Source organism: Thalassophryne amazonica, chromosome 14, assembly GCF_902500255.1.
Source record: "Thalassophryne amazonica chromosome 14, fThaAma1.1, whole genome shotgun sequence".
Lineage (NCBI taxonomy): Eukaryota > Metazoa > Chordata > Actinopteri > Batrachoidiformes > Batrachoididae > Thalassophryne > Thalassophryne amazonica.
In genome coordinates, this window is record NC_047116.1 from 6,754,203 (window position 1) to 6,898,381 (window position 144,179).

At 43.2% G+C, this 144,179-nt stretch overlaps 1 protein-coding gene across 1 annotated transcript; it reads left to right on the top strand.

Moving 5' to 3' along the window:
* The first annotated feature begins 34,273 nt into the window (after positions 1-34,273).
* On the top strand, positions 34,274-99,791 carry klf7b (Kruppel-like factor 7b). Its single transcript, XM_034186785.1, has 4 exons — positions 34,274-34,590; positions 75,803-76,445; positions 91,113-91,236; positions 99,401-99,791. The coding sequence occupies exons 1-4, from the start codon at positions 34,489-34,491 to the stop codon at positions 99,450-99,452; spliced, it is 921 nt and encodes a 306-aa protein (XP_034042676.1). The 5' UTR covers positions 34,274-34,488; the 3' UTR covers positions 99,453-99,791.
* Positions 99,792-144,179: the final 44,388 nt, after the last annotated feature.

Consider the following 144,179-nt stretch of genomic DNA (forward strand, 5'->3'; position numbering starts at 1 on the left):
GATGTTCATTTCAGATTATTGGTGAAACAAGATAGCAGAGATATAATTGAATTTATTTTATAGCCATCTTAACATGTGTTCACAGAAGCATCAACCTTGACCTACAACCTCTGGGTCAAATATAATTGAGTAAGTTAGTACCTCTACAGTATTAGTAGCTGGAGCTACTGGTCCCTTAGGATAGATTTCTTGTTTTCTGATGTGCACATAACTGGTGCTCAGGTGCTCATGGATGCTAAAAGTAAACAATGTGCAGCAGAAAATGGAGGTAAGTGCTTTTCCTACAACCTGGAAGCTGCTCATGGGATATGGGGTTGGCGGTGCATCAGTATTGGGATTATTGATGATTAATTAATGTGGTCTGTTTGACTCAGACTCTGGTCTTCGGCTCCTGGTTGTGCTTTTGACTGTTTGTCATTATGAGTGTTGGACTTTCCGTGGTTTCTTAGTTGCAACATTTCTGTCACTGCATGTTCTGACAGTCATCCATTTTATTTGTTAGTATGGCCAAAGCGGATGGTTCCCTCACTGAATCTGGTCTGCTTGAGGTTTCTTCCTATAATTAAAACAAATGCCAGAGGGATTGTTCTCTTGCCCCTTTTGCCAGTGTGTTTAATCCTGAAGTGGGTAAGGTTCAAATCGTACTTATGTCAACTTAGAGCATAAGATTTTCATCCAGTTTCCATGAACCTGGTGGAATAATCAATCTTATCAATAGGAAGAAACATGACATCTTGATGATGATCAGTTCTGGGATGCATTGCCTGGATTTTCTTCTCATTTTTCCATAATTTTCTTTGCCTGATTGTGTCCTCAGTGGACAGTAAATTGGAATTTATCCTCTCAATGGGTTTGTTTTCCTTATGAACGTATTTTGCTGGCATTGGTGGCTCACTTCAACACTAAAAATAAACTGCAACACATTTATCTGTTTTAAATGAATTAATGAATTAATTGATTTGTTAATTCTGGTTTCTATTTTTGAAAAGTGGCGGCTGCACATAAAGAACACTGTCATTCACGGCTCGCTGCATTTCAGTGTAAATGGCTTAAAGTTGCTTTAAAGTGGGACAGAGAGAGAGAGAAGTGAGTCACAGTGTTCACGGTGCTGACGTCCACCTGATGGAAGAATCAGAGGACGAGGAAAGATGAGAGCGGAGAAGAACTGATGGAGATAGAGACAGGCGGTGAGGAGGCGGAAAGCAGTTTGAGAACTTTCAGACTGCGCAGCAGAGCGTCTGCAGAGCAAATGGGGCACGTGTGTGCATGTAGTGTGTGTCCATGTGGGAATAACTGGTGTGAACGTGCGTGTGGGTGGATGCAGTTTGTGCAGAAAGAAAATCTCCACCGCAAACTGGAATCTGCAGTTGGCTTCCATCACATTCTCCCCTCAAAACTTAGAAATCAACAGAATTCCAACTCACAAAGGAATATTTGTATGTATGTATGTATTTATTATATAGTGCATAATTTAATCTTGTGTACAAAACAAAAGAGCTGTATAAGACAAAAATATGTGCAATTTGCACTCTGGAAAATATGGCAATTAAATTTTATTTTCCTCTATAAATTATATTTTCATATATATATATATATATATATATATATATATGTGTGTGTGTGTGTGTGTGTGTGTATGTATGATCTGTATATCTGCACACGACAAGGCATCTTTTGTCGCAAAGCAACCTTTAAATATATATATTAACTTCTTTTTCATGCCTATTTTGTGCCTCAGGTCGCCTTTAACAGGGAGTCCAAATCTTCCACTCTGATGATGTCATCTCTGAATAAAACATGTTAAAGAAATGTTTTAAAATTGATCTGGACATTGAAATGATGTCATAACTTTGCAAGGAAAAGGAATCTGTGCAGAAAGAAAAACCACACCACTGTCATCACGCTGCATCACATCTAAAAATACAATATACTTTCATTTAAAGTGGTAGGTACATGCACACGCTCACATGCACATGCAGAATGACTCATAACCCGTCATTAAATCTTAAAGATATACAGCCTGATGGGGTTTGGGGTTTCTGTCACCACCTTAAATCTCCAAATTCTGTCCCACTGTCAGAGCTTTAAAACTCAACAGTATACTGAGTGCTGGAATGAAATAAAAATTAATAATAAATAAAATTAAAAACAACAAGACAAGAAGAAATCAGACTTTACACTTGTTTTCCTCTTATTTCTTCTTTGTTCTTTTCTTATTATTTTGTCTATTTTCCTCATTTTCTTCTTGTTTTAATTTTTTCCTGTTTTCTTCTTATTTTCTTCCTTGTTCTCATTTTCTTCTTAGTTTGTCAGTATTTTCTTATTTCCTTGTAGTTTTTTTTTTTTATCTTTCCCTGTTTTCCTCTTATTTTCTTCTTTGTTCTTTTTTCAGATTTTATCAATATTTTCTCATTTTCTTCTTGTTTTTTTATTTTCATTTTTTCTTGTTTTGTTTTGAATTTCTTTGTTGTTCATATTTTGTTCTTGTCAGTATTCTAGTTCTTTTATCCTGTTTGCCTCTTATTTTCTTCTTTGTTCTTGTTTTGTTCTTATTTTCTTCTAATTTTGTCTGCATTTTCATCTTGTTTTCTTCTTGTTTTGTTCTGCTTTTTCCTGTTTTCCCACTTACCATATTTTCTTGTTTGTTCTTACTTGCTTCTCTTTTTCTGATTTTCTTCTTATTACATCCGCCAATCTTTTCTAATAGTGTTGTTTAAGCACCAGTAAGACCAGATCAAATTCCTTGTATGTGAGAACTTACTTGGCAATAAATTTGATTCTGATTCTTATTTGTTCTTATTTTCTTCTCTTTTTCTTATTTTCTTCTTTGTTGTTGCTTCTTTGTGTTCACTGTAATACAAATGAAAAAAGAGAACTGTTTTTGCAACAGTTTGATTTTAACTTTAAAGCAACTTGTTTGAACTTTAATTTTTTTTAATGAATTTAAAGAAACATCTGTCAAATTTCTTTATTTTTTAATAATCTCCAGACATGTATTGTTCAGTTTGCAGCCTCATAATGAGATTGACCTCCATCAAATAAAAATAATCAGATATTCTGATGTTTTTGGTAAATTTATCAGTGAAAAATCAACTCATAAACTTTCCTACTTTTCTACAAACATGTTGAACAGTTCAGCTCATATACACTCAACAAAAATATAAACGCAACGCTTTTGGTTTTGCTCCCATTTTGTATGAGATGAACTCAAAGATCTAAAACTTTTTCCACATACACAATATCACCATTTCCCTCAAATATTGTTCACAAACCAGTCTAAATCTGTGATAGTGAGCACTTCTCCTTTGCTGAGATAATCCATCCCACCTCACAGGTGTGCCATATCAAGATGCTGATTAGACACCATGACTAGTGCACAGGTGTGCCTTAGACTGCCCACAATAAAAGGCCACTCTGAAAGGTGCAGTTTTGTTTTATTGGGGGGGATACCAGTCAGTATCTGGTGTGACCACCATTTGCCTCATGCAGTGCAACACATCTCCTTCGCATAGAGTTGATCAGGTTGTCAATTGTGGCCTGTGGAATGTTGGTCCACTCCTCTTCAATGGCTGTGCGAAGTTGCTGGATATTGGCAGGAACTGGTACACGCTGTCGTATACGCCGGTCCAGAGCATCTCAAACATGCTCAATGGGTGACATGTCCGGTGAGTATGCCGGCCATGCAAGAACTGGGACATTTTCAGCTTCCAAGAATTTTGTACAGATCCTTGCAACATGGGGCCGTGCATTATCCTGCTGCAACATGAGGTGATGTTCTTGGATGGCACAACAATGGGCCTCAGGATCTCGTCACGGTATCTCTGTGCATTCAAAATGCCATCAATAAAATGCACCTGTGTTCTTCGTCCATAACAGACGCCTGCCCATACCATAACCCCACCGCCACCATGGGCCACTCGATCCACAACATTGACATCAGAAAACCGCTCACCCACACGACGCCACACACGCTGTCTGCCATCTGCCCTGGACAGTGTGAACCGGGATTCATCCATGAAGAGAACACCTCTCCAACGTGCCAAACGCCAGTGAATGTGAGCATTTGCCCACTCAAGTCGGTTATGATGGCGAACTGGAGTCAGGTTGAGACCCCGATGAGGATGACGAGCATGCAGATGAGCTTCCCTGAGATGGTTTCTGACAGTTTGTGCAGAAATTCTTTGGTTATGCAAACCGATTGTTTCAGCAGCTGTCCGAGTGGCTGGTCTCAGACGATCTTGGAGGTGAACATGCTGGATGTGGAGGTCCTGGGCTGGTGTGGTTACACGTGGTCTGCGGTTGTGAGGCTGGTTGGATGTACTGCCAAATTCTCTGAAACGCCTTTGGAGACGGCTTATGGTAGAGAAATGAACATTCAATACACGAGCAACAGCTCTGGTTGACATTCCTGCTGTCAGCATGCCAATTGCACGCTCCCTCAAATCTTGCGACATCTGTGGCATTGTGCTGTGTGATAAAACTGCACCTTTCAGAGTGGCCTTTTATTGTGGGCAGTCTAAGGCACACCTGTGCACTAATCATGGTGTCTAATCAGCATCTTGATATGGCACACCTGTGAGGTGGGATGGATTATCTCAGCAAAGGAGAAGTGCTCACTATCACAGATTTAGACTAGTTTGTGAACAATATTTGAGGGAAATGGTGATATTGTGTATGTGGAAAAAGTTTTAGATCTTTGAGTTCATCTCATACAAAATGGGAGCAAAACCAAAAGTGTTGCGTTTATATTTTTGTTGAGTGTAGAATAACAACTGTTATTGATGGATGAATGCTATGAAAACATGTTAGTATGTTATTTCTGAAAGCGCAACTAAAATGAACCTATTCTGAATGCAGCGAACACTAAACAAATGAAAAAGCAGCAAAACAAAAACCAGAAAAAAAGCTTCTTCTTCTTCTTTGTCTTTCGGCTGTTCCCGTTAGGGGGCGCCACAGCAGATCAATCGTTTCCATCTCACCCTGTCCTCTGTATCTTCCTCTGTCACACCAACCATCTGCATGTCCTCTCTCAGCACATCCATGAACCTCCTCTTTGGTCTCCCTCTTCTCCTCCTGCCTGGTGGCTCCATCCTCAGCATCCTTCTCCCTATATACCCTGGGTCCCTCCTCTGCACATGTCCAAACCATCTCAATCTCGCCTCTCTGACTTTGTCTCCAAACCGTCCCACCTGAGCTGCCCCTCTGATATGTTCATTCCTAATCTTGTCCATTCTTGTCACTCCCAAAGAGAATCTCAACATCTTCAGCTCTGCCACCTCCAGCTCTGCCTCCTGTCTTTTTGTTAGTGCCACCGTCTCTAAACCATACAACATAGCTGGTCTCACTACTGTTTTGTAAACTTTCCCCTTCACTCTTGCTGATATTCTTCGGTCACAAATCCCTCCTGCCACCTTCTCCACCCACTCCACTCTGCCTGCACTCTCTTCTTCACCTCTCTACCACACTCTCCATTACTTTGAACAGTTGACCCCAAATATTTAAACTCATCTACTTTCACCACTTCTACTCCTTGTAACTGCACTATTCCACTGGGCTCCCTCTCATTCACACACATGTACTCAGTCTTGCTTCTACTGACTTTCATTCCCGTTCTCTCCAAAGCATATCTCCACTTCTCCAGACTAGACTCAACTTGCTCTCTACTTTCACTACAGATCACAATGTCATCTGCAAACAACATAGTTCATGGGGACTCCTGTCTGATCTCATCTGTCAACCTGTCCATCACCACTGCAAACAAGAAAGGAGTCAGAGCTGATCCTTGGTGTAATCCCACCTCCACCTTGAATGAGTCTGTCATTCCGACTGTGCATCTCACCGCTGTCACACTATTTTGTACATGTCCTGCATTACCCTAACATACTTCTCTGCCACTCCAGATTTCCTCATACAATGCCACAACTCTTCTCTTGGCACCCTATCATAAGCTTTTTCTAAGTCCACAAACACACAATGTAATTCTTTCTGTCCTTCTCTGTACTTTTCTAACAGTATTCTCAGAGCAAACATTGCATCTGTAGTGCTCTTTCTCGGCATGAAACCATATTGCTGCTCACAGATCTTCACTTGTTTTCTAAGCCTAGCTTCTACTACTCTTTCCCATAACTTCATGCTGTGGCTGATCAGCTTTATGCCTCTGTAGTTACTGCAGCTCTGCACATCACCCTTGTTCTTGAAAATAGGAACCAGCACACTTCGTCTCCACTCGATCTCCAATCGTCGGTTTGCTGGTCGTTCTCTTCTGTCAGTAAAATGTACAAGAGGAGAAATGATGTAATTACAGGTGACCTCTGTGACCTGTGTGACATCAGGCCGTAGTGGTTAATTACTTGCGCCTGATGACTCTGCGTCCCAGGAGTCACCACACTGCCAAAATAATTACTGCTGTTATCATCCTATCTGGTCTCTGTAGCCATGGCGATGAAGAGATTTCTTTTTTTTTAATTGCTTCCTTTTTCTCTTGTTGTCAAGCAGCAGTCAGGCAATGAGGAAGGAGAATCAATGATATGAAACATTATGAAATATAGTGGCAGAAATTATACTTTTGTTAAACAAACCTGTTTGTGAAGTTTTCCATTTTAAAGTTAATTTAATTTAATTTAATTTATTTTTTACAAGCCTGTGCATCCCTTTCGTGCACATCTGGAATCATCACAAAACTTGTCCCAAATCAGTATCCAATCAGGAGTTGCTATAGAAACCCCCAGCAAAGTGGATTGGGGGGGGGAAGAAATGAGTCATATTAAAAAATAGTTTGCAGTTAAGCCCCTGAGTGCTCCACACACCTCTGATGACTGCTTCGTTTGCAAGAAATCCTTTCTGAAAAAGTTCATTTCTGAGCATGAACGGAGCAGCTGCTCCCAAAAAAACCCCATCATGTGCTCAAAATAGAAATGAAATAATGCTCGCAGCCTACTTTCTACAAAATGAATGAATGAATGACTGTGCCACCAGGTGCATCTGTTTATATCTACACTGAACCAGAAGATAGTTCCAGTCAGTTTGTACTGTAAATATTATCCATAGGAGGTCCTAGGCATGTACCCTGTAAAATACAGTGAGTGGATGAATAAATTAATGCATATCCACAGATGTAAAATCACCTCCTGCGGTTTGTTCACACAATAACTCAAAAACAATAAACAGTATCATCTTTGGAATCTCCAAGTTAAAAAGTCAAATAACAACTATAAACTAACTAAAAACCCATTAACTTTGATGGACCACATGATGAGAAAATCCGATTTTGTGTATTTAATGTACCGTTCACCCGTCTGCTGCATGGACATGTCTGGGATTGTTCATTGGAATAATCTCATCATCATCATTTGATGGAAATTAGGAGCAGGTGTGGTTGAAGCTACATGTTGCTTAAAATGAGCTTTTTTTGTGCCAGTTTCTTCCACTTCCAAAATAAAATGCAATTAACAGGTTTGAGATTTGGCGAAATATGGTTTGAGTTCATTTAAAGGTGAACTTCAGATGCACTTTGGACACCCACATATTTCCTTTTTAGCAGAAACAGAACACTGAGGTTTACTTGGTAATAATGTTTTAATAAAATAGCTCGATTTCTGAAATAAATTCCACGGTTGGGACATTTCTGGTGTTTGAGTTGGGACAGTTTTGTGATGTGTGACTTTAAATCCCGCCTCTCTGCGGTCCTCATCTGCTCCGGCTTTCACGTTGTGAATCACAATGAATGTAGAAGAAAACAGTTTTCCACAGTGCTCTTGAAAGGGATTATGGGATACTTGACATTGAGCGTGTTTGTCCATCAGAAGGCGTCCTGGTGGTCCTGTTGGACCCGCTAATCCTTTTAAAGCAGGACGCTTAATCCCACTTTCCTCCCACGGCTGCCTCGGCTCTGTACACGTGTGATCATTACGGCACAAACACGCCAGCGTGGTTTCTGTTTCCACACACGTTCCTCCCGCCACCAAGACACCGTCATCGAGGAAGCGGCGGGATTTATTTCCTCTGGTTGGTTCTTAGATTCACTTCAGGTTCTGCACAGATTTTCATCAAACTTTGGGGGAAGCATCAGTCGTTTCACAACAACACCTTATGTTTTGTTCCTGAAATATAGCCTATTTATTTAAAAGATGCATATAAAAAAAAAATATTCATTCATTTACTTCATATTAAAAAAAGAACTATAAACATGCTTAGTGCTGCAGAGGTTTGACTGTCTTAGTCCAAGAGTCTGAAGCTAGTTTTTCCCTAAACGGTACAACTTACGGGGACTAAACAGCACTTACACTCCAGCCTCAGAGTACCGTGAACTACTCAAAGATGTATGGTGGCCATCCAGGGTGGCAGCTGTAACCAGCCAGGCAGGGGTTTATGAAAGGGGTCAAAGTTTAAAAAATGCTCTAATCATATTGAAATTATTTGTCTGATCCTAAAGATTCCAAAAATGTGTGTGTTATCTATGACTGAACGTTCTAGACTTATGGGGTCCCTCCTCATCCTCCTCTTCTTTCCCTTAACTGCTAGTGGAGTCATTTTGAGCTGCGGTCCACCAGGTTCCTACATTCTTGATGATTGTGTGCCAGCTGTTGTGATTCAGCAAGTGTCATATTGGCCCACTCTTCCATGTTGTCCGACCATCTTACCTTCTGCCGTCCTCTCTTCCTGTTGCCTTCCACATTTCTTTGCACTGGTTCTGGCAAGTCCATCTGATCTTGTGATGTGTCCGTACCACTTAAGCCATTTCAACAGCTGTTATTTTCTGTTGGTGTTCTTTGTTCAGGGTCCAGGTCTTGCAAGTGTAAAGATGGAAAACATGAGAGCTCTGAGGAAACTGATCTTATGCTTGGTGGTGACTGATTGGTCTTTCCAGATCTTCTCCATTTTCCTGATTGCTGTTGATGCTGGTACGATTCTTCATCGGATTTCTGTGTCTGAGTTGTCTTCTCTAATTAATTCCCCCAAGTGTTTGAATTGGTTGACACTTTCCAGTTCTTGGCCGTTGATGGTGGTTGGTGCTGTGATATGTTTCTGACCGTTTCTCATGATCTTGGTTTTCTCCGCATTAATTTCCGTTCCAAATTTACATGATGCTTGATTAAGTTTCGAGGCGAGTTCATGTAGTTCATCTTCTGTTCTTATGAAGGCATCGATGTCATCAGTGAATCTGAGGTTTTTGATGGTTCTGTCTCCAGTTGAAGCTGTGTCTTCATGGTCATTTAGGGCTTCTGTCATAATTTGTTGAATAGAATAAGAAGAGAAGATGTTGAGTCCAAATCATCCAAGATGCTAATAAATCACAAAGTGTAATAAATCCAAAGAGAGCTGTGCTGCTTGTGACAGTTTGGTGTTGGACGTAAAATCCAAACTGCTAAACGAAGTGAGACAAAAACGATATCCTTTGCTGAACGTATGTTAGCTTCTGCTCTGTTCCACTGCTGGGATTTCTTTTGTAAAGTTGTCCTCTTTCTCCTTCGCCTAATCTCTAATGTTCTGTTTTCTATAATCCCCCTTCCCATGTGATTTGTTTGTGGAAGTAGCATCTTTGAACCTCGGCCGCGGTGTCAGCTGCTAAGTCAACGCTACGACGGTGAGCATGTCTGCACCGCAAGCCTCGTAATAAGTGAGGAGCTCAAGTAGTGAAATACAAATTAAAAATAAGTTGTCTTTTTTTTCTCTAATGGACTGTGTAAGCAGTTTTGCCTGATAAGATGAATGATAGCCTAAAAAACCTGGTGTTAATATGCTAACATGTTTAGCTGACATGCTAACAAGGTTTCATGGTCAAACAGTCAGAAATTTACATGATCTTTGACTGAAAACTTTGTTATTGGCCGTCAGGCAAAGGCAGATGGTCACCCTTCTGAGTCTGGTCTGCTTGAGGTTTCTCTCCAACAAATGGAGTTTTTCCCTGCTGCCAACATGCTAGCTCACGTATTGAGAAATGTTAAACCTTATTCTCGTGAAGCACATTGGGGCAACTTGTGTTGTGATTTGGCAGCTGCCATCCAGAAACCAAGGCAGCGCAGTAGTATGGTGGATGCGGCCTGCGTGCCGAACCACCAAACGCTGTCTCGCGCCTAAGTCGTAATATTTTGACGTGAACACCTCATTTTGAGCTGTCAGTCTGTGATGAGTTTGGTACCCCATTGTGTCAATTTGTGACATGCAGGGTCCCGAACTCATCACATCGTGATGGAAAGAGGCGCTGAACAAGTGTAAAAAATCTGACGAGTTGGGAGTGAGAATGTTTTGAACGAGCACAGGCTGCCAGACCTCCACAAGTCGGGTTCTTCCTTTGGAACAACCGCCTAAATGTTCACATCTGCAACTGCATCATGTTTCTGTGGCTCAGTATAAGATTCTTGGTGCTCAATAGACTGAAAGATCCAAAGAAACACAAAGGAATGAACCATCTCTGGTCCAAAGTTCAAATTGGTTTCAATATATTTTGGATAATTAACGATGGGGCCAACATCCTCCGTCGCAGGTTATTATCGTTTATCATCCGAGTCCCTGAGAGTGAAGCATGGTACCGCCTGTTAACTACGGCCCGTTTGTCATATGAGGAACCATAAATAAAGTCCTACAGCCATAACGCTTTAAAATTTCTTCTTCAAACGTACGTTTGATGAACCTGACAAACATCCTGTAGTTTATGTTGTATCTCGTCCTACATAATCCAGACGGCTGCGCGGGCAGAACCCCCTCCTGACCACCCCCCCCCCCTTCCAGTCTGGTGGGGGATAAAAATAAAACAGCAGAAAAAGAAGAGCGAGCGTAATGAGGACTGTGTTCGTGCATACAGAGTGTCTGCAGCTGCATCCCAGTTCAGGATTTGGCTCTGCCGTTTCCTCTTTGGAGGACTAAGGGTTAGCAGGCTGAACCTGTACCTTCTCCCAAAATATAGTCTACAGAGGATTCACCCACACACCAGGAAGTCAGGAAGCACCTGAGAGACACTAACCACGGAATGGAACTAACTGAAACAACTCCCAAAAAGACAACTGTGTAAGTGTAGTCCGGTCGTGGATCGCTGCCTCAGGGCCAGGACCAAGCTGAAGGGGTTTAGGTATCCCGTGGTGTTCTTCATGCTTGAGGATCAGTGGATTGGGCTGGTCTTAGTCAAAGTCTGAGTCGGAAAGTCAGGTTTTTCCTGCATGTTGAAAAGAAAGAGGCATCTGAAGGGGAAGTTCTCAGTCTACAGGACTTATAATCCTGAACTTTGGGCCATGATGAAAACCTGAGAGATACAAGCAGCTGAGAAGAGTGACCTTGGCAGGGTAAAGAGGTAAAGGGGTCAACTGAGCTGGTTCAGGCATTTAATCAGACTGGGTCCTGGTCCTGGACCACAGGATTTATACACATATGGGAGTGGATGAAGACCCAAGAACCTGCTGAGGAGGAAAAGCCTGGAAGACTTTGGGAGAAAAAAGTTCTACCTGACCTGAATTGTTCCCAGCGTGGCTATGAGGGTGATGATTTCAGATATTTCTAGAAACAGACCAAAGGTAGAATCAATCACAACCTGATTTTTCTAATCTTAGTAGGTGGTCTGCTCCATGACTTTTATTTGAGGGGTGGGGAGGTGGATCATGACTAAGATCCAGGCTTTCAAGGACCTGGTGAATGTGTCAAACCTGCCAAAATCCATCTCAGCAGTAACATTCATGTCTCTGGGTCATTGGCCAATCAAGCGACACCTGGTAGAATCTTATGGAGTCTTGAGGTTCCTGGACAAAGGTGTTTGTCTCTGCTGATACATCTGCAAGAGAATAAAGGTCCAAGGTTTTAGTATTCCTGGATTTCCTGTCTTACTGTATGGTTGTGAGACTTTGTGCACTATCTTGAGGTTCTACAGCACAGGACTCAAACACACACGAAGAATCCATTTCTGGTATTTTATGTTATGCAATATTTACTGAGTGCACGGGTTTGGTGAACCCACTTAAGGAGCACTGGGGTACTGCGCTTTTCTAAGAAAACATGAATCAGTGGCTAGACGTGTTTAGACCTGCTTTTAGGTGGTCTGAGGTGCAGACATTTTCTTGTGACAGATGATAGAAACACACCAGTGCTCCACCTGACATCACCTCAGTTCAACGCGAACACATTCATGGGTGCAAAGATGAGCACAAGTACATTTGGTATCAAAGGAAAATGGGCAGTGGGAGTAAAAATGATAACTGTGCATATAGACACGTGTGCATGTGGAGAATTACCTTATGCCATGTGCTGCTTGATCTATCATTGGATACCACTGGACTGGCAACACTTTGTGCCATACAAAAATCTCAGGAGGATCAAGCTACTGACACAGATGGTGTGTTTGTGACATGTAGAGGTGCATGTAGAACTCACCATCCAACTTGCCTCTATCTGTAACAAACGTGTCAAACACTGCCAGGAGCACACCATGCGCACGTCGTCTATGTGACAGGTTGGAATGCACCAGGGTGTTCAGAAACCCCAAACCTATGATCAAAATTGAAAAAAGAAAAAACAGAGACAAAGTTGTTGAAACACTGGCCGGGAAGAAGCAGATGACACTTATTGTTAAACGCACCTGAACTCTGTGTACATGCAGCCACAAGATACGCGCACACAGAGGTCATACGACATGCACATACTGGGAGTTGCAACGAATGACTCACTATATATAGTATACAGAGTGACCTGTGACACTCACCAGCACTAGCAGCTAGTGTGGAAGAGTACAGCGTGTGAGTGGTTGCCGCTAACATGCCGCACACATGATTTCTGTCTGAGAGGGACCAGTGGTCTGCCTGGGTGGTTGCCAACCAGGACCCGGGGAGGAGGGGGAGTTCCAGAGTGTGGTAGATGCAGCGTTGCACATTTTTAAATCCTGTTATTTTCATTGTTTGTTGTCGTGTTGTTCCACACTGTCCCAGGACCCGTGATTCCTGACTCATAGTTTGTATATTTGTCTTCAGCCATTTATGTAAGAATGTAATCTGGTTTTCTGCTCCCCCGTCAGCTGGACCGTCCTTCCAAATTTGTGTGCAACGCTAACTGGCTTTGAGTTTGCAATTAATAACCGCTGACAAACATATAAACACATCAAAGCAATTTAATTAGACACAAAACACAGAGGGACGATCGCGACGCTGAGCTAACGAGAAAACAACAGTCATGAACGCTCATTAGAAAAGCAGCATAGAGCTGTGCCAGGTGGGGGCGCTCACACATCAAAGAGGTTAGAGCCAATCCATGAGGCCCGTAGGACTGGTGCTTAACTGGAACATGTCATCCTCTACAGGCCCCGAGGTCCATCAGACCGCAGCTTATCCGCCGATACTGGAGTGTAAAATGGATACGATTCCCCTTTGATTCAACACTAGCGCATCACAGGTTACCCTCAGCCAAGGCTGGTAACAAATTACTGAAGCACACACCTGGAACTGAATCTCAAACAGAATCTGGTCATAGTGTCAATACTAATACAGGATTGTGTCTTCCTGTGGCGGGCGCGCCGCGCCGGCTGCGAGCCGGCACGCCAATCCGTCCGCACGTCTTTCATTAAAAAAATCTCCTTTAACAGTGGAACGTCCGGATTAACTGCTGATTCCGACCTCTTCTGAAAGTTCTCTGTTCTCTCATGACGTCCTGGGTCAACAGAGGCTTAAATTTGGAGGTTTTCAGCTTAAAACAGGATGACGACGTCGCCTCGGAGCGCTGCGCAACATCCTGCTCCGTGGGAAGTCCTTACAACGATAGAAACAATCCAAAATCTCTCATCAGCCATTAAAATTTACACTGAAAACCAGCTGAATTTCTCGAATGGTGTCCACTCGGATGTGCCTCACAGTTTTTGAAAAAATTTTGATCAAGCACAGCACCAGTCTCTCAGCAACTTCTCAGACAATGAAAATCCGACGAGGGGGCTGGACCACTCCTTCCACAAGGCGTGCTCACAGGCGAATGACGTCACCGACAGGCGTGAAAAAACTTGCACATGCCCACGAGGGTTCAAGCATGGCTGATGTAATCACACGCGATTCAAATCCATATAGTTTTTTTTTTAAATAAAACTGTCGGTTTCTTTTCTAATAGACCTCGTACATGTGAATCAGCCAATCAGACCAAATGATTTCAGTCAGATGTATAATAATGTGATTTATTATTGCACATTGTGGAACCACTCACAGAAGGAGTCCAGCAGTGTTTAAAAGGCTCTGAGTGCTGGTTCAGCGTGTGCACGGTTTTATAGGTGCACAGCAAAGGTCTGACGGTAACGATTATCCGCTGCATACAGGCCACATTAGCATCACATTAACCTTTGAGATGTGCAACGTTTGCAGAAAGGTTAGAGGACAAAAGGGTCAGACTGCTTTGAAGTCGACGTTCTGCTCCTCTCTCCCTCCGTCCATCCATCGTGCAGCCTTTATTTGTCTCTTGAACTGAGGAGACACTTTCTGCACTTGTGGTGTTTTTTCTGTGCACTTTTATGTTCCTTCTTTGGTTTTTGTTGTTTGTTTTTCAGAAGGTGAATAAATAAGAATGTGCATCTGTTTCATTTTTAACTTTTCAAATCAGTTTGTCTGTTTGAGGTCATAACGGGATTAGAACCCATGCTGAGGGTGCAGCTGAGAGCAGTAGGACCTGTACCGAGTCACTGTGGAGTCTTGGTGTTTCTCACAGACGCTGTCCGTGGTGCTAAACGCCCGCTGTGTTTGGGAGTGGGTTTGGAGAAGTGATGTGTTTCATTCTGATCATTTTGAAACTAGTGAAAATGTTCCTCTGCATGAACACCACATTCTGAATTTTCAGAGTACAGACGTGTGCAGATTGTGAATCAGGAATAATGTTTCAGGATCAGGAAACCCTCCTGATGAAGCCCCCCCCACATGTTTATAAAATGTTGCCACATTGGAATAACAATGCAAAATGTGCAGATTTTCAGCTGTTAAAAGTCTATGACTACTTTACCAACACGTCAGGTGAGTGAGATCCGCATTTACGTTTTGTATTTGGAACATCCAGCCATCTGTTTTCTGAACCCATTTATACCAGTTCAAGGTTACAGGGGGCTGGAGCCCAACCCAGAGGTCAAGAGACAGCGTCACATCCGGGACAGGCCGCCAGTCTATCACGGTTTACCGTCGCTTACAGCTGACATGTGAATGCAGCATGATGCTGCTTGGTGGTGTTGTCACCTTTGACCAGTCAGCATTAAGCCCCGCCCAGTGGCATTTCAGGGTCACTCAAAAAGTACAGACTGCAGCAGGGGGTTACCTCGCCCTGAAAAAGCTCAGCACTTCTCAGGGGGCGGTCCCCGCGGTGGTGCAAATGGTGTAAAACGCCCCTCACATTCCCCTGGTATTATTATTATTATTATTATTATTATTATTATTATTATTATTATTATTATCATAGCACCATGGTAAAATCAGACAGAAGAAAGATTTTGAAAGACACAGAAGAGATAGAATGGTGAGGAGAAGGATATTTCAGCAGATAAGAGTGAGTTACGAGAGTCAATCATGACTAATTATACAAAACCGGCGTAAGTTAAGTGTGGCAAATTAGCGCCGGGTTCATGCGTCGTATAATCTGCTCTAAATAATGTTAGACACAATTGGCTGGTGATTAATTCCTGTTGCAGCCTTTTGGATGAGAGGATTTATTTAGACGTGTCAATCATAAAATCCTGAAGGGGATTAGAACTGAGGGCGCGGCGGCGCCGGTAATGATGATGGTATGGTTTTATATGGCTGCTGTGTATAAACGTCATTACTGAGCATGTAAAGAGCGCAGGCCATCAAATGAAGGTCACCGTGATGACAACATGAAGGCAGCAGCCTTTTGTTTTATGGCTTCATAAAGAACTTAATGTCTCAGCTGAATCTTCAGTCATCCGGCATCTGAGGGCGGATCATCACTTCCATTGTTGTCCTCTGCCTGAGTCCAAAACCACTGTTCAGCTTTGACCTCATGCACTCCTGTAAACATGTCAAAATATGAAAAGAAAAGAAAAACACTCCAATCGAGCTGAAGTTACTCAAAATAAAAATACTTCAAATATATATTTTAGTAAATGTATTAAATTAAGTTAATGAGTAAAACGAAACCTCCCAAATAACAATACTTGAGTTTTAGCATAGTGTTTTATTAAGGAGGGGTGTTATTTCAAAAAAATTGGAAATCTATAAATGTTTGCATGGAATATGGGAATATACACGGAATAAAACCATAGCAGGATAAATTTTGGGTCCATTGTGGTTCCAAAACCCATATGGACGGAGCGTTTGAAAATTTCAAGTAACGCGTGTGTCGTATATGTGCTGTTGAGATAGAAAACCACTCTGTTGCTTATAATTAGTTCATTGTGGCCATGTCATTCTTTACATATGATGATTATACTCAACTGATCTTCCTGAAATAAAAACTACATAGATTTTTTTGTTACAATTGATCGTAACATATGTACTGAAATTAGGTTTTTTGTCAATTACTTTTAAAAAACACCAGATAGGCTTATTGTTACTATAGAAATTGAATATAAACTTGGGGTCAAGCAACATTTGGAGCCAAATTTCAAATCTCTAGGTGCAGCGGTTCTCTAGATATGACATTTTCGTCGATATCTTGGGCGATTTTTGAACCCGATATCTTCACTGGCTCTGTCCATATGGGTTTTTGGAACCAAATGACCCAAAATTCATCCTGCTATGGTTTATTCTATGTATATTTCCATATTGCATGCAAACATTTATAGATTTCCACATTTTTTGAAATCTATAAATATTTGCATGGTGCTCATGCATACTAAAAGTAATCGACGCGCAGCAGAAAACACAGAGAGTAATACTTTCCTACAAGCTGTAGTCATTGTTTTCCCCCTGAAAACTGTTTTCCTCTGTTTTCGACTGCACATCATTTATTTCTTGTGTGCACCAGAACATGACAAACAGTTATGTGCATGCGTGTTTGTAAAATAAGAATCAATGAATAAAATGTATTTTATTATGATCACAGTCAATAAATTGAGCTCCAGTCTGTTGATTCATGAAACTTTCCTTTGAGCAATTATTGGGAAAATACTGAGAAACATGATCCAACTTCCTGCTAAATGACGAGAGGCGACTGAGACGTTTTGAGCCTGACACACAAAAAGTACTGCCTGCTTCTTCCTCTTTTACATTCTGAGAAACCAACATTTCACAAATGTGTGATGTTTTATACAGTTTAAGCGTCACATAACACAATGCTAGGGGGTTAACATGAGCATAAAAACTCACCAGCATCACAAAACAGGCTAATGGACATTACACAATACAGTGCTAACAGGCTAATGTTAGCATGAGCTGAGTGCAGGATTTATAATGTGCTTTAAAAATACAATGCTGCTTCTACCACCGATTACACCCCAAAAAAAGAAAAATATACCCAACATCAGGCCCGATACCCAATCAGGGCCTGATGTTGGTATATTTTAATTTTTGCTGAAAATTAGGGGGTTAATAATCGATAATGATGATGTTCGTCCTTTGCGAACAAAGATGAACATGACTTCACAGTATCACTGGGTGGTGTTGGGGTGGAGATGACTAATCAAGCCAATCTTCACTCTGAATTTCCTGAAGAGGAGCTTGACCGGCCCTTCTGGTCTTGTTGCTTCTGCTACAGTTCTTGGATGCGTTGTGCTTCGAATTCTGCTCCACCTGTTCTGACTGAGGTGCACCAGGCAGGATGGCCTGGCACAGCTTCTTCCCAGGAGGCAGGGGATGTTACAGTGCTTCAAGGAAGCCTTGAGGGTATCCTTGAACCACTTCTTCTGACCACCATGAAATCCTCCTCATAGAAGAGACACTTTAGGAGGTGGGCTGTCATCTGTGCTGAGCACATGGCCGGCCCATCGTCACTCCCAAACCTGGTCTCAGAGTCTGCTGAAGGCTGCCCTCGCTCTGGCAATCCTGTAGGCCACCTTCTCGTCGATGTTGGCAGAGTGTGATGGGGTTCTTCCAGGTAGAAAAAACTTGTCTGCCACAACAAACTCTCTCTCCGTGGACCGTTGTGATGGCTCTGAGTAGGGGGCTCCTGAGGGTTCCTGATGCAGTACCTCTTTCTTCTTGGTGGAGATTGTGAGGCTGAAGTCACAGGCTGAAAGAGAACAGGTCCATGCTTTCCTGCATATCAGACTGTGTGCTGGCATTCAGTGCGTAGTCATCGGCAAAGAGAAAGTCATGGGTGGTGTCTTCCTGTACTTTGGGTTTGGCTTGCAACCTCTGCAGGTTGAAGAGCTTCCTGTCAGTCTTGTACCTGAAGCCAACACTGATGTCACCATACCTAAGTGTGGCAGAGAACATCATGCTGAACAAGGTAAGGGTCAACACACAGCCCTGCTTTACACCACTGGACATGGGGAAGGGCTGGGAGAACTCTCCATCATCCAGGACCCTCGCATACATGCCTCATGGCACTGTTAGACCAGAGAGATGAACTTGGCAGGGCATCTGTACTTGGCCATGATCTTCCACAAACCCTTGCGGCAGACAGTGTTGAATGCTTTCGTCAGATCTACCAAGGTAGTTTAGAGACCGATGTTCTGCTCCTGACACTTCTGTCATAGTTGCCGTGCAGTGAAGATCATGTCTGCGGTGTTACGTCCACTCTTGAATCCACACTGGCTCTCTGGTAGCAGGTCTCACTCAAGATGCACATTGAGGCGGTTGAGCATGATTCTGGCCAGCAGTTTGCCAACAGTGGAGAGCAATGAGATGTCACGGTGGTTGTTGCATCGGTAACGGTAGACCACTCCTCGTGACATTATCATGCATAAACGGAGATTTGGACCAACAAGCACACAAAAATAGAATTTGAAACAGATGGAATTAGCTGCAATAAAAGAATGTGATTTCAGCTTCTTCATACACACACACACACACACACACACACACACACACACACACACACACACACACACACACACACACACACACACACACACACACACACACATTTTTATTTGTATTTTTCCACTCTTTCATCTTTCCTGGTGACACTTTGAAACCACACAAACGCCGACCCACAGGCAAGCGGCTTTTCTTTATTAAAAACCACAAACCACAATTAGCTGCAGAACAGGCTTAACCCCGTGCAGCTCCCCCAGCGCCGGGATTTATTGCTTCTTCTGCACTTATGAGATCGCAGATGTGAGGAAATGTCACAGCTCCATGTTTAGCCACTGAAGGTGGAAGACGGCTTCTGTTTATTAGCGGGAAGGAAAGACTGTGTCATTGTGTTTATGTACCTGTCAGAGTGTGTGTGTGTGTGTGTGTGTGTGTGTGTGTGTGTGTGTGTGTATGTGTGTGTGTGTGTGTGTGTGTGTGTGTGGTGTGTTGTGTGTGTGTGTGTGGTGTGTGTGTGTGTGTGGTCGCTCTGACAGTGAAACATTATGTGAAATATTCATTTTTCTGTATGCACTTATTCTGATGAAGGCTCACGGGGACCTGGAGACTGTCCCGTCACTGTTATCTGAAATATGACAAAGATAATTATTCTTTGAACATACTGATGGAAATTTCTCTTATTACCTGTCAAAGTTTGTTCAGCCACATAGAATTCTGAATTCACAATGATTGAAAATGTCCATAAAAACACTAGAAGAAGCTTTAGGTCTGATCCAGATCACCACCACGATCTTATAAACCCATTCCTTTCAACAGAGATGAAGATTTAGGGACAGCTGTCTGATTCTGGGGTCTGATAAGTTCTTCCTTTAAAATGTCAGTGTGTCAGATTTTGTGGTAATAAGGAAGAGGCCACCAAAGCTCCTTGAGGTGAAGCACGAAGTAAAGTAATGGTTTGATACTGACGGTTGTTACTTTAATGTTTGAATATTGAGATGCTCAGACTTGAGGTTCTCATAACTTGATTTGGACTTGAGGACTGAAATGCATTTGGAGGCAACTCAAAGACTTTTTTTCGTAATTATGCCCTAATAATTTGTCATAAACTATTGATAGCTATATTAATTTTAGCACAGTAATAGGGACTCAATGCAGACTCTTCATTAGTGACTAGAGTTGGACTTGGACTTGAACACTGGGGCTCAAAGTTTAGTGACTCCACTGCAGTACTGGATGGGCAGCACTAAAGAAAGGAAACTCATTCTTAGCTAAGGCTAATGTTAGCGTTACCCGCTGTTAGCAACTCTACGGTCACATTAGCTACAAGCGACAGAGGCCAAGCGATGGCTTGCCGTTCATTTTCAATCACAGCGGGCGTACAGCAGCAGCAAGAGAAGACAGTCGCTCTGCCGCCACCTAGGCGAGTCTGTTTTATGCAAATACTGAGTGATGCAACATGGTAACTGCCAATCCAAGTGAATAGGCAGTGTGACATCAGCTGGTTGTTCAAGTGAACAAAATAATCCAAGATAGCGGAATACCCTACAAACAGCTGTGTGTCTGTTTAAATCTAATTTTATTTCTCATTTACTAAAAAGGCTGTTTTTTAACCAGATAACACTTCTGAAGTGATTTACAAGACATCTTACGGTGATGTCAGCATGCACGCCCTGGGAGCGCCAGCTGCCTGTTGCCGTCATTTGTATTTAACGTGACCGTAGGGTTGGCGTCAGCGTTCAAATCAGCTGCAGGTTGCATCATCGTTACCCTCAATGGTGGTTAATCTTATATCTCTCACATGGTGGCAGGAGGTTTTAGCCACATTGTAGTTAGTCATACCAAAGCTCTTGACCGTCTGTAATGTTATACCGATGGGTGAGTGAACGGTTACAATGTGGTAATTATATGGTCACCTGATAGCTACAAGTAAGTACAACACTTATACTGATACCTATTAGTACGTTATAGTCGGGGTCAAGGCCTCAAAGGGAGCAAAAATCAATCAATACCCAGCAGATGTGCTGAAACTGTGGGGTATCAAGTGTCTCCCAGCACTTTGGTCTGAGTAACTGACACGTGGTAGATTGGGTTAATGCGGAAATATCACCATTAACTACACTGTGCCCAATTTAGGCTTATCAGCATACAAGCAGACTAAGTATAATGTGGTTCAGTCTTGACGAACACCATGCACAGTTAGCATCAACATTTCCATCAATTGCTAATAGTCTCAAACACAGTGTCAATGTAATGACACCACCTCTTGATGTCTGGCAATTTTTGGAAACTTTTCATTTGTATTTTGGAGACAAGAATGATGTCACATGACCTCCTCCAGTGGTGGTGTCATTATACAGATCTACTATAATTTGATCGTCTGTCTGTTTGTTGGTCTTTTGGCTGATGTCCACTAAATACTGCACACAAATGTAGATGTGTTCTGGAATTGCCCAGCAATTTTCCAAAGGTCATTCACTGGGTCCAAGGTTGTATCTTCCAGTCTATTTGTTGCTCTCAGGCCCAAACTTGATATATCAGTGACAGTTGTCCTCAAAATGTCTTTTAAACAAGTCAAGGAATTTGATTTTCAACCTGTCTTGAACCAAATGTGGTGCACATTTAAGTGGATGCCAGAACTGCTCATTTTGGTTAAAGTCATAGTCATTTGGGTCGAGTCTCAGAGTGCTGTAGTTCTTGCTGTCTTCATATCCACGAGTCCTTTTAACACTAACAAGAGAACTCACCCCTCTGGAGAACTCGGCCCGTGTTAAGAACCTGGCCTGGGTGAGGGTTGGGGCTGGGTAGAGCTAGCCCTGGGCCCAGTTCACACCTGGAGCTGAGTTCTCTTGTATCATTATTTCTAAACTATAAAAAGGTGCTGCAAAGAGTGTGTGTTGATGGGAAGAGGAGCAACTCCAACACTTCTCCAGTTGTGATGATCTTGAATTTAAATATGGGTTTTTTTCAGCAGTGGTCCTATTTTACTGTTAGAAAATCGAATCCTGCCCAACGTGGGAGCTTTATTCGGTCATCAAAGTGTTTTTTGCAGGAAACAGTATTGAACCGAATGGCTGTTACAGCTGCGGAGGCTCTTGTAGGATGTGAAAGGCGTTTTATCATTTTAAGAGCTTCTTATAGGCAGTTAGCAGCCGAATCGATCTGTGCTCCTCCGTCTCTTCCTTCTGTTTGTCTGGTGGCAGACTGAGCTGTAAAAATCAATGAGGAAAATGTCCCCAAACAGTCAATTTAGAAGCCATCTGGACCCTGTTGTCTTCTGAGACCAGCAGTCTGTCCGCAGGGGACAAGAGAGAGGGGTTGAGCAGTGGTGTAGGGATGGACAGTGCAGTACCTGTCATTGCACTGGGACATACAGAGGCCTGTGAATTTGTCTGAACTAATTTACATTATCACAGTGATGCACACTGTGCACAGCGTGCTTAAAAGTGCACATCGTGCACGTTACACAGCTAATTCATTACCTTATAGCAGTGGTGTCCAAACTATTCCAGAAAGGGCCGAGAGGGTCTAGTCGTTCTCAGTGTGTCTTGTATAATGGCACTACCTCTGACCTTGGTGATATGAGATTTTGGGTTCCACAGGGATCCGTTTTAGGCTCCTTGCTTTTCTCCCTGTATGTGGCACCCCTTGGGCGTATACTGCGGAGTTTTGGGATTGCCTTTCATTGTTATGCTGATGATACTCAGTTGTACATGCCGATAACTGCGGGAAATCTCACTCCCATAAAATCCCTGGAGGACTGTCTTCTATCAGTGAGAAGTTGGATGTCTAGTAACTTCCTACTTTTAAACTTTGATAAGACTGAAATGATGGTTCTTGGTCCAGCGAGACATCGGCATCAGTTTGACCAGCTGGCGCTCGGCCTGGGTTCGTGTGTCATACATCATACGGACAAAATGAGGAACCTTGGGGTAATTTTTGATCCCACATTGTCTTTTGACCTCCACATCAGAGACGTTACTAGGACTGCTTTTTTCCATCTGAGAAATATAGCGAGGATCCGCCCCATCCTGTCTATGGCTGATGCTGAGACCCTGATTCATGCTTTTGTTTCTTCTCGACTAGATTATTGTAATGTTCTATTTTCAGGGTTACCACAGTCCAGCATTAGGGGTCTTCAGCTGGTTCAGAACACTGCCACCAGACTTCTGACACGTAGCAGAAGGTCTGAACATATCACACCCATTTTGGCATCTTTGCACTGGCTCTCTGTCTCTGTGAGGGCAGATTTTAAGGTTTTGTTATTGACTTATAAGGTTGTTCATGGACTGGCGCCATCTTATCTGGCTGATCTGGTGGAACTTTACGTGCCGGCCCGGCACGTCGCACATCTTTGCGGTCGCAGGATGCAGGACTTCTCTGTGTTCCCAGGGTGAAGAAGAAGTCAGCAGGTCAAAGAGCCTTTTCATATCGTGCACCCACCCTGTGGAACAGTCTTCCTGCGACCGTGAGGCAGTCGGAATCCGTGGACATTTTTAAGTCCATACTGAAGACGTATTTTTATTCTCTTTCTTATGAATAGTTTTTATTTTTTTTATCTGTTTTATTCTTTTACTTCTGTTTTTAATCACGTATTTGAATTTTTTTTAATTCGTTTTTAATTATTTATTTAAATTTTATGTTGAATTGTTTCATGTAAGGTGCCTTGAGACGGCTTTGCTGTGATTTGGCGCATTGTAAGCTAATTAAATTGAACTGAAATTGAGGGTGCAGGTTTTCTTTGCAGCCACTGACTTCAGCAGGTGATTTTACTGATGAGCTCGTCCCATCTGCTCAAAGTGATTTTAATCAGTGAAATCACCTGCTGGAGTCAGTGGCTGCAAAGAAAACCTGCACCCTCTCACCCCTTTCTGGAACACTGTGGGCACCACTGCCTTATAGTCTTGAAGCAAACCGAAATAATTAAGCACAATATATTCCAAAATGGTGTTTTTCAATGAATAATAGGCTAAATTTACAATATTTTATTCTTTTAACTGAGTATTCTTTCATGTCTGTTGGGGTGTTATATAAGCTGCTATGCAGTGATGAATGCTGGGTAAACTATACGCTGCCTCCATGACAACCAATGACATAGTTAGATTTATGACAACTAGTGACACCAAAGGCCTTGCAGAAAAATGTCTTCTTACAAACATAAATCCGGCAGTAATAACAGAAAGGACAGAAAAGGAACAGAAGAGAGCAAAGCTGACAAACAGTTTTGGATTTTCCAGCACGTCCAGTAGCCCACTGGCAAGTCCGGCCGCGGGCCGCTCCTCTTGTTTCTGAAGTTACTGGTGACTGTGGCATGCTGAGAGATCTTTTTTCAAGTTTAAAATGATTGAGACGTACCTGAGGAGCTCCACGGGGCAGGAGCGGCTGAGTGGCTTAGTGATCCTCTCCACTGAAAACTCAAGAGCAGGGAGTTGGACATCGGGGATGTTAAGGAGGATTTTGCCCAGTGCAAGGCTCCCAAGACCTTCCACTGAGCCAAATATTTTTCAGGGAACTTGGGGTATCTTACAATAATCTGACTGTGGTGGGATGCCACGCACCTTCCCTGTCTGATCACCGCTGTGTGCCAGTTTCATGGGGGTCATTGATTTTCAGGCACCTTGACACTTGCATGAATTTGATCCCTGCACTGCTGCGCAATTTGTGGTGCCAGTGTGTCCCAGTGTATCCCACTTTGTCCCGCTGGATGCCACGCTATATAAAATAACAAGTTCGTAGCCGATGACACATTTGCTCTCAGAAATTGACTGATTACTCATCTCTCATTGCTCCTAGAATCAGAGAGAAATTATCTGCTGCTGCAGGTTATCTCTCGTGTGCGTCATGTGGTGGAGAACGCATTTAGAATCTTGTCTCAAAGGTAATTATTTATAATATATATATTGTAATGAATTGGTAAAACAGATGCGTTTTCATTCCTTCTTATGAGTTGGGTAATGTATCTGTAAAGTTATGCTTATTACAGATGTAACATCTCATGATCTCAATTTCAAGTTCAGATGCGCTGCACGCAATGACACACAGTGTTTTCGAATTGGTTGTGCAATGTTCACGACTAGTTCATGAAATGAATGCATGTCAGAAGTTTTAAACATTTCAAAATTTTCTTTGCTCACTGGCACGCAGCCGTGCACAGTTCACACACAGTTTACAACAGTTTACAATGGGTTTACTCATTGGCACACCAGAATGCGTGCCAGTGCTGGGAACAAATTTGTGCAAATGTCAAGGTTCCTGCTGCTGTTTGGTTGGAAGATCTTTAAAGAAAGTGTCAAAAACAAAACAAAACAGTAATATCGCTCTTCTGTCTTGTCATGCTATAGGCTTCATTTTATCATCTCTTCTTGCCTTAAGGTTTATCAATCAATCAATCAATCAATGAGTTTTATTTCTATAGCGCCAAATCACAACAAACAGTTGCCCCAAGGCCATACAATAATTACGTAAAAACCCCAACGGTCAAAACGACCCCCTGTGAGCAAGCACTTGACGACAGTGGGAAGGAAAAACTCCCTTTTAACAGGAAGAAACCTCCAGCAGAACCAGGCTCAGGGAGGGGCAGTCTTCTACTGGGACTGGTTGGGGCTGAGGGAGAGAACCAGGAAAAAGACATGCTGTGGAAGAGAGCAGAGATCAATCACTAATGATTAAATGCAGAGTGGTGCATACAGAGCAAAAAGAGAAAGAAACACTCAATGCATCATGGGAACCCCCCAGCAGTCTAAGTCTATAGCAGCATAACTAAGGGATGGTTCAGGGTCACCTGATCCAGCCCTAACTATAAGCTTTAGCAAAAAGGAAAGTTTTAAGCCTAATCTTAAAAGTAGAGAGGGTGTCTGTCTCCCTGATCCGAATTGGGAGCTGGTTCCACAGGAGAGGAGCCTGAAAGCTGAAGGCTCTGCCTCCCATTCTACTCTTACAAACCCTAGGAACTACAAGTAAGCCTGCAGTCTGAGAGCGAAGCGCTCTATTGGGGTGATATGGTACTGTGAGGTCCCTAAGATAAGATGGGACCTGATTATTCAAAACCTTATAAGTAAGAAGAAGAATTTTAAATTCTATTCTAGAATTAACAGGAAGCCAATGAAGAGAGGCCAATATGGGTGAGATATGCTCTCTCCTTCTAGTCCCCGTCAGTACTCTAGCTGCAGCATTTTTAATTAACTGAAGGCTTTTCAGGGAACTTTTAGGACAACCTGATAATAATGAATTACAATAGTCCAGCCTAGAGGAAATAAATGCATGAATTAGTTTTTCAGCATCACTCTGAGACAAGACCTTTCTAATTTTAGAGGTATTGCGTAAATGCAAAAAAGCAGTCCTACATATTTGTTTAATATGCGCATTGAATGACATATCCTGATCAAAAATGACTCCAAGATTTCTCACAGTATTACTAGAGGTCAGGGTAATGCCATCCAGAGTAAGGATCTGGTTAGACACCATGTTTCTAAGATTTGTGGGGCCAAGTACAATAACTTCAGTTTTATCTGAGTTTAAAAGCAGGAAATTAGAGGTCATCCATGTCTTTATGTTGTGTGGGCCGCTGAAGAGGAGGTACTGCTGGCCCACCACCACTAGAGGGCGCCCTGCCTGGAGTGCGGGCTCCAGGCACCGGAGGGCGCTGCCGCCTTACAGGAGCAGCCAGGATGACAGCTGTCACCCATCACTGGAGACAGCTGATCCCAATCAACAAGGAGGTATATCAGCAGGACGGCATCTCCACCTCATTTGCCGAGATATCGCTTTACCAAAGAGGTAACAATCTCCGCCTACACATACGTGTGACTATAATTGTATTCTTGTTGATTATTTGTAGGACAGCTGACTACCGGACAGCATTTGGATAAGTACTCACCTTCCTACACTTCTTGATTGTTGTTGACGAGAGGTGGAGGTGGACTCTCCACCCTCCGTGTTGCTGGGTGCAGCCGCACCCACACCTGACTGTTTCTGTTTCTTGCCAGCAGTACCGGATCCGACGAGCGGAGGCAGTGGCCACCTGGGAATTCGGGACTTGGCGGCTCCAGTATTCCCGGGGTTCGGTGGCAGAGGAAATCGGGTTGGTTCCGGTTCGACTTGGACAGACGTCTCCTATCGTCGAGCCTGCCCACACGACACCGTTGTAATTGAACTCAGTCTCAATATTGTAATCGGTTGTATTTGTTGTGCCTGTTTCACAACAGTAAAAACAGTGTTATTTGACTCCTCCATTGTCCGTTCATTTGCGCCCCCTGTTGTGGGTCCGTGTTCCTACACTTTCACAACACTTTATGTCTGTAAGACAATCCTGCAGTTTAGCTAATTGGTGTGTGTCCTCTGGCTTCATGGATAGATAAAGCTGGGTATCATTTGCGTAACAATGAAAATTTAAGCAATGCCGTCTAATAATACTGCCTAAGGGAAGCATGTATAAAGTGAATAAAATTGGTCCTAGCACAGAACCTTGTGGAACTCCATAATTAACCTTAGTCTGTGAAGAAGATTCCCCATTTACATGAACAAATTGTAATCTATTAGATAAATATGATTCAAACCACCGCAGCGCAGTGCCTTTAATACCTATGGCATGCTCTAATCTCTGTAATATACTTTTATGGTCAACAGTATCAAAAGCAGCATTGAGGTCTAACAGAACAAGCACAGAGATGAGTCCACTGTCTGAGGCCATAAGAAGATCATTTGTAACCTTCACTAATGCTGTTTCTGTACTATGATGAATTCTAAAACCTGACTGAAACTCTTAAAATAGACCATTCCTCTGCAGATGATCAGTTAGCTGTTTTACAACTACCCTTTCAAGAATTTTTGAGAGAAAAGGAAGGTTGGAGATTGGCCTATAATTAGCTAAGATAGCTGGGTCAAGTGATGGCTTTTTAAGTAATGGTTTAATTACTGCCACATCAAAAGCCTGTGGTACATAGCCAACTAATAAAGATAGATTGATCATATTTAAGATCGAAGCATTAAATAATGGTAGGGCTTCCTTGAGCAGCCTGGTAGGAATGGGGTCCAGGCTAAGTGAAGATCTTCTAAATTAGTGAGACGCCATTTCCTCTCCAACTTACGGGTTATCTACTTTAAGCTACGAGTTTGTGAGTTATACCACGGAGTCAGGCACTTCTGATTTAAAGCTCTCTTTTTCAGAGGAGCTACAGCATCCAAATTTGTCTTCAATGAGGATGTAAAACTATTGACGAGATACTCTATCTCACTTACAGAGTTTAGGTAGCTACTCTGCACTGTGTTGGTATATGGCATTAGAGAACATAAAGAGGGAATCATATCCTTAAACCTAGTTACAGTGCTTTCTGAAAGACTTCTAGTGTAATGAAACTTATTCCCCACTGCTGGGTAGTCCATCAGGGTAAATGTAAATGTTATTAAGAAATGATCAGACAGAAGGGAGTTTTCAGGGAATACTGTTAAGTCTTCAATTTCCATACCATAAGTCAGAACAAGATCTAAGATATGATTAAAGTGGTGGGTAGACTCATTTACATTTTGAGCAAAGCCAATTGAGTCTAATAATAGATTAAATGCAGTGTTGAGGCTGTCATTCTCAGCATCTGTGTGGATGTTAAAATCGCCCACTATAATTATCTTATCTGAGCTAAGCACTAAGTCAGACAAAAGGTCTGAAAATTCACAGAGAAACTCACAGTAACGACCAGGTGGACGATAGATAATAACAAATAAAACTGGTTTTTGGGACTTCCAATTTGGAAGGACAAGACTAAGAGTCAAGCTTTCAAATGAAATAAAGCTCTGTCTGGGTTTTTGAATAATTAATAAGCTGGAATGGAAGATTGCTGCTAATCCTCCGCCTCGGCCCGTGCTACGAGCGTTCTGGCAGTTAGTGTGACTCGGGGGTGTTGACTCATTTAAACTAACATATTCATCCTGCTGTAACCAGGTTTCTGTAAGGCAGAATAAATCAATATGTTGATCAATTATTATATAATTTACTAACAGGGACTTAGAAGAGACAGACCTAATGTTTAATAGACCACATTTAACTGTTTTAGTCTGTGGTGCAGTTGAAGGTGCTATATTATTTTTTCTTTTTGAATTTTTATGCTTAAATAGATTTTTGCTGGTTATTGATGGTCTGGGAGCAGGCACCGTCTCTATGGGGATGGGGTAATGAGGGGATGGCAGGAGGAGAGAAGCTGCAGAGAGGTGTGTAAGACTACAACTCTGCTTCCTTGTCCCAACCCTGGATAGTCACGGTTTGGAGGATTTAAGAAAATTGGCCAGATTTCTAGAAATGAGAGCTGCTCCATCCAAAGTGGGATGGATGCCGTCTCTCCTAAGAAGACCAGGTTTTCCCCAGAAGCTTTGCCAATTATCTATGAAGCCCACCTCATTTTTTGGACACCACTCAGACAGCCAGCAATTCAAGGAGAACATGCGGCTAAACATGTCATTCCCGGTCCGATTGGGGCGGGGCCCAGAGAAAACTACAGAGACCGACATTGTTTTTGCAAAGTTACACACCGATTCAATGTTAATTTTAGTGACCTCCGATTGGCGTAACCGGGTGTCATTACTGCCAACGTGAATTACAATCTTACCAAATTTACGCTTAGCCTTAGCCAGCAGTTTCAAATTTCCTTCAATGTCGCCTGTTCTGGCCCTCGGAAGACAATTGACTATGGTTGCTGGTGTCGCTAACTTCACATTTCTCAAAACAGAGTCGCCAATAACCAGAGTTTGATCCTCGGTGGGTGTGTGGTCGAGTGGGGAAAAATGGTTAGAAATGTGAACGGGTTGGCGGTGTACACGGGGCTTCTGTTTAGAACTACGCTTCCTCCTCACAGTCACCCAGTCGGCCTGCTTTCCCGGCTGCTCGGGATCTGCCAGAGGGAAACTAACGGCGGCTAAGCTACCTTGGTCCGCACCGACTACAGGAGCCTGGCTAGCTGTAGAATTTTCCACGGTGCGGAGCCGAGTCTCCAATTCGCCCAGCCTGGCCTCCAAAGCTACGAATAAGCTACACTTATTACAAGTACCATTACTGCTAAAGGAGGCCGAGGAATAACTAAACATTTCACACCCAGAGCAGAAAAGTGCAGGAGAGACAGGAGAAGCCGCCATGCTAAATCGGCTAAGAGCTAGTAGCTGCGCTAAGCTAGCAGATTCCTAAAAACACACAAAGTGAATAATGTGTAAATAATTTAGAGGTGATTCAGCAGAGGGAGTGCTTTAGTTAAGGCACGTGAAGATTACACTGTGAAACAAATTGTTATCTAGTTAACTAGATCAATCTAACTGCACAGATTAAACAGCTAACAGATACAGTAAAACACCGCTGTGCTCCGGAACAGGAAGTGATACAATACCGCAGTGAGAGCCCAATATCTCAGATATCTCCATGATATCTCCAGATATCATGTAGCGGTGCACTTTTGACTTTGCAAGAAAAATGATTTTGTAGTCATTTCAGCACCACCATGAATTAGACAGCTCCTCCCCTGCTGATGCTATCATGAGGCCTGTTGACCTACAGACTGTTGTGCACGTGATTCAGAGCTGCGGTGTTAAATCGAGATTCTTGACCTGTAAAATATTTCTAATACAATAATCCAAGTCATTTATTTGACTGTAAAATCCAACACACTCTTGGTAGAAAGAAATTTAGATTTCATAGTGTGGGTGGATGTGTGCATGTGCATGATTGTGCACGTACGCCTGATGAAGTAGTAACATGCGCATAGGGCCCGTCAGTATCTTACACTGGGACTCGTGCTGAGGTTGCTACGCCACTGGAGAGATAGATAGAGAGAGAGAGAGAAAGAGGGATGGATGGATGGATGGATGGATGGATGGATGGATGGATGGATGGATGGATGGATGGATGGATGGATGGATGGATGGATGGATGGATGGATGGCTTGAGTCGAAATCAAAAGTTACTACAAAATCATTCTTTCTAATCTTCTTTCAGGAGTGTTTGTTGTATTTCAATCCTTCACATTTTTTTCCAAATTTTGATATTGAGCTCTGAGTTTTGATCCTGACCTATGATCCCGAACCGTTGATACTGAGCTCTAAGTTTTGATCCTGATCTATGATTCCTGCCTTTGACCCTGATCATTGGCATTGATTCTGATTTCTCATCTATGGTTCTCATAACCTTTGATCCTGATCTCTGATCTTTGATCCTGATCTAGGATCACCAGTTTCCCCACCTTTGATCTTGATCATGGCCTTTTGGTCTTGATTACTCAGATTTGATTCTGATTTCTCTCGTATGACCCTAGGCTGTAATCCCAAGATTTGATCATGATCGCGGAACTTTGATCTTGATTGATGACCTTTGTTGCTCCTCTTCAATCCTAATCACTTATCTTTGATCCTGAACTTTGATCTTTGTACCTTGTCCAGTGAAGTTGTAGCTGCTGTTGTTGCCATCTGGCTTTTGTCTATTTGTCTGTCTAACAGCAGGAAACAGATCCTACAGGATGTCCTAAAATCAGTATCACGATCAGAGATTGAAGATCAAAGTGAGGATTAGGCTCAAAGAAATCAAGATCAAATCTTAATGAAATGAGAAGGCTGAGATGGATGTGTGGAGTTTCAAAGCTGTACATGAAAAAAGAAAAGAGAATCAGAGGAACAACAGAAGATTGAGAAATATCTCAGAATTTTTAGGAAGAGTAGATTGAGGTGGTTTGGGTGTCTCCTCAGGAGGGATGATTAAGTTGGAGACACAGAGGAAGAGAAGAAGGCTGAAGAGAAGGTGGGTGGGCGAAGTAAAGGAAGGTAACTAGATTCAGGATCGTTTTCCAGATCTGCGTGTTTGATGATGAAAAGTTACAAATATCAAATGTGAGCAGAAGATAAATGCAGCTGAAAACTGAACTTGTGTGAGTCATATTTAAGATGAGCTTGTCCTTTATTCATCCAACGCGCCGTCACAGCAGAAACTGTGCAAACAGAAGACGAAGTAATACACAAATACAAGCTTACAGCATACACAGAGCGTGTACATAATCACTGACTGACATCAGTATATATATATATATATATATATATATATACACACACACACACACACTGACTGGGAGCAAACTGTACGGTTGTGTATTTGTTCAGATTGTAAAAGTTGTCATCATCATGTAGGCGGGGCTAAACAGCCGACATCACCGAAACGTCAAGTTATACAACATTTGAAGTGTTCAGACGGAACATCATCTAAACATGCTTCTTCTTCTTCTTATTATTATTATTATTATCAACTATTTTTATTTTTGTCTATTGATTTGAGATGTCTTGAAGGAAATCTTGATCTCAGAGGAAACAAATAGAACAAATTTATTTCCCAAAGTTAATTAACATGCGGCAAGAATCCGAATCATCCCATAAACGTCGGTGGGGGGTGACTTTTATAGCTTTTAATCAGCGTCTCACACTTTGACCTTTACTGAAACCACCTCCAACCATCACCGGGCTGTGCAGCTTTTTTAGGTTTTGACAAAATTGGAAGATACTGTGGGGATATGACGGCAAGTTCCAAATTCTGACCTTTAATCATAGCACCTTCATTAAAGCAATTAATAACATTTGTAAGAGGAGCTGGATGTGTGTCTCAGTTTGTGTCATAGGACGAGATTTAGTGATGGAGAAGATCTGTAGACGAGATGAGGTGATTAAAGTGTAATGAAAGGAATGCAGAATCATGCAAAGAAAACACAAGGAAGGAAGGAAGGAAGGAAGGATCATGCAAAGAAAACACAAGGAAGGAAGGAAGGATCATGCAAAGAAAACAGAAGGAAGGAAGGAACGATCATGCAAAGAAAACAGAAGGAAGGAAGGAAGGAAGGAAGGAAGGAAGGAAGGAAGGAAGGAAGGAAGGAAGGAAGGAAGGAAGGAAGGAAGGAAGGAAGGAAGGATCATGCAAAGAAAACAGAAGGAAGGAAGAATCATGCAAAGAAAACAGAAGGAAGGAAGAATCATGCAAAGAAAACACAAGGAAGGAAGGAAGGAAGGAAGGATCATTCAAAGAAAACACAAGGAAGGAAGGAAGGATCATGCAAAGAAAACAGAAGGAAGGAAGGAACGATCATGCAAAGAAAACAGAAGGAAGGAAGGAAGGAAGGAAGGAAGGAAGGAAGGAAGGAAGGAAGGAAGGAAGGAAGGAAGGAAGGAAGGAAGGATCATGCAAAGAAAACAGAAGGAAGGAAGAATCATGCAAAGAAAACAGAAGGAAGGAAGAATCATGCAAAGAAAACAGAAGGAAGGAAGGGTCATGCAAAGAAAAAAATCAGACAGAAAAAGGGAAGGTAGGAAGGACAGAAAAATTTGAAGGAAAGAAAAAAGTCAGAAGGATGAAGGGGGAAATGGGATAAATGAAGGAAGAAAGAATCAGAAATGAGTGAACTATAAAACACAGAAGGGAAATAAAAGTGAGAATCACACAAATGAAAGAAAAAGTAATCAGAAGGAAGGAAGTCAAAGAAAATGAAAGGAAAAAGAAGGATAGAACTGAAAGACATTAAGAAAGAAATGAAAGAATGAAGAATCATACAAAAGAAGGAGCAAGTCAGACAAGAAATGATGGAATGAAAAACACAGAAGGGAAATAAAGTAAGAATCACATAAATGAAAGAAAAAGAAATTAGGAAGGACCAATCACACGAAGGAAGGAAAGAAATCAGAAGGATGGAAGGCAACATAGAAAGGAGGGAGGAATGAAAAGGCAGTAAGGATGAGTGAAGAGAATGAAAAAGAAATCAGAAAGAAAGTTTAAAGAGGGAGGGGGTAAGTAATGAAGGAAGTACAGAAGGAAGAAACATGGGGGGTACAAAGGAAGGAGAAATATTACAAAGGACCCGGAGGCTCATGGGAAGGATCATTTGAAAGAAGGGAAGAAGTATCAGACGAAAGACAGAAAGGAGGAGTGAAGATCAAGGACAAAGATTAAAAATCATTTGGCGCGGTGTTTTTCTGGAGGAGGTGAGTGGACATCGGGGCGTGTTCCTCCTGCAGGTGGGCGGAGGCGTGTGCGCGCTGAGAAACCAGCTTTATGTCGACATAAAGCCCTCAGAGCGCGCAGCTTTGCCTCTTCTTCTTCACGTGTCTGTCTGTGCTCTTTCTTCTTCGGCTGTTGTGTGTCTGCGCCTCAGCTCGCTCGTGCCGCTTTTATAAAGGCGTCTAAAAATAACTCACGCGCACTTCCATCTGCGGCTCCGCTGACAACCAATCGCCTGCCGCCCTCCCAGCCGGCGCCGCCCACTACACGCCTCCCTCCGCCTCCTCAATTGGATGCCTGTGACATCACCAAGCCCATTTGCCATATTAGGTCACGCATGAAGTTGAGTGACAGGATGCCCCGCCCCTCGCTGAGCGCAGGTTGGCAGCAGCTCCAGTCTGCTGCTGCTGGATAGAAGCGCAAACCTGGCAACTTGCGCGCTAAACTGGCAATGCGGAAACAGATCTGGCACCTCCGGAGAGGCGTGACGGAGTGGAGAAGCGTCGGAAAGATAAAAGAACTCTTTTGTTTTGTTTTTAAGCGCTCAGGTGCGCTGCTTTCCAGCTAATTAAAGTGCAGGAAGAAGAAGAAGAAGAAGAAGTGGCAGGTTGGGATTCTTTCCGCAGCAGCATGGACGTGTTGGCCAATTACAGTATTTTCCAGGAACTCCAACTTGTGCATGACACCGGTTATTTCTCGGCGATGCCCTCACTGGAGGAGAACTGGCAGCAGGTTAGAGACCTCTTTGCTTTTTTTTCGCCGGTGTTTGTGTGTCCGGTGCCGTTTGTTGCGCTCCGGAGCGCAGCTGCGGATCCGCGCGCGGCGCATGGTGCGCAGAGCACAGCGCGCTCCGCTGACAGGGCAAAACACACACACACACCGGAGGAGGAGTGTCGGTGGATGAGGCGCAGAAACACGCGGAACGCGCCTTTAAACGCGGCCGATCGATTGATTGTTTTGCTGAATAGTTCAAGTGATTTATCGGTAAAAACGCCACATTTTCTACTGTGAGCATTTAAACTGAAAAGTGATCAACATTGGATTTCTCTATAATATGAGAAAAAAAAAATCACATCTTTGTTTTTGTTTTTTCCAAAACTGAAGCCGAACCAGTTTATCTCCAGTGTAAACACTCGAAACCAGCGTGACTCTGGTTTACAGCCAGTTTGACAGTGATTTCACATCATTCCTTCTTTGGTGCAGAACATGAACTGTAACGTAGTCGGATTAAAACTGGTTTAAAACAGTGTTTACATGTTCGCTTTTCATGAGAACGTTTCAATATCAAAGAGGGAGAAATTTAATAAGAGTAATTAATTGATGATCAGAGTTGCTGATTATTTTGATGTAGCCAGATTTATTTATTTATTTACTTATTTACTTATTTTTGCTTTATCTGTGAACCTCGGGATTATAATGTTATAATCTTAATTTCCATTAAGAGGTTTTAGCAGAAAACACTCTTTTTTTCATGTAGCCCCCCCCCCCCCTTAATGCCACATGACTGATTTTCAGTTTGTGTGCTTGTTTTATTGTGTAAATGTGACTGAAACTTTGATATTTAAGGATTTGTGTTTGTTTCTATTTTAATTTTGTATTTATTTATTTTTGTCATTTAACAGGATCACTTGGTGAGATGTTTTATTATTAGAGTATTTTGGGTGTTCATTTTTTTTGGGGGGGGGGGCATGTTTTGGAACATTACCACATGGTGAACACAGTACATTTATAGTGTTAAATTAACACTGCAGCAAGTTCATATAGTTACATTACATGAACTCCTAGTGTTGATCAACTTGAGTAAACCTTCTAGAGTTGATTTAACACTGCTTTGTTTGGATATGCACTCGCTGCAGTGTTAATTTAACACTACACACTGAAAAAAATTGGAGTGATATTTACTTGAAAAAACCTAGGCAAGTTTTTCCACTCAGAAATTCCAAGTAAATTTTACAAGGAGGAGTCTTAAGTAAATTTTACTTGCATACATTAGTTTATCTAAAAGGATAACTCAAGTAACATTTACTAGCAATTATCAATTGAATATTTTCATTGAATTTTATTGTCTTTATTCGTAAAAAGTAAAACTTTTCAGCTGTTCCCCTTGTTTTCACTCAAGGTTGTTGTTCTTTAATGAGTTTCCCTTTTTTAATAAGCATCAGTTAGTTGACGGAGGTGTGCGTTCCACAGGGTGCTGTTTTGGAGGCTGAGAGATTTTGAGAAGCAGACGACTGGCTCTCACCTCATGGAGAGCGAGTTCATCATAAATAATCTATCGACGTCTGCTGCTGCTGTGTTTGCAGAGGACTTGTTAGGAGTTACCGCCCGTTGAGTTGCACTGTCAATTTGATACATTTGTTTAAAACAAAAAACCCACGTTATTTGTCCGAGATGTAAATAAATGTGGACATGAGTCTCAGTGACTGAAACCTCGGTTTTCTCACGTCCTGATCTGATCTGAGCTCTGAAGTAACGAAACTCACAAAAAATGTTAATAACATTTGTTATTAAAGTGTGAGATTGAGCCAGTGGCTCCTAAACTCGACACACGATGACCATCTGAAGTAGTTATTTTTAAAAAGTACTTTTTATTAGATTGAGTATTTAAATCATTCTTACTGGTTTGACTGAATAAGAACATTTAAACCAGGTAAATCCCTGTCGTCTGTAATGTGACCAGATAGTGTGTTTCATTGTGGGAGGGGTGTCACGATTGCCCTGCCCCATCTAGCATTTTGACTTTGTTTGATGTCAGAGGTCTGTGACTTTGTAATTTTACTGGAGAACCGACATTTATGCAGAAAATGACTTTTTTTTTTTTATCTCGTTCCTGAGATGTGGTCACTAAGCTATTGTAGATGATGAACTCTGATTTGACTTTGACCTTGACGTGACCTGTCTTGTTAGAGGACAGCCGACTGAACGTATACACGAAGTCTGAGTGATTCCTGTTTGCGTTCTGAAGATTTTGCCGTGTTGACGACCTCTTCATGCTTTGCAACAATAAAAGGAAACGACTGGTTTCAAACCGACCTCTTGTTCTTACTGGAGTTTAAAATCAAATCCATTTGATCTGACAGAAGACAGAAAAGGAGCGTGACAAAGGTCCAGATGTTAGATTTTGTTTTGAAAAGCTTGACTTGTTTCTGGAGCTAGATGTCAGAAGCTGCTCACTGGATTTTCTTCATTTGGGATGTTCCTGGTTCTGAACCCTCAGCTGATCCTGGATCACATCTTTTTATGGGCAGGAAAATTTCAAAGGTTTAAATTCTGTTGTGGATCTTTACCACTCCCTACTCATCACTGGAATACTGTGACATTTGGCAGCCCTTCCTGGTTGTTTGAGGCGCCCGGCGCTTGGTACCCACCATCCATACCCGGAGCAGGCTGAGAGTCGGACTTTGTTTCAGTTGTGGTTTAACGTTTGTGAGGACTGAAGATGAAACCTGAAGAATCAGTTTGAATTTTGCGGCATCTCACAGACGGACTCGCATCACACACGTCTGTCTGACACGGAGGGAGCGCTCATGTTTGTGTTTTCCTCATTCCGCCATCAGCTCTGCGTCTTGTTCTTTGCAGGTTTGAGACGGCGTGACCTTTTTACAGTAACGGCTCCTCAGGGACACGCTAAGACGTCCCGTATGCGTTGTGCTGGAGCGTCCACTGTATTTTGGTCACCTGCCACGTTTCTCTGAACGTGATCCAGCACTTGGGTGTCTTGGTGTTAAGGACTCAAAGGACACACCCCTGTCCCACCTGGCTGCAGGAGATAGATGGTTAGTTTCAGGAGGTGAGGATGGACCTGTTGTCTGCCTGCATGGTTGCCATCCAGGACCTGGGGCAGTCCTGTGGGGTGATGGTTCAATCCCAGCATGCAGCTGCGAACTGCGTCTCACTAATGGGACTGAGAACCTGATTGAAGTCATCATGTTGTTCAGATTCTTTGTCTTCTTGGTGACTTTTTGACCCACTGCATGGCTCATGACATTAGTTCTCTCTCTCTCTCTCTCTCTCTCTCTCTGTGGCTCGGGTCATACTCAGGGAACTTTGACAAGATAATGAATTTGCTGCGTGTGCTGCAGTTTTTCCACAATTCACAGCACAAAAACTGTGTGGAGCGAGGGATGGAAGGATGAGTGGAGTGAAGGATGATAAATGTCAGAAGACCAAATAATGGAAGTAACAAGACGGAGGGTAAAGTCTCACAAGGCTCCAACATGGGTTTGTTTTTTTTGTTGTTTTTTTAATTGTTTTTATTTTTAAATGACTCGTAGGCTCCTTTTTAAAAAATATTTTTAAATGACTCGTAGGCTGTGTTTATGTCACATCTGGATCACAACTGATCTGATTGTAGCAGGAAAAAGTCGAATCCTTATTTTTGTTTTGATTTTCCTTCCGTTTTTTTCTATGTGTGTAAATATCAGTCATTGCTCGAGGGGATCAATAGTGTTGAACAGAATCGATCAGTCTTCTCTGTCTGTGTTCTTGTTTTGTCTCACTTGCTGGTCTCTTTCTGTCCATGTGTCTTTGTTTTCTGTATTGATTGATCAATATCTCAATCAGCATCGTTTTTTTGTTTTTTTTTTTTATCTCAAATTGTGTAAAGAAAACCTCCAACGTGAACCAGCCTTGGGACTCTGACTGTGTTCAAACTGCTCGCCGCTCCAATCACTGGATGCTTCTTTTTTTTTTTTATCACGTGCACACAGAGCAGGGAGCTGTAATTCAGTAAGTGAATCAGATTAGATAAGAAAAGTGAGCAGTCGGACTGCAGCGGCAGGAAACGGAACAAATGAAGTGTGATGTTGTTGGTTACTGTGCTCCAGATTTCAGTGGTTTACCAGGAGATTTAGTCGTTCATCTCATCGTGCCCCACGGTGCCAAAACTTTATTTATTTATTTACAACTCCAATTCCAATGAAGTTGGGACGTTGTGTGAAATGTAAATAAAAACAGAATACAATGATTTTCAAATCCTCTTCAACCTATATTCAATTGAATACACCTCAAAGACAAAATATTTAATGTTCAAACTGATAAACTTTATTGTTTTTGTGCAAATATTTGCTCATTTTGAAATGGATGCCTGCAACACGTTTCAAAAAAGCTGGGACAGTGGTATGTTTACCACTGTCACTGTGTTCAAACAACACTCAATAAGCGTTTGGGTTTGGGTGTCATGATGGGTTTAAAAGGAGCATCGCCAAAAGTATCAGCTGTTCACAAGTAAAGATGGGGTGAGGATCACCACTTTGTGAACAGCTGCGTGAAAAAAATAGTCCAAAAGTTTAAGAACAATGTTTCTCAATGTTCAATTGCAAGGAATTTAGGGATTTCATCATCTACAGTCCAAAAGATAATCAGAAGATTGAGAGAATCTGAAGAACTTTCCTGGTCTTGGGCTTTGGTATTTTGGCCCGGAGTGAAAGGTGGGGGGGGGGGGGGGGGTCCTGCTGGCTGCACTGGGGGGGGGGGGGAGCTTGGGTGTCATGGGGACCTCGTGCTACCTGGCCTATGGGTTGGGCCTCGCCTCTTGTCTGGGGGCCAGGCCCCGCCCTCGTATGGCTCGCTGGTCCTTGCCCGTGTCTGGGATTCGGTTGTAGTGGCTCCTTTGTCCCCTGTCCTTGCCACCGCTAGCTACCACCTTCGAGGGCTATGGTCCCGGTGGTGTGGTTTTGGGGTCCCCCCTATTGGTGGGCTCTGCCGGCACTCTGTGTGCCTCCCTTGGGTGTGGGGCTGCTCCCCGTGCCTCTGTGAGGTGGGGGTGGTGTCTGGGATGCATTCTGGTGCTGCCAGGCTGCTCCCCTATTGGTTTGTCGCCCGCCCCAGTGGCTCTGGGGGCTGCCCTTCCTGGCCCCTGTGCCCTTCCATTGCCCTTTTGTCCTGGTTTCTCCTGGGGCCTCGCGTCCTGGGCTTGTTGCTGTCATTGCTCGCGACCAGCCATGTGGCTCCGACGTGCCGGAGTGGTCCATGTCATATGGTATGGTTCTGTACTTTAGTCTTGGCCAAACACACCAGCCACAGCAGTGATTGGATATTTAGCTGTAATCTGGGTCTCTGTGTGTGGATGGTTGTGTGTTTATGGCCGTCACCACAATTCAGTTTTGGGTGCTGTCAAGGGGATTAACACTCTGGTGTCCTAGATTAGGGTATGGATGCTCACTAATTAAACAACAGACTGTTGCTGTCACTGTTTGTTCATGTGTGGTTATTTGTCCTGGAAGGTTGTATGGTTGAGGCCCCGTCTTCTCGGTGTCTCATGTCACAGTTATTGCCTTCACCACTTGTCGTTCATTCTTGTCTGTTTTCGTGTTGTTTTGGTGGTCGGCCCTTCCTGATAGAAGTTGTCAGTAAGCTTTGAGTAGGATGTTGAAGCATGGGGGTCACACACACACCACATTCACTAACGCACTACATACCTTCTGTCTTGCAAGAATAAATTGCATATATGTGTATTAATGTTCATAAATGGTTCTGCCAGTGTGGCATTTACCATTACTATATATGCAGAAGGGGTGGGAAGAACCTTTCCAAATGTAAGCAGCATGGCCGAAAACCAACATTGAATGCCTGTGCCGTGACCTTCGATCCTTCAGGCTGCACTGCATTAAAAACCAACATCATTGTGTAAAGGATCTTACCACGTGGGCTCAGGAACACTTCAGATTACCATTGTCAGTTAACACAGTTCATCGCTACATCTACAAGTGCAAGTTAAAACTCTACCATGCAAAGTGAAAGCCAAACATCAACAACATCCAGAAACGCCGCCGCCTTCTCTGGGCCTGAGCTCATTTGAAATGGACAGACGCAAAGTGGAAAAGTATGCTGTGGTCTGATGAGTCCACATTTCAAATTGTTTTTGGAAATCATGGACGTCGTGTCCTCTGGACAAAAGAGGAAAAAGACCATCCAGATTGTTACCAGTGCAAAGTTCAAAAGCCAGCATCTGTGATGGTATGGGGGTGTGTTAGTGCCAATGACATGGACAACTTACACATCTGTGATGGCACCATCAATGCTGAAAGGTACATCCAGGTTTTGGAGCAACACATGCTGCCATCCAAGCAACGTCTTTTTCAGGGACGTCCCTGCTTATTTCAGCAAGACAATGACAAGACACATTCTGCACGTGTTACAACAGCGTGGCTTCATAGTAAAAGAGTGCGGGTACTAGACTGGCCTGTCTGCAGTCCAGACCTGTCGCCCGTTGAAAATGTGTGGCGCATTATGAAGCACAAAATACGACAACGGGGACCCCAGACTGTTGAACAGTTGAAGTCGTACATCAAACAAGAATGGGAAAGAATTCCACCTACAAAGCTTCAACAATTAGTGTCCTCAGTTCCCAAACGCTTATTGAGTGTTGTTAGAAGGAAAGGTGATGTAACACAGTGGGAAACATACCACTGTCCCAGCTTTTTTGAAACATGTTGCAGGCATCCATTTCAAAATGAGCAAATATTTGCACAAAAATAATAAAGTTTATCAGTTTAAACATTAAATATCCTGTCTAGGTTGAAGAATATTTGGAAATCATTATATTCTGTTTTTATTTACATTTTGCACAACGTCCCAACTTCATTGGAATTGGGGTTGTAGATCAACCGAATAATTTAGCTTTTTTTTTCAACTCTAGAAACTTTTTAATTTTTTTTACTATTATTTTAATAAATGCAAATTGTTGACATTACAAACTCATGAAGATCATGTGATGATCCAGATGAGTTCACGTGAGATAAGTTTAGAGGTCTTGTCTGTGAGTTGCTCTCTGAGCGCTGCAGATCGTCGCAGAGCGAATTCCTTATATTTCAGGGCTTGACAATAAGACGATTTATGCACTGGCCCACAGGGCCAGTAGAATTTGAAAGTTACTGGCCCGGATGAAAATATCACTGGCCCATACTTTCACGCCCGCGCCGAACCGACGGCCGCTGCATTGACCCAGTAAATATACAATACTCTAATTGCTAATGTTGTCACCATGGGGTTTCCACAAGGGCATAGTGATTAGACTTTTAAACTGGCGTATGAAATCATACCAGATGTCTACCAGGACTTGGTATATTTATACTTACTTGTCAGCATATTCTGGCATGGCCCTACAAGTTCCACAGAAGACAACCTCGCTCTCCTCATCACGCTCCCGCCATGGCCGTCTTTTCTTCCAGGAAGCTTGCCAAGTTTTCCTCACCCTTTTCTTCTCATATTCAGCATCAGCAGCCTTCCTCTTCTGTGTTTGTTTTGAGGGTGATAGCTGTTCTTTCCTTTGCTTCCCTGGTTTCTGCCCAGGGGCAGGAGGTTTCAAGAAATTCATAATATTCACTGCGATCGATCTTGCGTAAGCGAAAATGATGCGTCGATGTTGAAGCGAAATTTGCGCCACATCAGAAGATGCTCCTGCAGACGAAATTTGTCTGCAGGTTTGTCTGCACTTCGGCAATGTTCGGAACATTGCTGAAGTGGCGCGGAAAGAGACGAAGACGGCCCCACACATGCACCGTAGCTACCACAACAAACATGGCGGACGATGTAGCGAAAATGTTCAATTTCTACATGTATTTTGACAGAGTTCTTCACGGTAAGACTAATAAATTTGCCCAAAGCGATTTTAATTCTTACTGGCCCGTACGGACCAGTGAAATATGAACTTTACTGGCCCGTACGGACCAGTGAAATATGAACTTCACTGGCCCGTGGTGGCCTGGAACCTGTAAAAAAGGCCACCGGGCCATCGGACCAGTGCTATTGTCGAGCCCTGTATTTGCTGCTTTAGTGGGATGTGAGTCAAAGCAACAGGGAAAGAACAAGACGACAAGATCTTTATTTGCTGTCAAGTTGGTATAACGCTGTTTGTACCACAGTTATTGGAGCATATCAACCCAGAATGCATTGCGTCATTAGTATCCAGGATTTATTCGCAGTCATCCCAACTTATGGTCAGTTTCATGCAGCGAACACTTTCACTCTACAGCAGAGGTCAGCAGCCTATGGCGGCATAATCACTGGCACGCACAACACTGGACCAGCATCAGCAAAAAAAAAATAAATCTCTGAGTGATAGCATGATCTTCCAACCGCATTCGCTCCACAGCGCTCTGCACCCGGCTCCCGCCCACTTTTCCAGAGACCCATGTGTAAAATTAGCCTAGCGTGCATTAAAATCAGTTACCTGACAGCGTTACAAGTAGGGATGGGTATCGAGAACCGGTTCCTTTCGGGTACGTTAAGAAATAATTCGATCCACCGACATTAATAAGCTTTTTCCTTAATGATTCCGTTATCGGTCCTTCAGAGTGGCCGTTGTTTTGGGGTTGTGTTTGTCAGGAAAATGCTGATTTCTCTACATTGATTACAGACCCTGCAGTGGGTCTGTGATCAACTTTTCTGCAGCGTGGCTTTGCTTTGAACCTTGAACCAATCGAAGCAGTGGTTCGCAGATTGAAGCAGTGCTTCGAACTATTGCTTCGTTTATTCTTTCTTTCTTTCTTTCGCTTAATTTTTCCCCGCTAAAACCCTAAAGAGCATACGTCTGTGAGTATTATTTACCTTTCTATGTTAAACCGACCTGTTATGGTCTTCTGAAACAGTTGATAGATGTATTTTATAACTTAAAAACGGGAGCGATGCTAACATGTTAGCGTGTCTATGGTATTTTCAGTGTTAAAAGTTAGCATTAAGCAGTTGCAGCTGTCATCACGTTCGGGTGCATTTGTTTTCAAATTGTAATATTTTTTAAATTTATTTTTGTTCATATATTAATAATATCATTATTATTATATACAATATATACTTATTATATACAATTTTAGAGAAAGAGACAAAAAGAACCTGAACAGAAACACAACAGGAAATATAAAAGCAACTAACAATGAACATAAATAAATAAATACATACAGAAATAAATGTTTCCTGTGAACTGCTCAACATACCTGTGTGAGCAGGTATTTTTGCACATGAAAAGTGTGCTCAGCCCCATCCGCAGCCGTTTGACGACGGACCAATCTGAGGCATGTTTACAATTAAAAGTGACAAACTGCGAACCCCAGATAAAAAAGCTCAGCCAAGATAACCAAGGACAGGGATCACACTGACTGGTAGGCAAGATATATTAATTGAGACATAGCCTATGATTCATTTTAGTCTCAGCCCACACTGATTAGTTAAATACGTTGCTGTTTGCTTTGAATTTGTTGAACATATTCCTGTAGTTTGTGTCATTTTTACCATTATTGTTGATAATGGCACACTCATTGACTAGAAAATTTGAAATTGGCACTCAATGTCTCAAAGGTTGCTAACCCCTGCTCTACAGCATCTGGCAACTACGCTTGTTGCCTTCTGATTGCGATAGTTATTCTCAAGTAAATGTTTTCATCGTGGATGATAGAAGAAGTTTGATGGTGATGGTCGTAGTGCGCCCCCTACCAACCTTGGTTGGTAGGTAACAGTATGCGATTTGGAGAACTGATTTGTGTTATTTTTATAACGTTTGCTGATTTTGCTTAGTAATACAGCCCATAAACAAACAAATCAACGATGTTCAGATTGCACTGCCTGAGAGATGGCGCTCTTCAGCCCTCGGCACAGGTTTAGGGTGCTCTTCTTCTAGTTTTATGATGGCCAGCCCCACCTTAGGAGAGACATTGGGGTGGAGCCTGATCATTTCTGACGCCATGTGCACACAATGTGGTCTGACTGAGAGGTTTTTTTTTTTTTAGTTTGTTGACACTCTGGGGCGTGTCGACTTTTTGTGGGTCTACATCCTGCTGAGCCGGTGTTTGCTGACCGATTGGCTCGATGATTAACGAAGCTTTGTGACCTGGACACTGTCCAGACTCTCCTCCCATCTCTCTCTGTCGCTCACACACACACACACACACACACACACACACTCTACATTTCTGTCCACTTGGTTTTTACACATTTGAATATTTATTGAAAATGGAAAATGCTTAGAATTTGAAAAATATTTTTGTTGCAGTAATGTCTTGCACATTGGCTGAAGTCGCACGCTGATGTCGTTATTTAAAGAATCCGTGCAGGATGTAAATATTAAAAAAAAAAAACTGAGGGAAGCCAACAAGACGGCTGTTAGAGCTCTGATTTACAAGCTGCCTGTCATCAGTGAGACACATAGAAGAGCTTCAGTCTGATTCTCCAGTTACAGTTTAGTGGTTGAGTGGAAACAGTCTTTGCAGTCTGGACGGTGTGTGGCGTGTGAGTGGTGATGTGTGGCGTGAAGCATGTGTCACGTGACTGTGTATAGCGTATGTGGCATGATGGCATACGTGACGGTGTGTCGCGTGACAGGCAGTGTGTTGCGTGAGTGGCGGTGTGTTGCGTGACAGTGTCGCATGAGCGGCGGTGTGTCGCTTGAGTGATGGTGCGTCGCATAAGTGGTGGTGTGTTACGTGACGGTGTGTTGCATGAGTGGCGGTGTGTCACGTGACAGTGTGTCGTGTGAGTGAAGGTGTGTTACGTGACGGTGTGTCGTGTGACTGAAGGTGTGTCGTGTGACTGAAGGTGTGTTACGTGAAGGTGTGTCGTGTGACTGAAGGTGTGTTACATGACGGTGTGTCGTGTGACTGAAGGTGTGTCGTGTGACTGAAGGTGTGTTACGTGACGGTGTGTCGTGTGACTGAAGGTGTGTTGCGTGACGGTGTGTCACGTGACTGAAGGTGTGTTGCGTGACGGTCTGTCGTGTGACTGAAGGTGTGTTGCGTGACGGTCTGTCGTGTGACTGAAGGTGTGTTGCGTGATGGTCTGTCGTGTGACTGAAGGTGTGTTGCGTGACAGTGTCGCTTGAGTGATGGTGTGTCGCATAAGTGACGGTGTGTTACGTGACGGTGTGTTGCATGAGTGGCGGTGTGTCACGTGACGGTGTGTCGTGTGACTGAAGGTGTGTTATGTGACGGTGTGTTGCGTGAGTGGCGGTGTGTTACGTGATGGTGTGTTGCGTGAGTGGCGGTGTGTCACGTGACGGTGTGTCGCGTGAATGAAGGTGTGTTACGTGACGGTGTGTCGTGTGACTGAAGGTGTGTCGCGTGAATGAAGGTGTGTTACGTGATGGTGTGTCGTGTGGCGGTGTCGCGTGGGTGACAGTGTGTCGCATGAGTGGCGGTGTGTCGCATGAGTGGCGGTGTGTCCCGTGTGTGCAGGAAATTGTGGTGTTTGTTGTATTTGTGAGTCCAGCTGCTGCTGTAGGTTCTGTTAAGGATGAGACGTCTTTTCAAGACTTTTGAACCAAAGCTGCTGAATGTTTGTGTTCCGGCTGATTGGAGGATGGGGCGGTGTGTGTGTGTGTGTGTGTGTGTGAGAGAGAGACTCAGTAAGTGGGTCAGACCCTCCTCAGGAGTCTGTCCTGTTCCTGAGGAGGTCTTTGTCTCAGAAGTAAGAACTGTTGGTCTGGTTGGATTTAGTTCAATTTAGTGAACATTTGCAAAATAAACATACCTGTTACCACAACAACCAGTCAGACAAACCGCTTTGACCTCCTGAACCCTCTGTGGTTTGAGGGGCTTTTACTTTGTTTTTGTTCATTTTCACTCACTGTGGGCTCATTATTTGTTTGTTTGTTTGTTTTATTTATTGTTCACTATACCTGCATCTCCATGGAAACTGTGCAGTCATAGCTGCAGCACAACTGACGTTTATGCAGAATAACAATTACAATGTAAAAAATAATGAATAAAGTTGTTTGTTTTTTTCCTCACACTTATTGAGGAGGCTCTGCGACTCTGAAAAATCACGTTTATAACTAATAATAACAGTATCTATGTATGACTTCCCTGTTAATTAGTGTCTCTGTGGCGTCCGATGTTCTGACGAACCTCCTAGTTTGTCCAAACGTTTTACCGTATGCTGACTTTCTAGACACATCTGTAAAGTGGCTTACAGTTGATAGAAATTGAGTAATTTATCCTGAATCTGCTGTTTGGAATGATGTAAAACTGGAACGCAGGATTAATCTGAACAAAACAAAACAGAGTCCACAAAGCTAACACGAGCATGCTAACATGAAGAATATCAACCAAAAAACAAAGAGTAAGTAAATTCAACTATTCCAAATCAAGTATTAACTTTAATAAAGTGGAAAACAATTAATTAATGAATTAATACTCTGCTGAAAATTATGTTTTTATGTTGTTTTACACACTAAGGCGTTCCCATAAGTACGATGAAATGTTAGGACACCAGTACAGCTGTGTGTGTGCGTGCGCGTATGCATGGACGTATAAGAAAAGAGAAACCTGTTTTTAGGGGAGCTACAACCACTACCTTTGCACCCCCCCCCCCCCCCCCCCAGGACTAAACCAAACCAACTTTTTTAAATCAAATCAATTTTATTTATATAGCGCCAAATCACAACAACAGTTGCCCCAAGGCGCTTTATATTGCAAGGCAAAAGCCATACAATAATCACAGAAAAACCCCAACGGTCAAAAGGACCCCCTATGAGCAAGCACTTGGCGACAGTGGGAAGGAAAAACTCCCTTTTAACAGGAAGAAACCTCCAGCAGAACCAGGCTCAGGGAGGGGCAGTCTTCTGCTGGGACTGGTTGGGGCTGAGGGTTTTTTTTAGGTTCCTTAGATGACCCCAAAACACAATCATGATGTTCCCAAAAATAAAACTGGCCTCAAGGCAGTTATCTAAGATGGCGTCCAAGATGGCCACCAAAATAGGGTTTTTCACTAAAACACCATTTAAACAACATATAAACAACTTAAATATCACAGAGATTCAATGATAAGGGTCTATTGGCGGCCACTTTGGACGCCATTTTGAATCCTAAACCCATGAATGAATTTAGTTTAGGCACAAATGAGTTTGCTGTGACCTGCAATGGTTTTCCCATTGAATCTCTGTGATATTTAAGTTGTTTATATGTTGTTTTAAGGTGTTTTAGTGAAAAACCCTATTTTGGTGGCCATCTTGGATAACTGGCTTGAGGCCAGTTTTTATTTTTGGGAACATCCTGATTGTGTTTTGGGGTCATCTAAGGAACCTAAAACAGTTGGTTTAGTGTAGTCCTGGGGGGGCAGTGGATGATGCAAAGGTAGTGGTCGTAGCTCCCCTAGTTTGTACACTGCTTCACAACTTGCTGAGGGCTCTGTGAATGAATGAATGAACTCAGCGCTGCTCTCATGTGTGTGAGTCTGTCTGGAGAAACTCGTTCTCAAAAACTAAGCAACCTCATTAGAGAAACAACCAAGATGAGGGAAGCCACCAAGATATCCGTGACTACTTTGTGTGTGTGTGTGTGTGTGTGTGTGTGTGCGCGCGCGCCATCGCCATAAAATAAAATTTGTGTAATATTACTTATATGGTGCAGTGCAACACTCTTAACACTGTCTGTGGCGGCGCACCACTTTGTAAGTTCAGATTTGTTTAAATTTTATTACGCATCACTGTAAATTTTCATGCCAGTCAGTAAATTGGGATTATTGTATTAAGTATAAGTTTGACACAAAAACATTGGGAAGTCTTCCGACACAGCAGTTGCGTTCGTTCTAAAACCAGTTTGAAGTCCAAAATACGTGCAGCTAATGACTTGGTCAATGCTGGTAAAGTCTGACAGGGACAGAAAAGGAGAATACATGTGTAGCGCCACCTACAGTAGTGGTAAACATCTATGTGGACCAGTGTAGAGTGTGCAACGGCAGTAATGTGAGTGCATGTCTCGGCCTTCGCTGGCTGGGATATGAGAGACTTGGCATAAATCAAATCAGTTTTATTTATATAGCGCCAAATCACAACAAACAGTTGCCCCAAGGCGCTTTATATTGTAAGGCAAAGCCATACAATAATTACAGGAAAACCCCAACTGTCAAAACGACCCCCTGTGAGCAAGCACTTGGCGACAGTGGGAAGGAAAAACTCCCTTTTAACAGGAAGAAACGTCCAGCAGAACCAGGCTCAGGGAGGGGCAGTCTTCTGCTGGGACTGGTTGGGGCTGAGGGAGAGAACCAGGAAAAAGACATGCTGTGGAGGGGAGCAGAGATCAATCACTAATGATTAAATGCAGAGTGGTGCATACAGAGCAAAAAGAGAAAGAAACACTCAGTGCATCATGGGAACCCCCCAGCAGTCTAAGTCTATAGCAGCATAACTAAGGGATGGTTCAGGGTCACCTGATCCAGCCCTAACTATAAGCTTTAGCAAAAAGGAAAGTTTTAAGCCTAATCTTAAAAGTAGAGAGGGTGTCTGTCTCCCTGATCTGAATTGGGAGCTGGTTCCACAGGAGAGGAGCCTGAAAGCTGAAGGCTCTGCCTCCCATTCTACTCTTACAAACCCTAGGAACTACAAGTAAGCCTGCAGTCTGAGAGCGAAGCGCTCTATTGGGGTGATATGGTACTATGAGGTCCCTAAGATAAGATGGGACCTGATTATTCAAAACCTTATAAGTAAGAAGAAGAATTTTAAATTCTATTCTAGAATTAACAGGAAGCCAATGAAGAGAGGCCAATATGGGTGAGATATGCTCTCTCCTTCTAGTCCCTGTCAGTACTCTAGCTGCAGCATTTTGAATTAACTGAAGGCTTTTCAGGGAACTTTTAGGACAACCTGATAATAATGAATTACAATAGTCCAGCCTAGAGGAAATAAATGCATGAATTAGTTTTTCAGCATCACTCTGAGACAAGACCTTTCTAATTTAGAGATATTGCGCAAATGCAAAAAAGCAGTCTTACATATTTGTTTAATATGCGCATTGAATGACATATCCTGATCAAAAATGACTCCAAGATTTCTCACAGTATTACTAGAGGTCAGGGTAATGCCATCCAGAGTAAGGACCTAGTTAGACACCATGTTTCTAAGATTTGTGGGGCCAAGTACAATAACTTCAGTTTTATCTGAGTTTAAAAGCAGGAAATTAGAGGTCATCCATGTCTTTATGTCTGTAAGACAATCCTGCAGTTTAACTAATTGGTGTGTGTCCTCTGGCTTCATGGATAGATAAAGCTGAGTATCATCTGCATAACAATGAAAATTTAAGCAATGCTGTCTAATAATACTGCCTAAGGGAAGCATGTATAAAGTGAATAAAATTGGTCCTAGCACAGAACCTTGTGGAACTCCATAATTAACCTTAGTCTGTGAAGAAGATTCCCCATTTACATGAACAAATTGTAATCTATTAGATAAACATGATTCAAACCACCGCAGCACATTGCCTTTAATACCTATCGCATGCTCTAATCTCTGTAATAAAATTTTATGGTCAACAGTATCAAAAGCAGCACTGAGGTCTAACAGAACAAGCACAGAGATGAGTCCACTGTCTGAGGCCATAAGAAGATCATTTGTAACCTTCACTAATACTGTTTCTGTACTATGATGAATTCTAAACCCTGACTGAAAATAAATCTGTTGCTTCTCCAGTCACAGGTTCCCAGAAGAGAGGAACACATACTTTTGGCTTTTCCAGAAGTGCATAAAGAGTAACTGATTCCTGCTGGTATCAGTGTAACCAAACATTTCTCTCTCTCGCTCTCTCTCTCTCTCTCTGTGTGTGTGTGTGTGTGTGTGTGTGTGTGTGTGTGTGTGTGTGTGTGTGTGTGTGTGTGTGTGTGTGTGTGTGTGTGTGTGTGTGTGTGAGATGCTGGCAGGGATCAGCTGCTCTCATCTTAATGGACTGACGATTTCTGTCTGCTAGAGGGGGCGTGTCTCCATGAGGTCATCGCTCGGTGTGAGCATGCGTGACTCCGTGTGTGTTAACTGAAACAAAGGCGTGTGTGTGTGTGTGTATATAAGTGATGATTTCACTCTTTTTGCATTTATTTATGCCGATTGTTACCAAACAAAGATGGCATTTAAATGTTTTGTGTGATTTGTTTCCAGCGATTCCTTCCTTGATGTTAAAAACACACAAAACATTTTCTCCTGTCAATCATCTTTAATGTGAAGTTGTCAAAACAGGATTTTTTTGTTTTTTTTTGCAGGCTGTTTATTAGTGTGCTGTGGTCACACGACTGAGGTCACATGATGATGAGGTCATGTGATCGTATCAGGACATATCAAATTGGCAGCCTGAACTCACTCATGCTCGCACTGATGTCATAACCAGTAAATAAATTCAGTGGAAATAGCGGTTGTTGGAACAGCGTCCACCTGCCTGTCCATTGCTGTGATATATTATTTATTTTATTTATTTGTCCAAAGTTGAGCCACTTTGCCAGCAAACTAAGGTTGCTCACATATCCTGAAACGATGTCTTCCAGCTCCTGTTCAGGAATTCCAGCTGTTCCCAAAATGGATTGGACATTTAGTATGGACCCTCCTGTGTCCTTCCAGATGGTCATGAAGGAGGCATCTGGAAAAGTTGCGTGAACGACCTCAGCTGGCTCCTTTCAGTGTGTGATAGTGCCACCTTCTGTTCTGGAGGAGTTTGCGCGTGTCTGTAACCCTCGTGGTTGAACTCTTTTTTTTTTTTTTCTTTTTTTTTTTTTTTTGTTTTGTTTTTGTTGTTTTTTTTTGTTTGTTTTTTTCGTGTCCATCTTTCTGATGAGGTTTGTGATGTTGGCTGATGTTCTTTGATCCTTCTCGTTGTGATGAGTGTCAAACCCGAGCTGAAGTTAAGATGTTAACCAGTGATTATCGCGCCGTCCTTTGAAATGGATTAATGTAATCCGAGACAGGAGATTAAAGGATAATCTCCAAATCTTGAACAGATTACACACAAACACTTCACCAGCAAAAACAACCAATTAAAGCAGTCATTCAATAATTAAATAAAAAAGGATGTAATTGATCAGCTAGTTTTGAGTTTTTCAAGATGCCAGTGACAAATAAAATAGCATCGGGTTTAGACAAATTAAAACGTAATTAAAACAAATCCAGTTGATTTTCAGCAAGGAACCAATTAAAACCAAAATATCTCTAATTTAGTCTGAACATCTTTAAACATTTTGTTTGTTTTAAAGCTGATTAAAACCAGTAAATGAATAGTTGGTTTTAAAAGCACGTTGAACTGCTCTCATGTCTCCATCCAGATGAAAGACTCTGGGTTAGAAACCTGTAACACATCAGATAATCTGCTTTAAAACACGTTTGTGGTTTCAACATTCTGTCTGTTCTGAAAGACGTTTAACGATTAAATGCTTGAGTCATAAATCAGTAAAATTCAATAAAGTGTCTTTGGTTTACAACCATTTAGATGAAAATGACCTTAAATCAGTTTAAAACATTTAATCCTTTGTGTTTAAAAGTGTTTGGTCTAAACGTTATCTTTCGTTTTAGAGAAACCAACAAACCAATTAAAAGGTGTTTTAAACCATCAAGAGTTAAACAATCTTGCAATTTTGGTTGAGTTTAAATGATCCTGATCTTAAAAGCAAAAAGGAGCAAACTTGCACTTTTGATGTGGAATTTGTCAAAATTTAACTTTGGCAGTGGTTCACAAACATTTTATGCGTGCGCTAATTGTTTTGCACTGCTAGCATCCCCCTCCCCGCACGCTGTTTTTCGCTGCGCCCTGTAAGCTGTTTTGCACCGTCCCTCTCATGTGTTAGCTGTTTTGTGCCCCCCATGTGCTAACTGTCTTGAGCTGTGCCCTGTAAGCTGTTTTGCACCGTCCCCCATGCGCTAACTGTTTTTCACCATCCCCCATGCGCTAACTGTTTTGCCCCATCCCCCTCCCACATACTAACTGTTTTGTGCCCCCATGCACTAACTGTTTTGCATGTCCCCCCAATGTGTTAGCTGTTTTGCGACCTATGCACTAATTGTTTTGCCCCATCCCCCATGCGCTAACTGTTTTGCCCCAGCCCCCTCCCGCATACTAACTGTTTTGTGGCCCCATGCACTAACTGTTTTGCATGTCCATCCCAATGCATTAGCTGTTTTGCACCCTATGCACTAATTGTTTTGCCCCATCCCCCTCCCGCATACTAACTGTTTTGCCCCATCCCCCATGCGCTGTTTTTGCATGTCCCCCCAATGCGTTAGCTGTTTTGCGCCCTATGCGCTAAATGTTTTACCCCAGCCCCCTCCCACATACTAACTGTTTTACGCCCCCATGCACTAACTGTTTTGCATGTCCCCCAATGCATTAGCTGTTTTGCGCGCCCATGCACTGTTTTGCCCCATCCCCCTCCCGCATACTGTTTTGCGCCGTCTCCCCACACACATGCTAACTGTTTTGCACTTTGCCCTTTACCCTCTTTGCTCCTGCTCTAGTCTGTGTGAAATGCAGAGATAGGTGGCGCTGTAGAACATGACACTTTGTCTGCTGTGACTTTTGTATTAGCCTTTGTGGCATCACACAGGATTCAGGTTCAGACTTCTACACACTATTCATCAGTCACACCACCAGCCACCCTCTGAAGCCATGGGGGCGCTGTGTAAAGGCTGCGCTTGGCACAGCTTGTGTGACCTCGAAGATGCTTCAGCTGTGGCCGACTCGTTGTATTGTTCCACTCCGTGGTGGTATTATCAGCGTTTTTCCAAAGAGACGCTACCTGCTGGCAGCAGCTGATAATGAAATAAAAGTCAGAGCGGCGAAGAATAAAAGTAATCACACGTGCACATGCATGCTTACGGTGAGGGTTGCAGCTGTCCTGCAGACGCTGCAGTGTGTGGGGGGCTAAATAAAGCCACTGCCCCCTGTGGGTTTGGACAGAAGATGGCAGGAGTTTGTGCTATCTGGTCCTCTGGTGAGTTGGCAGGAGTGCAGCGTGGCATCTCCGCGCTGACACAGCGTCGTACCTCAGAGGGTTCAGCGGGTTCACTGCAGCACTCTGCAGGATGCTTGCTGCACCATGCACGCGTGCACCCATGTGGTTCCAGCAGAGAATCTTTACCTGATATGATCTTTACAGAGAAAAATATTCACTCAAATAACTGGAGCTTCGTGTTTTAAAGGGGACACATTTTGCAAAAATCTCTGTCATTTTATAGGCACAAATGACTGGATTTTCATGTTAAATATCCTCAACTCACACAGTTCAAAACTCAGGTTCTCTTTAGACAGTAACTCAGGTCAGATATGACTCGTTTTAGACCTCATTATCATATGTCACAGAAGCCCATGTTTAGGCTCCTGTTTGCTCTGAGACACACCCACTGAGCCAGTCTGCAGGCCAGCACATCTTTGCTCCCGATCTGTCCCAGGTTTTCCAATCCTTCTTTGGAGCAATGTGAAAATATTTGTCGATTAACATATTTAATGTTTGTGGTATTATCAGATTATATTAATTCCCATTCAACATTCTGGTTTTCTGAGTGAAATCTGTAATATTTGGTGTGAATTTGGATATGGTCCAGACATTTCTTTGTAGACGCGTCGGGCGTAAATCACCAGTGGTAGCGGACGTGTGGTGGACGTGCAGGTTTTTGGTTTTCAGTACTGCAGATTCTTCGTGGTCTTGAAAACATGACAGTCAAAGCGTTTGAAGCGTGTGGAGGCGTGCTGATGGATGAGGTCCAACGCTGATTTCAGACCTGGTCCCAGTGTGTCTGGGCCCCAGCAGACAGCGGAGGGGACAAATGAGACCGTGTCAATATTGAAACAGGCTAATGGGCTAATGAATGTGGAGAGTTCTGCCTAATGTTCCCCACAGAGCTCCCAGCTAAACCATTAAAGCACTTTTTATACGAGTGGACAGGCACAGCGCAGTAAGTGGATTTATGGGATACTTTCACGGTCAATTAGGAAGACAGAGAGGAGGTTAGCGTGTCTGTGTGTGTTACAGGATTATTAGCTTTAGCCTGAGTGCCGCGTGCTTCAGGCAGAGCCGTCCTGAACAACGCTGTGATGGCGCTCTTGTCGTTTGCGTGTTGACAGCCTGAATGGCTACGCCATCACCTTAATGTTTGAAGCACTTCCAGGTGATGGTGCTTTAGCGGGTGTGCTAACTCAGCAAATACGATTAAATTTAGCTAAATCTTTGACTTATTGTGGGATTTCTCACAGCTAATATGTTAATAATCAGCTAACACTGATAATTAAAGCCACAAGTGTATGGTTATATGCATTAATTATTATTTTTACTTTATTTAAATTTTGGTGGGGGGGGGGGGGGGGTGCCAGGGGAGGGTGGTGATGGTCAAAAATTTGAAGATGTTGAATCATTGACTTCTTCAGTTCCTCCATTAGTATTGTATTGTAAGGTTCTATGAGAATGCATTAAATCCTGTTTGTATCTATGTATTTCCAGGAAGAACTTTCACATCGTCCTCCACAGTCCAACAAAACGGGCGTTATAACATTTATTTTGTTGTTTGGAATATGTGGAATCCTGTGAATATGTACATGAGTTCATAATAACTGAATTAAAAAAGTGCAGATGATTGTCTCTACTTTTGCATGACACATGTGCCCCCTGGTGGCCACTATGTGGAATAATATGTATACGTTAGTTCATGTAATCACCACCAGGGGGCATTTGAAGGATGAAGAATGTACACTTGTTTCACAGTTTTTCAGAATCTTTCTGTGTAATTATTTGTTGACTGTCATGTTGCTCCTCCTACCTGAAAGCTCTGAATCGCACACGAGGGTTACAGGTAACACACACATCAACATCGCTTCACCATTAAATATATATATTGGGCAAGGTCCTTAATCCCCTATTGCTCCTGGTATGTACTGGGCACCTTGTATGACAGCACCCTCACATCAGGGTGAATGTGAGGCATTATTGTAAAGCGCTTTGAGTGTCTGATGCACATGGAAAAGCGCTATATAAATGCAGTCCATTTACCATTTCCCATTCGGGAAAGTGTGCTCAAACTTGACTGGTAGTGTGTGTATGTATATCTTCAAATACACCTTGCAGTAAGTTGTAAAATCGTAACTCCAAAAAAAGTGAAATCTGGTGTTTTCCCTCATCTTTCTTAAGGTGGTTGAAAACACCAGATTCTGACATTTTGCATCTATAATTCCAAAATGCTGGCTTTATTCTGGCTTTATCAAATTTCAGCCTATAGCTTCAAGGAGAAAAAAGGACCTACATCTGAGATGTTCTTGTCAACTTTTACAAAAATAATCAGATTAAACATTTAAGGATTAGACATTTTCATACACAGTCCCTCCATTTTCAGAGACCACAAGTAATTGGACAGATTAAACATATAAGGATTATTTTCAATACAAATCATCACTTTTACAGCCAGTTGTCTTGTGATAAAGTCAGTGGATGAACATATGAACATTTCACTGAATATGTCTTGGACTTCATGTCCATCAGTCACTGAGTTACAAATACTGTGGTACTGATAAATCTGTGTCAAGTAGGCTGATCTCAAAAACCGAGGGACCGAACAAGGAGGAGATTAGTGATTAGTGAGGGAAGCCACCAAAACACCCGGAAAACAGAGCATTATAGGCTTCTGTGGCTGAGAAACTGTGCACAGTGCAACTTCTGTCTGTGGAATTTCAGCTACAGTTTGCTAGAAGGCACATGGGAGACTCGAGCTGAGATTAAGATCTGTTTTCTTGTGTGAAAGTCCTTCTCTGTCCCCCCCCCCCCCACCGTGATGAAAGTTCTGGATCCAGTACAGAGGAGAGGACAATGATATGTGGATTTATACATATTTCAAAGAAATACAGGTTTTATTTGTTTTGTTTTGTTTTACTGTAAAATTGGTGCTGTAAAATTGGTGCTGTAAAATTGGTGCTGCAGCAGCCGGTGTCGCAGACCGAACGGTCAGTCCCCTTTAAAAATCAGTCCGCCCTGCCTCCACCACGTATGCATCATTTCGGAGCTCAGCAGCTCACCTGAGTCTGAGTCTCTTCACTCAAAGCGATCAAATGGATTAATGGGATTATTAACCATCAGATGACAAAGTAAAACCTCTTAAATCATTCTAAAGTCAGTTTTAAGCAGAAACGAGGTGATAATCTGTGCACCGCGGCTGATGACACATGCACAGTGAAGGCAGGGTGGACCGATTTTTAGGGGGGACCATTCGGTCGGCGACAGCGGAACAAACCAGGTGCAGGTTTGTGGTTCTGCTTCAGAACTGGACCCTGTAAAACAGCGCATGTATGTTTGTGGACCAGAAAACCGTTTTTGTCCCAGCCTGGACCCATGCTTCAGAGCGGAGGACAGGCTCTCCGCGCAGCTTCATGAACAGAAAGACGAACAGACGATTCTGTCACAGATTTCAGTCTGTTCATCTCCACCAGTGGATGTTGATGTTGAGCTGAGAGCAGCCGTTAGCTGGCTGCAGCACAATTAAATTATTCTGCAAATAAAAAGCCTGGATTGCCCTGCTGTGTGTGTGTGTGTGTGTGTGTGTGTGTGTGTGTGTGTGTGTGTGTGTGTGTGTGTGTGTGTGTGTGTGTGTGTGTGTGTGTGTGTGTGTGTGTGTGTGTGTGCGCACATGGACGATTAAGCTCTTAATTAATCTGATGTCCTTGTATTTAATTATCCTGAACTAGACACAGAGGACAAGTGATTTTTAGTTTTTTTTTTTGTTTTTTTTGTTTTTTCATTTCACATTCAGACTGAATGTTATTTATTTTTTAAACCCCAAAAATAAAACTCATCAGAAGGCAGCGAGTTGGTTCCTGTTCTGATGAGATCTAATCTGATCCTGACTTCATGTTCTTACATGAATCCCCTGAGTCAGTATGTGGGCTGGTTTAAGGACCTGGATCCTCAGCTGCTTGCTTATTTATTTATTTATTGCATCATAAAGACTAGCTGTGCTTTGTTTTTTTTTTTTTTTGGACAACCGATGGAGAATATTAAGCTCCACACCTGGTTGGATCACTGTTGCCATAGAAACCACAATTTTTGCAGCTGTGCTGCTAACCAGGTCCAAAATGTGAACCAGATGAAACTGTTTTTAACTCTGGTCATGTGATCATATCTGGTTATTTCTGGATGTATTTAAAGGTTTAGGAGCCATTTACTTTGAAATATAAAATGTGTATTTTAAAAAAAGGCTTTCACCCATCTTTTTCTTTATTCTAATGCACATTTTACTTTTAATTTTTTTGCAGTTTTTTTTTTCTTCATATTCTTTTATAATCTGCAAGAAGCACTGCAGCACCAAGAATTCAAGTTTTTACAAACACTTCAGGAAGAAATCTGTGTTCCACATTCTGACTTTATTGGTGACGTCACAGAAACTATTGAATCATTTAACATCAGACTTGTGGAAAATATTTTGTCTGTCTGACTGATTTTTCTAATTTAATGGACTTTGAGATTTAATCAGCTGATTAAAAATGAAATGGGAGGATGAGACATGAGAGGATAAAAAAACAGCAGCTGACCTTTGTTCATGAGGTGAAACGTTTGGGATGAAAACAAAAGACCAGGAGGAGGTGTTTACAGAGGTGTGTATGGGGGGGGGGGGGGGGGGGGGGTCTAATGGCAACAGAGGGAGCAGCTCCACAGCAGGAGAGTCTGAGTTCTCCTCCAACACAGACTGTTGATTAAAATTTCATCGGTGGATGGCACAGGTCAAAGGTCATGGTCGTAGCGCGCGCGCTAATGTTTGTGCGTTAGGTGATTCTGGATCACAGACGCATTCTGAAGGCTGCAGTTTATTTGAGATATTTCATTTGATTCACTGTCTCTGTCCACTAACACAACACTTTTTTGTTTTTGCTCTCATTTTTCTTGAGATCTCAACGATCTAAAACATTTTCTGTCTACGCAAACGACTTATTTCTGTCAAATACTGTTCATAAATCTGTGTTAGTGAGATAATCCATCCCACCTCACCGGTGTGGCACATCAAGATGCTGATCAGACAGCAGGATTATTGCACAGGTTCGACTGGCCACAGGACTCTGTTTGTCCGTCTGAGGCTTCAGTTAAGGCGGCCTGAGAAGATGGTTGAGCTCACAGGTGTTCACACAAACGGCGTCAGCGGTGTTGCCATAGTGGCGAGCGACCCCATGTGACCAGTTTCTATACGAAACAGATCGTGTGTGTGTGTGTGGGAACTGATCAACCTGACCACATGCATTCTGGAGAACTGTGGCTGAGATTTCAGGTGCTGAAACGCTAGAACATGTGTCCATCTTTGACCAGGGCGAAATAACCAGGCAGCTGAATGGAACCACAGATGACTTTTAATTTTTCCCGTCTCACGTACCTCCATCCATCCATCCATCCATTTCTGAACCTTCTTATTCCAGTGTATGAACAGAAGGAGGGAGGGTGAGGGGGACTGGAGCCTGTCCCAGCAGTCATTGGCTGAGGGGGCGGGGTTCACCCTGGACAGTCCGCCAGTCTATCGTGGGGCCAACGCACAGTCACTTGCACCTACGGACAACTTAGCCACCACTTTCACCGATACAGGTTTTCAATAGTTGATGGTGATATTTGAAGAGCAGCACAGCTGATTATATGAAGGAGATTTTTTTTTTTTTGAGAATCTGATAAAATACATGAATTTACTAAAAACTATCCTGTAAAAATCACATTTAAAAGAAAATCAGAGTGTTTTATTAAAATTCATTTAAAAGACAAATGATGTGGAAAAATTAATTGGCGCCACAACACACACACACACACACACTTGCAGTGTATTTCAGGCTTCATGACACATTGATGCATTCTGGGTCAGTCATTCTTCAAACATATGGCACAAGTGGTTCTGTTACCGCGCCGGTATACCCCAGTGCAACACAACGCTCCAGTTTAGTCAAATATGCTGCTCCGGGCTCCAGCCAAGATCCTTCCTCTCCTGCTCCACTTGTGTACCTTTGACCTGTGAATTAACAGGTCGCACACATTTTGTTTAATCAGCCTTGTGAGTATTTTAATTGGCTGATGACTGTTAAATCAGTCAACCACGACACATAGCCTGTGTGTCTTTGGAAGTGTGAGGTAAGCACCTGGCGGGAGCCCACCAACCTCAGGGAGAACATGCAAACTCCACTCAGAATGGACCAGGTTGGATTCAAACCTTGCACTTTCTCGCTGTGAGACAGCAGTGCTAACCGCTAAGCTACCGTGCCGCCAGTCATCAAAGCTGAAAAGATTCCATAAATTAATTAAAGCCGGATGGAAAGTCGGTTCAACAGTGAGAAAGTGCTGCGGCGTTGCAGCCCTCGGCTGTGGTGGTGTCCTGGCGGTGCTGGTGGTGCGACGCTATCTGTGAAGGGTTATTGGTGCTGTAGAACACTGACACTTAGACATAAAAGCAGGCATTGGTGCCAGCGGCACTCGTTTGGTGTTTTGATATTACGCGCACTCTCAAGCGTTAGAAATTACATATTTACACACATCCGTTAAAAGCCATTACGCTCTTCTCCACAAACGCACATCTGCCATGTACACAGCCACATCAGCAGATCCGCTGAATAAAGAGCCTCTCTGCCATTTCTCTGGAGTGGCTAATTAGCCATCGCTATGAGCACGAGGGGATCCATCAAGAGGTGGAGCTTCAAAGAGTAGTTTGTGGAAGCCGGAGCACTTTAATTAGGACCTGTTTGTATGAAAAAACATCACTTCAAGCCAAAAGTGGGATAATGTGCAGACAAAATAAACAGAACAAAACTGAAAGCGTTGTATTGTTGCCGGTGCTTTTATACAGTGATGCAGGAAGAACTGACGAGGTTTCCAGGAAACGTCTCGCAAGAAGACTAAAGAGACAAAATCCACAGTCATTATTTGTGGAATTAGACTCATGTTTAAAAAAAATACTGCTTAATGTCACCTGGATTGTCTGTCGTGGTGGCTTGGTGGAGTTATGTGTTCTCTGGATGGACCCACTGGTTGTATAGGCTTGAAGACTCTCCAGGACTCAGTGGTTGTCCAGTTGTGAACCATCTTGCCATTTATTCCAGATGTTGTTCCATGTGTAGTCGGGTTCTCTGTGGTCAGGTACAAGCTTTTCTTGGAGTTTTGTAGAAATTGTACAAAGTGTGTACAATTAGGGAATGACCCTGTTGTGTCTGATGATTTGCGGACGTTAAAGCTGGATTTTTACGGTCGCAAATTGAGTTTTACCAGTAAAGAGGAGTTTTACCATATATATATATATAGGTAGGTAGGCTGAAAAGTTCTAAGGCTGAAGGAACTTTTCAGCCTACCCTCGTATATTAACCTGTAATATTTTTTTGACAAATCTGTATTTTAGACAGAACATTTTAAAAATAATTAAACACTGTGACTGAGAGCGTGTTTAAAATGTTGCAGCTTTTCTGTTTAATTTTTGTCCTAAGAGGGGAAGAAAGCGTCGTTGTGTGTTTGGGGCTGGTAAACATCTCCATCTTGTTGTGTTTCGGCCTCCTGGATGCGTGCGTTTGATTTAATATGTGGGTGACGTGTTGTCGGCCCACTGAGGTCATTAATAATGAACGCGGGCAGCAGAGGGTAGCTGCTGTTAAAAGCTTTTGACAGACAAAGGCTGAGCCAGAGGAGGGTCCTCCATCTGCGCCCACATTCATCTGCCCAAAATCAAAGTCCCTATTAGAATAACAATGAAACAAATCCATTTACATTGTCGGGCAAAGTGACGTTTCCGCTAACCAGCCGCTGTGGCTAACGTCACCTCCAAACACAAGCCCTTCGAACAACTTAAATCACCGTAAACACCCAAACGCTGCTGCGCTTCATTAAAGCCAGAGTCGATCGATGGGAAACGACTGACAACGATTTTTTTAAATTATTTATTATAAGAAGATCAATGGAAACATGGCATTAGCTTTGAAGCTGTAATTTATATTTTGTTTTGTTGTGATAAACTACCTCAGTTCCGTCAGTTTCGTCCTCTGACAAGATGCTTCATCTCCACCCACCTGGAAATGGGTCCCGACCTTTGCCGGGGAAGTAAACTGTGATGGACTGGTGTCCCCATCCAGCGGACGTACATGAGGCTAATCGCCAATGCCACCGGGCCTCAGAACCCGTCCAGAACTTAACCTCTTCAGCTTCCAATGTGTAGATTTGCACACAAAATCCATCCATTTAGTTCAGAGCCACCTGTATGTTTAATGCCACTGTTGGAATTTTTGACAGTGCCGTCAGTGAAATTTGTTTGTTTTCCTAAACCACTCGAGCATCAACAGCTCGCCTAAAGTCAACTATTGAAGAACTTTAAACATTCAGATCTGTGCTGATGAAGCAGCTGAGGTACCGTATCCCAGTGTCGGAGCGTCCAGGAAGTTCTACTTGTAAAGGGGGCGGGGCAGATTCACGAGTGTACAGCGGATATGAACATAAGTTTATCGTCATATATTTGAAGAAAATGTCTGATTTTATCACAGATAACCTGCCCGTTTAGTGTCAGGTCTGTTCCACCTTGTGTGCAGCTCTTCATAGCACAAAATCCCAAATTGATGTTGTCGTCATGTGACCACAACTGATTTATAATGAAAAATAAATAAATAAAAAGGAATACATGGGTAAAGTAATTAATTAATGACTTTTTGCTTTTTAATTCCTCAAACAAAACAAAAGTTATTGTGGGTCACTCGGTACATTTACGAAACTCTGGAATGACGATCGCTCTTTTTACTCTTTTCTATCATTTATTATTCTGATTGGCTGGTACTGGGATAAACAGAGTTTGTTGCTAGGCAGTAACACGTCTGCTCTGCGTGTCAAGTTAGCCACTAGCTGTTTCAAACTTTGGTGCTTTTTTTGTGCCTGTAAGTTCTAAAGTATAGGGAAGAAATGCTGCGTTCAGTTGTATTTGGAACTCAGAAATAAACAAACTCACCAGTCTGACGTGGCGGCAGTATGGTGGTGAACACAGTGAGCCATAAACAGAATTACCTTCGCTAATATTTTCTTGTGTCACATTTGGTGGATTTATGCAATAAATGTACTTGCCGGGTGCTAACTTGATCTTGTTGCCGTCTGTACAGCAGTAGGTCAAAAAGGTGTGACCATCCCCTTCGAAGGTGGAAAATATCGCATGGCTAGCTAAACCAGCCCCATCACTACAGTGGTGAGCTTGTGCTAGCTGAGCTAGTTAGCATACCGCTTCCTCAAAAATGAGCCTTTTATTTTAATATTATTTTGCAGATATTACTGAGTTTTACTTAAGAGTTTACGGTAATTATGTTGTTGGGATTTTTTGAGGTTTTTTGTAATGATTAGCTGCACGCTGATAACATGACTACTACCAGACTTCCTAATTCTTAGCATCTGAATAAGCTTTAAATAGATGTTTTGAAGCAGCTTTAAGCTATTTGTTGGTGGTGGTGGTGGTGGTGGTGGTGGTGGTGGTGGTGCTTTTTAGATTATAAAGTAATATTGAGTCAACACCCCCGAGTCACACTAACTGCCAGAACGCTCGTAGCACGGGCCGAGGCGGAGGATTAGCAGCAATCTTCCATTCCAGCTTATTAATTAGTCCAAAACCCAGACAGAGCTTTAATTCATTTGAAAGCTTGACTCTTACTCTTGTCCATCCAAATTGGAAGTCCCAAAAACCAGTTTTATTTGTTATTATCTATCGTCCACCTGGTCGTTACTGTGAGTTTCTCTGTGAATTTTCAGAACTTTTGTCTGACTTAGTGCTTAGCTCATATAAGATAATTATAGTGGGCGATTTTAACATCCACACAGATGCTGAGAATGACAGCCTCAACACTGCATTTAATCTATTATTAGAATTATTATTATTAGAAGATCTTCACTTAGCCTGGAAAAAGAGTCTGTTGCTCTATAAAAAAAAGCCCTCCGTAAAGCTAGGACATCTTACTACTCATCACTAATTGAAGAAAATAAGAACAACCCCAGGTTTCTTTTCAGCACTGTAGCCAGGCTGACAAAGAGTCAGAGCTCTATTGAGCTGAGTATTCCATTAACTTTAATTAGTAATGACTTCATGACTTTCTTTGCTAACAAAATTTTAACTATTAGAGAAAAAATTACTCATAACCATCCCAAAGACGTATCATTATCTTTGGCTGCTTTCAGTGATGCCGGTATTTGGTTAGACTCTTTCTCTCAGATTGTTCTGTCTGAGTTATTTTCATTAGTTACTTCATCCAAACCATCAACATGTCTATTAGACCCCATTCCTACCAGGCTGCTCAAGGAAGCCCTACCATTATTTAATGCTTCGATCTTAAATATGATCAAGCTACACTCAACAAAAATATAAACGCAACACTTTTGGTTTTGCTCCCATTTTGTATGAGATGAACTCAAAGATCTAAAACGTTTTCTACCTACACAATATCACCATTTCCCTCAAATATTGTTCACAAACCAGTCTAAATCTGTGATAGTGAGCACTTCTCCTTTGCTGAGATAATCCATCCCACCTCACAGGTGTGCCATATCAAGATGCTGATTAGACACCATGATTAGTGCACAGGTGTGTCTTAGACTGCCCACAATAAAAGGCCACTCTGAAAGGTGCAGTTTTATCACACAGCACAATGCCACAGATGTCGCAAGATTTGAGGGAGCGTGCAATTGGCATGCTGACAGCAGGAATGTCAACCAGAGCTGTTGCTCCTGTATTGAATGTTCATTTCTCTACCATAAGCCGTCTCCAAAGGCGTTTCAGAGAATTTGGCAGTACATCCAACCAGCCTCACAACCGCAGACCACATGTAACCACACCAGCCCAGGACCTCCACATCCAGCATGTTCACCTCCAAGATCATCTGAGACCAGCCACTCGGACAGCTGCTGAAACAATCGGTTTGCATAACCAAAGAATTTCTGCACAAACTGTCAGAAACCGTCTCAGGGAAGCTCATCTGCATGCTCGTCGTCCTCATCGGGGTCTCGACCTGACTCCAGTTCGTCGTCGTAACCGACTTGAGTGGGCAAATGCTCACATTCGCTGGCGTTTGGCACGTTGGAGAGGTGTTCTCTTCATGGATGAATCCCGGTTCACACTGTCCAGGGCAGATGGCAGACAGGGTGTGTGGCGTCGTATGGGTGAGCGGTTTTCTGATGTCAATGTTGTGGATCGAGTGGCCCATGGTGGCGGTGGAGTTATGGTATGGGCAGGCGTCTGTTATGGACGAAGAACACAGGTGCATTTTATTGATGGCATTTTGAATGCACAGAGATACCGTGACGAGATCCTGAGGCCCATTGTTGGGCCATACATCCAAGAACATCACCTCATGTTGCAGCAGGATAATGCACGGCCCCATGTTGCAAGGATCTGTACACAATTCTTGGAAGCTGAAAATGTCCTAGTTCTTGCATGGCCGGCATACTCACCGGACATGTCACCCATTGAGCATGTTTGGGATGCTCTGGACCGGCGTATACGACAGCGTGTACCAGTTCCTGCCAATATCCAGCAACTTCGCACATCCATTGAAGAGGAGTGGGCCAACATTCCACAGGCCACAATTGACAATCTGATCAACTCTATGCGAAGGAGATGTGTTGCACTGCATGAGGCAAATGGTGGTCACACCAGATACTGACTGGTATCCCCCCCAATAAAACAAAACTGCACCTTTCAGAGTGGCCTTTTATTGTGGGCAGTCTAAGGCACACCTGTGCACTAATCATGGTGTCTAATCAGCATCTTGATATGGCACACCTGTGAGGTGGGATGGATTATCTCAGCAAAGGAGAAGTGCTCACTATCACAGATTTAGACTGGTTTGTGAACAATATTTGAGGGAAATGGTGATATTGTGTATGTGGAAAAAGTTTTAGATCTTTGAGTTCATCTCATACAAAATGGGAGCAAAACCAAAAGTGTTGCGTTTATATTTTTGTTGAGTGTATCTTTATTAGTTGGCTATGTACCACAGGCTTTTAAGGTGGCAGTAATTAAACCATTACTTAAAAAGCCATCACTTGACCCAGCTATCTTAGCTAATTATAGGCCAATCTCCAACCTTCCTTTTCTCTCAAAAATTCTTGAAAGGGTAGTTGTAAAACAGCTAACTGATCATCTGCAGAGGAATGGTCTATTTGAAGAGTTTCAGTCAGGTTTTAGAATTCATCATAGTACAGAAACAGCATTAGTGAAGGTTACAAATGATCTTCTTATGGCCTTAGACAGTGGACTCATCTCTGTGCTTGTTCTGTTAGACCTCAGTGCTGCTTTTGATACTGTTGACCATAAAATTTATTACAGAGATTAGAGCATGCCATAGGTATTAAAGGCACTGCGCTGCGGTGGTTTGAATCATATTTATCTAATAGATTACAATTTGTTCATGTAAATGGGGAATCTTCTTCACAGACTAAGGTTAATTATGGAGTTCCACAAGGTTCTGTGCTAGGACCAATTTTATTCACTTTATACATGCTTCCCTTAGGCAGTATTATTAGATGGCATTGCTTAAATTTTCATTGTTACGCAGATGATACCCAGCTTTATCTATCCATGAAGCCAGAGGACACACATCAATTAGCTAAACTGCAGGATTGTCTTACAGACATAAGGACATGGATGACCTCTAATTTCCTGCTTTTAAACTCAGATAAAACTGAAGTTATTGTACTTGGCCTCACAAATCTTAGAAACATTGTGTCTAACCAGATCCTTACTCTGGATGGCATTACCCTGACCTCTAGTAATACTGTGAGAAATCTTGGAGTCATTTTTGATCAGGATATGTCATTCAAAGCGCATATTAAACAAATATGTAAGACTGCTTTTTTGCATTTACGCAATATCTCTAAAATTAGAAAGGTCTTGTCTCAGAGTGATGCTGAAAAACTAATTCATGCATTTATTTCCTCTAGGCTGGACTATTGTAATTCATTATTATCAGGTTGTCCTAAAAGTTCCCTGAAAAGCCTTCAGTTAATTCAAAATGCTGCAGCTAGAGTACTGACGGGGACTAGAAGGAGAGAGCATATCTCACCCATATTGGCCTCTCTTCATTGGCTTCCTGTTAATTCTAGAATATAATTTAAAATTCTTCTTCTTACTTATAAGGTTTTGAATAATCAGGTCCCTTCTTATCTTAGGGACCTCATAGTACCATATCACCCCAATAGAGCGCTTCGCTGGGGGGTTCCCATGATGCACTGAGTGTTTCTTTCTCTTTTGCTCTGTATGCACCACTCTGCATTTAATCATTAGTGATTGATCTCTGCTCCCCTCCACAGCATGTCTTTTTCCTGGTTCTCTCCCTCAGCCCCAACCAGTCCCAGCAGAAGACTGCCCCTCCCTGAGCCTGGTTCTGCTGGAGGTTTCTTCCTGTTAAAAGGGAGTTTTTCCTTCCCACTGTCGCCAAGTGCTTGCTCACAGGGGGTCGTTTTGACCATTGGGGTTTTTACGTAATTATTGTATGGCCTTGCCTTACAATATAAAGCGCCTTGGGGCAACTGTTTGTTGTGATTTGGCGCTATATAAATAAAATTGATTGATTGATTGATTGAATATTTTAAAAAGGTTAGTTTTGATTGATGGACTCTAGATATTGGAGCATTTTGCTAAAATGAGTCATTTGACGATGTTTTCATGACATATTCTAAGCATTTATTTGATATTTTACAAACTGAACTGTAGATAACTTGTAGTTGATTTAAAAAACAATGTAAATTATTTTTTCCAGTTGGAGCCGATCAGTTTTGCCGCATGTTGGTTTTTAGCGTTACCGATTGGCCTTGTACTTTTGCAGTCCTGCAGCTCATTCGTTAATCCGTCAGATTGTTGGTGTTATTCAGTTTGACCTTTCTCTGTATGCTGTGGGACTGAGCGGGTGGCGAGGCCGGCACATGCTATCAGTCTGAGCCGTTAGCCGCACGCTTGCCGCGGGCCCCACATGTCATTGTTACCTGGTATCCATGGCGTAGGAGAAAAAAAGGTCATACTGTACGTGTGATGTCAGAGGCAGAGCGTTCGCTGCCGACCGTGACTTTGATTCAGCCTTGGGCTCCAGTCCTCTCCGTTCTCGCTGCACACCTCCCACAATCCTTAGCAACAGTCTGAGCTGCTGCGGGACAACAAAAAGCCTTTTTCTATTTTTGATTTGTAGTCCAGTGTTTCACATTAGGTGAAAGTCTTAAAACTGTCAGTGAGACATTAAAATATCACGTCAAACTGTGAACGCTGTTGAAAAGACGCTGGAGTTTGTTTTTGTTTGTTCTGACTCAAAGTTTCTTAATCTTACTGACATCAGAGGTGACTGAGCTAAAGTGTCTTTTACTTACAAAATCCTTTGAAAGTCTCTGAAAAGGAACTAAACGTGCTTATCAGAGGTTCAGTGAACCGTTTTCCCAGCAGAACTGGCAGAATGTTGATGGCTGCAAACGTCACTTCCTGTTTGATTGAAATCTTAAGCACCTGTGAATCTGTTCAACTTGTTCACGCTCACAAATGATTTGATTTTTCTTGCTACAATTCATTGTGTTAACTGTAAACTTGTGGTTTTAGGTAATATGTTATCACACGGCGTGCAAACTGATGCATGATTTCAAACATTTAAAAGATAAAATAAAGATTAGATATAGAGCTTCATTCTGATGGGAACTTGATACTGGACTACTGATACTACGAGGGCTGTCAAAGTAACGGTCCTTTTTATTTTTTTCAAAAACTATATGGATTTCATTCATATGTTTTTACGTCAGACATGCTTGAACCCTCGTGCGCATGCGTGAGTTTTTCCACGCCTGTCGGTGACATCATTCGCCTGTGAGCACTCCTTGTGGGAGGAGTCGTCCAGCCCCTCATCAGAATTCCTTTGTCTGAGAAGTTGCCGAGAGACTGGCGCTTTGTTTGATCAAAATTTTTTCTAAACCTGTGAGACACATCGAAGTGGACACGGTTTCGAAAAATTAAGCTGGTTTTCAGTGAAAATTTTAATGGCTGATGAGAGATTTTGAGGTGATACTGTCGCTTTAAGGACTTCCCATGGTGCTAGACGTCGCGCAGCGCTCTCAGGCGCCGTCGTCAGCCTGTTTCAAGCTGAAAACCTCCACATTTCAGGCTCTATTGATCCAGGACGTCGTGAGAGAACAGAGAAGTTTCAGAAGAAGTCGGTTTCAGCATTTTATCCAGATATTCCACTGTTAAAGGAGATTTTTTTAATGAAAGACGTGTGGACGGGTCCACGCGTCGGGACGCAGCCGGCGCAGTGTGGCGGCACAGGACAAACACCTCCGTGTTGATAACCATTTGTAAAATCCAGGCGGCTTTTGATGGCTTTCAGTGGAGTGATTATATGAGAAATTGTTTAACAGCTGGACATGTTCCAACTTGTCCTTAAGGCTTCCAACAGAGGTGTTTTCCTGTGGCGGAGCGTCGTGGCGGCTGCGAGCCGACGCTGCAATCCGCCCGCACGTCTTTCATTAAAAAAATCTCCTTTAACAGTGGAATATCCGGATAAAATGCTGAAACCGACTTCTTCTGAAACTTCTCTGTTCTCTCACGACGTCCTGGATCAATAGAGCCTGAAATGTGGAGGTTTTCAGCTTGAAACAGGCTGACGACGGTGCCTGAGAGCGCTGCATGACGTCTCGCACCGTGGGAAGTCCTTAAAGTGACACTATCACCTCAAAATCTCTCATCAGCCGTTAAAACTTTCACTGAAAACCAGCTTAATTTTTCGAACCGTGTCCACTTCGATGTGTCTCACAGGTTTAGAAAAAATTTTGATCAAACAAAGCGCCAGTCTCTCAGCAACTTCTCAGACAAAGGAATTCCGACGAGGGGCTGGACGACTCCTCCCACAAGGAGTGTTCACAGGCGAATGACGTCACCGACAAGCGTGGAAAAACTCACGCATGCGCACGAGGGTTCAAGCATGTCTGACGTAAAAACATATGAATGAAATCCATATAGTTTTTGAAAAAAATAAAAAGGACCTATACTTTATTGACAGACCTCTTATATCGGTTGGCTGATAACATCTGCCAATGTCCGTGTTTCACAGCCATAGCGGAATGATCGTTGTTTTTGCTGACTGTGACAATGTATTTAATTGAAATAGCAAAGAAAAAACAAAACACGGGCTGTTGGAAATGGTGGCATTATGTCATTTGTACAGAGGGCACTCCGGCAGCATTGTTTGCAATTCTATTAAGCCTGGCTGGGACCCCATCACCCTTTGGTCACATTAGCTACAAGAGACTGAGGCAAAGTGAGCAGCTGCCATTCATTTTTAATCAGTCAGTGTTGTACAGCAATGAGACAAGCAGTCAGCTGGGCGGGGCTTAAATAGACAAGAGGTCTATTTTATATAGGACTGCAAATCCAAATGAAGGCAGCATGACGTATGTTGTTTTGGTCATTGGTAATATTTATAATTATTTGTAATAAATATTATATTGCATTGTCTGTTTCAGTCCTGCAACAAAAGCTTCCGAATTACTTTTTACTAACGTTTGCTTTGTTTCTATTTAAAAATTTTAAATAAAGCATTTTAATCAGCAAACAAAAGTTGGCAACATAGAACCCCCTTGGAAGAGCGAATAAAATCTTTTTTTTTTTGTATTTTGTTTTTCCAAATACTTGATTGTTTTTGTTTGTAAAACAATAACTATGCAAACAAACAAACAAATCACGGCAGCCGTCTGGTTTCACCACCTTGCTGCTTCGCCTCCGTGCACAGACGCTTATCGAGTTTGTGTTTGAAGCGGTCCCTCTAAAAAAAAAAAAAAAAAAAAAAAAAAGGAAAGTACCAGATTTATATTCATGTGCAAATGAGCTTCCTTAGAGGAAAAGATTCTTTTAAATGGAGGAGAAAAAAGAGGCATTCAGCTTATCGTCAGTCAGCAGAAGTTCTGACTCGGTTTGTTGCTTCTGAGGTTAAGTGCAGTCAGCCTCCAAACATTTCTGCAGTGACTGAGAGGACGAATCGTCTCAAACCGCCAGAGGATTTTAGGTAAATATGAGGAAAAAACTAAAATATTATACCTTTGCCAACGACTGCTCACTCAAAGATTAGTGAGACCAGTTTCACCAAAACTGGTGGAAAGGTGGAGCTGAAACAGGAATACCAACAGTTGCATTTAGGGGTGCACCTGGGGGAAAAAAGGGGTGGAGTAACAAAATGACAAAAGCAAAGGTGTTTGGATGTCTGCACTCTGTAGAGTTCTGTTGTCATTATTGCTGTCAAGGATACTTACACTTTACACTCAGGATAAACACATATTGACACGACATTACATTTAATGATTTAAAATTTGTTCTCTTGCACATGTCAGTCACGGTAGCAGCTGAACAAGCAGCTCATCTCACACTTCCCTATCCTCATCAGAGTCCTGTAACTCTTCCTGGGGGATCCTGAGGCGTTCCCAAACCAGCTGGGAAATATAATCCCTTAAGCGTGTTCTGGGTCTTACTCGGGGTCTCCACCTAGTTGGACGTGCCTGGAAGTCCTCCCTAGGGAGGTCCCTTCTTATCTTAGGGACCTCATAGTACCATATCACCCCAATAGAGCGCTTCGCTGGGGGGTTCCCATGATGCACTGAGTGTTTCTTTCTCTTTTTGCTCTGTATGCACCACTCTGCATTTAATCATTAGTGATTGATCTCTGCTCCCCTCCACAGCATGTCTTTTTCCTGGTTCTCTCCCTCAGCCCCAACCAGTCCCAGCAGAAGACTGCCCCTCCCTGAGCCTGGTTCTGCTGGAGGTTTCTTCCTGTTAAAAGGGAGTTTTTCCTTCCCACTGTAGCCAAGTGCTTGCTCACAGGGGGTCGTTTTGACCATTGGGGTTTTTACGTAATTATTGTATGGCCTTGCCTTACAATATAAAGCGCCTTGGGGCAACTGTTTGTTGTGATTTGGCGCTATATAAATAAAATTGATTGATTGATTGATTGAATATTTTAAAAAAGGTTAGTTTTGATTGATGGACTCTAGATATTGGAGCATTTTGCTAAAATGAGTCATTTGACGATGTTTTCATGACATATTCTAAGCATTTATTTGATATTTTACAAACTGAACTGTAGATAACTTGTAGTTGATTTAAAAAACAATGTAAATTATTTTTTCCAGTTGGAGCCGATCAGTTTTGCCGCATGTTGGGTTTTTAGCGTTACCGATTGGCCTTGTACTTTTGCAGTCCTGCAGCTCATTCGTTAATCCGTCAGATTGTTGGTGTTATTCAGTTTGACCTTTCTCTGTATGCTGTGGGACTGAGCGGGTGGCGAGGCCGGCACATGCTATCAGTCTGAGCCGTTAGCCGCACGCTTGCCGCGGGCCCCACATGTCATTGTTACCTGGTATCCATGGCGTAGGAGAAAAAAAGGTCATACTGTACGTGTGATGTCAGAGGCGGAGCGTTCGCTGCCGACCGTGACTTTGATTCAGCCTTGGGCTCCAGTCCTCTCCGTTCTCGCTGCACACCTCCCACAATCCTTAGCAACAGTCTGAGCTGCTGCGGGACAACAAAAAGCCTTTTTCTATTTTTGATTTGTAGTCCAGTGTTTCACATTAGGTGAAAGTCTTAAAACTGTCAGTGAGACATTAAAATATCACGTCAAACTGTGAACGCTGTTGAAAAGACGCTGGAGTTTGTTTTTGTTTGTTCTGACTCAAAGTTTCTTAATCTTACTGACATCAGAGGTGACTGAGCTAAAGTGTCTTTTACTTACAAAATCCTTTGAAAGTCTCTGAAAAGGAACTAAACGTGCTTATCAGAGGTTCAGTGAACCGTTTTCCAGCAGAACTGGCAGAATGTTGATGGCTGCAAACGTCACTTCCTGTTTGATTGAAATCTTAAGCACCTGTGAATCTGTTCAACTTGTTCACGCTCACAAATGATTTGATTTTTCTTGCTACAATTCATTGTGTTAACTGTAAACTTGTGGTTTTAGGTAATATGTTATCACACGGCGTGCAAACTGATGCATGATTTCAAACATTTAAAAGATAAAATAAAGATTAGATATAGAGCTTCATTCTGATGGGAACTTGATACTGGACTACTGATACTACGAGGGCTGTCAAAGTAACGGTCCTTTTTATTTTTTTCAAAAACTATATGGATTTCATTCATATGTTTTTACGTCAGACATGCTTGAACCCTCGTGCGCATGCGTGAGTTTTTCCACGCCTGTCGGTGACATCATTCGCCTGTGAGCACTCCTTGTGGGAGGAGTCGTCCAGCCCCTCATCAGAATTCCTTTGTCTGAGAAGTTGCCGAGAGACTGGCGCTTTGTTTGATCAAAATTTTTTCTAAACCTGTGAGACACATCGAAGTGGACACGGTTCGAAAAATTAAGCTGGTTTTCAGTGAAAATTTTAATGGCTGATGAGAGATTTTGAGGTGATACTGTCGCTTTAAGGACTTCCCATGGTGCTAGACGTCGTGCAGCGCTCTCAGGCGCCGTCGTCAGCCTGTTTCAAGCTGAAAACCTCCACATTTCAGGCTCTATTGATCCAGGACGTCGTGAGAGAACAGAGAAGTTTCAGAAGAAGTCGGTTTCAGCATTTTATCCAGATATTCCACTGTTAAAGGAGATTTTTTTAATGAAAGACGTGTGGACGGGTCCACGCGTCGGGACGCAGCCGGCGCAGTGTGGCGGCACAGGACAAACACCTTGAATGTTCAATCCACGCTCCTCTTCTTTGCATTACAGCTGCAACACACACATTGAAGTTGTGATGACATTGCCACACATCTCAACAGGGATTCTCCGAATTTCTTTTTCATTTTCATGAATTGATATTCCTGAAAATGAAAAAGAAATCTAGAAATTTAGGCACTAGAGTTTAATGCTGCTGTCCATGGAGCCTGAACAGAGTGTCTGAAATGCATTTGTCCTGCCGTGAATGTACTGAGATTACCCTATCACCCATAATGCACTGCTGGGCACAGCATGTGCTCACTAAAACCTTAAAATTAGCAAATTTCTTTAAAACTAAATCATATATCTGATATTTTCACTTTATAAAACATCAGACATGACAGTAATTTGAAGTAACTTGTTCAAAATTAGTTTGGTTAAAATTTGAACCATAAGTTAAAAATGTATGCCTCTGGATGACTTGGGTGATATTGCCAGTGTATCAGTATGGTGTTAAAGAAAATGATTTTTTTATTTTTGTAAGACCAGTTCTCTTTTGCCTATAGAGGATAGAGTGGTTTCTTCTGGAAACTGCTCTCCTGTTTGCAGAGGGTAGAACTATGCATCTGTTAGGAAACTTTTAACAGGTAGGTGCTCGACTGATTTTAAATTTTAAAACTGTTTGTCACTGTTCATCTTTGTTTACTATGTTATCGGTCTAAAAGTTATCGGACAAAAATGTATCGGAAGATAATTGGTCCGATAATGGTTTTTAAAGTTATCTAAAAAGATAATCCGATAATGAAAACATTATCTTCGATAATTATCTGTTATCAGATTATTGGAACTGTGCCCACCACTGGTTTATGTGAAAAATTGACACAAACTGACAAGGATGTGACCATTCGTTGTAACCTGAAAATATTGCTTTCCGAGCAACATAAAATCAAAGTTTGGAGAGCAGACTTGTAACTTTGAGAAAAATAAGGAAAGTGGGTTAGTGAACCAGAGGGCTTCTGGCTCCAGCCCCCTCAGGTACTGTGGTTTCGCCCTTGACTGCCACGTTGAAGGTCATCGGCCTCCACTGTGGTAGTGCTGCCAAACGCACGGCACAGATGGCTGCCTTATCACTGGATAAATGTTTGTTTTCCCTGAATCTCACTTCCTCAGTCTTTCCTCGTGCTTTCTGTGCTCCACCTTCCCGCCATTATTTCGGCATGCTTCCTTCCCCGCTCTTGCAGTATAAATTCCATGGCTGGTTGATTTGAGTGAGCAGAGGCAAACGGGTTCGCCTTCCAGAGTTCAGGACTCCGGAGAACGGTCCAGGCAGCAGCAATCAATCACGCAGTAAATTCGTCCTCTCTCAGGACTGCTGCCAGGTGACCAGATCTACGGCTGCACGCACGCAGAGCGCCGACAGCCTGAAACTGTCCACAATCTGACAAAAACCAGGTTACAGACTCATCCAGCTGGGGGCTGTGTTGCCACGGTGACGACGTATTGAAAGTTTGGACAGTGATGATGGACAGTGTGGGTTTGTTGATGTCTTCTCAGCCGTAGACATTTGGCTTTCTCATCATTTTTGTGCAGATTTACTCAAATCTACTTGGAAGACTTTGTGTAAAGGTTGATCCTGGAGCTGAAACCTTTAACCCTCTGAAACCTACAACCTGCCTCTCGTGTGAAAATAATGTTTTATTGAAATATTGCCACAATTATGCAATTTTGTTACGGCTAAATACTGTAAAAACAAAACAAATAAACAGAATTATCAGGTTTTCACATTTCTGACATTCTTTGAACTAATCATGTTCACTGAATGTTTTGTATTGGTGGAAAAATAATTATATATAATTTACAGTGGTGATATTTCATCAAAAACACTGTTTCATTTATTCTTGGGCATTTCTGTTGTTCTAAAGGAATTACAGTGACACACACAGTCACACTGCCTTCACTGGGATTGGCTGACACCATGTCGCATCATTCAGCATTTGCATAAAATGAGCTTCTTGTCTATTTTAGCCCCACCTAGCTAGCGGCTGTAAAATCCCCACTCTGACTGAGAATGATTGGCAGCTGCTCGCTTTGCCTCTGTCTCTTGTAGCTAATGTGACCAAGTTGCCTCTGCTGGGCAAACTATGTAATGACACCATTTCCAACAGCCAGACGTTGTTTTTTTTTTTTGGTCATTATTTATTCTGCAAAATAAGAGTACATATCTGCAAAAATAATGCCAATACTGACTGACATGTCCGTAAAGGCCTGAATGACATAACACTCAGGCTCTAGTCGAGGCCACACGGAGCCCGTTCGAGTTCATCTTTGTGTCTGTGCTTTTTGATTGTTGCAAAATTTACAACAAATCAGACAAAACCCAGTGACATTTGCTGATGATGTGACATTTAATAATCGTGGACACATTGCTAGTTGCTGCGTTAGCGCCCTGTAATTAGTTTTGAAGCGGAGGATCAACTCTGGCAGCAAAGTCTCAATGTCTGACATCCTGAAGTCTGTCCTGAAGTGGATGTGATGAAACATGGGAACATTAAAAACCTTGTTCACGTTCTGTGAATGTATTTATTTAAGCTTTGCGTCTTTCTTTCTTGCAGACTTGTCTGGAGTTGGAGAGGTATCTCCAGACAGAACCCAAGCGGCTGTCGGAGCTATTTGACGAGGAGCTGGACTGCCTCCTCACGCCGGCCTTCATGCACGGCGGTGACAGTGATGAAGACCTGCTGGACCCCCTCCTCCCCAGCCTCCCTGACCAGCCCAGTCCTCCTCCTTTACTGGTGTCTCTACCCAAAGTCCAGGCCAAGATCCTCCAGGTGTCCACCCACAAGAAAAGTCTATCAGATGTAGGAATTGACACCATCACAACCAAGGACCACTCTGGAGGCATCAGTGCTGCACAGCTTAGTGCCTCAGTCACGTCCCTAACGCCGCCATCATCTCCGGAGCTCGGCCGCCACCTCGTCAAACCCACACAAACTCTGACTGCCATGGCAGACGGAACTCTAACGCTCAAACTGGTGGCAAAGAAAATGGGGTTGGGGGCTGCGAAGTTTGTGGCGGCACAAGCGTTACCCTCGCCACCGGGCCGAGGAGGAGCCCTGAGTGACGGCGAACAAGGAGGAAGTCTGGGAGGCGATGTCCTGGAGAACAAAAAGAGAATCCACCGATGCCAATTTAACGGCTGCAGGAAGGTTTATACCAAGAGTTCCCACCTGAAGGCGCATCAGCGGACGCACACGGGTAAGACTGCTCTCGCCGTGCACTTTACTTCAGTGTTTTGGTGGACTTGGTGTGAATCTCTCCTTAAATGCTGCTTTCTTATTTGCTGCTTATTAAAGTGGAATGTTTTATTTATGTCAGTGCACCAAATAACTCCGGAGGATGTTGGGGTGGGCGAAGATAGATTTAGATGCAAGCAGCCGGCGTGATTGTTTTGTTTGTTTTTTGAGGGGGTGGCACGCGTGAGCGACTGATGCTTAGCATGACTCTGCATAAACAACGAACCATATTATCAGTCTGTAGAAATTTGATGACTGTGTAAGTTTGATATGTGGAGTGAGGTCCAAATGTGTCTGTAAGACCTGAGTTGGTTCCTAAAACGTACTTAAGCTTGCATCCGGTCTCCGCTGGAAATGGAGTAGTCCAGAGTAGAGGTGGGCGATACCGGGAATTTTGGTATTGATCCGATACCAAGTAAATACAGGCTCAGTATCGCCAATATCGATACCGATACTTTTTCATATTTAATCTTCATAGATCCAAAGGATCCAAAAGACCTAGGATAGAATTTCACCAAATAATGTACGTGACAACAAAATACTTTATTATCACAATCAACATTTTTGTTAAAAAAAATATCACTCAACACAACTTAAAACAAAATCTCCTGAGGTAGAGGGCTGACAAACCACAATACAAGGGTGCGCTGCTCTGTGTTGTGTGACACAGCGCAGCACTGCTCTTACAGACAGAGAGTAGACTTTGATGAATCTGTGTGTGCAGCAGTCAATGTGTGTGAGAGAGAAAAAAGCTTGAGTATCGATCTTTTTACACAAGGATCGTTCAATATCGATACCAGCTTTGGTATAGATATTATCAATATTAGGATCAATCCGCCCACCTCTAGTCCAGAGTCCTCTGCGTGGTCCAGTTTGAAAGGGGTTTCCATGGCCTACATTTATCATCTGTCTTTGATTAATCAGAAGTGATAAGGTTTAGGGTTGATTGGGTTTTTTTCACATTTGAACGTGTACCAGGACCTGGAATTCGGAAGCCAGCGTGGACTTGACTCACTCTGAAACAATAAATTCTAATTTATACATCATCTGATACAATAACATATATAATCCAGACACAATAGATCAAGAAAAATCTACAGCAGTTAATTAAAGTAAGTGTTAGTTGATTTGGATTGTTTTAAAGTATATCTTTCATTCTCAATTGCTGTAGTATTACTTGCTGGCAAAGCTCGAAGAAAAATGAGTTGTAATATTGTTGTATTGTGTTATAAATTATTTGACCAGTAGACGTCAAGATGACGATGAGTTCCTCTATAAAGGCATTATGGTAATGAAGCTTTTTGCGATGCTGGGAGTCACGACTTTGACACCAAATGACACGTAAACAAGAAAAGTTTAATCCATTATCTGACGCCACTCTGACTTTTGTCTTTGGCCAGCTTTCATTTTTATTCTCAACAATAACTGTACTTCACAGCTTCATGACACAGTGGGCGTGGCTAAAGCACACTTCAAACATCGTACAGGTGTCTGGGTGTTTCTGCTGATTTGTCTGGGTGTTTCTGCTGGAATTTAATGGCAGTTGTGGAAAAATTGCATTGTACTGTACCGACAGCACGACTGACACAGAAGAACTGTTGGATCTTGCTACCTTTCTTCCTCCAACCCAGATGTTCTCTGGAACAGAAACTTGGCACAGACTGATTGTGAATCAGTACTCTGTAGTACAGAGTTCAGTTTGTACTTCTGATTGATGCCATGAACACAACGTTGGACAGATCATTAGAGCTTGAAATGAGCTTTAAATGACATCAGAACCAGTTCTATAGCTGCTGTATCATCTGAGATACAAGCAGTTAAAGTTGTGAGGTTGTGCTAATTAGCTGAAATTTTGTTGCTGTGTATTTCGCACATTAAGAGGAAAAATAAGTGAGCTCTGGCATTACTTCTGAATCCCAATCATCCTGCGCAGATGTACAAAATTCTGAGAAATGTCTGCAAATGGAGATTTCCTGTGGACGAGAACTCATCTGAATCAGAAAATCTGCAGCATGAAATGGAAACTCTGGACGTTTTCTGGAGTTTGTCGGAGAAATCTGCTGCAGCGGACGAGCTGCTGTGAAATTAATCCACGTATGAACTGGGTTTGGTTTGGACCACATGGCTTTACTGGGTCAGACTGCAGCTAGAACATGTTCTGTCTCTGCACTGGTTTATTTAGGACTCTGTCTTTTTACGCCCCCCAGAGGAATCTCGAGGCACAACCAGACTTGACCAGGACTTTATCAGCCAAACTGATGGTTTTGTGACTGGTTAAGTTGGAGAACCAGTCTGGTTCCTTCCTAACACTGAAGCGGTTTACTCTGGTGGAGTTCTCCTTCCCTCTTTAGTACCTTTTGGATCTACATGAAAACAATAAACTGATCAAAGAGCTGTGATAAGATCCTTCAGGTGCAGCATTTCAATCATCATCTGATATTTGTGTTTTTCATTCTTTTTCTGGTTCTGTGATGATCCGCTGAGTCTTGTGCCAGAAGTTCCTGCCTCTGTAAAGTCTCAGTGATGGATGGAATCATCATAAATGTCTGCAGATTGAACTGTGACCAACCGTGTGTGAAAACTACAGTTAACCTCTCAGTGACCCGAAGGCGGAACGCACGCCAGACTGCTGGTAGCTTTAGCGTCGGCACACATGGCACCATTTGGCTCGAGTTGAAATGAACAGAAAGTGTGTGAGGAAATACACATCTCCACCGAGGCCTGAGATTAACGAAACAATTATCATCTCCTACTACACATTTTTATTAGCATAAACGGTGTTCACGTGCTGTTTTTTATTGTTACAGGTCAAGATCCATACAGATGTTTATGCAGAATTTTACTTGACTTTTTCTGCCATCAATTTTTTTTTTTTTTTCTTTTCTGACTTGTTATTCAAGTTTTATACTAGTTTGATATGTCGGACAAAATGTTGAAATATGCCTCATATCTCTATGTAAAAGGACAGGAAAGCTCCAAAATTCCTAGGCTTTGGCACAGGCCTCGGCATGTAGGAGGTAAAATGCTGCAAATGAATTAATACTTTGATAATTGAATAACGCAGTAAATTTAAAACAAACACTACTGTATAAAAATGCACATAGTGAAGACAAAATAGTGAAAATTTCCCTTTGATGCACCACATGAAGGGAAAATATAAGGTTGTTTTGCTTATTTAATGTACCATAAACCTTAAAAGAAATTTAACCCATGGTTGCCATTATTGTCAAAGGTAAGCAACTGAAAGTAAACTCGCATCATCCTCTAAAGCTGAGGATGTTCTTGACAAATGAAGTGTATTGTATGTGAGGGGGAATAATAAAATAAAAAGGGAAACTAAAATGAACAAAACACAGCTTCTGAACAACCCAATAAACATCTTGCAAGGGTAAAGGCACGTCTTCCATCTGGACCTTTCAGAATAAAAGCCTTACATAGACATAGAACATTTAGACTGAACACTTTTCTAAGAGTCAACTTAATTAACAGTCACACATGAATTCTACACAAGTGGTTTACATTTCTTAAAAAAAAAAAAAAAAAAAAAAAAAAAAAGGACAAGCACAGAATAAAACACCATCTGCTGGTGCCAAACAAAGATGGGAAACATTTTTTTTTATTATTTATCATCAACAAAGGTACGTCTTTTAGTTTAGTTATAAAGCACACCAACTTACTCTGTTACTGCAGATTGTTGTTAATATGTTATATTTGAAGACTGGGATTTTTTTTTATCAGGTTTTTGTTATTATTATGATAAATATAAATATTGATCCACATGGAAGAAAATATTGTGATTTTTGCACCGTATTACCAAGCGTTAATTCCACTACTTTGTTTCAGTCAGCTGCAAACCTTCTAACGCATCCTGCTAAGACATTCCAGGGATCACATCACCTCATCGTGACATCAGTAATAACCTTCTTTCTAACTTGCTGTTAACAGTTGTTGTTTCTGATGTCTTTGTTCCTCCAGCTGAGGGGGCTGGTTGGAGTGAAAACCTGCAGACTGTTCTGCTATTTATGGCAACTGCTATTTATGACCCTGATTGAGATCCACCAGTGATTACTTACAGGAACCCGGGTATCATATAAAACTGTTCAGCACGGATCCAGCGTGGCTCCTGGCGTCGTTTATCTGGCGCGTTAGCCGTGTACCACCTCAGGGTGACATTATTCAACCTGAGCATGATTTCTAGTATCTGGAGGAGCAGCTTGGCCTCCAGTTGTTGTCATGGCGTGTTAGCGGGGTGTTTGGCATTCACCAGGATTACTGAGTGCAGCCTGCAGACCTGCTCTGCAGTAATGCTGGATCTGACCTCGCCATCATTAATCCACCGTGTTACAGGCTTACAGGAGCCCCACGACCGTTGTGTGGGTGCAGGTATAGAATTACGTTCGTGTTAGCCCGTAGCATTGCTGAAGAGGCTGCAAAGGGCAGAATACCTCCTTGCTGGTCTGTAGCCTGCCGCTGCTACTTTACTGGGCGACGTGGTGCTAAGATTAGCTCATCAATAAGCGGCCACTTTACACTTCACTTTTCTTTCTCAGCCACTTCCGCTTATTATTTTGATGTTACTTGTTTTTCTGCTTCCTCTTCTTGTCTGTTAAGTTGGACACGCCCACTCTTCACCTGGCTACAGCACACAGGTGTCTACTTTAGAGAGGTGGGGATGGACTGGTTGTCTACCTGAGCGGTTGCCATCCAGGTCCCAAGCAGTGTGGGGGATGTGGCACCAGCATATGCGCTCTGTCCTGACCCGAATTATGCAACAACATAAACACTGACTTCACTCCTGATCCTAAAACTTACTGCTGCTTTTATTAAAATCTCAGGCTGCCTTTGGATCTGGACTTTGATGCTCGTGTTCAGTCGGGTTTTCTTTTGCTTTGATGACTCATAAACATGGCTCAGCTTTATGATGTCACATCGTCACTCACACGTTTATCGTTTTATCTCCTTTCTTCACAGTTAAACCTCCCTGGGTCGTCTGGAGGTTGTTCATAATGCTGCTACGAGGTTTCTCACAAATAAAAAACTAAACATCCACATGGTCACATGTTGTTAATTTCTTTTTGCTGATTCTGTTTGATTTTCAGGGTCCGTTTTTAGAATCCTGGTTTTGACTTTCAGAGCTCCAGGTGGAAGCACCATCCTACATTAGTGAACTTTTACATCTAAACATCATGACCAGGACTCTCTGGTCCTCAGATCAGGACCAACCTCTTGATTATTATCCTTTTATCAAATATATATATTTTTAAAGCCTAAGAGCCAAGGTTACTGTTGGCTGCCTGCGAGGTTGCTATCCAGTTGTTTGCTTGAATATGTGGTACTTAAATCTGCTTTTGCATTAATGAAGTTTGGATTTGATGTATCATTTCATTGGTTACAGGACATTCTTCATAAGATGAACAACTTTTGGCTTTTTTCCCCTGAAATGGGTCCTTTTACCCTTTTTTTTTTTTTTTTTTTTTTTTTTTTTTAATAACTTTTTAATCCAGAATAAATTCATAAACTGTGCTGTTGATTCTGCTCTTGAATTAACCAAACATAAGGTTTTTTTTAGGTGGGTTCACACCGTAGCTCGGAGCAGAGACCTTTGTGTGTGTGTGTGTGTGTGTGTGTGTGTGTGTGTGTGTGTGTGTGTGTGTGTGTGTGTGTGTGTGTGTGTGTGTGTGTGTGTGTGTGTGTGTGTGTGTGTGTGTGTGTGTGTGTGTGTGTGTGTGTGTGTGTGTGTGTGTGTGGCATAAACGTGTATTCCCACCCAATGTGTTCATTACAAGTACAGCGCTGTGCTGTAATTAGCCTAATCCTCTTTTTTGTACTTTTCAGTCCATAAATCATTGGGCATACGTGTCGGGGTGGATTAAAGTAGCGGAGGGGGAGGAACCGTTTCACTCGTAACCGCCACAAGCCATTAAACTCATCATAGCGAAGCCCGTCAGGAATAAACTGTACCTGCATGAAACTCCACTTCAAGATGTTTATTCTTTTCCTGTGGCGAGAATTCCATAAACTACACAATAAACCATCACAAACTGCGTACAAAAGGGGGGGGGGTTCTGTAATTGGGAAAATACATCAAAGAACGTGATGTTTTTAAGTCGGCGTAAAGGTGATAACATCTTCAGGAACTAAATTTTAATATAAGGATTCATCTAAAGTCCTCCACACAAATATTTGTCATCTTATTCAACTCTGGTTTGGGAATTAGTGTGAATCTTAAATCACGAGGCGTCTTGATGAGTTTTGAGTCTGTGGCATCCAAAATGGCGGTTATAACGTGAGCCACCTGGCGGTTATAACGTGAGCCACCTGGCGGTTATAACGTGAGCCACCTGGCGGTAAATTAATAAAAAAACAGAATCAAGATTATTCCTAGTTAGTAAGATGGAACTGAAGAGTACTCTACAGCGTAGTTCTACTTATTGTAGTAGTACTCAGGGTAGCTAGCTGGTTATTGGTTAATCCAATCCCTGCTCCCGACTACTGAATGAATGTCTCTGAGTGCAGCGGTAAGAATATTTGCACAAATGGAAAACACGTGCACACACACAGTTCTTTTCACTTTGTGTAGTTCATGGAGCTCTTGTTTTTTAATTAATTTATTTTTTCTTATTTTACATTTACTTTTATTGAGGCTGAATGGGTGGAGCCTATCCCAGTGCCAGCTTGGATCGGCTCCACCCACTTGTTTTAATTGTTGAGTCAGTTTAAGTCTTTATTATTTTTAATCATGTAAATATTGTCATGTGGATCCTGTTCCTTGTTGATGTGATGATGTAACCCTTGTGTCTCGTGCTCAGCACAGAAAGCCAACTGTGACCTCAGACTGTGACCCTCGTCTTCCCCGCCCTCCAAACTCAAACTCCGAGCAGCTCCCTCAGCGCCTCTCTTTCGCTTGTTCATTCACTTTGGGTTGCCAAGCAACTGCCTCACACTATTCCATAATTGGTTGGTGTCTGGTGGATTGTCCGTGCCTGTTAGTCTCTCCCTCCCTCCCTCCCTCCCGCCCCTTTCTCTCCTCCTCTCCGTTGCTAGGTGATTTTATCATGCATCCTTGCTCTGCCGTGCTATAATTGGCTCGCATCATGGTTGCCGTGGCGTCAGGCCCAAGCTTGGCCTTGCTTCATTTCACCACCAGTGTGTTTGGGGGGGTTCTATTGTTAAAAAAAAAAAAAAAAAAAAAAAAAAAAAAAAAAAAAAAAAGGGGGGGGGGGGGGTTGGCCGATCAGAGGACACGATTGTGAAACGACCGCGTGTCTGGCACCTGAGGCCTCCAGCCATGCCCACACCTCGCTGCAAACTATCCACAGCCTGGTTTAGTTAATCAAAGCAAACACAGGGGTTCCAAGTTAGAATTCTTATTAATATATACAATATTAAAGAAATAATCCTTAATCCGAGTCCCGAGTGTGCAGGCGTGCCGCTTGTTGTGCACCTGATGCCGTCAGATCTCTGATTAGGACTCAGCTGGAAGACTTCTTGGGAAGATGAGGAGCTGCGTGTGTTTCTCAGTGGAAGCTGGTGTTGTGTCAGTAAAAGCATCCAGTGTAAAATCTGTGCTAAATCCCAATACAGATTTCTTTTCGATCTGATGTAGCAACCCCAGAAAAACACATGACAATAATTGGAGTCTCAATTATAAAAAAATAAATAAATAAACTGGGTGTGAATCCTTTCAAAATATATGTATTTATTTATTTATAATTGTAGCCATGGGAAGATAAAGCGGAATTTCTTTGATGGAAAAAACTCTGCTGGAGTGAAAGCCTCAGAAGCTGGAACTGTGGAAATCAGGATATTTGAGGTTGGACTTTAAATGTGTAAATCCTGGGTTGCAGCTTGTGACTTGGAATTCAGAACAATCGCATCATCCTGAAGTCTCATTGTGCCTGTGGATGAAAGTTGACTTGGATCAAAGATGTCCAGACTCTGTGGGCTGGGAAGCAGCCAGCACATCATTCACAGTCAGAATTTCTTATAACACGCCACGTTTTACTCGCCGTTGCATCACCTCAGCACTGCTCGGATTCTCGCATGATTGTTCAAGAAAACCATTTAAGGTGATGAGAGCAATCTGTCAATCATCCTGTGATCAATAACTTATTGCAGAGAACAATGCAGATATTCTCAGAAAATTACATTTTTAAAGAACAGCCTTTTAGTTTCATTAGCAACAAGCTGCATCTAAATTTGTTCTCTGCATCTGATCCTACTTATAGTCAGACAAAATCCAACCACTAGGGGCAGCAGGCAGCCACAGTCCAGCATCCCGGGGCTGAGTCCAGGGCAGTGATGGGCCCGTGAACCTAACATGAAAGGAAATCCACACAGATAGGCGGAGAAAGGAGCCGAGCACTGGCGGAATCGAACCCTCAGATCTTCTTGCTGTGAGGAGAAAAGTGTCGCCGAAGGATTCTATTTAGATATTCTGACCAGGAAGGTTGATTTCACAGACATGTCTTTGATGGATTTGTGTCAGCAGGCTGAGTTTTGGTCGCCATCAGAGCTTGGCTTTGGAAATCAAACAACTGCACCTGCTCCTAATTTCTGTCTTGCATGCAATAAGATTATTTGCTGTAGCTACTCACACATGTCCAGCAGGTGGCAGACAGCTATACAATACATTACATAAAAACAAAATTACTTTTTGTGGTAATCTGGCCCATCAAATGTCACCACATTTTACTCACTTTTTCCTCATTATGTGCCATTTTAATGTGGTGACGTATGAGATGATGGCATTTATTGTTTTTGAGTTATCGGGGTAACAACCAGGAGGGGATGGATTACCATTATCCATCTATATTCCTTGGAATTTTTACAGTGTGTACGCCTCAGCTTTTTCAAAGTTGGAAAACACAATAGGCAAACCAGTTTTCCCAGAATTTGTTAAAACCTTTCTGGGAGAAAATTCAGTAAATTTTTGTCACCTTTAACATTGTAAGGTGACAAACCTCTGTCACTGCTTCATTATTCTACATTTGTGTGGCGACACAGAGGCAAATGTGCTCTGAGGTTGAGCTGTTTTAGGGGTTTGGTGTCGTTCCCAAGGACACATTGATGCTCAAGTGTCCTTGACCAAAGTCTTTAATCCCCAAATTGCTCCTTGTGTGTGTGTGTGTGTGTGTGTGTGTGTGTGTGTGTGTGTGTGTGTGTGTGTGTGTGTGTGTGTGTGTGTGTGTGTGTGTGTGTTGGGGGGGGGGGTATTGTAAAACACTTTGATCTCTTGAGATGGATCAGCATTGTACAAATTCCCTTTATTCTTGATTCCAGCAGTCCTCAGTTATAACCACAGTCTGTCTCCGGATTGTGGTTTCTTGGAGCCGTATCTTCAGTTCATGTGGTGCAGCGTGCTAATGCAGAAAACTCTTTATGAATGTCTGTCTGTGGGTTCATTGGAATTCCTCTGAGGGTCAATCACATGTGACTCCAGGGACATTCTTTGGTTCCAGATGAACATAACGTGAGCAGAATCCAACAATGGCGGATGGCAGAGGAGTCGGACCTTGTTGAAGGCTGTTGGCACTTTATTGGTTTATATTTCTTAGTTTGGTAAAATGGACCACTGCACTGGTTTAAATGGGGTTTTGGAGATGATGATGTTGTGTAGATACATTACAGTGTCATCAGCATATGTGTGAATCTCTGTCTCAGGGTCAACAGGTGGCAGGTCATGGACATAACAGCTCAATAAACATGGGCTGTGAATACAGAGTGGTTAAAGAGAAGAGTTTGGAGTCTGGATTTATGATTTATGGTCTCATTCAGACTGAGGTTGGCAGACTTTTTTTTTTTTTTTTTTTTGTCATCTCCCCCCAAATCAGTTTGGTTTTAAGACAGATTATCTGTCCAGCTTAACCCACCTCTCAGAGGTGCAGCTGGATTTTAGTGGGATTTGCCAAGGTCCGAGTGCAGGTGGCGAGACAAACCTTTGTTTGCACACAACGTCCTCTTCACTGTAGCGATGTTCACTGCGACTGCAACGGTGAGGACCGCAAAGAGCCTTCTTTCTCTGCGGCACATTCTCACCAAGAAAATCCACAGGTTGTATTCCCTTCAATGTGTCCTACTCACCCGTGCCCTCATGTCCAGAACCACGAGGGCACGGGTCTCACTCATGCACACACACGTCCAGACATGTCTCTTTCAGCTTGAGCCGGATTGAGTTTGGACACGTGTGTAGGATAAGCCGGATTTGGAAGACTGGTGTGAACATTATCTGGCTAGAAAATGATCCGGCTTGAGTCTGGGTCAAGAAAGAATTCCATGGCCAGTCTGAACTGGCCTATAGGACTTGGCAGGCGTGTTTTTCCAGAGAAAAGGAGGCTGATAAGAGGTAGTTCTGTAACCTGCTGACTTCTTTTTCACCTTTGAGGCGCGGCGCCAGCCTGTATTTTGACAGTGCAGCAGACAAGAAGTTAAGTAACGCCTTGATGTCTGCAACATAAGACTGATAGATGATTTTCCAGCCGACTTTTATAATTATGCATATTCCTCAAGCAACTACTTTGCCTCCTGGAGTGAATCCAAGCAACTCGTCAGGAGAGTAAATTACCTTGAAATGAATCAAAATTTGCAAGTTTTCTGCTCCTGAGAATCAGGAGATGAACAGGCTCTGAAACGTGTTTCTGAAAACGAGGTTTTTGTTTTTAATGCATGCGGTTTGGCCGCGGCGCCGGAGGCTCATAATTCTGCAGTTAAAGCGGTGAAACTGTTTTCCTTAAGGTTTGACCATTAATTTTTAATGCCTTTGGTTTGTCCATCGTAAACTGAAAACATGTTTCCTGTCACACGTGTCCCTGGTCCCATGATATACTGCTGAAGACTTCACAATAAAACGAACGTTAATTACACTTGGCATTGTTTTGTCTTTGTCTATCGTATAAAGAATTCTGTTTGCTTTGTGACATCTGGTTAACCGACTGCAGCGCTGTTACTCCCAATTAAAGCTGTTAAGACCTAAATTATAGCTACCACCCAGGCTTTTTTTTTTTTTACTTTTTTAAAGTTCTGCTCTTATTTTACTTTTATTATTCATTTTAGCTCTGGTGAGTTTTTATTTTTGTGCAAATGTCTTCAAAATGATAAAACACATTAGCTTCTTGTCTCTATTTGATTTTATACCTTAATTTTCTGCATTGACCCTTTTAAAAACTCCAAAATATATTTTTATTTTTATTTAACTCCGTCCCCTTTGAGCCCACACAAAAACAAAGATGATATATATCCTTCATGTTATGTTTTTTACAGCTACAATAGCGCCCTCTTTTCAAAGTTGAGTGGTTGTTGTTGTTCAGACATACATTATGTTATGTGATTGTGTAACAGTTGTGTCCACTTCTTGAACAGTGTTTTTAATCAGGATTTAGTTTCATATTAATGGAATCGGCAAGGATAAATCGGATTCGCCTATAAGTTATGGTGTTCTTCAAGGTTCTGTTCTTAGCCCACTGTTATTTTCTATTTGCATACCTCCAATTTAGCTCGTAAAGAATCCGCTAACACGTCTATGCAGATGACACTCAATTGTTTGTGTTATTTAAAATTACATTTTTGGTGAAGTGGAACAGAGGTTTTCTTTAAAAGAAGACACAGCTTGTCAGAAGGCACATGGGAGACGCTAGCCTTGATTTGATGTTTTATTGTCAGAAGATCCTTCTCCGTGCCATTCTACCCTGTACAAAGTCAAAATTATAAAAACGTTTTTCCAAAATCTTGCCTATATTCACCTTACTGTAAATTAAAATTAGCGACTACAAAATTGTGCTACTAAATTAATAATTAGTTGTCATGAAAGTGATGATGAGTACATTAAGACATCTATAATTATATTCCAGTGAAATAAAATATATTATTCTGACGTGGGCCATTCTGTTTAATGGGTAATTATGTTTTTGCTACTTTAATTATATTTTGATGATAATACTTTTGCACTTTTCAATCAAATACTTCTACCTGGAATAGAGGAAGATTAAACCATTCATCAAATACTGTAATTTTATAAATTGAAATGTACAAAGGAGTGAAATTAATTAATTTCAGTCCCTTTACATGCATTAACAGTCTCCCCACACACACACACACACACACACGAGCTAGAAGGCGTTTTATGGTGCACAGATAACTATCGGCCAGAACAATAGACCGTCTCTCTCCTCCCATTTGGTGAGACTTCATTTATACATCCCCCCACCCCCACCCCCCCAACTCTGCAGTGGAGGAAGAAAACCAGATTAATTTCAGGGTCGATTTTTGGATTATGAATTAACATGGCAGCGTCCTGAAAGGCTTCATTTACACCTAATTGACTGTATTGGCTCATTGAAATGGATGTTGAGTTAAAATTCGTCTGGGTGTCTCGCCCCGGTGTGTGTGTCTGTGCACGCGCGCACACTCGTGCATCTTCCAGTTGTCAGGTTTCCACTGTCCTAAGTTTCAACTTCAAGTCAGAAAAAGTTGGGACGGAAAATTAAAAAAAAAAAAAAAAAAGAATCCTGCAGTGATTCGTACATTTACTTTGACTTCATATCGTATGAACCCAAAATATTTCCTGTTTTGTGTGGCCATTTTAATGTGCATCTATTCCTGTTTTTAAGAGCTGAACACCTCGGGGAGAAGCTGCCGTTAATCTGAGGGATTTTACAAACGATTTAGCTGGACTCAGTTTTTCTGCTCTCACAGCCGGCGTATTGATCAGAATCTTATTCTGTTAACGAGTGATGAACTGATTAATATTCATGAACCGCTGTGAGGTGAGCTTCTGTAAATCACAGGTCAGGAACCATACTCTGAGGTTTTACACAGTCATTCCAGCCGTACCCAAGAACTCTCTGGAGACAGACATCCAGTTCCCTCCTCGGGTCAGTGAATCACAACGATGTAGTAAGACTGGAAGACGTGGACCTTCATTCTCCTGCAAAGATCATGCACCTCTGTCCAGAGACCTCGTGGCTACGTAAGGTCTTCCCACATGTCTGATGAGGGGAGGTGATGGTCTAGTGGTTAAGTGTTGGGCTTGAGACCAGAGGATCCTTGGTTCACATCCCAGCCTGACTGGAAAATCACTAAGGGCCCTTGGGCAAGGTCCTTAATCCCCTTGTTGCTCCCGGTGTGTAGTGGGCACCTTGCATGGTAGCAGCCTGACATTGGTGTGAATGTGAGGCATTATTGTAAAGCGCTTTGAGCATTTGATGCAGATGGAAAAGTGCTATATAAATGCAGTCCGTTTACTATTTATGTCTCTTGATCTTAATTCCGAAGACCTAGACATGAAGTGAATGTCGTTACAGGTTCATCACTTCCGACACATACAGATACACTTCTGACAGCCGGGGCCAGGATCTTGGTCTTGATCCCTCAGTACTAGTGCCACTTTTAGGAGATCCACTGTTTGGAGGTCAGTGGAGCACCCAAACCCGTGGTCTCTGTGGCCTTATCCAGCACACAGTCCATGCAAGCATTGAACCGAGGGAGCCAGGATACATCCCTGAGGAACCCCAGATCTACTTTACTCGTGTGTGTGTGTGTATTTTAGTGTAGATGCGTGAACAGATTTTGGTTTTAAATCATCATTGTGAGGACAGGTTGGCTGGTCCTCACATCTTGATGAACGTCAAAGGGCTGTTTGAAGGTTCAGACTTGGTTTTTGGGGACAGGGTTAGACTTAAGTTGGGGTTTTGAGCTGTGGAATGCATTTAGTCTGGCTGTCCTCACAATTCTGGAAAGACGTGGACACGTTATCTCAAAAACAGCTGAACAGATTTCTTTCAAACTTGGTGGAAATATTACTTGGCTAGATATCTCCAGGTGATTAGAGTTTGGAGTAGTTTTGTCAAGGGTCAAGGAAAACATGGTACAAAAAAAGCCAACACCCTTTTTGTGTATCTCAACAACCAAGAAGTCTAGATGGATGATCTACAGCATATATTGATCAGCAAAATATTTGTGATTGATTGGTGTTAATGGCTTCATAATGAAGCCATAGAGTCCAAAGCACCATTACAGACGGAAACTAGTCAAGCTCGCAGAAAGCCGTTGCACTTAGTGGGCTAGTTCAGTTAGAATTTCAATCTAGCGGTAAAACAAAGCATCAGTAATGTCTTCATTGTGACTGCAAGCTGCGTAAATCTGTTTCTGGAGCTGTTTCTGCTCATTACTTGTGACCTGTCCGTATGGCACCTTTTTATTTCTATTTTTTTATCAATCTCGTTTTCTTGTCGCCTCAGACATCAGCAGTAGAAGGGCGCTTTGTGATTGGTCGTTGACACAAACTCACCTGTCAAAATTTCAGCAACGTTCAACTCGACTGCAAAGATTGACATAGATGATGTTGAACAAATCCAGGTGAACACTCAGATATCTGAAAACTGAACTGTGGTCAAACATTTTGTAACCAAAATACAATTAAGACTGATGACACATTAACAGACAGACAAAAAAGAGCAGAATCTCCAAATCCCATCCTCACTTTTTGAGAAGTCCACAAAGAAACGTGCAGAATCTCTGATTTATCTACAAGCACAGCTGAAGAAGAAAGTGGGCGGGGCTGTTAGAGGGTGTGGCTTAGACATGACGATGCTGGTTATGACCTGTGGCTCCCTCTGTCTGGTCTGTCCGGTAGGTGAGAAGCCCTACAAGTGCTCATGGGAGGGCTGCGAGTGGCGTTTTGCACGCAGCGACGAGTTGACGCGACACTACCGCAAACACACCGGAGCCAAGCCGTTCAAGTGCAACCACTGCGACAGGTAAGACCCATCTCACCTCCGTCAGGGCAGTGACCCTCATGTCCTGGTAACCACAGTGACTTCTTCACCGTTTGTATTTATTTATTTATTTGTTTGTTTGTTTGACCGACATCCCAAAATGCATAATGCTAAACAGAGTTTATTGTGATCATGAAAGAGAGAAACCAGTTGATGTTTCATGAATGAAATCATGATCAATTCTTTTGACTTCCTGGTCAATGGACTGAATTTCTATTGAGCTTTTCCATCTGAAGCTTTACAAAGATGCCTCATATTCACACATTCACTCACACACGGATTTATTTTAGCGTGCTGCTTTGCAAGGTGTTTCACTGCACACAGAGAAGAACCTGGACATTAAGGCAGACCTGGATCAAGGACCTTTAGTGGTATTCCGGCTTCATGGGGATTTGAACCAAATATGCTCTGGTCTTAAACCCACCTCCCCTCCTCCATCCATCCTTTACTTGATCTTGCTGTGACACTTTCACAGTCACCAGGTTAAAAATCAACTTTCCATAAAAGAATCCTGTAAGATCCATGCCAGGGTTGATCTTCACCAGATACCAGATTTGTTAGATGTTAGCCAAAGGAGGAGTACACAGACAGACATGACCATGACCCAAATGATTGACCTTGAAGGGCAGGACTTGGGTCCATTGTCATCCATATAACATGTTGGGGTGAAAACAGCCAAAGGACCTGGGAGGAGTTGAGGAACAAACAAATACTCCAGCATTAGAGATTTTAGCCTCATGACTCGATGAGTTTGAAGGCATTTCTCCAAACCATTCCATATAACTGACACAGTTTAACTTTTTAGTCAAGAACTTCCTCAGCTTTTAAGGATAATGCAGGTTCACTTTCACAGTCTCTATTGTGCCCTTCGCCCATAATATGAATTTTTATTATTTTATTTTTTGGTTCATTTCCAGATCTTTCTTCACCACCAACAGCTCGAACTACACTTTGCCTTCAGAAATGAGCACCTTGTGGTGCACTCCACACACGGCTGACTGTTAGAGCTGCCCCTGCACCAGCAAGTCCCCCATCAGACTGGGGTTGGCAATCCAGCTCAAAAAACCTGTCCAGCTTGCCAGCCCACTCTGAATGTGGCCGCAGTCTTATATTGGTAAAGCAGTACTGTGCGTCACTTTTTATTGGTTTATCAAAGGCTTTGACACCGTGGACCATGTTGTTTTAAAGCTTAGGCTTCTTTGTTTCGGACTGTCGGAACATGTAGTTTCCTGGTCCACAAATTATTTGAGTGACAGGACTCGGTGTATTAAGAGTGATGGTCTGTGTTCTGAATTTATGAGTGTCCACAATGGAGTGCCACAGGGTTCAATACTGGGCCCCCTCTTGTTCATTATGTACATTAATGACTTAGCACAAAATGTGTCAGATGCTAATATGTATTTTTATGCTGATGACACAATTATTTACTGTTCTGGATTCACCCTTGCTAAAGCTGTTGAATCTCTACAGAAAGCTTTTAATGTGGTCCAGCACACACCTCTGCAGCGAAACTGGTGCTCAGTGCTGAAAAGACCAAATTAATGTTTGCAAACACCAAGAAGGTGCCTCAATGTACCCCTACGGTGTCCACTCTGCCCCTACGGTGTCCACTCTTGAGGGAAATGTCATTGAGGTGGTTCACACGTACAAATACCTCGGTGTCTTGCTTGATGACTCCCTCACCTTCAAGCCACATATAGACAGTCAAATAGGGCTTTTTCTTTCTAAATAAATTTGTTTTTTCTGTTGACGTGAAAAAGCAGCTTGTCACAGCAACATTTTTATCTTTGTTAGATGATGTGGATTTGTTGTATGTGAACTCCTCAGATCAGTGTCTTAAAAAGATTGATGCTGATACTTCTGAGGTTTGTTACTAACTGTAAAGTCTCGGCCCATCACTGTGACCTGTATTCTCGAGTGGGACGTCCTTCTTTGTCCACCAGGCGGTTGGGACATTGGTGTACTTTTATTGATAAGGCCTTGTTTTGGCTGCTGCCTTCTTAGATCTGTAATTTGATCCCACGTAGAAATATTGACTCTTACTCTTTGCGTTCAAATGGTCACGTCTATTTGTCTGCACAGAACTCAGAACTGGGAAAACGGGCTTTTGTTTGCTCACCTCCATCTATGTGAAACATGTCGCAAAAGACTGGAAATAAACATATTTCACTGAGCACTTTTTAAGTCCAGACTGAGAGCACTCGAGAGGACGTCTTTGAATTATGTTTTTCTTAATCGTACGTTATTTTAATGGTGTGAATTTAGTTCTAATTGTTGTGTAACTGTTGCTGCCTCTTGGCCAGGACTCCCTTACAAAGAGGTTTTTAATCTCAGTGGGACTTTCCTGGTTAAATAAAGATAAAATATCAGCCCTGAGGACTGTTAAAGCTCGTGCTTATTCTCCTGAAATCCCTTCTTGTGGTTATTTTTATCGCTCGGCCTTGACGGACATTGTTTTCTGTGTGTGTGCGCGTGTGTGTGTGTGTGTGTGTGCGCGCGCGCCCCAGAGATGGGGTAATTAGCTGTCGTGGGTTCCCTCTAGTTTGGGTTTTAGTCGTAAACCCTACAGAACCCTCCAGCCTGTGAGCTCGGGGGGGGGCTATTAACACACTGTGGGGATCGAACAGAAAGTCAGATGTGTCACGAAACCCTCATTTGTGCTCTAAACGATTGTCTTAAAAATAAAATAAAAACTGCTCACTTACAGTCTCGTACAGTATTTTTCTGAGGCCATCGTGGCTCAGACTCACCCCCCACCCCCACCCTTGGATTTATGTTCGGCGTGTTCTGCACCATTTAACGATGGTGCTCTATTCACCATTTTTCACATCTCCTGTGAACACTGATATTCCTGAAGCTGAGTCATGCAGTGGCGGCTCTAGAGGGGGGTTGTAACCCCACCCTGAACCACTGACCAAAGGTGCACTAAAATCTGGGGACGTTCTTGCCAAATCAAGGGCTGGTTGATGAACTGTGCTGAATTATAAGGTTGTCAGGGTTTAAATAAAATAAAAAAATGCAATATTTTTGTTTTGGTTGGTTTTTGTTTTCCCTTGGGATGATCCATGCCTCCAGAACCCCCACCCCCCCACCCACCTTCACCTTCACCTACTTCCAGCCCTGGGTCATTTCATGCCAACTGGTGAACTTAAAGTAGGAAAAGGTCGTGCCTAAACGAAGGCTGGTTGATGAAATCTGCCGTATGTAGAATTAAAAATTTCCAGTATTTAAAATAAAACATTTGCATAATGAAACTGACGACAAGAGAATCCATATTTAGCTTTCCAGACTTGTCAGAATTCGTTTGGTCTTTCCTCCAGGGGGAGCCATGCCCCCCCCACACCTAAACCTAGGTCTGCCCCTGGTTCATTCATGCTGAGACATTAGTCCAGACATCATTTTGCCCCCTCTTTTTTTTTTTTGCCTTTCTTTGCTTTGCAAAATTATAGAAATTGATTTTAGTAAATAAGTCCCGACTTGCAGCAGACTTCAGGATGCAAATCCATATTTTCAGTAAAACGTATGTGCTGGGCAGAGCTCACAGCTTGTTTCCATGACAATGGAAAAGTGACGGGCATGGAGACGTTTGCGTTAAACTGTTCCGTACGGCGATTAATCCCGACTCATCAGGCAGAGACCCCCTGAGGAGGAGAACAAAAAAGTGGAGAAGAAAAGGGAGAGTTTAGAGGAGAAGATGGAAGAGAGGGAGGCACCAGCTGGCCTGGCAGCTCCACCCCCCCCGGCCACACACACACACGCGGTAATGCGGCCATCTGTCCGCACAGACGGGCTGGTCCAGGTAAACTGTAAGTACCGCACAGCCATCTGATTGGGTTGTGAGTCGAACACAGGTCCAGAGGTGAGCCTGGACCCGGATAATCCCTCTGTTCCTGTGGAAGGTCATGGGGGCGGAGCTGGTCACCTCTCCTACTGTGCCACAGGCGGTGAGCAGGTCAGCGGTCTGTTGATGGACAGATTAGAGCTGTGTGTCAGACAACACACGGACAACACGTCCACACAGGACGAAGGCCCAGGTGGGGTTCAAACCCACAACCTTCTTTCTTTGAGGCAGCCATACCGCTTTGGCACCACACCGCAGCAACTTCAATCATTTGGACACTGAGGAACTTCAAGCAACAAACCGGCACAATCTGTAAATAATTCTGAACCAAAGGAAAGTCCACAGACGGATCAGGTTTAAGTTTGAAGTTTCAGGACGTTTTGTTGCATGATGCAAACGACAACTAAAAAAATAACTTTTCAGTCGTAATCACTCTGCGTGCGTTTAGTGTCTGCGTGGTCAGTGTTTCCTTCATTAAACCCTGACTGGTAGGTCCTTCTTTTCTGCAGGAAGTGGGTGTGTCTTTTTCTCTCCAAATTCTCAGGTGGGGGCGGAGCACTGCATCTGCCCCTGTCTGTTGTCTTTGGCGCCCCTTGCTGGTTGGACTGGGTACACCGTAGTGCCTCTGGCCTGTTGGGGCTGCTGTTAGTGATTTTTGGGGTTCCTCGACCCCAGTATCTGCTTGGATTATTTGGATTCTTTTCATTCATTTGTTACAACCAAAGGTGAATTTGTTTGTGCCTCTTTTTACTGCCCTCTGCAGGCCTGGAGGTGGTGCTTATATCCTGGCTGTGGTTTTATTCTGGCAGTGCTTAATATATATTATAATATATAATGCAGCCTTTACTGTCATATATATATACACACACCCCTGGCAAAAATTATGGAATCAGTGGCCTCGGAGGATTTTCATTCAGTTGTTTAATTTTGTAGAAAAAAAGCAGATCACAGACATGACACAAAACTAAAGTCATTTCAAATGGCAACTTTCTGGCTTTAAGAAACACTATAAGAAATCAGGAAAAAAAAATTGTGGCAGTCAGTAACGGTTACTTTTTTAGACCAAGCAGAGGGAAAAAAATTATGGAATCACTCAATTCTGAGGAAAAAATTATGGAATCACCCTGTAAATTTTCATCCCCAAAACTAAGGGGATGGGATGTAATGGGATTTACATACAGAAAAGCTAAACGAAAACCATCATTAACACCTAAACAGAAAAAACAAGGTTACAATGGGCTAAGGAAAAGCAATCGTGGACTGTGGATGACTGGATGAAAGTCATATTCAGTGATGAATCTCGAATCTGCATTGGGCAAGGTGATGATGCTGGAACTTTTGTTTGGTGCAGTTCCAGTGAGATTTATAAAGATGACTGCCTGAAGAGAACATGTAAATTTCCACAGTCATTGATGATATGGAGCTGCATGTCAGGTAAAGGCACTGGGGAGATGGCTGTCATTACATCATCAATAAATGCACAAGTTTACATTGATATTTTGGACACTTTTCTTATCCCATCAATTGAAAGAATGTTTGGGGATGATGAAATCATTTTTCAAGATGATAATGCATCTTGCCATAGAGCAAAAACTGTGAAAACATTCCTTGCAAAAAGGCACATAGGGTCAGTGTCATGGCCTGCAAATAGTCCGGATCTTAATCCAATTGAAAATCTTTGGAAGTTGAAGAAAATGGTCCATGACAAGGCTCCAACCTGCAAAGCTGATCTGGCAACAGCAATCAGAGAAAGTTGGAGCCAGATTGATGAAGAGTACTGTTAGTCACTCATTAAGTCCATGCCTCAGAGACTGCAAGCTGTTATAAAAGCCAGAGGTGATGCAACAAAATACTAGTGATGTGTTGGAGTGTTCTTTTGTTTTTCATGATTCCATAATTTTTTCCTCAGAATTGAGTGATTCCATATTTTTTCCCTCTGCTTGGTCTAAAAAAGTAACCGTTACTGACTGCCACAATTTTTTTTTCTTGATTTCTTATAGTGTTTCTTAAAGCCAGAAAGTTGCCATTTGAAATGACTTTAGTTTTGTGTCATGTCTGTGATCTGCTTTTTTCTACAAAATTAAACAGCTGAATGAACATCCTCCGAGGCCGGTGATTCCATAATTTTTGCCAGGGGTCATGAGATATGGTCGGTCATTTCAGAACTCAGCAGCACATCTGAGATGGTGTCTCTTCACCCAAAGCGATCAAATGAATTAATGTGATTATTAACCATCAGATGACAAAGTAAAAGCTCTTAAATTATTCTAATGTCAGTTTTAAGCAGAAACAAGGTTTGTGTCAGTCATTGGAGAAATGACTGACACACAGTGACCACATCAGCTAGCAGCTCATGTATCCGCGGCGCTCTGATCGCTTCCTGCATCTTTTATGATGAAATAAACTGAATTTATGTGGAAATGAATGTTGTAGAAAAGCTTCAGATATCTGTGTCGCTGAGACAGATGATGACTGGAGGCAGTCTGGAGCAGAAACTAGGTGATAATCAGTGAACCGCGACCAATGGCGCATGCGCGGTGAAGGCAGGGCGGACCGATTTTTAGAGGGGACTGTTCGGTCTGCAACAGCGGTGCTGGGGACCAACCAACTCCAGATGTAGAGGCGCTGCCTTGGTCAGGGGCAGAGAAAGGAGCAGATCCTAAATAAGCATGTATTTGATTGTGGGAGAAAACTGGAGGAAACAACACACAGACAACATGCAAACTCCACACAGAAAGGACGAGAACTGATCCCACGACCTTCTTGCTGTGAGGCACCAGTGGCTGTGGTTTTATCGTGGCGGCGCTTCGATCCCAGCTGTGGTTTCATCAGAACATTTGTGGTTTTATTGTGTGTGTGTGTCGTCACACATCTGTAATCACGACAGTTCTTATGCAGCAGCTGAATTTATGACTCGTCGCACGGCGCCGTCACCGTGGAGTTAAATGGGCTGACAAGAGACGACACAGCCGTGCACGCTCACTGTGCACACTCACCGTGCACCTCCAATGAATTCCTGCAAAACTCTTGCAGATGAGCAGCCGTGCTGTGGATGTCTGAGACGACTGATGGACAGATACAAGTGTCCACAGTAACCACTGTGACGTCACAAAGTAAAACACCAGAACTCGGCTCCACCTATCAGGAAGCAGCTCAAACTCTCCGTTCCTGGAATCTCATTTCTTCTGCACGTTCTCATGAAAAGGCAGAGCTTATTATCGTGCACAAATTTGTGACATCACAAGGGTGACTTTGAAGTTAAAAGCAAAACACCTCACAAAAATCTGTCAGCTTAGGTGGGTCCATAAATATTTGGACAGTGGAAGGCATCAAACATTGGAGGTCAATGTTTGATGCCTTCCAGTTTTTAAGTTTTAATTCAAGGTTCAATTAATTAAACCATTTAGGAATTAGGCATTTTTATGCACAATCACTCAATTTTCAGATGACTTAAGTAACTGGACAAACTAAATATAAGGATTATTTTTAATATAAATCATCACTTTTATAGCTCATTTTCTTCAGACAGTTCAGAGCATGGATAATTCAACATTTTGCAATCTTGCAGTGGGTCTGAGTGAGGGAACTCGCCTCACTGAGACGAGTTCCCTCACTGAGACCCTCTGCAAGATTGGGAACATAATTCTAATTGTGGCCACTAGGGGGCAGCATCTCTAAAATCTTGCAGATGTGATATCTTGACAAAGAAACTGTGTATTGAGCTGAAACTTGGTACAGTAGGTTACCTCACTTAGAACTTTGACATGGTTGACACAAGGTGGCCACAAGGGGGCAAAGTCGCTTAAACCTAGTTTCTGCGATGACACCACGACTTGGTGGAGCGTGATGAAAATTGCTCAAGTCAATTATACCACAGTTTAGACGTTGCATATTGGGCTCAGGGGGTACAGGTTGGGGTCAGTATTGATGTTCTTAACATCTTGTGAAGCTACGTATGCCTGACTTTTACTTTTGCATCATCATATCCACGCATGTTTAAAAGAACATGAGCATGAATTTGAAGGAGGAATTGAAATTCAGTGTTAAATGTTTGCCCAAACCATCTGCTTTTCAATCTGAGTAAATCGTTTGATTGCAAATTCTATTTAGACATACTTAATTTTTGCTGTAATGGCTGCATCCCCAAGAAAGTAATAAAATATCAAACATTTTTTATTGATCTGTGGGGAGACTATTAAAAAGTGATTGTTTTATAAGATGTTCAGGCGCTTTCATAATAAAGATTTTGTGCATTTTGTGTCTTGGTGTATTGAAGCGTTTGACGGCATTTTTGTGTCTGTGCAGGTGTTTTTCCCGGTCGGACCACCTGGCTCTGCACATGAAGAGGCACATCTGAGCGGAGAACCATGTAGAGCCGGAGAGAGGAGGAAGGGGAGGAGGAGAGACAGGAGAAGAGAGCGCGATGGGCAATCGGGCCACGCCCAAACGACAGCCGGAGGCCACCACGCCTGCAGGGGGCGTGTGTCTACCTGAGGCTGGCGTGGACATCTTTCTCATCGCGGAGAGAAAGAACAGGAGAAGTAGCTAGATTGTTGTTTTTCTTTCAATACTACACATTACACAACCGTCTTTGAATGCATCATCACAGTGAACTCCAGAGGGCGCTGCCGCACATCTCTGGGGGTTTGGACGCTGCCAATCTCACTTATCGTTCACTTTTCTGATCAAACACAGCTTTTTGTTTTTATGTGCTCGGTGTCTCGTACCGTATATCCGAATAATCAACCTTTAGTACTTTTGAAATCCAATACTCAACAGTTTTTGTTTTTGATGTGCATCATAACTTGGAAATAAATGCCATCATCAGCCGCCGTCTGCTTGTATGTGAAGAAAACAACAATGTCAAATCTGCAGGAGAGAGACTGCTGACCAATGCCGCGCGTGTCCGGCAATCGGATGGACACCGGGTGCACCCATGAGTGCTGCTGCAGCTCTCAGGCTCTCCTCAAGGGGGCGTTAGCACCTCCCACCTTCACTGAGATGCCTGCCGCCACCCTTCCAACGGAAATGTGCAGCGACACTTTCTTCCCTCTTTTTTGTATTTGGAGGATCGTAATTCTTCTTGTTCTTATTGCAACGTGTGACACTTTTTCTCTGAAAACTTGCAGAATTTTGCTTTGATGGGAAAACTGAGAATCTTCGATGAATTCAGCAGAATGTTTGGGACGTGAGGGAAAGCGGTGCAGGTCCATTTGCTTTTTTATTTTTTATTTTTTTTGGAGTGAAGTAAACATGGAGGTCTTGGTTTTTTCCAAACCCAGACCCTGGTGAGGTCTGACAGAATCCGGTTCCGTTGCTCCTGCGCAGTGAGGGACTAAAGACACCAGCTGACCTCTGACCTCTGTCAAATCCACTCATGCACTGACTTTATTTTTTTTTATTCTCAATGTTATGTATTTTTTTCTACAGTTAAAATATGGAAAAAGAACAAAAAGAAAAAAAGGTTTAAAAAAGACAAACCCACTCGATCCACAAACACGTTGTCTCCTGTAGGCTCCTGTGGAGATAAATCTAACAAGATTTAGGACAATAATGATTAAACAAACTGAAAACAAAACACTGCATGACAAACGCACACACATCATGGAATTCTGGGTTCTGCTCCCAAATCTGTTTTCACGCTTTTCTTCAGCGGACGAGTTTATTGGCTCTCAGCTAGAGGTAACAAATGACTCCAAATCCTTTGAAGTGAGAAATCATTCCAGAAATCACCCCCATATCTTGCTGCAGATTGTGCCTCGGGTTTAATCATCGCATTTACTTTCCACACGTCTTTGCTAATGATCAGAGCCGCAGGTTTCAGAGGAAATTAAAGATCAGCAGCAGGTTGTTGAGCAAAACAACTTTTTTTTCTTTTTTTTTTTTTTAGATGTTCAGTATCTGCAGATGTTGGTGAGTCTAAAGCAGCACTAATCAGTCTGGACCACTATCCAGAATTCCAAATGTAATTTGTGGGAAAACAACACTGGTTTTATGGAATAACTCTGCTTTTAACTCTGAGCAGCTCCACCAGATCAGTAAAGTCCAACCAACAGAGCTGAACATTGTGGCATCATTAAGCAACACTGGGATGGATTAAGATGGAAGTCAAAAACCGATTCTGTCCACAGAGCGTCAGTGTCGCCTGTGAAGCATTTTTTGTGTTTTACTAGCTGCAGACAAACAGATCATATGACCTCTGACCTCCTCTGTCAGTGAATGAATTAACATGTGACTTCTTCAATTAAAAATTGCATAATCTAATTTTGAACAACTGCTGTTTATTGGTTTTAGACACACTCACATTAGTATTTTTCCGTCATGACGTTTGACACTTCAGATGTGAATTAGCAATCTTTTCTCATTATATACACTCATGGGCCACGTTATTAGATACACCGTGCCAGTACTGCGTTGGACACCCTTTTTATCTTCAGAACTGCTTTAATTCTTCGTGTCATAGATTCAACAAGGTGTTGGAAACAGTCCTCAGAGATGTTGGTCCATATTGACATGATGGCATCACAGTCACCCATTCAACCAGTCTGTCCATTCACCTCTGACCTCTGACATTAACAAGGCATTTTGGTCCACAGAACTGCCAGTCACTGGATATCTTCTCTTTTTTGGGCCATTCTCTGTAAACCCTAGAGATGGTTGTGGGTGAAAATCCCAGTAGATCAGCAGTTTCTGAAACACACAGACCAGCCCGTCTGGCACCAACAACCATGCTGCGTTCAAAGTCACTTAAATCCCCTTTCTTACATGTTCTGATGCTCAGTTTGAACTTCAGTAAGTCGTCTTCACCACGTCTGGATGCATGAATGCGTTGAGTTGCTGTCATGTGATTGCCTGAGTTGCTTTTTGTGTAAAGCAATTGAACAAGTGTACCTAATAAAGTGGCCGTTGAGCGTGTATATAAGTCCCAAATCACTACACGTATTAGATGTGGATTAATAATCTTTTCTCATTATATGCATTAATCTGTCTTTGTGAAGCTGCGGCCATGTTATTGAGTAACTTGAGATATATATATATATATATATATATATATATATATATATATATATATATATACGCAGTTGCTGGCTAAGCCAGTTAGCTTAACCAATTAGCATGCAGCTAGTACATGTTTTACCTCTTCTCTTCTACCTTTTTTTTTTCTTCCTCCATGATATGATGCACCCTGCAGACCACAAGCGAATCATTCTGACTTACCTCAACATTTATTCAACACCTGATGTCCCAGTGCTAGCTACTACAGGTAACAAGCATTAACATGAGCAGCTAGTTAGCAAGCACAGGATGACTCAACAATATTTGATCATGGACAGAAAATGAGATGACTTGAAACTTAAAAAATTGAAACCTGTGAGTAGAAAATAGTAAAATTACAGTGTTGAAAAGATAAGTGTTTGGATTATGTGTGTTATGTTTCATTGGAGTGTTAAAAGGAATGAGTCTAAAAATGGTGGTCACCAGACCAAGGCTTGAAAAAACTGACAAACTGGCCCATTTCAAGCGTCACACTTAGCTGATATAGATCTTGCTTTTTCTATTGATCTGCTGCATCAAAGTTAACTGAATTTTAATCTGTATCTTCTCATGATATGCCTTTTTAATATGAAGAAGTACAAGGTGATATAGTTCTATTTGTTTTTGATTTATTGTATTTGTGTCTCTATTCACACGCTGCATTTTTTGGGGCACATCCCCAGGCTTTTTCTAAAGTCTCGCACTTACGATTACATCAGAGGCACAATCTGGAGCCAGCAGAAAAACAAGTTGGCCGATAATCGTGGAGTTACTGCTACACTGCAGCTCTAAACGCCCACCTCCGCTGATCTGCCCCGGAGCGCGCAAATGCTCGCTGCTACCGAGTGCCGAGGCCGGGTGAGGGTTCAGGGTTCAGGGTTCCTGGAGCTAGTGAGGATTTCACATCCCAGCGTTTGCCAGCATCGTGCTCCCTGGCCTCACCAGCTTTATTTAGGCAAAGCAAAGGGAGTTATGGTGCAGCACAATCGATACCAAAAACCTCCAGCGTGGAACTGACCTGTGACCCTGGTCAGGAGAGACCACCTCCTTCTGAGGCGTTCAGCTGCCGCTTTCCAGCAAAATCTGTTTGGTATAAACTACCGCTCTCACGTCTGTCCACGTTTACCATGAAGAAACTGTGAGGAACATTTGTTCATCTTCTTGAATGATGCAAAGTATTAAAATGAGAGAGTGGTAGTTGTGACGATGGTTGACTTGCGTTTGATGCGTTTCAAAATGGTTTTAATTGTTTAGATAGATCATCTGCATCTGTCATTCATTCATTCATCACAGAGCACAGTAAACACAGAATTTAGTTGTACTTCATGTGGAATAACATCGCGTTTTCTTCGAGTTTATTCCGTCAAACAGGAAATCTCTGCTCTTTTACACCCATGACATTTTCAGACCGGATTATCAGCCCATGCCGGCCTTTGGCATGATTAACCGAATGTTTTGAAGTGACAGATTATGTAGCTAGCAAGGCTAGTTACTGCAATAGCTTTCCGTGCTACCTTAGCTAGTTAGCATGGAACTGCCTTGAAGATGAGCCTGTTGGATGCTTGACAAGCTAAATCTGTCTAGGTACCCTTACCAAAAAGTAGTATATGCAAGCATGTTTCAAGTATACTTCTAGTTTACTTTTTATATACTTACCAGTACTATTTTTTTGGTAAGGGTAACGCTGGTTAGCAGTTTTACTGCACACTGCTGTATGGTTATTAAATAGTTAAGGATGGTTAGCTCCATGCTAACGCTAACGCTTTAATTCTAATTGACCCAAAGATTCCAGGTATCAGGTTTTTTTTTTTTTTTTAATTAATTGTGAATTTGGAGTCACTTGACAGCTCTGGAAAGAAGTCAAACAACATCGCTCATAGTTGACCTGAAATCCTTCTTGGTGCTGTACAGATCTCGGTGTCACTTCAGATACAAATTGGCTTATTTTCACTGTTAATGCCGCTTTTCTGTCACAACTTTGCTCTGGGTCTCCAGTTGCCGCCGTCCCACAGCTCTTATTAGCATTAGCTCTCCCTGATCCTCCTTGGAGACCTTACAGTTCAGCTAATGAGGTTTCACTGGATCACAGGGACCCTGAGCCGGACCCACCCCAGCAGTCCTGACCATGTGATTATGTTCACTGTAGAACAGATGTTCTCGTTATCTTCAAGGAATGCCAGGAGAAAGATAAGCTTACCATAAAACAAGAGATTTTTTTTTTATGAGGTTCGGAGTCATTAAGTTCCTATTTCTTCTGCGTGGATTTAAGAGAGGGGCTTCTGCAAAATTCAGAGAAATATTTCGTCCGGTCAATGTTTCCCAGAGCCTTTTATTCTGAATCCTCAACAATAAATTCTTGTTTTTATTTCTGTCCATATCGTCCACAGCTGAACTTGCACGTTCTACATTTTTCCCAAAGTTATCCGTATTTGCCTGCTGAGAAAGGACAAGCAGAATTCCTTTAAAATATCAAATCACCTCATTTTATCTTAATCATCTGTATAACCTGAGTAATCCACACGATTCATTATGTTATCAACCAACTTTCAGCTCTTCACAGATGTTCTTATCAGGTGCGAGCGTCTCAGAAGACCAAAAAGTGTCATAACGTTCTCGTCAATTAGAAATAATTTCATCTCAAAGCATTAATTAAAAACCATCCTGTTTGTGGAAGAAACTGAGGCTACAATCGAGTAAAATGTGGGTTTTAATATCTTTGTTGCTCCAACATTGTGAAAATAATCATAATCTGAGTGAAACAGTTTGGAGGATTATTCTTGTAATTATGTAAATGTGGCCTAACTGCGACATAAAAAGTTTTAGTTCCGACCCAAACTGGAGCCTCTTGACTTTTTTTGGGGGGGGGGATTTGAAAGGGATCTCTGAACAAATTCAAATGATTCACAACTTCTAAATTCAGTGCAATTATAAACCTTTGTATCGTGATTAATTAAAGTTTTTTTTTTATTATTATTTTCTGAGATGACAGTCTGTTGGCTCTGATGGTTGAGTAACTGAAGTCATTTTCATGTGATTCTGTCTGACTTGCACATTTTTTGCATTTTCACTTTGTCCATAGGACGAGCGCTACACTCGTCTTAAAGGAGCATTTCATAACAACGCCACTTATTTCCAAAGGAAGGCAAAACTGTTAAATGTACCATGAAACAAAACAAACATCCAGTAAGACAAAGAGGGTCGGACACAGTAGGGACAATCAAACCTGGACTCCAGTGGGAACATCTTAAAGTCTTTAAGCCTTTAGAGGATCCAGCTTCAGTTTTCATCGTATCACCGTGATGACGGTTAGTCGCTTCTGGCAGCTTTGTAAATAGCGTGAGATGACGTATTCAGACAGCTCGGTGTGAAATGAAATGTGACAGAAACCACTGTCTCAGACGTTGCAACATTTCTGTAGACCTGGGTTAGTTCTTCTCAAACGTTGCACTACATTAACATACTTAGCTTTCGCACTCGCTGTGTGTCTGCACTGCTAGCGTAGTCTGTCGGAGCACTCTATCAGATATCCACTTAACATTTTTGTCACATCCAGGATGCATTTTGCCACCAGGAACCAGTCACCGCGGGTTTCACAGCAAGAGTCCGAACAGCTGTTCGTTCAGACCAGAAGTTTGCAATCTGAAGCTTTTTTTTTTTGCTTGTCTGTGCTGAACTTGCAGGGACTTATGGGTGTAATTAATGTTGACAGTGAATGTTATAGGAAAAAACACATTTCTGTATGTCCCGTCATTCAGAAATAATGTTTCTGGGCCAGTCCAGCATTGTTGACATGGGTTAGTCAACACTGTATGACGAAATCCCCAAAGCTGAACTTGAAAGCATCAAGCAGGTTTTCTTTGCTTTGGTGCATGAAGGCATTAATCGCTGTTCACTTTAAATAATTCATATTGAGCCATTAAAACCTTTAAAAAAATACCTTTCATGACCGGTGTGCAGCTTCCAGCTTCCATTTTTAGGATGACAGAATTCTCTGGATGAATAATACAGTGTAGTGCTAGCGGTTGCACACCAGAGGCAAATTCCCATTTCAGAATTGGTGTCTGTTACAGAGATGGTGAAGAGAAAAGAGGTGTGACGAGTGTGAATAACACTGAGCCAATTCACTAATGAAAACTATTGCGAATTTAGCAAAAAAAAAAAAAAAAAGTGAGAAATTGCCAAAATGATGCTGGAATAGTAGTTGTGAGTCCTTTACATTTCCTGTACACAGTAAACTTGTAGCAAGGCGCTAACACATCGGCGTCCACTTCCAGGTTTCCAATAATTGACAATTTAATGTGAATCGTCTGTTTCTGATGCAGCAATTGGGTTAGCAACACAAAGCGGGAACTGATTTCTGGGATTGTCCGGAAGTGCACATCACGCTCGCAAATATTTTTGTGAGTCCCAAAGGCTCACCAAAAATTACAAACTTTAGAGCCACCCAACATTAAATTGAAAAAGTTTTTTATGCACTTGTTCGAAGGTTCCTGGTCTCAGCTGCATCCTGGAGCGACTCTGTATCTGCTGTTTGTCCACAATTGATGTTTCGGTATATAAGAGATTTGCAGATCTTGATTCCTCTCCTTGTCTGTTCGTCCCTTGTTTCCTCGCTCGACCTTCACCATAACCCCGCCTCTCAGAACCTTGTGTGGGTGAACATGCTCTTCATTTTCACGTCTGAGTTCGAGGAGCTTTTCTCAAGAGCTCTGCAGTGAGGCGTCTCCAAGCAGTTCTTCAGTAGGATTGCCATTGTTTTTACATCCTGTCAGCGAAATGTCCTCCATCAGAATGTTTCGCTTAAGTCGCTCAGTCTTTGCTGGTGTTTACCAGCTTCTTTGCTCAGCTGATGTCTGTCATATTCCTGTGGAGTTGATTTTAAAACTATACAAACGTTGTATGAGGATTGGTACCAAAAACACTTGTCAATGTCCGGAAACAGAAAAGTTTGGTTTTGAATCTCAATATTTATCAGTAACCGGATCAATGAGTGATTGGAAGCATGGAAAAAAAAGTCAAACTTATTTAACCAACAAAACCACTGCAGAGAAGTGGTATAGTAATTAATTTAAAGGGATTGACATTTTACTAGAGGTTGAGACCAGTTTGGACATTTGACCAGTCGACACTTGACAACCAGAAAATGGCAAGATGGTAATTAAACAATTGGTCTTGACCCCAATGGTACCAGAGGATAACGAGCTAAGACCCACACAATTTGACAAAAGTGCAAAAAACAGGAAGTTCTTGGCACAGGTGTTCAGGATTTGGCTTATCAAACTGTTGTGGTTCTCTGTCTGTTCAACTGATCGAGTGACCTCAACCTGACCCCTGAGCCTTTGATGAAGGTTTAAGACATAGTGGTTTTTGAACACATTCAAACAAAACACTAAACACCAGGGATCCTGGGAACTATACCATCTTCACTGATTTGATTGAAGCACTTTAATGTCACTCCATCAGTTGTCTGGTGTTTCAGAAACTGATTATTTCTACATCTGAGATTTTGTCATTTTGATTGCAAGTGTCTGTGATGAAACTGTGACTGGTCCAACCTGGAAGGCTTTCCAAGCTGGAAGGCTCTCCACACTGGTCCAACATTGGAGACATTTTGTTATCAACTCAAATCTACCAACACAATAAAAGCAGGATCCAATCAAAACCCCATGAGACTCCAAAAATTGAACCAACCCAGAGTCTGGTCTCAGTTAATGGGAAAAGTTAGACCCTTGGTGATTGCTTGTTCATAATGTTGGTGCCAATCCTCAACATTCACGTCTTTGTAAATTCTGGGATGGACAGATGTGTGGAAGACAATGAACCGAGCAGATGTTCTTTCATGTCACAGCATCATGTGTTCCACAGGAGGTCAGTGATCCTGATTCCTCGTTCCAAAAAACCTTCACACTGCCTTTCCTCTGTCATGTAACCGCTGGTCACTTCTTGAAATTCTTTGTTTTACTTACACTTTTTTGCTGTACAAAGTGTTTAAAATATTATTTGTATTATATGATGTTAGTACGGTAATGTTCTTTATTAAGGAAGAAGATTTATTTTTGTTACTGGTCGGTTTCATAATTCTTTCTAAATTGGTATTGTAAGATATCTATGCAAGAACTGTTAAGTGGAGCATTTTTATTTAAGAATGTAATATGTGTAATAAATGGTAGAATCTGGATTTTCTCTCGCATTGTTTGTTTCCAGGATCATTCTGAAGGTTTTTCAGCTGAACGCCACAAAACTCAGGAGAACGATAAAACTCATTGAGAAGAAACCGTTACATGTTGGTAATGATTGCGATGTTGATGCTTTCATGTATAGAGCAAGTAAAGTCTATTTTCAAGCTCGATTTTCAAGGCTGCTGCGGGTGACTGTCATGTCCCGCAGCAGCCTGTACTCAAGGTTCTTGAAATGGAGCAATATTGCCACCTCCTGGATATTTCCCATTAATGCAGGTACAACGGTATGTAGAGCAGATGGATGAGTGGATAATTAGTTGGCCTGCCGATATGTGGACTTGGGTTTGAATCCCACTCGTGCTTCTTGTCTGTGTGCTTGGACAAGACACTTAATTGACATTGTCTTAATCCACCCAATGGCAAAAGGGGACCAGCCACTGCTGGAGAAGTAACCTGTCATCCCATCCAAAGGGTGTTGTAGACACATCCGCTTTACACTACGGAATTCAGAGATGAGCACGGAACCAAAAGGCCTCAGGGCCTGTATAGGATTTACTTCTAGGTAGTCATCATGTCCCACAGCAGCTGCTGCTGAAGGTTCTTGAAATAGAGCAGTATTTTCCACCTGGTGGACATTTACCAGAAATGCAGGTACAATAATATTTCACCAGGAGCTCTAGTATAATGAGATGGGACATACAATTTTCTATGATTTCAGCTGAACTCTACAGATGAGCAAAGCTTCTGAAATGCTGATACTGAACAAGATCCAGAAGGTTCCTGGTTCAGGACCAACCATGCCCCATTCTCCATCTACATTTGGAGTTGTATCAGAAAGGACTTTCCAGTGAACCTCTGGACCCCGGTCACTTTACGTAAGAAATGTTGATGTTAGTTTTTGTTCGGTCTTCGTGGAGGTTTGCTTCCAGTTTATGTGAATGACAGAACAGATTTTTGAACTGTTTGCACATTCAGTTTAAAGAAAACAATCTAGACGCTGAAATTACTTTAATGATCAGTAACTCTGCCATATTGGTCGTTGACGGTCGCCGGTTAAAGCAGATGGTCAAATACTCCCCAAAAGCACATATGGATAAAATCTGACGACTGGAAGCACTTTGTGGTTTTATTGCAGATTAAAACTATCTGATGAATTTGTGCAGCTGCTCCTTAATTACTCGTCAGTCACGGTACTGACACGGGCCAATGACATGCACATTAAGCCAGGTCATCAAATCATTAATGGCTAATCAGGGATCAATTAAGAGGAGTAAAGGAAGCCCATATAGAACATATCTGAGCACCAAGTTTGTTCTCCTACATATAAATTGCTCATTAACCAATTATGAGTCGTTCATTTAAAAAAGACGACTCCCACGGAAGCACTCAAACTCTGAATAAAAACACCAAAACTAGAACTTAAGTTGATTATGTTCGTTTAAACGGTGACCGGATGAGAGCAAAGCTGCAAGTCTTTAACACGCACATTATCCATTAGTGTTCTAAACCCACTTATTCCAGGTAGGGAACCTGGGACCTTCCCAGTGTGAGGTAACAGTGCAAACCACTAATCCATCGTGTCGCCCACATGCACATTCTAAAAACTTTATTTGCACCAATTAACAATTAACTGAATTAAGTGCATCTGGAAAGTATTCAAAGCGCTTCACTTTTTCTACATTTTATATTACAGCCTTATTACAAAATGGATGAAATTCAATTTTTCCCTCAAAATTCTACACACAATACCCCATAATGACAATGTGAAGAGGGTTTTTTTTTTTTTTTAGATTTTTGCAAATTTATTAAAAATTAAAAAAACTAAGAAATCATGTACATAAGTATTGACAGTCTTTGCCATGAAGCTCAAAATTGAGCTCAGGTGCCTCCTGTTTCCACTGATCATCCTTGAGATGTTTCTACAGCTTTATTGGAGTCCATGTGGGGTAAATTCAGTTGATTAGACATAATTTGGAAAGACACACACCTGTCTACATATAAGGTCCCACAGTTGTCAGAGCACAAACCAAACATAAAATCAAAGGAATTGTCTGTAGACCGCTGAGACAGGATTGTGTCGAGGCACAAATCTAAGGAAGGGAACAGAAACATTTCTGCTGCTTTGAAGGTCCCAGTGAGCACAATGACCTCCATCATCTGTAAATGGAAGAAGTTCAGATCCGCCAGGACTCTTCCTAGAGCTGGCCGCCTGTCTAAACTGAGCAATCATGGGAGAAGGGCCTTAGTCAGTGAGGTGACCAAGAACCCAATGGTTACTCCATCAGAGCTCCAGCATTCCTCTGTGGAGAGAGGAGAACCTTCCAGAAGGACAACCATCTCTGCAGCAATCCACCAATCAGGGCTGTATGAGAATTATTGTCGAAATATGGATTTTCTTTCGATAAACCGGGATGAATGAATGGATGGATGGATGGATGGATGGATGGATACTGTCTGGAGAAGGCAGTTCTCTAAAACTGAATGACTGTGCAAGAAGGAGGCTAGTGAGGGAAGCTACCAAGACACACATGACAACACGACATTACAAGCATCTGTGGCTGTGAGTGGAGAAACTCCATGTAATTTTTGTCTGTTGTCGCATCAGTAACACAGCTTCATGGTGGAGTGGATCAGAGAACTTTTTTTATTATTATTAAGATGTTGGATTTTAGTTATAGTTTGTTAGGAGAAACATGGAAGAAGAAAAACTAGATGTAATCTGTTTTCGTGTGTGAAAATCACTGTGACACTGCTGATGCAATACACAAAACTTGCACAACATACGGGTTCTGTAATCACAGTCACAGAAGGCTAAAACTCCTTCGGAGTTGTCATGGCTGCTTTGGTGGCTTCCCTCACTAGTCTGTCTTGCATGTATGTTCAGTTTTTGAGAACAGCTACTCCAAACAGATTTACCATATAGTAATGTACCATTTGTATTTCTTAATGTTTGATGGAAATTATGTGGAAAATATATGCAGTGTCTTGGTGGCTTCCCTCACTATTCTTCTTGCACTGAAAGCTTGTACACTGAAGCAGATCTGTTTAGATTTAACTGAACTTGCGCTCCATTTTTGGAGTTGCTCTGGTTTCTTGCAGCTTTGATTTGTTGATAAGTCTGTGTGCGTTGTCTTCTCGTTTCCAGGCCTCTATGAGCTGCATACTGTAAACTCACGGAACCCGTAAGTTGTTGGACTTGTGAAGTTTTGTGCGTTTGTTCACTGAGTCATTTGTAGCCCTGCAGCATCAGTCTGTGCCTTCTAGTTGTGTTTGTAGAAATGTGGTGATTTGACCTCCAGCGTATTGGACACTTCCTCCCATAAGATTGTCTGGGCTCATCAGAGAATCTGTTTGACCACATTGTCCAAAACCAACAACACATCATGCTGCTTGGTTCTGTACACAGCTGTGCGCCAAAGAGCAGCAGCTGGAACGTCTCCTCAGAAACCTGGCAGAGTCAGAGTCAGAGCCTGACTATCTGGAGAGCTGCTGAGGAGCTTCATGCTGGCAGAGAACAAATTTACACTTTTCTATTCTGCACGAATGAATGTGGAGCTGCTGTTTAACAGACGTGCACGCTTAAAAACTCCTCCGTGCACTGAGGCGTGCACGTAGACACAACTACACACAGTGATGCTGAAAACTCCACACAGCCAAAGTAACCCTTCAACTGGAGATCACGCTGATGTTCTCAAAGGCTTCTTCTCATTTTAAACAGATGTTCAATAAAAATGTTCAAAATGCTGCTTGAAAGTGCTTCAGTTTTTCTGGAGCAGTGGCTCCAGGCGCGTTTCTTTTAAAGCGTCGAGATCAACGTTAGCTTCGGTTTCATTTTGATCCTATTTCGTCCCTTTTACGCTCTTGATTCGCAGGCTATTCGGTGATAAAGCTAATTCATCCACCTTTTCTCAATGATTTGTGACTTTTTTTATTACTTTTTTCTCATCGTTCAGGAATCGTCATGTGCCGTGTGACTGGGCCATTAATTGTCAGCGTGTGAATGCGCCCAAACAAATGAAAGGAAGCTGAACAAATTTCCTGTTCTGGATAAATCCTGTTATTTTCACTTATTCCATCACATTCCATGTGACTTTTGCAGAGAAGCTGCAGATCTGCTGCGGCACAGCGTGGTGTGGCGCGGCGTGCGTCCTGTCCGAGTTCATGGAGATTGCTGTTGTGTTTTTAATACACATGCAGTAATTAACTTGTGGGCCGTTCGTTGGTAACCTCAGTTGTTCCTGGACTGTTCCGTGCACGTGGTCTCCGGGCGTCCTTTCAGTATAGTTTGCACTCGCGGGTTTGAACGTTTTGCTCTTCGTTGTTGTTGAACATAACAGGGCAAATCAGTGTGTGGTTGTAAGCGAGAGAGAGTATTTTTCTGGAAGGATGAGTCCGGGGAGTGACGAGGAGTTGTCCATGTGTGGTGGACATCGCTGGAGGACATCACACTGTGTGTTGATTGAGGGAATATCACCGAGCGCGGGGAAGAACCCACAGAACCGAGCCAACCGCCACCAGAGCGCCGGGGGCCAATTCAGACGGGCTGTCACAGTGGGTCGCCTGACATCCAACCTCGCCTGTGTGTGTGTGTGTGTGTGTGTGTGTGTGTGTGTGTGTGTGTGTGTGTGTGTGTGTGTGTGTGTGCGCGTGGGGTATTATAGCCAGGCAGTAATGACGCCCCGCTGGCCTCCATGTGGAATAGAATCACTGACATGAGCAGAGCTTCTCCAGTCGGGAAAAATAACGGGCATCCCAGAATTCTTCCTGGGGTCATTTTCAATGTTGTTGCACTGGAAAGTTTGTGAACCCTTGAGTTTTTACAGAGATGACCTTTGTAATAACATTAGATAAAAAAAAAAACAAACGCATCATTCAGGCTTCATTTTAAAATGTCTAAAATGATGAAACTCAGTTAAAACTAATCTCTACAAGATGACAGAAATAACAATAAAAACATAAAAACTAAATCAATGACATGCATAAGTATAACACAGACAGTTTTCTAAAGATAAGTCAAAGGATGAGCACATGAACATTTGCAGGTTTGTCCTGATCTTAAATCAGACTAGTGAGGGAAGCCAACTTTTTAACTGTTGCATCACCGGTTTTACAGCTTGATGATGGAGTGGCGCAGACAAGCATTTTCATATAATAAAAAACATTAAATCTAGGCTTGGATCTCATGTATCTTCTGGGCTTTCTTCATTCACAGCCACAGAAGCCTGTAACTCCTTCAGCATTATCTGTGTGTCCTTGTGGCTTCCCTCACTAGTCTTTCTTACAGTGTTGCATAGTTTTTAAACACCATGGCCCGTATCCATGAAGCAACTCCAAGTCCTCTCAAAGAGCTCCTAACTTAGCTGAAAATTTCTTGGGATGGAATCTTAGCCTGAGCCAGCAGGTGTCTGAGAGCAAGTCTGAGCAAGGAGGGGACAGAAACTCTTATCTTTGTGAGAAGGCGGGGCTGACTCCATTGCTAGGCATGACGCAGTCCTATCAGACCTGTGATGGAAAGGGGAGTAGAAATTAAAAAAAAACAAATGCGCTCCGCCTTCCTAGTCATGAACGGACAATGAAATCAACCGATCATATAAGCTGAACTGCATTAAGACGTGTAATCATAGCGTAGTTATGATGATGAAACAGCAACATTAAATTGTTACACAGCTTGAAAATGTTTGAACGAACCTCATTCACATGCCAAATATATATATATATATATATATATATATTAAAAGCATGCATGCATGTGTGCATACATTTTTAGTATGTTTATTGTGAGTACATAATATAATTGTAAATACTTTAAAAATACATGCATGACACAAAAAAGTGAAAACACTTATTTCCATTGTGGTCCATTTAAAATCAAATGACAAAATAGATGTAACAATAAAAGAAAATCATACTAAGAATAAAACAACCGATTATAATAATAATATGAGTAAAGCGCAGTGGTAGGAAGCTCGCTCATGGTACACTGAGTCCCACACAGGAAGAGCCAAATTTTGAGTCCACAGTGAAACAGGAAAAGTCAAATGTTGAACACTTCCTGGATTGGCAGAAGAGATCTCGTGGAATCTTGTGGGAATTTAGTGGCAACTTCAGTGAAACAGGAAGTGCCAAATTTTGAGTCCACGGTGAAGCCGAAAACGTCAAATGTTGAACACTTCCCGGCATGGGCAGCGCTAGAGCAGAGGCCAAGGTTGCACTGGATTCCCCTGAAATCTGATTGGAACCAGATGATTGACATGTCACGGCACCACAAGTCTGGTTGAAAAGAGCTGCATTTTGAAATCAGTGACACATATTGACTGCTAGCTCCCTCCTGTACAGTAGTTTGTGCTGGGTACCACAAAACGTTCTACCTTAGTAGAAGAAGAAAAATCTTTGGCCCAGATTTGAACCTGAACATGTCATCTGAACCACGGACTCCTAATGACTCCAAAGTTATATCGGTGAGTAAACTGTATTTTTTGCCAGGTCCAGGTTGTTAAAAGCGGCATTTCTCCTTTATTTCAGGTTGCCTTATATCATATATATGTGTTTCTCCGGGACTTTTAATGAATGAAACGAGCAGACAGCAGCTGATTCATGCTCCGTTGGCTTATGAGATATAAAGTGAAGACACTCAGGCTGAAAGAACTCAGTTTACCCCAACTCTGTTCTGTATTAAAACCTGTGTAACCTCTTAATTTTGCTCTCTGAGTGACACCAGGATGATGCATTTCACTTAAAAACACACATGCCACTGTTTCTCAAAAGTACTGGAACACTTGGTATTTCACATGTGTTAATTTGTTTATGCCATTTCAAATTCAAATAAATAAATAAATAAATCTAAAGTTATCTTCCTTAAACTCAAACTGAAAGCAAATCTCTACAACTTGATATAAATTAATTAAACATCTAAAATCCAGCTTCCTGATGAAGTGGTGTAGAGGAGGATTTTCTTAAAAAAGATCTGAAAGTTCAGCTACAATTTGCCAGAAAGTGCATTTCAGATGAAAGCCTAGATTTGATGTTTTGGTGAAAGAAACTTTTGTATTTCTTCATAATTGATGTAAATAAAGTCCAAGACATATTCAGTGAGTTGGAAATGTTCATGTTTCCATCCCCTGACTTGTCTAAAGAAAACTGTCAATAAAACTGATTATTATTTACAGGTTTTATCAAGTTTATCAAGAGATTTGCTTTCAGTTTGAGGAAGATCATTTTAGAAATTTTTATTCTTTATATTTTTTGTATTTCTTGTATTTGAAATGGCATAAACAAATTAAAATGTGTGAAATTCCAAGTGTTCCAGTACTTTTGGAGGGCACAGTATCCTAACCTTATGATGAGTGCAGGATGAGTGTGATATTATTACTGTTTTGTTTAAGAAGCTTTAATTTTCACTGTTGCTGCACTTTGTGTCAAATCATAGTCATATCATTTATCATATTGATATGACAATACTGAGATCTGATAATTTGGCCATATTGTACAGCCCTACTGTCAACTAGTTGAAAACTTTGAATATTAAATTACATCTACATTTTTTTATTTTTTTTTTAAATGGGGGGCAGGGGGTTAAGAGGACTGTCATTAGGGGGGTCTGGGGGCTTCGCTGAAGGTTTTTAATCATGCTAATGCTTCTCAGAATCATTTACTGATAAAGTGTGAAGGACCTAAATGAGATGGTGAGGACTTTCCAGGCAAGTGAGATGCAAAAAAAAAAGCCAAAAGTGGCAGGGGGTTAAGATGGCTGTAATTAGGGGGGTCTGAAGGACCTAAATAACATGGTGAAATGCTGAAGAGCTTCACTCATTCATGTCCGCGACATATACATATTAAAAATAATGATAATATTAACAGAGTGTATATGATAACAAGAACCTCAACAATTTATAAATACATTGACAGTAATTGAACATAAAATAATTACGTAGGTCAAGACAGTAGTGTGTTACTGACTCACTGTCATCCTACATATGGAGAATATCTCTACTTCCTCTGTCTTTTCTGCCTTCTTATCTGCTTAAGACAATCTTAAGCTTCCTAAAAGTCCTCCAGTTTGGTACCTTAGGAGCTCTCTTGAGGCCTAGGGTGCTTTGTGGACTTTCATCTTACCAAGAGAAAATTCTAAGAAATGGAGGAATTGTCAGATTTTTCTTACAATAACGTCACTCTGAGCTATTTTTATCCTTAGGCTGCTTCATGGATACGGGCCTATATTGTTTGTATTCTTTATTGATTTGTGGAAATAACATCTAAGACAGTGCTGACGTGTCCATCCTGATGTGTCTTCCTACACTGTGTGCAGCTTCTCCAATCACAACCATAGATGCCTCTAACTTTTTCTACAGAGGTGTCTTGGTGGCTTCCCTCACAGTGCCTCATCCAGACTGATTTATGGGACAGTGCCATACTGTTTGTAGCGCTTCATTATTGATGTAAATGAAGTCTTGGAAATGTTCATGTGTTCATCCTCGTCTGTAGAAAACTGTTTTTTGGGGCATCATTGTGTTGTTTTTTTTTTTTTTGTTTTTTTTTTTCCATTTCGTTTTCTAAATTGGATCAGAGATGCTCTTTTTCCATCACAAAGCTTCTGGTTCTGATGATGAAAAAAATCTCAGAAAATCTCTATAATCTCAGAATCTCGGAAATCATCTATAACCTGTTTCCATGGTTACCTTTTCATTAGTGTTGATTTTCCACAGTGTTTCCAGGTCTTTAGTCGTGTTTTGAAGCCGTTATTCTTGCTGCTGATTGTCACTTTACGACACACACACACACACACACACACACACACTGGATCTGATGGTTCAGATTCTGGACTCAGTCGTGTTTCTTTCACAAAAAAAAAAAATGTCAGAACACATCACCTCAGTGATTCTCAGTCTTACATATAGTTTTATATGTTTTGCTTTTCTCAATTTAAAAAAAACAAAAACTGTTGAAGATCTGTGGACTTTATGTAAGTGTGTTTACATTTTATTTTATTTAGTTTATATAGCACCACATCGCAACAAAGCTGCCTCAAGGTGCTTCACACAAGTAAGGTCTAACCTTACCAACCCCCAGAGCAAGAACACAGGAGAAAGCGATAACAAAATCTCCCTCTGATGATTTGAGGAAGAAACCTCAAGCAGACCAGACTCAAAAGACATCAGTTACTATGTCGCGTTCCACTGCACATGGGAGTCAATATTTTGGACATGTGATCGAAATGTGTCCCACTGCAGCAGACTCATTGTTTGGGGCATCCAACTCCTTTCCATGGTGTTTTCATCTGCCAACCAGGGAAGGGGATTACCATGAGTTTGCAACCCACCAAGTCAGGACCAGTCAGATCCATTTATTGCATAAATCCACCCATCAAACACTATGTGCTTGTAAAAACAAAGGAAAAACTAATTCTTTTGAGCATCCGCTGTGTGCGGCGACATGTTGCTGTGATATCAGACCAGAGAGGTCCACTCTGGTTACCGGCTTGGAATTCTGACGTGAATGGCAGTTAGTTCCTTTGCACTTTTCAGAGTCGAAGTTCGTGTTTTTCTGAGTTCCAAGTAACACGTAATGCATCAATAGTCTCAGATGTCATATGATTGATCAAACATGGTTTCCATAGTTACTGAGTAAAAGAGAATTGTAAGATTTGGTTATAGCAGATCAGTGCCCCTTCAGGTAACCAGATCCAAACCCATCACTGCTCAACAACATCTTCAAAGTGCTCGTTGAATTCTTGGATGGTTGGGTTATTTTGCCCAGTCTCACACTTTATTTGTGTCCTGATCACGAAAATGGGGCACTTTTCGTGGCACGTTTTTTAAATTTATTTTAATATTTATAATCTTCCCCCTTCTCCTAACCCAATCATAAACCCCCAGACCACCACGGCACCCCACTTTTCATGCCCTCACCACCAAAAGTGCCCCATTTTCACGACAGTATCACAAACTCATAGATTAGTTGACTTTGCGTAATGCCATCACGAAGTGCCGTGAGACGTCAGGTAGACAACCGTTGGTTCCGGCTGAGTTCCTCGTTCCCGGCAGTCTTCAGAGAACTGTTGGTCTCATTAACCTCTTCTTTCCTCTCTCCTTTCTTTCCTCATCCCTCTTTCCAGACAGTCATCCAATTAGCTGTTAGCTGCCGTGGCAGATGCCGTCGCTTGGGTCGCCTCCGAGTGTTCGGGGGGTGAACTCACAAACCAGCAGGTCAGTAACCTCTTTCTGACCGCGTGCTCTGTGGCGTTACCATGTTCTGACATTTAAACAGAAACAGAACTGCTTTAATCAACATCTCCGGAGGTGTGGATCAGACACAACCTCAGTGATCCGCTGAGGCTCCACACCGCGGATCAGGGCAGAGGCCATCGATTAGACTTGAGCCCATGTTTGAGGGATGACGGCTGTTCAGCCTGAACCCAAACAGAGCACTTTAACAGTTCTGCTGTTCATTCAGTTTGACTCAAACTGTGGTTTTGGAGCAGATGCCAGTCACACTTCAGTTTGGACAAAAACGACTGCAGGTTCCTCACATGAACACATAGGTATTAAAGGCGCTGCGGTGGTTTGAATCATATTTATCTAATAGATTACAATTTGTTCATGTAAATGGGGGATCTTCTTCACAGACTAAGGTTAATTATGGAGTTCCACAAGGTTCTGTGCTAGGACCAATTTTATTCACTTTATACATGCTTCCCTTAGGCAGTATTATTAGACGGCATTGCTTAAATTTTCGTTGTTACGCAGATGATACCCAGCTTTATCTATCCATGAAGCCAGAGGACACACACCAATTAGCTAAACTGCAGGATTGTCTTACAGACATAAAGACATGGATGACCTCTAATTTCCTGCTTTTAAACTCAGATAAAACTGAAGTTATTGTACTTGGCCCCACAAATCTTAGAAACATGGTGTCTAACCAGATCCTTACTCTGGATGGCATTACCCTGACCTCTAGTAATACTGTGAGAAATCTTGGAGTAATTTTTGATCAGGATATGTCATTCAATGCGCATATTAAACAAATATGTAGGACTGCTTTTTTGCATTTACGCAATATCTCTAAAATCAGAAAGGTCTTGTCTCAGAGTGATGCTGAAAAACTAATTCATGCATTTATTTCCTCTAGGCTGGACTATTGTAATTCATTATTACAGGTTGTCCTAAAAGTTCCCTGAAAAGCCTTCAGTTAATTCAAAATGCTGCAGCTAGAGTACTGATAGGGACTAGAAGGAGAGAGCATATCTCACCCATATTGGCCTCTCTTCATTGGCTTCCTGTTAATTCTAGAATAGAATTTAAAATTCTTCTTCTTACTTATAAAGTTTTGAATAATCAGGTCCCATCTTATCTTAGGGACCTCATAGTACCATATCACCCCAATAGAGCGCTTCACTCTCAGACTGCAGGCTTACTTGTAGTTCCTAGGGTTTGTAAGAGTAGAATGGGAGGCAGAGCCTTCAGCTTTCAGGCTCCTCTCCTGTGGAACCAGCTCCCAATTCAGATCAGGGAGACAGACACCCTCTCTACTTTTAAGATTAGGCTTAAAACTTTCCTTTTTGCTAAAGCTTATAGTTAGGGCTGGATCAGGTGACCCTGAACCATCCCTTAGTTATGCTGCTATAGACTTAGATTGCTGGGGGGTTCCCATGATGCACTGTTTCTTTTTCTTTTTGCTCTGTATGCACCACTCTGCATTTAATCATTAGTGATTGATCTCTGCTCTCTTCCACAGCATGTCTTTTTCCTGGTTCTCTCCCTCAGCCCCAACCAGTCCCAGCAGAAGACTGCCCGTCCCTGAGCCTGGTTCTGCTGGAGGTTTCTTCCTGTTAAAAGGGAGTTTTTCCTTCCCACTGTCGCCAAGTGCTTGCTCACAGGGGGTCGTTTTGACCATTGGGGTTTTTACGTAATTATTGTATGGCCTTGCCTTACAATATAAAGCGCCTTGGGGCAACGGTTTGTTGTGATTTGGCGCTATATAAATAAAATTGATTGATTGATTGATTGAACGTCAAACTGTAGTTCATCCAAAACCGCCCAACTCTCAAATCTTCCTGGTTGGAATCCTCAAACAACACTTTGCCAGACTCTGATAGAGCCAGGGGTGGGAGCAAGACTGCCTATATCGAGTCCAAGTGGAGATAAAGACTTTGAAGGTTTGAGGGTGAGTCAACACCAAGACTTTGGAGAAGACAAGTCTGAGACGAGGCCAAGATCTTAAATGTGAACGTCCGGCACCTCTGTTGTCTACAGCTGCCTTTAGTTTCACCATTTAGCAAGAAACAGGAAACAGACCTGCTTCCAACCTGAACTCGGGCACTTGGTGTGTGTATTTTCTGGGGTAGAAAATAACCAACAGTCCATCTCATCAGACCACCAGAGGCCCTGTGTTGGAGTTCTGCCCAGCAAGTACCAGCTTCTCAATGTTTTAAAAGGTCACTACCACTTGGTAGAACTGCTAACAGCCCAATCTACTGGAAGGTCAGAAAGATTTATTTTGGACTACGAGAAGTCGTTTTGTTCACTTAGTTCTCTTCGTTCTTCTTCGAGGTCTTTTGGTCAAAGGGCACAGCTGCTGCTTCAGCTGGTTTAGTATCCTGAAGGTTTGACCTTTGACGCAGGTGTTTCAGCTCTGTGCTGTCCTGGTCCACTTAATTAAACATGGCCATATGAGTAAAGACAGAGTGGAACACGATCAATGAGGGAGCCTGCCTGGAATTCATGAGCAGGAAGAGGAGGAGGAGGAGGACGGCTGATGTTGGTTTTATGGTCCCGTAACAGTTTCTGCTTGGAGGCTGAAGCTGTTCATGTTAACATTTGATGTTTTATTCAGTGTTTTTATGGAGTCAGGTTGAGATCAGAAAGATCATCAGGGATCGAATGATGAAAACAGTGAAAGTGTTCCACGTGGACTTGACTCCTCCGATCAGGGTTTATATCTGGTCTGGAGTGGATGAGACTGTCCCACACCACCTTCCTGAGTCTGATCTTGTGAGCATCATTTTTGCATTATTTTGTGGGCATCCATGACTGCTTGACTTTGTTTCTCATTACAGTGGTCCCTCGTTTATCGCGGGAGTTACGTTCTAAAAATAGCCCGTGATAGGTGAATTCTGTGAAGTAGCAGTGTTATTTTTTTTTTTACAATTATTATAGATGTTTTAAGGCTGTAAAACCCCTCACTACACACATTTTCTCACTTTTCTCTCCTGTGTAAACACTCTCAAAGTTCAAACCTTAGTAGAAAAATAAGTCCAGGATTATAGAATGAAACCAAAGACCAAAACCTGTTTTCAGGCCCAAACATTTGTTTGAGAAACAAAAATAGAATGTTTTCCTATAAATAGGCTTTTAGAACTAACAAATTTAATTTTAACGATCAACCTACGAGGTTGGACACATAAGAAATTATTAATAGTGACTGACCAGTATTTCACAGTTCCTCTGATCGCGCCTCTTCGTCCTGACGTCGCTGCGCAGCATGTTTTTACCGTTGCGGGACGGATGCGGGACCCGCAAAGAATCCAAGCCATTAAAAAGATACAAACTTCTCTTAGTGGCCACCGAGACCATGCAGCGCTGCTGAATTCTATCCTTGCAGGCTGCTGGAGCGCTCTGCATCAAAACAGCGAGTGTAGTCTCTGGACCTGTTGCCAGATTTTGGGTGCAACTAAGCACAGCAGACAGTTAAAAAAAAAAAAGAAGCATGCAAAATTGCACTAAAAAATATCCGCGAAACAGCGAGACCGCAAAAGGTGAACCGCGATATAGCGAGGGACCACTGTATAGACCTGTGATCCTGCTCTTTGAGCCTGATCATGCTTTTTGAAAATCTTTGATTCTTACCTTTTGATCTTGATTCTGACCTTAAACCTGTTCGATTGTCTTTGATCACTATCTTCAGTCATGAATATTTCTTTGATTTTTTTCATATTTGAACCTCTCCAATGAGATTACACATGGCTTATTTGACCTGTATTACAATCTTGATCTTTGTTCCTTGTTGTTCATTTTTTATCCTGACCTGTGACCTTTAATCCTAGTGATTCATTTTGATCTTGACCTTACATCCTGTTTGCTGAGCTTTGATGCTGATCACTAATCCTAATTTCTGACCTTTGACCTGTTCACTGATCTTTACACCATAGGTTGGAGCTTGACAATTTCTTTGATCCTTAACGCTGATCTTCCACTTTTGAACCTCTTGAAGGTGATTGTTTTATTTGACCTGCATTCTTGATTCTGATTTTTGTTCCTTATTGTTAATCTACACTCAACAAAAATATTTATATTTATTTATATAACAAATATATTTATTGTGGGCAGTCTAAGGCACACCTGTGCACTAATCATGGTGTCTAATCAGCATCTTGATATGGCACACCTGTGAGGTGGGATGGATTATCTCAGCAAAGGAGAAGTGCTCACTATCACAGATTTAGACTGGTTTGTGAACAATATTTGAGGGAAATGGTGATATTGTGTATGTGGAAAACGTTTTAGATCTTTGAGTTCATCTCGTACAAAATGGGAGCAAAACCAAAAGTGATGCATTTATATTTTTGTTGAGTGTATGAGCCTGACTAGTGACCTTTTAGCCCTGATGATTCTTTTTGATCTTGACCTTACATACTGATTGATGAGCTTTGTTACTGATCACTGATCTTTAAACCTCAACAAGGACATTATGCTTTTTTTAAACATCCAATTAGGAATCAGAAACAAGAAGCAGACTCTCACTTTTGATCTTAATCGCAGAAATAATTAGCAGTCCTGATTACAGGATCAAAGGAATCATCATCAGATCAAAGATCGCAGACACAGGATTTGCAGGAAAGCATTTATATTCTTCCGTGACTCGCAGCTGATGTCTCCAACAAATTAATGAAATATTTTCATCCTACCTGCTGAGAGCATGGATGAGCATACACGTGCCAAGACTGAAAGACAGATTTACCCCAGTTTGATTCCTGCAACTCGCTCAACCACCTAACCCGACCCATCTTCTTTCTTCAAGTAAAGACACTGATCTGTCCACATCACATTTTTAGTTAACAAATTTTTGAACTTATTTTATTTATGTTCTTTACAAACATGGCGCCTTTGAGTCAAAGAGGAAGCAGACTGACATCAAAGTACGTCAGTGACGGGCTTTGAGGTGCAAGTCACAACTGGGAGCGTCCACTGGTGCTGCACTTCTGTACATCCACAGGCTTCTCCCCAAACAATGGATTAACGGCACTCCGCTGTTATACTGTGATGTCATCTCACTTTTTTGATTTGACAATTTATTCATCAATCTTAATCAAAGCTATTTAAAGAAGTCGATCATAACTCACTTTTCTGCTGATTAAAGTTGCTAACCAGGACACGTGTCTATTGTTGCGGCAAGAAACAAGAATCATCTGCCATTTCCTCATTAATGTGCCTTTATTGTGGGGTGGCCCACAGCAGCTGTCAGGCGTGGACTGGACCACTAATACCTCCCACTTCACTGGTTGGTAAACTGAAGTTACGGCCCCTCATGTAAAGGAAAAAATAAATAGATAATATCCTCTGTGTGTTGTTGTGGAACTTTGACTGATCATTCATCCAAATGCTGCCGCTGTTACCGTCTGTTAGTGACTGCACGTCTCTCCTCCGGGCTGCAGGTCTGACTGATGAGACCCTCTGTCTGCTCGAGCCGGCTGCTCTTCCTACCTGGTTCTGAATGTCCGGGTGTTCGCTTGCTTCAAGCTACTGGAGCATGTTTGAAGCCCAGTTGCCCTAGAAAATCACAACAAACACAAACGCTCTTACTACGAGAAAACATCAGCAACGTGATGGTGATATTTGGCAGTGAAGTGCCAACCGTTCAAACTGGTTAGAGAACTCAGCTCTGTCATGATCATAGCAGTCTATATACCACCGTGAGCTAACGCTAAGTTAGTGCTGGAGGAGCTGTACGGCCTGATCAGCGGCCAAATGAACGCGAATCCAGAGGCGGCTGTGATCGTGGCTGGGGAGTTTAACCACGTGGAACTGAAAGCTGTTCTCCCCAGATTCCACAAATCCATAAACTTTCCGACCAGAGACAGCAACACACTGGACCAGGTATATTGTAACATACCAGGAGCATACAAGGCTGCAGCAGCTCCTCACCTTGGTATGTCAGACCATATATCTGTGAAACTGATACCCGCCTACAGACCTCTGATCTGCCGGACCAAACCCACCATCAGAACCGTTCAGGTTTTGGACCGAGGAGGCTTCCTCTGCCCTTCAGGACTGCTTTGAGTACACTGACTGGGGAGTATTCAAAGAGGATGCAGACCTGGAGGAATACACATCAGCTGTGTTGTCCTACATCCACTTCTGCACTGATGCTGTCCTCCCCACAAAAACAACCATGGTTTTTCCCAATCAGAAGCCATGGGTGGACAGCACAGTGCGGGCCCTGCTGAAAGCCAGAGATGCAGCCTACAGAGCCGGAGACAAACTGGACTATAGCAGGGCCCGCAAAGAACTAAAAAGGGCATCCAGCTGGCGAAGCACAGATACAAGCAACGCATCGAGGACCACTTCAAGGACAATAACACACGCAACATGTGGAAAGGCATCCAGACCATTACGGACTACAAGCGAGGTGACCAGCAGGTCAGCCATGACCCTACTCTGCCTGACAACTTAAACAACTTTTTGCACGTGTTGACTCTCCATGCGGCAGAGGGGCTGTGCACCTTCCTCAACCAGAGGTGCAGCATCAGCCTCTCATTCTGCAGTTGCACCAGGTGATCTCCACCCTGAGGAGAATTAACATCAACAAGGCTGCAGGCCCAGATAAGGTGTCAGGTCGGACCCTGAAGTCATGTGCGGACCAACTGGCAGAGGTTTCCTGGACATCTTCAACCTGTTGCTGCAGCTTTCCATGGTCCCTGTCTGCCTGAAGTCCTCCATCATCGTGCATGTGCCCAAAACAACAACCATCACCTGCCTCAACGATTACTGTCCTGTTGCCCTGACCCCAGTCATCATGAAGTGCTTCGAGCGGATCCTCCTGAAATACATCAAGGACGCTATCCCTGCAGGCTTGGACAGCCTGCAGTTCGCCTACAGGGAGAACCGTTCGACAGAGGACGCTGTCTCGTTAACACTTCACACAGCCCTGACTCACCTGCAGCATCCGAACACTTATGTCAGGATGCTGTTTGTGGACTTCAGTTCGGCTTTCAGCACTGTTCTTCCGGACGTGTTGGCCCTGAAGCTCCACAATCTGGGTCTGTCACCATCATTCTGCTACTGGATCAGTGACTTCCTCACCAACAGGCCCCAGGTGGTGAGGATAGGGAAGTCCACCTCTGCACCACTGATCCTCAACACCAGAATGCCACAGGGTTGTGTGCTCAGCCCTGCCATCTTCACCCTCTTCACCCAGGACTGCTCTGCCATTCACCCTTTAAACATGGTCGTGAAGTTCGCAGATGACACCACCGTGGTGGGTCTCATATCTAACAATGATGAGACCCACTACAGAGAGGAGGTCCAGAACATCACACAATGTTGTTCCAGGAATAACCTCATCCTGAACACCAGTAAGACAAAGGAGGTCATCGTGGACTACAGGAGGTCCAGGAAGACTGAGCACGCTCCTCTCTGCATACACGGAGAGGCAGTGGAGCATGTAGACAGCACTAAGTTCCTGGGCATCCACATCTCCTCTGACCTCACTTGGACTGTGAACACTTCACACCTGGTAAAGAAGGCCCAACAACGGCTCTTCTTCCTCAGGAAGCTGAAGCGGTCTGGACTCTCCTCTCAGGTGTTAGTGAACTTTTACAGAGCCACCATTGAGAACATCTTATGTCTCAGCATGACGGTGTGGTATGGCAGCTGCACGTCACAAAATAAAAAGGACTTAGCCCGGGTGGTGAGAACATCACAGGGGATTGTGGGCTGCCGTCTACCAGATCTGGACTCTGTTTACATTGCCCGAGTCCAGAAGAGGGCTAGACGTATGACTGCCGATCCCACCCACCCGGGCAATGCATTGTTTGTACCACTTCCATCAGGGAAGCGGTACAGGAACATCAAAGCCACTACGAAAAGACTCAGGGACAGCTTCTTTCCTAGAGCTGTGAAAGCCATAGCCCCCCTGCAGTGAATCACTGCATCCCACCCCCCTACAGAACTGTCAACATGAACCTTCCCCCCTTAAACACACACATCTACCCCTATCACATACAGACTCACATCTCCATGTCTACCATAAACATACACACACACACACACCCCTAACAATCAACTCAATCAAGACTCGCACTAAGCTGCACTTTATCTTTTTATCTTTTCATCTCGTCATTGTCACCTCCTCTCTCCCCTGTACACTCATTCTCATGTAGATACATACACACACCATCTGTAAATATTTTCTTATTTTAAGTGTGTTTCTTTATCTCTATTTTTTTTTAACCGTTATTATTTAAGTGTTTTATTTATGTGTGTGTTGATTTATTTATTATGTGCCTTGCTGGGAGTGTGTAAAATTTCGTTATACCTTCATAATGACAATAAAGATCTTGATTGATTGATTGAGTGATGACACACTGTGTAACTCCTCACCACTGAAATTATCCTGATCCTGGTAGCGCATTTTACAAATGAAAACTCTCCATTTCTGTTGAAATTTGCTGAATCCTCGACCATGTGAAAGCATGAGTGAAACGCACACATTCACCAAAATGGAAACGGCGTTGCTGTTGCCATGACAATCACACAACAATGACATCACACCCTAGACAACCTTCTTAGTTGATTGATTGATTTTATTTAGTAGGTTCAGTGTAAGTACATAATATGTTGTTGTTGTTGTCCATTCGGCTGCTCCCGTTTTGTGTTCGGGGTCACCACAGTGGATACAATCAGATCCGCATTGATATGGCACAAGTTTTACACCGGATGCCTTTCCTGACGCAACTCCAGAGAGAAACACACACAGCCGCTGGTGTTCCAAAGAGGTCTCCCATCCAAGTGCTAACGAGGTCTTGCACTGCCTAGCTTCTGAGATCTGACAGGATCAGGTTGACACAGAGCCAATCGGCTGCGTTAAGTACATAATATAAATACACTAAAAATACATGGATGACACAAAGTGAAAACGCTTATTTCCATTGTGGTTCATTCTGATTTCTACTGAAAGAGACGAGGCAGCTTTGAGTCAGCGAACAACAACTGGGCCAAGATGAATGAAAGAAGAACTGATGTTACTGCTTGAGCATTCTTTAACCAAATCTATGATTTGAATGTACATGCAACTGTTTTAGTTTCAATCAATCTTGTTGTGAGCTTAAGTACCTGATTGTTCAATATTCTGGAATATCATGGTCTAATTAAGTTAATTTCAGAGTTATCTGGTATATTTATAGTGTAGATTGTTTCTATCATAAGAAGTACTTGGTGTTGGAGATTTTCTTATGTCTCTTCAGTTGTATGTTTAGAGACGACTGAAGGCTGAAGTTGCAGGAAATGGTCTCCATTTGTGCTTCAAACAGTCAACATGCAGCAAAAGTGTCAGATGTCATATGTTTGGTCAAACATGCTTTCCGTAGTTACTGAGCAAAAGAGGATTGTAAGATTGGGGTTGTAGCAGATCAGTGCCCCTTCAGGTAACCGGATCCAACCCGTCACTGCTCAACATCATCTTTCGAGTGTCCATTGATTTCTTGATCGGTTGGGTTCTTTAGCCCAGTCTCATGCTTTTTTCCGTGCCTCATTACAAAAATGGGGCAGTTTTCGTGACGCAGGTTTTTTTTAAACTATTTATAATCCTCTCTTTCCCAACTGTAACCATAACCCCCCCCCCATCACCACGCATTTCATGCCTCCTCGGGTGATAATTGCCAACGCCCAAGACAAGTGACACGAATGACTGTATTGCCAGATCCCACTGGAGGAACAAGCACAAGGCATTAATAAAACTTGTTTTGATTTAGTGTTGCCTTAAGGGAAAGGTGACAAAATGAGTGTAAAATCTGTTTTTAATTTACACATAACATTTCAAGTGATTTCCCAATCGTGACCTCGCGTCATGTTAGTTTGACATAAAACAGAGACATTTTAATGTATCAGAGTGGGAGGTGATGGAGGGTGAGGACCCACACGGCACCCATCAGTCTTGTGTTCTCAGGAGCAGCAGGGTATCAACGTGTGTGTGTTTGTGTGTGTGCGCGCACACGCTGCACAGATGCTACCTTTGGCCTTCTCTCCACAGCACATCAGCAGGAGCCATCAGATCAGCATCAGGCCGTCACATTAAGGATGTTCCTGCAGCAACGTCCCGTCGAGCCGCTGCAGATAGATTAGCCGCGTGTCGCTCTGCTTATCTGTGCACGTCTCCGTCTGTCTCTGCGTCTCTACCATCCTTCTGATTAGAGGCAACAGATCTACAAGTCCTTTGTGGACTTGGGGAAGGCAAATGATCCTGCCGTCATGTTGCAAGACTGGCTGTCAGCCTGGGTGGTTGCTATCCAGGACCCGAGGCAGTTCTGTGAGATGGTGGATCTGGCATCGATACACACTCCCAGACTTGATTTGCCATTGCAGGAACACATTCTACAGTCTGTCACATGTAAACCAGATTAGGTGGATCAGATAGTTCAGCCAATCAGAGGTGAGACAGGTGTGACCACACCCCCCGAACCTAACCACAGCATTGTTGGTTTTCCATGTGGGGGCGCTGTTTTCTGCTCGTCCTGTTATAAAGCCCTGTCCCTTTAAGTCTGAGTCATTGCTGGTTTTTATATCGGGTGTATTTAATTTCCCAGACTCACGCGAGCGGGCAGAGTCTATTTTTGACACAAAACCGGAGCTGAAGTCTTGAAACATCACGTGACGGCGATGCTGTAAAACCTCAGAATGAAACTCAAAGCTGCTGCTTCTTCAGTCTCGTCCATGAGGAAACATGATCTTCCCGCCAGTCTGAAGAAAGATCAGACACAACCCCGTGAAGGTCACCTGTGTAAATAATTCAGCATCCATCGCCAAGCGGCAACGACACAAACATGTCAGACCAAACTAACCCAATTTACAGGCGTGTGCATGAGCTCCGGGAACAAGGCGTGCACGTGATAACATGTCAGCTATAAGCCCGTACGTACAGGGCAGGACAACAGTTTGAGTAGGCTCCTGCTCCACCTGTGCACACCACGTCGGTACTGTTTAAGGATTACATCATTGTTAAATGGTTCGGGGGGGTCTGGCCTGGTGCCGCACGTTGCTGCACCCACGATGCTACAGAACCACCCTGAGTTCTGGATGGCAAACACCCAGACAGACTCCCGGACCAAATGGCTCAACAAACAGAAAATATTCAAGGCGAACATCAACCAGCACGCAAAAGACTCATTGGCCCCACCCATTTTTCAAAGATCCACCCCCAAAACTGTCTACCTTCTTTTCTGATAAAGATTACTTCAACAGTATAAGTATATCCAGGGAGCATAGAGTAATGCTGGAGGAGGTATAAGACTTTATGACATCATAAGGTTGGCTCTTGAGGAAAAACAGGTGAGAGGTCAAAGTACTCAAAGAATGGAAGCATCTCCAGTGCTTCTTCATGGTCTATTGATTTTCACGAAGCGTTCCATTAAGTTGATCAGACTGCACTCAGGTCTTCCTCAGATTTCATGGGATCCCCAAGTCACCGTAGTCAGCCCATACACAGATCCACTGAGTGTTGTATGGAGTGGAGGCGAAGACTGAGTTTTTCCTGTGAAACATGGTGTTCCTCAGGGATGTGATCTGGCTACTACACTGTTCAATACTTGCATGAACTGGATGTTGGGTTGGGTTGTGGAAACCAGCCAGTTGGGTGCTTTTGCTGATGAGGAAAAACTTTTGCTGATGATGCTGTGAAGATTCTTGAGTTTTGATGGTTTTGGATCAAGGTTAATATCCAGGCTTTTAATGACTTCCTGGACTCTGCCTTCAGAAGTGAACCTGCATGTAGTGAAAGTGTTGAACTTGTGGACACATTTCCTTATCTCAGCAGTGACATACATGCCTTTGGGTCCTCTGCCTTTGAGATCGAGAGGCACTTTGGAAGACTTGGTGTTTCATGAGGCGGCTAGTCAGAGGTGTTTACTGATGTATATATATTAGCAGGAGAACAAATGTTCAAGTCTTCAGGATCCTGGTACTTCCCTTCTTACTGTATGGCTGTCTCCAGTCGCCACTGGATGCCTTTGGCACTTTGCCTCTTCAGAGGGTCTTTGGGTACCACTGGAATGGCTTTGTGTCAAACAAGCGGTTACTAAGAGAGACTAGGATGAGGAGGATTGCTTGCATTGCGAGCCAGTGTCAGCTTCAACATTTTGGCCATGTGGCCCGTTTCCCTGTGCATGAACCAGCATGCAGGTGTCTGAGTGGTGAGGACCCCAGTGTCTGGAGATGGCCAAGGGGATGCCCATGTTTCACGTGACTGGTATAGACAGGTGGTTATTTTAGAGATCCAGGGATGAACTGGTTATCTGCCTGGATGGTTGCCATCTAGGATGCAAGATGTTCCATGGAGACATGGATGCTGTGGCACCAGCACATGCTCCCAGACTTGACTTGACTTCACTCTATGTTCGAGATTAAAAAAATAAATATATCTCTCACTAACAGAGGCCTTGGCTGAGGGGTTAGTAACCTCGGTCAGAGTGGTGTTTCATTCAGGGGGAGTCCGTATCTGGTATCAGTGGATAAGCACCACCGCTTCTTGTAATACTTTTGTTGTAAATGGAGCGTAGACTGGTTGCGACCTTCCAATCAGTGTCAGATGCTGGTTAAACCCACATTGTTGTTGTGTGGGCCGCCAGAAGAGGAGGTACTGCTGGCCCACCACCAGAGGGCGCCCTGCCTGAAGTGCGGGCTTCAGGCACGAGAGGGCGCTGCCGCCACGGACACAGCCGGGAGTGACAGCTGTTACTCATTACTTCCTGACAGCTGTCACTCATTCTTCATCACCTCACTCCATAAAACCCAGACGTCATCTCCACCTCATCGCCGAGATATCGTACTTCATTGAAGGTAATATCCTCAGCCGTTTTGTGTTACAATATATCTGTATATTGTGAGTGTTTGCAGGAGTACCGGTTCCTCTATCTGTGGAAGCTGAGTGAGTGCAGGACGGCACTCTTTTCCCCTGAGGAATCACTGCGGTACTCATCACATATTGAGTGAGAGGTGGAGGTGGCATTCCCACCATAATTGTTACTGGGTGTACACACACCCACACTTGACTGTCTTTGTTCTCGCCAGCAGTACCAGATCCGACAGTCGGAGACGGTGATCACCTGGGAATTCGGGACTTGGCGGCTCCAGTATTCACCAGGTTCGGTGGTGGCAGAAATCGTGTGGTTCCGGCCCTTCTCAGGACAGACGTCTTCTATCCTCGAGCCTGCCCACACATCACCTTTGTAATTTGACTGTAATCATATTCTGAGATTGTCTGTATATTCGTTGTGCACATTTCACAACATTAAATTGTTACCTTTTGGCTCATCTATTGACCGTTCATTTGCGCCCCCTGTTGTGGGTCCGTGTCACTACACTTTCACAACAGGATATCTCGGCCAGCGTCATGGACTCCAAGGGGCGTCACCCGGCTGTTGAACGACCAATGGGAGAGCAGGGAGCGCAGGCGTCTGCAGGAGGCGTGATTGGTGAGCTGCAGCACATTCTCACCGCCTTTACGGCTCAGTTGGATCAAATGACTGAGCAAAACATCCTCCTGAACCGCAGGGTGGAGGCTCTCTCCGCGCAGATGGCGGCGAGCGCTCAGGGCGCTGCTGCAGCTCGTCCTCCTGTCGACCCTGTGCAGGATATGAACGTTCCACTGGTGGTTCAACAACCCCTCCCACCATCCCCTGAAGCATACATAAGCCCTCCTGAGCCGTACGGAGGTTGTGTGGAGATGTGCGCGGACTTTCTTATGCAGTGTTCGCTTGTCTTCGCACAATGTCCCGTCATGTACGCGTCAAATGCTAGTAAAATAGCCTATGTGATTGCTCTGCTTCGGGGTAAAGCACGCGCCTGGGCTACGGCGCTCTGGGAACAGAACTCACGGTTGTTATCAGCATACACTGGGTTTGTGGGGGAGTTCAGAACAGTGTTTGATCACCCTAACAGAGGAGAGACCGCTTCAACTGTGCTGCTGTCAGGGACGCGAGAGCGCAGCCGCTTATGCAGTCAACTTCCGCATCGCGGCTGCGAGGTCCGGCTGGAATAACGTTGCGCTCCGCGCCGCCTTCATAAACGGACTGTCGTTGGTTCTGAAGGAGCAGCTGGTAGCTAAGGAGGAGCCGCGGGATTTAGATGGGCTTATCGATCTCATTATACGGTTAGACAATCGGTTGGAGGAACGCCGTCGGGAGCGAGGCGAAGGACGTGACCGGATACGCGCCACCCCTCTCCCTTCCGGGTTCGAAAAGGGGCCGCCCTCCCCACGCTCCACAGCCGCAGCGCTTTGTGGGGCAACAGCTCCCCCTGCTGACATTGTTAGGGAAACGCACAGGGCCAAAATGAGGTTGATCTGTGGAGAGTGTTTTCTCTGCAGCTCAACTGAGCACACACAGAGAAGCTGCCCCAAACGGCCAAAACGACAACACTCGCCCTTAGAGACTGGGCTAAGGGGGGGTCAAAACATTCAAGTGAGACACACACAGATTGCCACACGACTCCCAGTCACAATCCTGAGCGGGGATTTAACCCTTCAAGCCCCAGCACTGGTGGACACGGGGTCAGAAGGGAATCTGCTAGACAGCAGATGGGCAAGGGAGGTAGGGCTCCCTCTGGTGGCGCTTCCTTCGCCATTGCAGGTGCGGGCACTAGATGGCACCCTCCTCCCTTTACTCACACACAAGACACAACCAGTAACTCTGGTGGTGTCTGGAAACCATCGGGAGGAGATTGAGTTTTTTGTAACTCCTTCTACCTCCCGCGTGATTTTGGGCATCCCATGGATGTTGAAGCACAATCCCTGGATTGATTGGCCGTCTGGGGTGGTGGTTCAGTGGAGCGAAACCTGCCATCGGGTGTGTTTAGGATCCTCGGTTCCTCCCGGTTTACAGGCTAAGGAGGAGGTCAAAGTCCCTCCCAATCTGACGGCAGTGCCGGTTGAGTACCACGATCTTGCTGACGTCTTCAGCAAGGATCTGGCACTCACCCTTCCCCCGCACCGTCCGTACGATTGTGCCATTGATTTGGTTCCAGGCGCTGAGTTCCCGTCCAGCAGGCTGTACAACCTCTCACGACCTGAGCGCGAATCAATGGAGACCTACATCCGGGACTCATTAGCTGCCGGGCTGATCCGGAACTCCACCTCCCCGATGGGGGCAGGTTTCTTCTTTGTGGGCAAGAAAGATGGCGGACTCCGTCCATGCATTGATTACAGGGGGCTGAATGAGATTACGGTTCGCAATCGATACCCGTTGCCATTGTTGGATTCCGTGTTCACCCCCCTGCATGGAGCCAAAATCTTTACTAAGCTGGATCTTAGAAATGCGTATCACCTGGTTCGGATCCGGAAGGGAGACGAATGGAAGACGGCATTTAACACCCCGTTAGGTCACTTTGAGTACCTGGTCATGCCGTTCGGCCTCACCAACGCCCCCGCGACGTTCCAAGCCTTGGTTAACGACGTCTTGCGGTAACTTCCTGCACCGATTCGTCTTCGTATATCTGGACGATATTCTCATCTTTTCTCCGGATCCTGAGACCCATGTCCAGCATGTACGTCAGGTCCTGCAGCGGTTGTTAGAGAACCGACTGTTTGTGAAGGGCGAGAAGTGCGACTTTCACCGCACGTCTTTGTCCTTCCTGGGGTTTATCATCTCCTCTAACTCCGTCGCCCCTGATCCGGCCAAGGTTGCGGCGGTGAGAGATTGGCCCCAACCAACAAGCCGTAGGAAGCTGCAACAGTTCCTCGGCTTCGCTAATTTCTATAGGAGGTTCATTAAGGGCTACAGTCAGGTAGTTAGCCCCCTGACAGCCCTGACCTCTCCAAAAGTCCCCTTCACCTGGTCGGATCGGTGCAAAGCCGCGTTCAAGGAGTTGAAACGACTGTTCTCTACTGCGCCAGTTTTGATGCAGCCCGACCCTAGCCGCCAGTTCATGGTTGAAGTGGACGCCTCTGACTCGGGGATAGGAGCCGTGCTGTCCCAGAGCGGAGAGACCGATAAGGTTCTTCACCCGTGTGCCTACTTTTCACGCAGGTTGACCCCGGCTGAACGGAACTATGACGTTGGCAATCGAGAACTCCTTGCGGTGAAAGAGGCTCTTGAGGAGTGGAGACACCTGTTGGAGGGAGCGTCTGTGCCGTTCACGGTTTTCACTGACCATCGGAACCTGGAGTATATCAGGACCGCCAAGCGGCTGAACCCCAGGCAAGCCCGCTGGTCACTGTTCTTCGGGCGTTTTGACTTCCAGATCACCTATCGCCCCGGGACCAAGAACCAGAGGTCGGATGCCTTGTCCCGGGTACACGAAGAGGAGGTCAAAACTGCACTGTCGGATCCACCGGAGCCCATCCTGCCGGAGTCCACTATCGTGGCCACCCTCACCTGGGACGTGGAGAAGACCGTCCGGGAGGCCCTGGCACGGAGCCCGGACCCAGGAACAGGTCCAAAGAACCGTTTATACGTCCCACCAGAGGCCAGAGCTGCAGTCTTGGACTTCTGTCACGGTTCCAAGCTCTCCTGTCATCCAGGGGTGCGAAGGACCGTGGCAGTTGCCCGGCAGCGCTTCTGGTGGGCGTCTATGGAGGCCGACGTCCGGGAGTATATCCAGGCCTGCACCACCTGTGCCAGGGGCAAGGCAGACCATAAAAGGTCCCAAGGACTTCTCCAGCCATTACCGGTGCCTCATCGCCCCTGGTCCCACATCGGCCTGGATTTCGTCACGGGCCTCCCGCCGTCCCAGGGCAACACCACCATCTTCACGATAGTGGACCGATTCTCCAAGGCGGCCCACTTCGTGGCCCTCCCGAAGCTCCCAACGCCCAGAGACAGCAGACCTCCTGGTCCACCACGTCGTCCGTCTGCATGGGATACCCACCGACATCGTCTCTGACCGTGGTCCCCAGTTCTCCTCACACGTCTGGAGGAGCTTCTGCAGGGAACTGGGGGCCACCGTGAGCCTCTCATCCGGGTACCATCCACAGACGAACGGACAGGCAGAGCGGGCCAACCAGGAACTGGAACAGACCCTTCGCTGCGTAACATCCGCACACCCGACGGCCTGGAGTAACCATCTGGCCTGGATCGAGTATGCGCATAACAGCCAGGTGTCTTCTGCCACCGGCCTCTCCCCATTTGAGGTGTGTTTGGGGTACCAGCCCCCATTATTTCCCGTGGTGGAGGGAGAGGTCGGTGTGCCCTCGGTCCGGGCCCATCTTCGGAGGTGCCGTCGGGTGTGGCGCACCGCCCGTTCTGCCTTGTTGAAAGCCCGGACGAGGGCCAAGACCCATGCAGACCGCCGGCGGTCCCCGGCCCCTGCATACCAGCCCGGGCAGGAGGTGTGGTTGTCAACGAAGGACATCCCCCTGCAAGTACAGTCTCCAAAATTGATGGACAGGTTCATCTGCCCCTTCCGTATCCTCAAAGTCCTCAGCCCTGCCGCGGTGAAGCTCCAGCTCCCAGCTTCACTGCGGATCCACCCGGTCTTCCATGTTTCCAGGATCAAACCTCACCACACCTCACCCCTCTGTGCTCCCGGTCCGGCACCGCCTCCTGCCCGGATCATTGACGGGGAGCCGGCTTGGACAGTGCGCCGGCTCCTGGACGTCCGTCGAATGGGCCGGGGGTTCCAATATCTGGTGGACTGGGAAGGATATGGACCCGAAGAACGCTCCTGGGTGAAGAGGAGCTTCATCCTGGATCCGGCCCTCCTGGCCGACTTCTACCGCCGACACCCCGACAAACCTGGTCGGGCGCCAGGAGGCGCCCGTTGAGGGGGGGGGGGTCCTGTTGTGTGGGCCGCCAGAAGAGGAGGTACTGCTGGCCCACCACCAGAGGGCGCCCTGCCTGAAGTGCGGGCTTCAGGCACGAGGGGGCGCTGCCGCCACGGACACAGCCGGGAGTGACAGCTGTTACTCATTACTTCCTGACAGCTGTGACTCATTCTTCATCACCTCACTCCATAAAACCCAGACGTCATCTCCACCTCATCGCCGAGATATCATACTTCATTGAAGGTAATATCCTCAGTCGTTTTGTGTTACAATATATCTGTATATTGTGAGTGTTTGCAGGAGTACCGGTTCCTCTATCTGTGGAAGCTGAGTGAGTGCAGGACGGCACTCTTTTCCCCTGAGGAATCACTGCGGTACTCATCACATATTGAGTGAGAGGTGGAGGTGGCATTCCCACCGTTGTTGTTACTGGGTGTACACACACCCACACTTGACTGTCTTTGTTCTCGCCAGCAGTACCAGATCCGACAGTCGGAGACGGTGATCACCTGGGAATTCGGGACTTGGGCGGCTCCAGTATTCACCAGGTTCGGTGGTGGCAGAAATCGTGTGGTTCCGGCCCTTCTCAGGACAGACGTCTTCTATCCTCGAGCCTGCCCACACGTCACCTTTGTAATTTGACTGTAATCATATTCTGAGATTGTCTGTATATTCGTTGTGCACATTTCACAACATTAAATTGTTACCTTTTGGTTCATCTATTGACCGTTCATTTGCGCCCCCTGTTGTGGGTCCGTGTCACTACACTTTCACAACAATTGTTACCACACAGTGGATCCAGCCCGTCCTGGGTCCTTGAACTCCTGATCCAGACGTCCGGTTTGATGTCATTTTTTACAGCTGAGTTAAATTCGCACACGTCTGACCCTCGCCATTGTGTCGCTCTGTAGGGGGGGCAATAAAAACTGATCTCTAATCAAATCCTGGATCAGACAGAGGACTGGTTCTCTCTGTGGCCCCTGGATGGGATTTTAGAATTCATAACAGTTCCCGTCCACACTTCTCCACTGGGTCCATACATTATGCACGGCTCAGGTCTCCTCCTGCCTCACTCTCTCCTCCTCCTCCCTGTTTCCTCCCCCTGTGTTGTAGTAAAAACAGAGCTGCAAGTTCTGGCTGCATGTTTACACCATCATGACCCTCCCTGCCTCCTGCTCCCGCCTCCCGCTCGCTCTCCTGACAGTGGGGTTATTGCACTCATTCATCTCGGCGTGGATCCTCTGCAGAGCACAAACCAGACGAGAGCTTGTCGGTCCAGACTGAGGAGCTCCTCAGGTAGCATATAGATGCTTCATCTCCATATCTTCTGTTTTATGTGAATCGTAAAAATAGCCCTGCTGAGGCCGTCGTCGCTCGCCCTCCTCCCACACCCACTCCCACTCCTGCTCTGCATGCACTCGGCACAGAGGAAACCAGGAGACGCTTAAAGGTGGAAACGGAGGGAAGAACCAGCTTCCTCTTCCCTCTGAGCGAGAACAAACAAATAATAATAATAATAATAATAATAAAACTCCGCATCAGGAGGCACAACACAAAATAATGAAACTGTTTTATTTCTCTGAGTTACGACATTAAAAGGAAACTTTTGCCAAAGTTAACTTTTAGGTACGTTAGTGCAGAATTCACCGAGATCTTCTGAGACAATTTTATGTCCAGCGGAAGGAAAAGTCTGAGCATCATTAGCAAGGAGTAATGAACCAAAGAGAGGAAATGAGAGGAAAGAGGAGACAAGGAGTGATGAATCAAAGGAGAGGAAATGAGGAGACCATAAGGAGTGAATTGAGGAGAGGAAATGAGGAGAGGAAGAAGGAGTTAGCAATGAATCAAGGAGAGGAAATGAGGAGACAACAAGGAGTGAATCAAGGAGAGAGAATGGAGAGATAAAAAGTTAACAATGAATCAAGGAGAGGAAATGAAGAGAGGAAAGAGGAGACAGCAAGGAGTGAATCAAGGAGAGGAAATGAGACAACAAGGAGTGAATGAAGGAGAGGAAATGGGGAGATAAAAAAGAAGTTAACAATAAATCAAGGAGAAGAAAGAAGAGGAAAGAATGGTTCACATGGAGGAATTAAATCAAGGAGTGGGGATGTTAGGAGAGGAAATGAGAGGAGAAAGGATACAGCTAATAGGAATTAGCAAAGGTGAACAAAAATGGGAAGGTGTTAGGAGGAGAGGACACAATATGTAAGTGGGTAGAGGACAGTTGCAAGGACAAATGAAACAAGGATGAGGGTGAGATGAGAAGAGTTGGGAAGAAGCAACTAAAATAAGTGTAAGAAAAATGAATCGTTAGGAAAGGAGACACACACACACACACACACACACACACACACTTTGCTCCCTTCTTTTCTTTCAGGCTGCTGTTAGAAGACATCACCAGTGACAGCGGATCACAAGGATGAGGAAATGGTCAGATTTTTCCTTATATAATATGATCCTTTCCACACATACTGACTGCTTCACACTTCTTCTTCTTCTAGCTGCTCCCATTAGGGGGCTCCACAGCAGATCTTCCATGTCCATCTCACCCCATCCTCCACATCTTCCTCTAAAGCATATCCTCCCTCAGCACAGCCATAAACCTCCTCTTTGACCCCCTCTTCTTCTGATTGGTGGCTCCATCCTCAGCATCCTTCTCCCTATGTACCCTTCATCCATTCTGCTGGAGGTTTCTTCCTGTTAAAAGGGAGTTTTTCCTTCCCACTGTGGCCAAGTGCTTGCTCATAGGGGGTTGTTTTGACCGTTGGGGTTTTTCATGGTTATTGTATGGCCTTGCCTTGCAATATGGAGCGCCTTGGGGCAACTGTTTGTTGTGATTTGGCGCTATATAAGAAAAAAGTTGATTGAGTTGGTTGATCCAAACCATCCTGATTAGATTAGATTAGATAGAACTTCATTAATCTCTTGGAAAGACTCCCTCAGGGAAATTGAGGTTCCAGCAGCACTGTATAGCAGCACACAGGGTAAGAAGCACACAGAGCATCAAAAGTGAAAGTAAAAAAAAAAAATTGCAAATATAAATACCAGACATACTGATCACTATTGGTTTATTGGCTACTACTGTTCCTCTCCTTCCCGTCCTCTGTCTTCCTGTTACTCCTCCTCCCCTCGAGTCTGTGATGTGGTGTGAGTGATGAGGCTTTTCCAAACTAGCCTGACAGAATGTTTAGAAAATGTACCTGAGTGTTTATTAAGGAAGATGAATCCATAAAACTGTAATACTTTTTCTTTTTCATTTTACGTGCAGAAGAATTTCTTTGAGGCGTTTAATGACCACAAGTCAAATTTCAGGATTTTCACCTAATCTGACCCGTCTGGTGTCTGAGAGTTTTTATAAAGTTTTCCTTTTTGCAGATGTACTACTTTCTTTTAGCTTTTTCTATTCTTGCTTGAAGTTTCTGATCTGGTCTGGATTTGGCAGAAGTTTTACACCAGATGTTCTTCCTGGTGTAAGTCTAGATGTAGATTCCGTATGAGGCACGTGGGGCTTTGAAGTGGATTAAATTCGCTTTGCCATCAGTCTGAATGCAGTCGTTACTAAATGTGTCGAGTCAGAAAAACGACAGACGCCACTGCCGCCGTTCTGATTGATGAGAGCGAAGACACTTGTCACTGTGCAGAGGAATGACATTCAGGTGTGAAGAGAAAATTAGATGCTGGAGAGGAAGCAGAACAAGAGGAAGCGCAGAGATACGTCTGCTGGGATAGAATCAAAGTGCTGTTTATCGAAGCCTTTGTGATTTATCTCTGAGTGTCAAACCTCCTACCCCACGGACACCACGCCGCCTTTCAAAGAGCGCTCCTTTCTTTTAGACACAGCACCTTGACGTCTGATGGAGTGATTCACTGCAGACGGAGGAGGAGAACATGCCGGCTGAGGAGAAGCGAAAAGGCCCGACCAAGAAGAGAGGGGAGGAGCTGGATGATGTGACAGACATCAAAGGGGGAGGGAAGGAAAGAAACCGAGGAGACGACAGAGGAGAGTGGCAAAGAGCAGGGGAGGACATAAAAGGAGAGGAGGGAGAAAGAATTTGATGGGAGATGGAAGAAAATGGAGAGAACAAGTGGATGACAAGGCAAAGGGAAGGAGATGAGAGGTTAGCAAAAGAAAAGAAAGTAAAAATAAGGACAGCAGAGAGGAAAGGGACTTAAAGGAGAAATAAGTGAGGGGAAAAAGGAAAGTAGCAAAAAGCAAGGAGGAAGAGGAGAGGAGAGAGGACATGAGAAAGGAGAAGAAAACAGAAAAAAGAAGGCATGTGTCTGTTTCTGTAACCCTCCCGTCCTGTGCACCGGCAAAATTTCCTGTATATTCTTTTCATCATTTGTTTTGTAAATTGTGTTGGTATCATGGCCCAAGCAGAGGGTCGCCCCTCTGAGTCTGGTCTGCTTGAGGTTTTTTCCTCTAATCATCAGAAGGAGTTTTTTTCTTACCACTGTCGCCTGTGTTCTTGCTCTGGGGGCTGGTAAGGTTAGACTTTAATTGTATGAAGCACCTTGAGGCAACTTTGTTGTGATTTGGCGCTCTATAAATGAAAATAAACTGAAATTGCATGAAAAGGAGAGATGAAGGACAAATACCAACAGCAAAATTCAAAGAGAAAAGGGGGAGAGGAGAGGAAACAAGGAAAGAGAACAAGGGTAGGATGGCAGAGGACATGAAAGGAAAGGAAGGTGGGTGAAATCAAGAGGAAAGGAAAGGAAACATGGCACTGTAATAAGGAGAGAGGCTGACAGTGAAGGAAATGAAAATATAGAGGAATGGGAAATTATTTCTTTCTTTATTTTTGGAAAAGCGGTTGACCTGAGGCTGGTTTGTGGGACATATTCAGAATTTGCTAGATTCCCAATAAATTCCAGTATATCAGAGCCATCCTGTGCACAGGACTGGAGGTGGAGTCTCTGACTTGTTACCAATGAGTTCTGGGGTTCCTCAGGTTCTGGAACCTCATGTGTTCATGGACTTGGGCCATGGGTTCCTTTTGTCAGTGATCCAAGTCTCACTGATCTTGACTTTATGGACAATGCTGTGATCTTTGTGGACTTAAGAAGTTGACTGAGAAGTCAGAGTGTCTGGGTTTGCAGCCTGTCCTGGCTCAAGACTGCAGTCCAGGATTTCAAAGACTACCTGCACTCAAGGATTAGCATTGTGTCTGTATATATTGGGAGGACTGAAGTTGCAGAGAGATTCACTTACCATGTCTCTAGGACAGGGGTCACCAACCCTGTTCCTGGAGGGCACCTGTCCTGCATGTTTTCCACGTCTACCTACTCAAGTCACACCTGATTTGTTGGTGGCGTTTTCCAGCTCTTGATTGGCTGAGCTCACCTGACAGAGTTAATTGCCTGAGAGTGGAACAAGGAGAGTTGGAAAACATGCAGGGCAGATGCCCTCCAGGAACAGGGTTGGTGACCCCTGCTCTGGGACCTCAGCTGAAGTTGAAAGATGTTTAGGATGTTTGAGTTCATGAACTCATGAAGATTGTTCGAGGTCTTCAGATTCCTGGTGCTTCCTGTCTTGCTGTATGGTTGTGAAAGGTGAACCCTGACTTTGAGAACTGACTTAAGGAAAATGCCTGCATGTCTTTGGTAGGTGGTATCTCCAGAAAATCCTTGGGTACAACGGGAATGTTTTATTTTTTTGGTAAAAAGTCAGGATTTGTTGCTTGAAATTATGTTGGCTGATAATACTCCAGTTTGTGAGACAGACAGAAATACACAGCACATGGCCCGTATGAGGCTTGTCAAAAGTATGAACCTGCAGGTGGATGCGTCTTTGCCCTGGACACCACCACTTTGCTCCTGGACTTCCAGTATGCTGTCAACACCACTGTGTCATCCTTAACGGAAGAAGTTCTTGAGAAAATCTTTGAAGCATTCGACGATGCCAACACCAAGCTTGGTCTTTACGTTGAACTGAAGAACACACAGATCCTGTATCAGCCTCCACACGACATGGTCAATCCAAAGCTCCCTGCTGTGAAACTGCACAGACAGGTCCTGGAAAATGTGACCCACTTTGCATACCTGGGCAACCATGTCTCATCAAATGCTGACATCGATGAGTAGATCCAACACACACTCAAATGTGCAGGAACTACCTTTGGCTGGTTTTGCACCTGTGGTTTCAACAACAGAGAACTTTGACACGAGACGAAAATTCTCATCTACAAAGCTGTTGTAATGTCAGCCCTTCTGTATGGATCTGAGACCTGGACCACCTACAAATGCCACCTGAAGATCCTCAAGTGACTCCACCAAAGCTGCCTAAGGAGTATCCTCTGCAGCAGGTGGGAAGACTACTATACCAACATCAGTGTCCTGGCTGAAGTCAAACTCCAGAGCATCGAGAGTGTCATCATCAAAACCCAGCTTCCGTGGGTGGGTCATGTTGTTAGTATGGATGACAACCAACTTCCCAAGCAGATCTTCTACTCTCAGCTGAGCGAAGGAAAACGGCCCATTGGAGGGCAGAAGAAACACTATAAGGACTTCCTGAAGCACAACCTCCAGAGCTGCTCCATTGACTGGCAGACCTGGGAAGAACAAGTGAGGAACCGAGCCAGCTGATGAGTAATGATCCTCACGGGAGTGGAAGACTTTGAAAAACTGCAGATGAACAACACGGAGAAGAGGAAGGAGAGAGAGCAAGATCCTGACCGGCAGAAGCTTCACACAACAACCACATGTAGTATCTGTAAGAAACTGTGTGCGTGAAGACCAGGCCAGTTCAGTTATTTCCACATCCACCATGCCATCCGGAAATCCAACAAGAGACTATCCTCCTCATCACCGAGGGATTGCCATGACTGCAACCTTAACAGATGAACTGCTGGTCAGTCTGCATGGTCACCGATCAGAATCCAAAGCTGCTCTGTAACAGCGTTTGCTCCCAAACCCGACAAAATGTATCATGACATTATTATTTCCAGCACATTTCTATCAAGAAGTCATGTTTGATATGTTACTCAAATTAGAGCAAAGATTATGCAAAGATGATGAAAATCCCATTTTTAGACAGAATATGACACAAAATTAGATGTTCTTCAGTGGACTTTGAAGACACAAAGAAGACGAAGAGTATTTGAGGACGGACATCTGTCCTCTATGGAAAAAACAAAAACACATACACACACACAGAGAGAATCGATACAAACGTGTGTGTTATTATCATACATGTGTATGCAGACGTGTTTCATCTCCAGATGGTGACTGAGTCAGAGAGGGGGAGGGGGAGAGAGATGACCTTGAGGAAGGAGGCTCAGTTGGAGGAGAGAAGAAGCCCCCTCACCCCCTGCTGTGACTCCCCCCAGGGAAAGAACAACTGCCTTCATCCTCCTCCTTTCTGTGTCCGGGCTCTTCTGCCTCCTATCTTCTTTTATCTCCTCTCCTCATTCCTGTCCCGTTTTCCTCCTCCTCTTCCTCACAATATTTTCTTGCTCCTGTCCTCTCTCTCCTGCCTCATTCTCACCTTTCTATCCATAATCTTTCAATCAATCAATCAATTTTATTTATATAGCGCCAAATCACAACAAACAGTTGCCCCAAGGTGCTTTATATTGTAAGGCAAGGCCTTACAATAATCTTTACCTCTGTCCTTATTTCCTTCTCTCTCTCTCTCTCTCTCTCTCTCTCTCTCATTGTCTCATCTTATGTTCTTTTCGTCTCCTGTCTTAGTTTCCTCTCCTTGTTTCCTTTCCATTTTTGCATCATTTCCTTGCTTTCTCTCCTCTCCAACTTTCCTCTCTCATGTCCTGTTTTGTCGTGTTTCCTTGTTTCATCTCTCACCTCATGTTTGTGCCCTTGTTTTGTGTCCTTTTCTTACCTCTCCTTATTTCCTCTCCTCTTTTTGTTTGTTCCTGTCCTCTCTCATTTTTGCATTTCTC

Bases quoted from the DNA above. Each gene is read 5' to 3' on its own strand.
- klf7b (XM_034186785.1), top strand. From the start codon at position 34,489: ATGGACGTGTTGGCCAATTACAGTATTTTCCAGGAACTCCAACTTGTG. The intron at 34,591-75,802 runs GTTAGAGACCTC...TCTTTCTTGCAG, and splicing joins TGGAGGAGAACTGGCAGCAG to ACTTGTCTGGAGTTGGAGAG. The intron at 91,237-99,400 runs GTAAGACCCATC...GTGTCTGTGCAG, and splicing joins AAGTGCAACCACTGCGACAG to GTGTTTTTCCCGGTCGGACC.